The 144,179-nt window shown below is 45.0% G+C and overlaps 2 protein-coding genes and 1 long non-coding RNA gene across 7 annotated transcripts; 1 reads left to right on the top strand and 2 right to left on the bottom strand.

Annotated features, from left to right (window-relative positions):
- Positions 1-66,808: 66,808 nt before the first annotated feature.
- Positions 66,809-105,958, bottom strand: TMEM44 (transmembrane protein 44). 5 transcript variants are annotated; one of them, XM_012780271.3, is made up of 12 exons: positions 105,585-105,958; positions 102,967-103,093; positions 101,360-101,453; positions 100,158-100,333; positions 99,895-99,981; positions 98,062-98,232; positions 95,553-95,699; positions 92,063-92,195; positions 86,511-86,669; positions 80,248-80,280; positions 75,481-76,652; positions 66,809-67,275 (listed from the first exon to the last, which is right to left on the bottom strand). In XM_012780271.3, exons 1-11 carry the CDS (start codon positions 105,719-105,721, stop codon positions 76,642-76,644), a joined length of 1,275 nt encoding a protein of 424 aa, XP_012635725.1. In that variant the 5' UTR covers positions 105,722-105,958; the 3' UTR covers positions 66,809-67,275; positions 75,481-76,641. The 5 variants fall into 5 exon arrangements, with proteins under 5 accessions (XP_012635725.1, XP_012635722.1, XP_075858935.1 ...); XM_012780268.3 differs by having other exon boundaries at positions 92,063-92,167; positions 105,585-105,957; XM_076002820.1 differs by lacking the exon at positions 80,248-80,280.
- Positions 105,959-106,044: 86 nt separating this feature from the next.
- LOC109730702 (uncharacterized) lies at positions 106,045-120,622 on the top strand. The gene is made up of 2 exons (XR_002223742.2): positions 106,045-106,289; positions 116,597-120,622. It is a non-coding gene; the product is annotated as an uncharacterized LOC109730702 (long non-coding RNA).
- Positions 112,735-139,547, bottom strand: LSG1 (large 60S subunit nuclear export GTPase 1). Its single transcript, XM_012780274.3, has 14 exons — positions 139,376-139,547; positions 137,365-137,491; positions 134,796-134,916; positions 134,236-134,322; positions 133,603-133,689; positions 129,614-129,674; positions 128,319-128,495; positions 125,047-125,454; positions 123,480-123,581; positions 123,246-123,389; positions 120,621-120,744; positions 118,030-118,109; positions 116,495-116,668; positions 112,735-113,260 (listed from the first exon to the last, which is right to left on the bottom strand). Exons 1-14 carry the CDS (start codon positions 139,472-139,474, stop codon positions 113,081-113,083), a joined length of 1,971 nt encoding a protein of 656 aa, XP_012635728.1. The 5' UTR covers positions 139,475-139,547; the 3' UTR covers positions 112,735-113,080.
- Between the last annotated feature and the right edge of the window lie 4,632 nt (positions 139,548-144,179).

Raw genomic sequence — 144,179 nt, 5'->3', positions numbered from 1 at the left:
AGTCCCAGCTACTCGGGAGGCTGAGGCAGGAGGATTGCTTGAGCTCAAGAGTTTGAGGCTGCTGTGCACTAACATGGTGCCTGTGAATAGCCACTACACTCCAGCCTGGACAGCATAGCAAGAAAATAGAATAATTCAAATGTTTCTAGCATAAAGAAAAAACAATTATCCCAATAACACTGATTTGATCTCTACAAATTAAATTATATATTACAGGGCCGGGCGCTGTGGCTCACGCCTGTAATCCTAGCTCTTGGGAGGCCGAGGCGGGTGGATTGCTCAAGGTCAGGAGTTCAAAACCAGCCTGAGCCTGAGCGAGACCCCGTCTCTACTATAAATAGAAAGAAATTAATTGGCCAACTGATATATATATAAAAAATTAGCCGGGCATGGTGGCGCATGCCTGTAGTCCCAGCTACCCGGGAGGCTGAGGCAGAAGGATCACTCGAGCCCAGGAGTTTGAGGTTGCTGTGAGCTAGGCTGATGCCATGGCACTCACTCTAGCCTGGGCAACAAGCGAGACTCTGTCTCAAAAAAAAAAAAAAAAAAAAAAAAAAAAAAAAAAAAAAATTATATATTACAATATTAAATTATCACATGTGCCCTGGAAATACATACATCTATTACGTATCGGTAGAATAAATACATAAATAAATAAACGTGAGTGAATGAGAGTATGAAAGATGCTGCCCCAGGTGCCCTTGCACTGTGGTCTTCTACAGGGGCAAGCACCTTGATGCTTAGGTTTCCTCGGATGCCACCTTGCTCTGGAGCCTGCACCTTGTGTCAGGGTCTCAGTCACTGACCGTCTTCAGCAGCCTGCTATTGGATCCAGGGAGTGACTTCTAGATCCAGTCACTCCTGTGCTCTCTTCTCTTCTCTTTCAGGTTTTGCTACTGCCTCTTCAAACTTGCTTGGAAGATTTGAGATCCTGGGTCACCAGTTCACTCTCAGAGGCACCAGGACATGTTCTTCAAGTGAAGCAAGAATTAAATTATGGGTTTAATTTCTCAATATTCTCTTTCTCTTTAGCTAGATTATCAATTACTTGCATTTCACATCTCCTTGAATCCTTGAATCAGAGCCTGGTGCTATTGTTTCCCTATCTGTACAATGTAGGACAAGATATTTTTGGAGTCTATGGATCTACCAAACACATTAATATCTTTACATGGTGCTTTTTTTTTCTTTTCTTTCTTTCTTTTTTTTTTTTTTTGAGACAGCATCTCATTCTGTCATCCAGGCTGGAGTGCAGTGGTGCAATCACATAGCTCACTGCAGCCTCAAACTCCTTGATTCAAATGATCCTCCCATCCTGACCTCCCAAATTGATGGAATCAAAGGTGTAAGCCACTATGTCTGGCCTGCACAGTGCCTTTAAAGAATATAAAATATTTTGAAAAACAGGATCTTATTTAATACAAAAATGCCCAATTGTTATTTATTTAGAGATTGGGTCTCACTGTGTTGCCCAGGCTGGACTTGAACTCCTGGGCTCAAGCCTGATCCTCTACTATCTGGGACTACAGGCACACACCACTATGCTCGGCTCCCAATAGAAGTTTACTGACAGGAGTGACAGTGACAACTCTGTGTGAGCTGAAAGAAGCCTGTTTAAGGTTACTATTTCCTCTACTAAGTCTGAGAGCCAATTAAGGTTTTTAGAATGAGTATCAATCACTATATTTTAGAATTAATTTTTAATCCCTGAGTTTATTTTCTAAATGTTGTCACAGGGAAATGGTCTAGGCACAGGTGCCAGCTAAAAGCAAGGGAGAGAGGGCACCTCCCTTTGTGCTACTATTCTGCTGTGTTGTTTGTGGAACTGGTAGTTTACTTTTTTGAAAAAGTCCTCCCAGGTGTTTGTTTCCACCTAGGCTGATTGGCATGCATTCACCATGTGCATTATTCAGCCTTGGCTTTGTCATTCTGTTTTATTTTATGTGAAACTCTACTTCAAACTGCTCCTCTTCACAGAAGAGTATCTGCCCACTCTCCTACAGGCAGTCCTGTGTGCAGGGCACTAAGCACTGGCCTCAGGCCAGGACCAGGCCACACACCCGGCAAGGTGCTGTGCTCCCCCAGGTGAACCCTCTGGGTAAACATGAGCTCTGCTGGACTGCTGCCACCGCCTGCCTAGGGTTCTGGTTTCACTGTCTCTCTGTCTCTGATCCAGTGTCAAGGATAGTGAACTTTTCAAAACAACCTTCCCTTTCTTCTCTAACCTGGTAGAAACACAAAGCACAAGTCAGGAACCAATCACGTGGAAGAAAGTGCAGCTAAATCAAATAAACATTGCATTTGACTTTCTCTGACACCAGTTCCCAGAACCTGAGAAGGGCGAGGATCCACGTGGCAGAGGCTGTTTTGGAGAGCCTGGCTGAGGGGCCATCGCAGGGCCTGAGGTACGGCATTTAAGGGAGCACGAAGAAAGAAAAGGGGAGGCCTCTTCTGCTTATGTCGCTGCCTCCTCTCATCACCTGCACCTGACCCTCAAAAAGGCTCCCAAGAGCCAAGCTGTCAGCACCATCCTCTTTTCCAGGTGCTATAAGGTGACCCAGGTAAATTTGGGGAATATCTGAGTTGGGAGAGAATTTTGAGATTGCAAGTGTAAAAGCTTCTTCATTCGACGGAGGGGTAAACTGAGGCTCTTGCTTTTGGTAAAGAGACACAGCCAGCTGGTAGCAGAGCTGGCAGCAGAACCCACGGTCCTCTTGATAGCCCCAACCCATACACACAATCCTTCCCAAAGGGTGGTCTTTCCACCCCAAACTAGCTCTTTTCCTTCCCACTTAGTAATACTGGAAATTTGAAAATCATTCTTAACCATTCTTCTTATCCCACGTTTGCAGTTAATGATTCCTATTGAATCCTACTTTAAAATATCTTACTCTCAGCCAGGCAGGTGGCTCATACCTGTAATCCTAACATTCTGGGAGGCTGATTCAGGAGGATTGCTTGAGGCCAGGAGTTCAAGACCAGCCTGAGCAAGAGCTGAGACCCCAGCTCTTCAAAAAGTAGAAAAATTAGCCCAGGTGTGGTGGTACATGCCTATAGTCCCAGCTATTCAGGAGGCTGAGGTGGGAGACTCACTTGAGCCCAGGAGTTGGAGGTTGCAGTGAGCTGTGATGACACCATTGCACTCTAGCCCAGATGACAGAGCGAGACCCTGTCTAAAAAAAAAATTGTACTCTCTATTCCAGTTGCCACCACCCTAGGCAGTGCTGCTCTATCCATGTCTCCTGCTGGCCTCCCTGCCACTGACCTCTCTCCAGGCCACCTGCTAAATAGCTAACCTATTAGTAATAGCTATAGTCGTCATACACTTACGTGGCATCACTGTTCTGTGTTCTCCATAGATGCCTTTATTTATGTGCATCTATGTGTCATAGATGCCTTTATTTCTCCCGTTTAGTAGATAAGGAAACTGCTACACAGAGCAGCAAAATAATATGTCTAAGATCACACAGCTAGCAAGTAGCAGAACTGGGATTTTTATATTTTAATAGGCATTTTTTTTTATTTTTTTTTGAGAAAGAGTCTTGCTCTGTCACCCTGGGCTAGAGGGCTATGGTGTCACCCTAGCTCACATCAACCTCAAACTCCTGGGGGCTCAATGGATCCTCTTGCCTCAGCCTCCCCAGTAGCTGTGACTACAGGCATGCACCACCATGCCTGGCTAATTTTTTTCTATATATATTTTTAGTTGTCCAGCTAATTTCTTTCTATTTATAGTAGAGACGGGGTCTCACTATTGCTCAGGTTGGTCTTAAACTCCTGACCTTAAGCAATCGGCCCGTCTTGGCCTCCCAGAGCGCTAGAATTACAGGTGTGAGTCACCTGGCCCGGCCCCAAACTGGGATTTCTTTTTTTATTTCAGCACAGTACAGAGGTAGAAATGTTTAAGTTACAGGCCGGGCGCGGTGGCTCACGCCTGTAATCCTAGCACTCTAGGAGGCCGAGGTGGGTGGATTGCTGGGGGTCAGGAATTCAAAACCAGCCTGAGCAAGAGCTAGACCCCATCTCTACTATAAATAGAAAGAAATGAATTGGCCAACTAAAATATATATAGAAAAAATTAGCTGGGCATATTGGCGAATGCCTGTAGTCCCAGCTACTGGGAAGGCTGAGGCAGGAGGATTGCTTGAGCCCAGGAGTTTGAGGTTGCTGTGAGCTAGGCTGACGCCATGGCACTCACTCTAGCCTGGGCAACAAAGTGAGACTTGTCTCAAAAAAAAAAAGTTACATAGATTGCCTTTGCCCTACCCAAGTCAGAGCTTCAAGCCTGTCCATCCCCCAGACAGTGCACACTGCACCCATTAGGTGTGTGTATACATACCCACTGCCTCCTCCCCCCTCCCATCTGCCCGACACCTGATGAATGTTACTACTATATGTGCACTTAAGTGTTGATCAGTTAAAACTAATTTGCTGGTGAGTACATGTGGTGCTTGTTTTTCCATTCTTGGGATACTTCACTAGTAGAATGGGCTCCAGCTCCATCCAGGATGATACAAGAAGTGCTTGTAGATCATCATTGTTTTTTGTGGCTGAGTAGAACTCCATGGTACCAAACTGGGATTTTTAAAACAACAGGTAGGCCGGGCGCTGTGGCTCACGCCTGTAATCCTAGCTCTTGGGAGGCCGAGGCGGGTGGATTGCTCAAGGTCAGGAGTTCAAAACCAGCCTGAGCAAGAGCGAGACCCCGTCTCTACTATAAATAGAAAGAAATTAATTGGCCAACTGATATATATAAAAAAAAAAAAAAATTAGCCGGGCATGGTGGCGCATGCCTGTAGTCCCAGCTACTCGGGAGGCTGAGGCAGAAGGATCACTCAAGCCCAGGAGTTTGAGGTTGCTGTGAGCTAGGCTGATGCCACGGCACTCACTCTAGCCTGGACAACAAAGCGAGACTCTGTCTCAAAAAAATAAAAAAAAAAATAAAAAATAAAACAACAGGTAGTTTGGTACCAAAGTCCAAACTCCTAATTACTATACCACATAGCTTTTCTGGAAAGCACCAATATTACCACATCACTCCTCTGCTCCAGACTCTTCAGTGGCTCCCCTCTGCCTGTGAGAGTTCAAATTCCAAGTTTGGCATTAAAGGTTCTTTAATGGTTTGGCTCTCACTAGCCTGCAGGTAAATTCATTAACCTTGCTGTCTCAAATTCCTGATCTATCAGTTGAGAATGATAATGGTAATCACCTCCCGGGGGTATCTGGAGGATTAAATAAGGTCACCCAAGTAAAGCACTAAGCTCACTTCCCAGCACCAAGTGACACTTGAATGGTGTCAGCTATCATTTAGTGACAAGAACTACCTTTGGACCCTGTTTCCCACAACTTCCTCATAGGACTCATCTGGCCAGGACGTTGCAGCAAATAAATAGTGCCTGTTACTGAACTCAAGGCTTACATAATAGCTCCCTTCCTAGAAAATGTTCTCCACTCCCGTATGCCAGCATATGCAAATCCTATCATCTCCAGTCTCCCTTCTCCCCACCCCGGACATTAATCTAAACACCTGGGACACTTATTCACAACATACATTTTTTTCACACCATTATTTGTTTACTCATTCGTTAAACATTTATCAAGGACTTACTCTAATACTAAAAATAACTGGGCAGACGCTGCCCAATATTTTCCATTGATGATGGGTTTTCCATTGATTAAGGGAGCAGCTGTATTTAACTTTATACTTTACAAAGGGTTTCATGTCACAACTATGCATCTGTAAATCTTCACAAAAGCCCTGGAAGAGGTTCCCATTTTAGGGCTACCCTAGTTCTAGTTACACCAATTGTGACCAGTTGTTGAATGTCAACACTAGGCACCTTGGGGATCATGTTGGTGATCCAGACAGGACCCTCCCATCTTCAGGACATGTATGGTCTATCGTGTGTGAGGCAGGTGGGAGGGGGGAGGAGGGGATGGGTATATACAAACCCAATGAGTGAGATGTGCAACATTTGGGGGATGGTCACGCTTGAAGCTCTGACTCCATCGGGGGAGGGGAGGCATGGGCAATATACGTAACCTTAACAGTTATACCTCCATAATATGCTGAAATAAAAAAATAATAAAATACAAAACAAAACAAAACAAAAAGAAGGAAATGTATAGCCTTGTATGCAAAGCAAAGTTTTGCAATGCGTGGTGACAACCCAAGGCAGACAGTGGCCCAGTCTGGCGGAGACATCAGAGAGGTGCCTTCAGCATGCTGGCTCAGGGCTGGGGAAAGGAGCTGGTGGATCTGCGCTTCAGCAGACAGTGCCTGGGGCAGATGGGGCACACCCTGCTGTGGAGGACATTCGAAATAGAAGCTATTTGCTCTGCTATCAGGGACCTCTCAGAGATCTTTGGTGTTATCAGAAGCAGAAAAGGCAGGGCTGAAAAACGTGGCCTGCCACCTTCCCAGCTGAGGAGGTGGCCAGCCCTACCCTATCTGGGTCGTCCTCTGCAATGTGCTACTGCAGCCCACCTGGCACCATCTCCTGGTGATGATGGCACTTTGGTTTCCTGAGGGTAAGAACTGACTGAACTTTGATAGTAATAAGTTGCTAGATTATTTCCCACTTTTTAGTTTACGAGGCTGATTTTGCTTAACACATCCACTGCCTTCTTGCAAGGAGCTGGTGAGTCAGGCTGCTGCAACAGGCTCCGGGAAGGGAAGTGGCACTCCCTCCTCTCTGTGAGGATTTGGGAAGTGGCCCTCCCTAATCTTCTCAGCAGCAAGTGAACAAACCACCTGTTCAGGTGGTTCCCGCCTACAGAGAGGCTGATGTCAGCCCTTCAGGGAAGTCCCTGTTTTTTTTCCCTCCACCCCAATCTCTTCATTGTATGGTCACAGTTTTAATCCCTTACAGAACCGAAATAAGTTTATTGCGGAGTGTGGTGAGGAATGTGGCAATATCTAGCAATTGTACATAGACATTTACCCTTTGACCCAGAGATTTCACTTCTAGGAATCCATCCTAAAGACACACAGTGAATAATTCAAAAATTAATTAATAAAGGCAAGGCTAGGCCGGGCATGGTGGCACATGCCTGCAATCTTAGCACTCTGGGAGGCTGAGGCGGGAGGATTGCTGGAGGTCAGGAGTTCGAAACCAGCCTGAGCAAGAGTGAGACCCCCCGTCTCTATTATAAATAGAAAGAAACTAATTGGCCAACTAATATATATAGAAAAAATCAGCTGGGCATGGTGGCACATGCCTGTAGTTCCAGCTACTCTGGAGGCTGAGGCAGGAGGATTGCTTGAGCCCAGGAGTTTGAGGTTGCTGTGAGCTAGGCTGATGCCACGGCACTCACTCTAGCCTGGGCAACAAAGCGAGACTCTGTCTCAAAAAAAAAAAAAAAAAAAAGATAAGGCTATTTGTTGCAACACTATCGGTACCAGCAAAAGACTGGGAATAACTCAGTTAATGAATGAGTAAACATTATAACCTGGGATTCATACACACAATGGAGTGCTGTGCAGCCGGAAGAGGAAATGAGTATTTCTATATTGCTATGGTGTGATGACCAGGATGCAGTGTTGTAAGAAGCCAGGTGAAGAAAATTATTGTGTGTGAAAACACATAATAATTTTGTGGAGGAATTATTACTTCCTCCACTGGGGAGGGAAATACGAATATACTGTGTATATTGTGGGAGGAGAGAGCGAACAGAGTGAGAGGATTGGGAGAGGAGCCATACTTTTAATATTCCTTGTTTTATAGATTTCTTTTGAAAGTTTGTAAATAGAGTATTTTAAAAAATCATAAAACAAAATGAGATTTGACAAAATGAAACCAGTAAACGTGTTTAAGTTGGTGGCCCAATTACACAGTGAGACACAGCAAATGACCTTAAAACTCAGGAATCTGACTGCACATCCCTAATGGGATATCCCCTAACAACCAAACTCAAACCAAACAAAAAACCTAACAAAATATCTAACACTATTTTTAGTAATGAAATGTGAAATATAATAGTGTTGGTATTGTTATTCCAAGACTGTACTGTGTGCGCCGTGGGATAAAGCAATGAGTAATTATGTTGGTTGTTTTAAAAACTGGGGCCAGGTATGGTGGCTCATGCCTATAATCCTAGCACTCTGGGAGGCTGAGGCAGGAGGATCGTTTGAGCTCAAGAGTTCCAGACCAGCTTGATCAAGAGTGAGACCCCATCTCTACTAAAACAATAGAAAGAAATTAGCTGGACAACTAAAAAATATATAGAAAAAATTAGCCTATGCCTGTAGTCCCAGCTACTTGGGAGGCTGAGGCAGGAAGATCGCTTGAGCCCAGGAGTTTGAGGTTGCTGTGAGCTAGGCTGAGGCCACAGCACTCTAGCCAGGGCAACAGAGCGAGACTCTGTCTCAAAAAAAAAAAAAAAAAAAAATGAGCCTGGAACATCATATTATATACCAGATAGTCAAAAATCTATTGAATACAATAGAGTGATATCAAAAAGACTCAGGAGTCAACTGGAAGAGGCTCCCACTAACCAACGATAGGATAATTTGAACTGAAGTAAGAATTATAACTGCAATATATGGAAACTCATCAAATACGTTTAAAACTATGAATTCATAGCAATAATTTTTAAAAATTAAATCTGTTGGTCATCTTTGGTGGGTGCTAAGGATCCATTCACTATTTTGAAAATTGATAAATAAAGAGAAAGAAGCAATTATCTTACCTTTCCGATGATAAATATATTGTAGGTCAACTACATAGGTGATCAGGGAAATCTATTTTAAATGTATTACAACTATTCAACAAAGAAGGAATAGAGGATTAAAATATCACCATTTTAGGCCGGGCGCTGTGGCTCACGCCTGTAATCCTAGCTCTTGGGAGGCCGAGGCGGGCGGATTGCTCAAGGTCAGGAGTTCAAAACCAGCCTGAGCAAGAGCGAGACCCCGTCTCTACTATAAATAGAAAGAAATTAATTGGCCAACTGATATATATATAAAAAATTAGCCGGGCATGGTGGCACATGCCTGTAGTCCCAGCTACCTGGGAGGCTGAGGCAGAAGGATCACTCGAGCCCAGGAGTTTGAGGTTGCTGTGAGCTAGGCTGACGCCACGGCACTCACTCTAGCCTGGGCAATAAAGCGAGACTCTGTCTCAAAAAAAAAAAAATAAATAAAAAAAATAAAAAAAATAAAAAAAAATATCACCATTTTGCAACCTCTAATAAATTAATGGACTGGGACTTTGATCACCAACAACTGTCAAAATACAAATACCAGATATTAGGTGTCTTCTGGTGAAAAACATCAGTCCTGAAGTAGTCTTGCCAAAGTCACTAACCTAAATGTGACCAACTACTCTAAATCCAACTATAGGTTTATAGGACATATCGAGGACAGGGAACACATTACATGATACTGCTGGGTGCAATCACCAAAATTCAAACTGTGAGAAATTGTATGAGATAAGTGACCCAGCTTCTTCACCAAGTAAATTACAAGGAGGAGGAACCTATCACGTAAAAAGGACTCAGGAGGCAGACTGAAATCTTTATGGATGAACGTGATATGATGGCTGGGCGCGGTGGCTCACGCCTGTAATCCTAGCTCTCTGGGAGGCCGGGGTGGTTGGATTGCTCGAGGTCAGGAGTTCGAAACCAGTCTGAGCAAGAGCGAGACCCTGTCTCTACTATAAATAGAAATAAATTAATTGGCCAACTAATATATATAGAAAAAATTAGCCAGGCATGGTGGTGCACGCCTGTAGTCCCAGCTACTCGGGAGGCTGAAGCAGAAAGATTGCTTGAGTCCAGGAATTTGAGGGTGCTGTGAGCTAGGCTGACGCCATGGCACTTACTCTAGCCTAGGCAACAAAGCGAGACTCTGTCTGAAAAAAAAACAAAAAACATGATATGATGACATGACATGACATTTGCTTCAGAATAATCCAGGGAGGGAGTCCTGATACAGTAAGATTAGCCATGAGTTACTTATTAATCACTGAAGCTGAGTGATTGGATCATGGGGTTCGTGATATCATTCTCTCTCTCTCTCTTTTTTTTTTTTTTTTGAGACAGAGTCTCACTTTGTTGCCCATGCTAGAGTGAGTGCCATGACGTCAGCCTAGCTCACAGCAACCTCAAACTCCTGGGCTCAAGCAATCCTCCCTCCTTGGCCTCCCGAGTAGCTGGGACTACAGGCATGCACCACCATGCCCAGCTAATTTTTTCTATATATATTAGTTGGCCAATTAATTTCTTTCTATTTATAGTAGAGACGGGGTCTCGCTCTTGCTCAGGCTGGTTTTGAACTCCTCACCTCGAGCAATCCTCCCGCCTCGGCCTCCCAGAGTGCTAGGATTACAGGCATGAGCCACTATGCCCGGCCTTCTCTCTTTTTATGTTACAAATTTTCCATGGTAAAACAAAAAAGAAACAAAAAGGAAAATAAAGAATGAAGCCACAGAAAAGCTAAACAAACAAACAAAAAAAGAAGATTATTTCTGATGGCAATGCCCTACTGTATGTGCTATCCCTGATGAACCGCAGCGCCAAGCACAGGGTCTGCTCCTCAATAACCACTTTATTGAATCCACTTGAGCCCAAGGTAGGTTTAGCTTTAGCTGAGAGGGTGATGTTTCTCCTGGTCTCAGGGTGTTCCTTCACACCTGGATTTGGTCTGATGGTACAGTAGCAGCAAGGCAGATAAATTAGTGTACTATCCAGTATCACAAGACCTTAAAACCAACTCAAAGCAGCCACATGGAGCAGAGGAAAGAAAGTGAATTGTGAAGTCAGGCAGACTTGGCTTCAGTTCTGGCTTTGTCACTTAGTAGCTGTGTGACACAGGGACAGGAACAAGTTCTGGCTTGAAACATAGTTTTCTCACTGAAACAGTGACAGCAGTTGCCACCATTTTATTGTTGTATGAATTGGAGCTAACAGTTGGGCAATGCTTGGCAGAGCTCCTTGCACTTCTATTTATTACCGGAGAGAAGGTTGTACATATTCTGGCCTTTTCTCTTTTTGGAAGGGCTGGTACAGGTGATAAGACAGGTGGAGGTGGGTAAACGGGCCCACAAGTTCTCTCTGCCTGTGGCTAACAGGTGGCTTCTCCACCTGCCTGTCCCTCTTGCCCCTTCTGCCTATTCTTTGGGGCTCTTTTCAAATTCCAATTCCAGGCAAAATTAGTACCACTCCTTCCTCACAGCTTTTTTTTCTTTCTTTTCTTTTTAATTTTTAAATTTTTAATTTTACTTTTTAATTTCATTTATTTTTATTTATTTGTCTTTTTCACCACATCAACAGGATTCCAAGCTTTTCTGCAAGTCTATTTATTTATTTATTTTTGAGACAGAGTCTCACTCTTTTGCCCTGGCTAGAGTGCTGTGGTGTCAGCCTAACTTACAGCAACCTCAAACTCCTGGGCTCAAGCAATTCTTCTGCCTCAGCCTCCTGAGTAGCTGGGACTACAGGCATGTGCCACCATGCCTGGCTAATTTTGTCTATATATTTTTAGCTGTCTAAGTAATTTCTTTCTGTTTCTAGTAGAGACGGGATCTCACTCTTGCTTGGGATGGTTTCGAACTCCTGAGCTCCAACGATCCATCCGCCTCGGCCTCCAGAGTGTTAGGATTACAGATGTGAGCCACCGCAGCCTCTTTCTTTCTTTCTCTTTCTTTCTTTTCTTTCTTTCTCTCATATCCTTCAAAATATCTCCTGTAATAAACCAGTAAATGTGTTTCCCTGAGTTCCATGAGCCTCTCTAGTAATTTAATCAAACCCAAAGAAGGGGTCGTGGGAACCCCAACCTGAAGCTGGTCAGTCAGAAGATCCAAAGGCTTGCATGTAACTCTGGTGTCTGAAGCAGGAGCAGTCTTGGGGACTGAGTCCTCAACCTGTGGGATCTGACACTATCTGCAGGTAGATGGTAGATAGCATCAGAATTGAATTAGAGGACACCCAGCTGGTATCGCAGCAGAATTGATTGCTTGCTTGGTCTGGGGACAAACACCCACACATGGTCACAGAAGTCTTCTATGTTGATTGTTGTTATTGAGTGAAAGAATAAAAAAACACTGAGTTTTCCACTCATAGACCCATACTTTGGCCAGGCTGGTTTATTCACTGTCTTCCAAATATATCTGATAGATCCCATTTGCTTATGCTCAGAATGTGCTATCCATAAGGCAGTCTTGCTGTCTTCTTCTCAAATTGTACCCATTCTTTTTTTTTTTTTTTTTTGAAACAGAGTCTCGCTTCATCGCCCAGGCTAGAGTGAGTGCCATGGCATCAGCCTAGCTCACAGCAACCTCACATTCCTGGGCTCAAGCAATCCTCCTGCCTCAGCCTCCTGAGTAGCTGGGACTACAGGCATGCGCCACCATGCCCGGCTAATTTTTTCTATATGTATTAGTTGGCCAATTAATTTCTTTCTATTTATAGTAGAGACGGGGTCTCACTCTTGCTCAGGCTGGTTTTGAACTCCTGACCTGGAGCAATCCGCCCACCTCAGCCTCCCAGAGTGCTAGGATTACAGGCGTGAGCCACCGAGCCCGGCCTGTACCCATTCTTCAAGGCTTCATTCCTATCTCACCCCACCCCCATTCCTGCCTTCGCAACCAGTAGTCTTTCTCTCCTGTAAACTCCGATATTTCCCATTTATTCCTGATTTTTTTGAGACACAGTTTTGCTCTGTTGCCCAGGCTAGAGTGCCATGGCATCAGTCTAGCTCACAGCAACCTCAAACTCCTGGGCTCTAGTGATCCTCCTGCCTCAGCCTACCAAGTAGCTGGGACTACAGGCACGCACCACTACGCCGGCTAATTTTTTCTATTTTTAGTTGCTCAGCTAATTTTTTTTCTATTTTTTTTTTTTTTTTAGTAGAGACAGGGTCTTGCTTTTGGTCAGGCTGGTCTCCAACTCTTGAGCTCAAGCAGTCCTCCCACCTCGGCCTCCCAGAGTGCTAAGATTACAAGTATGAGCCACCGCAAGCCCAACCCACCCACATTCATTCCTTATCATATGTAGCTCTTAACCATGGAGCATCTCCCTTACGTTTGCTCATGTTTTTTTTCTCAGCTGGTCTATGAGCTTCTTGAAGGCTGGGCTCATGCCCTACACATCTTTGTCTCTCCCTCGGCCCCTAGCACATGGCCTGCCCAGAGTGGGTTTGATCATTTCTTTTCCATTGATTGATTTTGTTTTTTTGTTTTTTTGTTTTTTTTTTTTTTTTTAGAGACGCGGTCTCGCTCAGGCTGGTTTCGAACTCCTGACCTCGAGCAATCCGCCCGCCTCGGCCTCCCAGAGAGCTAGGATTACAGGCGTGAGCCACCGCACCCGGCCCATTGATTGATTTTGTAATCACCTTGAGGTTTGAACTCCTTAATGTGGCCTACAGGTCCTATGCAATTGGCCTCTGCCACCCTCTCTGGCCTCATTTGTGTTTCCACCTCCTTTACATTTTGTACCTGGCCATTCCGACCACCAATCAGTTCTCAAACATTCCAGCCATGACATCACATGCTGCTTCCTCTGCATGGACACTCGCTTCCTCTTCTCTGTCTGGTTGACTCTTACTCAACCTTTGGATCCCAATCTAGGCATCACTTCCTAAGGATTCTTCCCCTGAACTCCATTTGAAACCACAGGTTGGTAAGTTTGGGCCTATAAAAAGGCTATGTGTGTGTGTGTGTGTGTGTGTGTGTGTGTGTGTGTGTGTGTATGTGTGTTTAGCAAGAGAAAATGAGAAACAAACATCTACATCCACTCATTCATGAGCTCTCTCAGCTTATTCTTTCCCTGTCTCTTAGTTCTCTCTGGGTGCCAGCCATCTAAATTACTCACAGGACCCCTGAATACACTTTGCTTTCTTATGCCTCGGTGCCTTTGTTCACATTTATTCTTCTTCCTAGGAGTCCATTTAGTCCATGCCCTTTCTTCATCTAGTTAACGCCTACTCACCTTTCAATGCCCATCTAAGAGGTCTGTAAAATGGAGACAGTAGTTTCTATCTCAGATGGTTGTTCTGAAAATGAAATGAGTTAATATATGTGTTATTCTTAGACTACTTCCTGGTACATAGTAACTGCTGGATAATTTTTAGCTACTATTATCATTAGCATCAACATCATCTCCTCTCTCATCATTATTATCAGTAGCATTAGTATGATACATAGACACAAGTATCTTGTCATTTTCATGCTATATAGTCTTGCTTTTCATGTCTGTCTGCCCACTATCACATGAGCTCCTTTTTTGATTGAATGGTCATCAAATAACTAGGTCAGTCTACAAACTGTAGCAAAGCATCAACAATCAAAGCTTGGAGCTACAGAAATCCTACAGAGAGTTGTGAAAAGGAAAATATCAATGGGATGAAAAGGCTGTGGGAAAAGGAACAAGTAAATAAGCTTAAAAAGAATGCCTTAGAAACAACTGTAGGACTCTCATTCACCATTAGTTAGAATGCAAGTTGACAAAACCTTATTTTGTAGAGCAATTTTGTACTTCATACTAAAATTTAAAATATATATACACTTTGACCAAGAAATATGACTTATAGAAATCCATTCAATAAAAATACTTAAGTATACAAAAATATATGAAAAGGTTAATCAATATAACATTATTTATAAGAATAAAAAATTGCAAATGGCCCAAATGCTCATCAAAGGAAGACTAATTAAATTAATTGTGGCATTGCAATGCATCCGTACAATGAAAGACTATGCAGCTATTAAAAAGGAGGTAAAGCTATATGGCCTGAAGTTAGATGTCCACAATATATAGTTAAATGAAAAATCAAGTTGCAAGGTAGTCTAAATATATTGTCATTAGTCAACTAATATATTGCCCCATTAGTCAACTTTATTGAGGTATAATTTGTTTATCTATCTATCTATTTATTTATTTTTTTTTTTTTTGAGACAGAGTCTCGCTTTGTTGCCCAGGCTAGAGTGAGTGCCGTGGCGTCAGCCTAGCTCACAGCAACCTCAAACTCCTGGGATCAAGCAATCCTTCTGTCTCAGCCTCCCAAGTAGCTGGGACTACAAGCATGCACCACCATGCCCGGCTAATTTTTTTCCATATATATTAGTTGGCCAATTAATTTCTTTCTTTTTATAGTAGAGATGGGATCTCTCTCTTGCTCAGGCTGGTTTCGAACTCCTGACCTCGAGCAATCCGCCCACCTTGGCATCCCAGAGTGCTAGGATTACAGGCATGAGCCACCTCAGCTGGCCAAGGTATAATTTAAATACAGTAAAATTCCCCAATACTAAGCACACAATTGGATGAGTTTTAACAAATCTACATCATTATATATCCACTCCCACAATCATGATACTGATAGAATATTTCCATTACCCCCCAAAATTACCTTGAAATGTTTTGCAGTCATACTACACCCTTACCCTCTGGCTCCTGCAACCACTGATCTGCTTTTTATTATTATTGTTATTATTATATATATATATTTTGAGATAGAGTCTCACTCTGTTGCCCGTGGTGTCAGCCTGGCTCACAGCAACCTCAAATTTCTGGGCTCAAGGGATCCTCCTGCCTCAGCCTCCCGAGTAGCTGGGCCTACAGGCATGAGCCACCATTCCCGGCTAATTTTTTCTGTATATATATATATATATATATATATATTTTAGTTGTCTGGCTAATTTCTTTCTATTTTTCAGTAGAGACAGTGTCTCACTCCTGCTCAGGCTGGTCTGGAACGCCTGACCTCAAGTGATCCTCCTGCCTCAGCCTACCAGAGTGCTAGGATTATAGGTGTGAGCCACCACACCCGACCTGATCTGCTTTTTATCACTAAGTTTTTTGACTGTTTTAGAATCTCATATAATAGAATCATATAATATATAGTCTTGAGTCTGACGCCTTTCACTTAGCATGGTGCTTTTGAGTATTAATGTTTTGGCATATAGGTGGTTCATTCTTTTGTTCTTTTTTCTTTTTTTGGTTTGCATTTCCTTTTTATCGTTGGGTAGTATTTCATTGCAAGGACGTACCACAATTTATTTATTTATTTACCATTTGATGAGCATTTGATGATTATGAATAAAATCACTACAAACATTCATGTACAGTTTTATTTAATAAAACTTTTTGTTTTGAGATAATTTTAAATTCATATACAGTTGTAAGAAATAATACAGAGAGATCCCTTTATCCAGTTTCCCCCAGTGATTACATCTTGTAAAAGTACAATATCACAGCCAGGATATTGACATTGATGCGGTCAAGATACAGAACAGTTCCATCATCACAGGGACCTTTTGTGTTATCCTTTTATAGCCACCTTCATCTCCCTTTCCCCCACCCCAACCCTTGGCAACTACTATCTCTCCTCCATTTGTATAATTTTGTGATTTCAACAATGTAACATGCACAAGTGTAATCATACAATGTGTAATTTGGGGAGATTGGCTATTTTCACTCAGCATAACTCCCCGGAGCTTCATCTAAGTTGTGTATATCAATAGCTTGCTCCTTTTTAATGGCTAATTAGTATTCCATGGTATGGATATACCATAGTTTGTTAACCATTCACCTATGGGAAGATGTCTGGTTTGTTTTCAGCTTTTTTTTTAAGGCTGGTCAAGTGGAGCAGTGGGAGTGGAGAAGGAACAAAGGAATCTGTAACTGGTTGTGATCAATTAGTTGTAAACACCACTGCACTTGGACCAACCGTGTTTTCAGTTTTTGACTATAATGAAAATTTGTGTACAGGTTTCTGTGTGAATGTAAGTTTTCTTTTTCTTTTTTTTTATTTTTTATTTTTGAGTCAGAGTCTCACTCTGTTGCCCAGGCTAGAGTGCCACGGAGTCAGCCTAGCTCACAGCAACCTCAGACTCCTGGGCTCAAGCAATCCTCCTGCCTCAGCCTCCCAAGTACTTGGGACTACAAGCATGCGCCACCATGCCCAGCTAATTTTTTTTTTGTATATATATATATATATATATATATTTTTTTTTTTGGTCAATTAATTTCTTTCTATTTTTAGTAGAGATAGGATCTAGCTCTTGCTCAGGCTGGTTTCAAACTCCTAACCTTGAGCAATACTCCCTACTCTGCCTCCCAGAGTGCTAGGATTACAGGCATGAGCCACTGCACCCGGCCCCAAGTTTTCTTTTCTATGAGATAAATAGCCAGGAGAGCAATTGCTGGGTTGTATAGTAGTCACATGTTTAGTTGTATAAAAAGCTGCCAAACTGTTTCTCAGAGTGGTGGTAACATTTTACCAGCAATTTATGACTGATCCAGTTTCTCTACATCTTTGCCAGCTTTCGGTTTTGTCATTGTTTTTTATTTTAGTCATTCTGTTAGACGCATAGTAATATCTCATCGTGGTTTTAATTTGTATTTCCCTAAGGGCTAAAGATGTTGCATTCTTTTCATGTACTTGTTTGTCATCTGTATGGCCCCTTCAGGAAATGTCTGTTCATGTCTTTCCCCCATTTTCTAATTGGATATTTTTACAGGTGAGTGTTTGTTTGTTTGTTTGTTTGTTTTTGAGACAGAGTCTCACTCCATTGCCCGGGCTAGAGTGCTGTGGCGTCAGCCTAGCTCACAGCAACCTCAAATTCTCGGCTCAAGCAATCCTCCTGCCTCAGCCTCCAGAGTGAGTAGCTGGGACTACAGATGCCTGCCACTACACCCAGCTAATGTTTTCTCTTTTTAATAGAAACAGAGGTCTTGCTGTTGCCTAGGCTGGTCTCCAACTCCTGAGCTCAAGCTCTTGCCTTCAAGAGCTTGCAAGCTCAATCCTCTTGCCTTCGCCTCCCAGAGTGCTAGGATCACAGGTGTGAGCCATCGCCCTTGCCTTTATTGTGGTTTTAATATGCATTTCCCGAATGACTAATGATGTTGAACGTCATTTCACGCACTTATTCACCACCTACATGTTTTCTTTAGTGAATTGTCTATTCAAATCTTTAGCTTGTTTTTAAAATTGGTTTCTTTATTGTTGTAAAGCTTTGTGTTTAAAGAAAAAAAATTGGTTTCTTTATAATTGGTTATTATCAGAGTTCTTTATATATTCTGGATACAAGTGCTTTGACAGATATATGTTTCACCAATATTTTATCCCAGTCTGTGGCTTGACTTTTCATTTTCTTAACAGCATCATTCAAAGAGCAAAATTTTAAAACATTTGTGAAGTCCAACTCTTCATTTTTTCCTCCTTTTTGTGGGCATATTTAAAATACCCAACCTAAGGTCACAAATATTTTCTTCTATTTTTTATTCTAGAAATGTTATAGTTCTAGCTCTTACATTTAGGTGTGCGATTCATTTCAAGTTAATTGCTGAATATAGTATGAGGTAAGGGTTCAGGTTCATTTGTTTACATGTGGATATCATTTGCTGCAATAGGACTTGTGGAAAAGAATGCCATTTTCTCATCGCATTACTGTGGCATCTTTAAGGAGTTTGCCAACCTGCATGGTCAGAGGGAACAGTCCCCACAGGGCTGCGCTGACTTCAGACCCCAGCTGTAAGTTTGGGGGGTTTCCTAAAACCAACCTCAGGCATGAGGCTTGATACTTTGCTAGAGTGACTCACAGACCTCAGGAAAGTGCTATCCTTACTATTACAGCTTTATTATAGCAAAAGGATATAAATTAGAACCAGACAAAGGAAGGGACACACAGGGTGAAGGCTGGGAGGGTTTCCTCTCTTGGTTCAGAGGCGCAGACAGTGAAAGATGAAAGAATATGCACACAATCATTGTCAATAGCAAGTTAAGTATAAAAGAAAACAATGATTTTCTAACAGTCTAACCAGCCTGTGTCTGGTTAGAGAGGAAAATGATGACTGCGGTAAAGTGCACAGATTGTGCGGGGAAGGGGTAAAGTCCAGCGGGCTTTTCCAGCACTTCCTGGCACAATAGCGTCTTGCTGGGGCCAAAGAGTATTAAGAGTCTGGTCCTCAGTTCTGCAGCCCAGGAACTTGATTTTAGCCACTCCCTGGGAACTTCTCAAGGTGGGAGAGAGTGCCGATTAAAGATCAGCCACTGGTGAACTCCTTTGAGGACTGGAATCATGTTTTATCCATCTCTAAGTTCCCAGTGCCTAGCAAAGTGCCTGCAACAGCAGGGTTAAGAGACTTTTCTGGCAACTTGGATATTTGTGTCGTCCAGAAAGAACACCCATTCCTATTCTGGAGGTACAACTCCCTTCCCAGGGCCTGGTGGCCCTACCCTGGGGCTTGGCCTGGAGGTTAGAGACCTCTCAGCCATATAGACACAGCCCACTCACCTTTCTGCGAGTGCCCTCATGCTCTCATTTGCCGTAGCCTGGGCTGGCTGCCTAGCCCTGGCCCCATGCCTTGCTCATAAACAGGGCTCAGGAAATGGAAGCAGAAGTAGAGAAGTCCCGGCCACAGGCAGACTTTATTTTTTGCCCCAGGCGAGCTACTACATGATCTTTGCCCTAGCCTCACATATATAATCCCCTAGCCAAGCCTGTAGATAGGTTCAGACATGGTATTTCTTTTTTCTTTTCTTTTTTTTTTTTTGAGACAGAGTCTCACTCTGTTGCCCCAGCTAGAGTGCCATGGTGTTAACCTAGCTCATAGCAACCTCAAACTCCTGGGCTCAAGCAATCCTCCTGCCTCAGCCTCCTGAGCAGCTGGGACTACAGACATGTGCCACTGCACCTGGCTAATTCTTTCTATTTTTAGTAGATATAGGGTCTTGCTCTTGCTCAGGCCGGTCTCAAACTCCTGAGCTCAAGCAATCCTCCCGCCTCTGCCTCCCAGAGTGCTAGGATTACAGGCGTGAGCCACCGCACCCAGCCTTTTTTTCAGACTTTTTACTCTGCCATCTCTCCCCACACTCTTTAGCTTTCCCTGCATTAAAGTGCGGCAGTCCAAGCTTCAGACACTAGAACATGCAGCGAGGACCAAACCCGGAGCCCTTGCCAGTCACAGAGGAGTAATCTGACCCTTTCGGCCCATGCTCCTCGAGTTCACTAATTCGTACTGACTGCCTGGGGACCAGCAGGTGGTTGCTGTGCCTGGGGAGACACCAAAGCCGTAGAAGGCCTGGTTCACAGCCAGAAATAGCTGAGATTCCAAAAGCTCAGAGTCACAGCTGCAGGAACACTTCAGTTCAGTTCAGCAAGAAACAGACCCAAGAGAGAAGTGGTTTAGCAAGACAGAACCAAGCCCAGAACAGGGACTCCTAACTGCCATGTGTATATTGTTCTGTTACACCAGGCGTCCCCAACCTATGGCGAGTTATTTCATTATATATTACAATGTGATAACAGTAGAAATAAAGTGCACAATAAATGGCATGTGCTTGAATCATCCCAAATCCATCCCCCCAACACTGGTCCATGGAAAAATTGTCTTCCATGAAAATGGTCCCTGGTGCCAAAAAGGTTGGGGACCACTGTGTTACACTGTCTGCATCTCTGGTCATTGCATATAGCATGGTCAAGGGCCTGTCTCCCCTGGTAGCAAGGTTATGACTCTTCTAGTTGGCATTCATATAGGTTTTTACTTGTATGTAACTACCAAAAAAACCAACCTTATTAGCTCAGCTGGCCTGTTGAGTGGATAAATTGTGATTACTCCTTCCTGATTCTATCTTTATAATGTCACAAGTTTTGGGGGTAGAAATTCTAATTCGCCATCTATTTTGCATTCATTTACATAATGTGTCCCCAAGCCCCTGAGGAAATACCATGGATTAATTAGTGGAATCTGAATAGCCAAATCCAATTCTGTGGAGCATTAGGACACCCACAATAAACAGTCTTATTATTTTTTAGCAACTGATATACCCTAGAGGCATTAAATCCTTTTCAGAACAAGGAGGTGTATATAAATGAATAAATTGTCCATGTCCCAATTTAGGAAAGGAGATTTGTAGAAATTGACTCACAGAAGTGCCAAGGGCACTAGGGACCCTTTCTGCTCCGCCCTGACTTATTCTGCAAGAGACATGAGGGAGCAAGAAGAGAAGTATGTGAAGAGAGGGCTTCCCTTAAAGGAAGAGTGAGACAGAAGAGCAGCCTGATTTCTAATCATTCATTCACTGGAAAAACATTGTTCGAGTCCCTTCTACGTGCAAGGCTCTATGTGAGGGGGTGACAGAGCATTTACTAAGACCTGGGAGCCCATTCTTTGAAAAGTGCCGGCTGTCCTGCATGTCATGAAGGGAAGACACCTGAGCAGATGCCTGTGGCCCTGGCATGGAAGTGCTCTAAACTGGAAGCCTCAACTCCTGACTTCTAGTCAAAGCTCCGCCACTAACTTGCTTTGCAACTTTGAGCCAATCGCTTCCTGTCTCTGGACCTCAGTGTCTTGGCAGTGAAATTAGAGGCAGGGAAGAACTCACAGAAGGAATGTGGCACGTAGAAAGACCTAGAAATCCCTCTGCAGTTTTTAGTCTCTGGCTGTCCTACTCCCCCATAGAGATAATTCAAACTTTCTCCACTCTACTCTAGGTCTCCAAACCTCCCCAGATTCTCTGCACTCTTAGCAAATGCTCTGGCTCTCAACTTCACAAAGAAAATAGAAATCTCGCATGAGAATTGCCTCGTCTCCCACCCTACATCTGCACCCACGCTTCTGCCTGTTCCTTAAGCACAGTACGTAGAGGAAGTATTCTTTCTCATTGGTATTTAAATTAAACATGCTCCAGCTATCCCCATCATAAAAACAAAACAGGCCAGGTGTGCAGTAGCTTATGCCTGTAATCCTAGCACTTTGAGAGGCAGAGGCCAAAGGATCACTTGAGGCCAGGAGTTCCAGCAAGACCCCTTCTCTACAAAAAAATAGAGAAACTAGCCAGGCATGGTGGCATGAGCCCGTGGTCCCAGTTACTCAAGGTGCTGAGACAGGAGGATCACTTGAGCCCAGGAGTCTGAGGCTGCTGTGAACTATGATGACACCACTGCACTCTAGCCCAGGGACAGAATGAACCCTGTCTTAAACACACATGCACACATATATATATACACTGTGTTTCCCCGAAAATAAGACCTACCCATGAAATAAGCCCTAGCAGGATTTCTAAGCATTTGCCCAATATAAGCCCTACTCCGAAAATAAGACCTAGTGATGGGTGTGGCTGCCCCATTGTGACAGCTACTGTCCCAGAGGTGACTGGAAAGGTGCAGGCAGCCCCACCAACAAGGTCGGCTCCCCCTGTCAGGTCCCAGCCATCCTGTGCGTGCTGTGGCTGAGGCTTTCTTTGAGGGGAAAATAACACATGCCCTGAAAATAAGCCCTAGGGTGTCTTCTTGAGGAAAAATAAATATAAGATCCTGCCTTATTTTGGGGGAAATATGGTAGGTTTTCATCCACCGTGGATGGTTTATATCTCCCATAGCCCTTGTTAGTCTTTTGTCATAAGGTAGGGAGCTTTAGGTATCAGAAGCAGGCCTCAGAAAACAGGATCTCTCTCTCTGCCCTCCTGCCCTCCTTTCACCTGCTCATTTCTCTCCAAAAGGCAGGATTCTTCCCCCACCTCTCTGTCCTAGAGCTGGTCATAAAGAAATTCTTTGACCTATCTTGCCTGATTAAAGGTCATAAGACCCCATTTTAGAAGGGGTCCTGCCCTATCCCCTGGAGGAAGGAATGCTGCACAGAAAAGCCAGGAAGAATCTGGACAGACAGGCCTTGCTGGGTTTTTCCACTTGGGCTATTTTTGTTATAATAGATCATACCCCTTTTTGTCCAATCACATTTCTACATGATGGTCAATCATGCCTATCCAATGAAGACTCCATAAAAGGCCCAGAGGAGGCTGAGCGAGGTGGCTCATGCCTGTAATCCTAGCACTCTGAGAGGCCGAGGCGGGTGGATCTCTCAAGATCCGGAGTTTGAAACCAGCCTGAGCAAGAGTGAGACCTCATCTCTACTATAAATAGAAAGAAATTAATTGGCCAACTAAAAATATATAGAAAAAATTAGCTGGGCATGGTGGCGCATGCCTGTAGTCTCAGCTACTTGGGAGGTTGAGGCAGTAGGATCACTTGAGCCCAGGAGTTTGAGGTTGCTGTGAGCTAGGCTGACACCACAGCACTCACTCTAGCCTGGGCAACAAAGTGTCTGTCTTTGTCTCAAAAAAAAAAAAAAAAAAAAGAAAGAAAAAGAAAGGCCCAGAGGAAGGTGTTTGGGAAGCTCTGGACAGCTGAACACAGGACAGTGCCTGGAGGTTGGTGTGCCCAGAGAGTGCGCGGAAGCTTCTGGTCCTTTCTTCAGTACCTTGCCCTGTGCATCTCTTCATCTGTATCCTTTGTGATATCCTTTAAAATAAACTGGTAAATGTAAGTAAGTTTCCCAGAGTTCTGTGTGCTGCTCTAGTAAATTAATCAAACCTAAGGAGTTGTGGGGACCCCAACTTGAAGCTGGTTGTTCAGAAATTCTGGAGGCCGGGATTTGTGACGAATGGACAAGGGGGCAGTCTAGCAGACTGATCTCAACCTGTGGGATCTGACACTATCTCCAGGTGGATAGCATCAGAATTGAATTGCAGGATACCCAGCTGGTGTCTGCTGCAGAATTTATTACTTGCTTGTCAGTGGGGACAAATCCCCACACATTTGGTCACAGAAATGGCCTGTGTTGTCTGTTGTGGTGCAAGAGCAGAGGAAAAAATAGTTCGTGTTTTTTCCGCTCAGAGCCAGGTTCTCTGGGTTTGGTATAAAAAGTATCTGGCCGTTTCCAGCCAGATGGGGAATCTTCTTTCATTTGCATTTTAAAAATCTCCTTATGTTTATGTGTATTTGCTGATTTTACGGAATTTTAGCTAAAATGTATTGAATACTTATCTTGTGCCAGGAGCTATTCTAGCAGTTCTGCAGCAATAAAGTCATTTCACTCTCATGGCAACCCAATGAGGTAGACATCTTTTAAATACACTTTTTTTTTTTGCTTTTTATTTATTTATTTATTTTTTATTTTTTTTGAGACAGAGTCTCGCTTTGTTGCCCAGGCTAGAGTGAGTGCCGTGACATCAGCCTAGCTCATAGCAACCTCAAACTCCTGGGCTCAAGCAACCCTACTGCCTCAGTCTCCCGAGTAGCTGGGACTACAGGCATGCCTCGGCCTCCCAGAGTGCTAGGATTACAGGCGTAATCACACACACACACACACACACACGCACACACTACCTCCCCCACCATCAGCATCCAGTACCACAGTGGTACATTTGTTATGCTCAGTGAACTACAATGACACATCATTATCACCCAAGTCTATAGTTTACATTGGGATTTACTCTCAGTGCTTCCATTCTATGGGTTTTGACAAATGTATAATGACACGCATCCACCACTATAGTATCATACAGGATAGTTTCACTGCCCTAAAATCCCCTGAGCTCTGCCTATGCATCCTCCCTTCCCACTCCCCACCGGCAACCACTGATCTCTTCACTGTCGCCACAGTTTTGCCTTCTGCGGTATGTCATAGAGTTAAATCACACAGTATGAAACTTTTCCAAATTCGCTTCTTCCACTTTAGTAATATGCATTTAAGATTCCTCTCTGTCTTTTCATAGCTTGTTATATCACTTCTTTTTAGCACAATAATATTCCACTGTTTGGATGTAGCGGTTTATTTATCCATTCATCTACCAAAGGACATCTTGGTTGCTTTGAAGTTTTGGTATTATGGATAAAACATCCATATATAGATTTTTGTGCGAAATAAGTTTTCATTTTTTTGTGTGTGTGCAAATAGCAAGGAGCACAATTGCTGGATCATATGGTATAACTGGACTGAATGTTTGTGTCCCCCAAAATGTATATGTTAAAGCCATAACCCCAGTATGGCTGTATGTAGAGATGGGGCCTCTAGGAAGTAGAAAAAACTGTTTCTCTACTCACAACACTTCTGATACGAAATATGTGGGTTTTTTTCCATACCAACAACTAATTCTCTGGACTTCAAAGGGTGTCAAATGATTCAATTCAATTCTGACACTAACTACCTAGAGTTAGTATCGGACTCTATAGGTTAAAGGGCTCAGTCCCACAAGACTTCCCCTATTACAAATGCTAGTCACATGTAATGGGTTCCAAGGTGATACAGTTTGTCCCCTCCAAATCTCATGCTGAGATTTGATCCCCCAGGTTGAAGATGGAATCTGATGGGAGGTATTTGGGTCATGGAGATAGATCTCTCATGAACGGCTTAGTACCGTCCTTTTGGTAATGCGTGAGTTCTAGCTCTATTAGATGCCGCAAGACCTGGCTGTTAAAAAGAGTCTGGTACCTGCCCCCCTCCCTTGCTGCCTTTCTCGACAAGTGATCTGCACATGCCGGCTCCCCTTCGCCTTCTGCCATGAGAGGAAGTAAGCAGAAGCTGAGTAGATGCTGGTGCAGTGCCTCTTGGGCAGCCTGGTTGGCCTTTCTGGTGACCAGCCCCTACCCTGAAGCTATCCAGGAGCCCACTGGGAGTCACCTCAATAGAACAAAAGATGCTCCTATCACCCAGGAAATTCCCATGGGATTTAGGAGCTCTGTGTAGGAAGCTCCCATCACCCCATCACTCAGGAAATTACGAGGTTTTAGGAGCTCCATGTCAGGAATCAAGGGCAGAGACTACATAATACATTTATTTATTTATTGAGACAGAGTCTCACTCTCTTGCCTGGGCTAGAGTGCCATGGCATCAGCCTAGCTCACAGCAACCTCAAACTCCTGGGCTCAAGCAATCCTCCTGCCTCAGCCCCCCGAGTAGCTGGGACTACAGGCATGCGCCACCATGCCTGGCTAAGTTTTTCTGTATATTTTTAGCTGTCCAAATAATTTCTTTCTATTTTTAGTAGAGACTGGGTCTCGCTCTTGCTCAGGCTGGTCTTGAACTCCTGAGCTCAAACTATCCGCCCGTCTCGGTCTCCCAGAGTGCTAGGATTACAGGCATGAGCCACCACTACCAGCCAATATATTTAATATGTCAGAGGAAGTAATGAAGGTTCAATGAAATCATAAGTATGAGGCTGGGCGCGGTGGCTCACGCCTGTAATCCTAGCACTCTGGGAGGCCCAGGTGGGCGGATTGCTCAAGGTCAGGAGTTCAAAACCAGCCTGAGCAAGAGCGAGACCCCATCTCTACTATAAATAGAAAGAAAGTAATTGGCCAACTAATATATATATATAGAAAAAATTAGCTGGGCATGGTGGCGCATGCCTGTAGTCCCAGCTACTCGGGAGGCTGAGGCAGCAGGATTGCTTGAGCCCAAGAGTTTGAGGTTGTTGTGAGCTAGGCTGATGTCACGGCACTCACTCTAGCCTGGGCAACAAAGTGAGACTCTGTCTCAAAAAAAAAAAAGAAAGAAAGAAATCATCAGTGTGGGGTCCTGATCTGGTAGGATTAGTGTCCTTATAAGAAGAGCCATGAGAGACTGCTTTCTCTCTTTCTCCTTCTCTCCTACTCTCGCCCTCTCTCTTCTTCACAGTTCCCTCCCTGGTGAGGCCATGTGAGGACACAGCTGGAAGCTGCCTATCTGAAGCCAGGAAGAAAGTCCTCTCCAGAAATCAAATCAGCTGGACTCTTTTTTTTTTTGAGACAGAGTCTCAACAGCAACCTCAAACTCCTGGGCTCAAGCAATCCTTCTGCCTCAGCCTCCCAAGTGGCTGGGACTACAGGCATGCGCCACCATGCCCGGCTAATTTTTTTTTCTATATATATTAGTTGGCCAATTAATTTCTTTGTATTTATAGTAGAGACGGGGTCTCACTCTTGCTCAGGCTGGTTTCGAACTCCTGACCTCAAGCAATCCGCCCGCCTCGGCCTCCCAGAGTGCTAGGATTACAGGCGTGAGCCACCGCACCCGGCCTGCATATTTTTTAATTGAGTTGTTTATTTTCTCATTGTTGAGTTTTAGGAGTTCTTTGTTTATTTTGGATAACAGTCCTTTATCAGTATGTCTTTTGCAAGTGTTTTTAGTGGCTTATCATTTCATTCCCTTGACCTGTGTTTTACAGAGAAGTTTTTAATTTTAATGACATCCAGTTTATCATATTTTTCTTTCACAGGTTATGACTTTGGTTTTGTGTCTAAAAAGTCATCACTCTGCCCAAGGTCATTTAATAGGTTTTCTGCTATGTTATTTTCTAGGAGTTTTATAGTTTTGTATTTCACATTTAGGCCTATAATACATTTAAGTTAATTTTTGTGAAGGATGTAAGGTCTGTGTCTAGTTTGTTTTTTTGCATGTAAATTTCCAATTGTTCCAGCACCATGTATTGAAAGGACAGTCTTTTCTTTATTGTATTGTCTTGGTCACCATTTTTATGTACATCTTACAGATCAGGAAAAATTAAGGAGGCTGGGTGCGGTGGCTCACACCTGTAATCCTAGCACTCTGGGAGGCCGAGGCTGGCGGATTGCTGGACATCAGGAGTTCGACCAGCCTGAGCAAGAGAGAGACCCCGTCTCTACTGTAAATAGAAAGAAATTAATTGGCCAACTAATATATATAGAAAAAATTAGCCGGGCTTGGTGGCGCATGCCTGTATTCCCAGCTACTCAGGAGGCTGAGGCAGGAGGATTGCTTGACCCAGAGTTTGAGGTTGCTGTGAGCTAGGCTGATGCCACAGCACTCACTCTAGCCTGGGCAACATAGTGAGACTCTGTCTCAAAAAAAAAAAAAAAAAAATTAAGGAACTTTCTCTAGCAAATACTTGGCAGATGAAATCCAACCCAGATTGCCTGCTAATGAATTTATACTCTTATCCATGCCTCTCTGTGGGCTGTCTATCTTGCCTTTCCATGTGTTAGTGAAGAAACATGTTCATTGCAATAAACCAATAGGATCAAAGATGAAAGTAACTATAATTCTACTACCCAGAGATGATCACTGTAAACATTTTGATACATGTCTTTCCATCCTTTATCCTCTACATGTATCTCTGGTGAGTTTTTATTTTAAAAAATTGGATGATGTATTCTGCTTTGTAACATGAATATTTTCAGCCAACAATAAATATGTTTCCATGTCAATAAGCATACCTTTGGAATATAACTTTTCTTGGATATATAGTATACCCGTACACAAATATACCACAATTTTCAGCCTATCCTGTCCAGTGGAAATGTAATTTGTTCCTATTTTTCCAATGTGGTTAATTCTTTATCAGCATACTTAGCTATTCCTTAGGATAAATTCCTAGCAAAAGAATTGCTGGGTCAAAGAAGGGAGGGGTGCACCTTTCTGAACTTGTGCTCAGGTAGGTGCCTTGGTCAAGTATCGAGCCACCCACCTTGTTAGAACCACAACTGAAGGGCATTCGATATGCTCAAGTTCTAGGTCATGTGCTAGTTTGTTGTTTTGGAAGGTGTGAATTTTCATCTTTTTCAGAGTCCTCCTATAGAACATTTAGAGAAACTACAATGGGAGCTGCTGGCCTACAATCTTTTTTTTTTTTTTAATTTTAATTTTTTTTTTTTTTTTTTTTGAGACAGAGTCTTGCTCTATCACCCCAGGAAGAGTGCAGTGGCATCATTATAGCTCACTGGAACCTCAAACTCCTGGGCTAAAGTGATCCTCCTGCCTCAGCCTCCCGAGCAGCTGTGACTACAGGCCCATGCCAAGACACCGGGCTAATTTTTTTCTATTTTTTGCAAAGACTGGGGCCTCACTCTTGCTCAGGCTGCTCTCAAACTCCTGAACTCAAAGCAATCCTCCCGCCTCGGGCTCCCAGAGTGCTAAGATTATAGGCATGAGAGCCACCTCGCCCGGCCCCCCACTATCATTTTGAATTAACAAAGTCTTCATTAATTTTTGTGAAGGTTTCTGAGCTCCTGCCATGTGACTATCACGGTGCTGTTTTGCCCTAAGAGAACTCATGCTCCTGTGTTCACTGGCATCAGGGAGAGAAGAGGAGGGCAGGAGCTTGCACAACTATCTCGGTGCCATGCAGACTGCAGCAAGCCGTATTATGAAGTGTTCTGACAACCCAGAGAACAGTGTAAATTAGGATTTGGGAAGGTGGAGCCAACGGACAAGGGAAAGACTTGGACAAAGGTCTAGGGATGTGGGACGATTTAGGGGTGAAGGCCTTGTGGTCGTAATGAATAGAAGTGGGGGTGAGCACACGCATATGCTTGTATGTTTCTGTGCAGAGGATGTTTAAGAGGATATGGTTTACTATTGTGGAAAGTCTAAATGGTGTGAGGCTTTGGAAGAGAGGCCACCAAGGTTAGTCCCCATACTATGAGCAACAGGAAACTAGGGAAGGACTTTTAAAAATAATACATAGCCTGAGCAGGGCAGTACAGCCAGGGACAAGAACAGCCGGTCTGGTTGTTAGGACAGCAGAGCTGGGGAAAGGATGAGTGCACTCTCAGAGGCCAGAAGAATGTTGAAGAGGTCTTTACTTTTGATGCAGACAATATCTAAACCCACTCAGAGTTGTGCTTTCGAAATCGATTCAGCCTGTCTCACTTGCTAGTTATAATCATTTCAGGAGTTTGGTGCCCTAAGGGCAAGGTGTGCAAAGAGAGGGAGGTTGAAGGCCTGGGGTGCAGTTCCTGGAATGCATGAGGCCCTGGCTTTCATGCCCAGAAAAGTCACAACAGGATCAGCAAATCTGTTGGGAGGGAGAAGAAAGAGGCCCAGCCTGCAGAGGAGAATGGTGGTGGGGACAGTTTAGGAAGTTTTCCTAGGGTGCAAAAATTGCTAGTTCTTTTTGTGGTGGCTCCTAATATAGCAGTCTGCTGTTCTCCACTGTAATCTCACTGTGGCCACTACTACCTCCCAAGAAGACTTGCTGCATCCAAATGGTTGACACAAACTTCCCTTGACACCCGGCACTAGCAGAAAGACACACCCTGCAACACCACGCATTTTCCCAAACATTGCAGTCTGGAATCTTTTTCAATGGGACAAGTTTTAATAAGCCAAGGCTTGCATTCAATTCTCTTAAATTTAAACATTTGTCTGCTCCTTGTTGGAGAGTTGGTCTTAAAGTCTGTGAACTAAAATAAAATCTTAAGGCTCTTCCCCCACCACTACCACCTAACTGAATGGACCTCCCTTGGCCAAGGGGATATCCTAAAACTAAATTGCCTGCCAGGAGGAAGGAGGTCAGACATGCCTCATCATGTCACCCTCCCTTCTTGGGGACATCCTTTGTAACCCATGAACCCATGTAACCCATGAACCCATGTAACCCTAAGGGTATGCAAGATAAACCTGCAGGTCTTCAATTTACACACCAAATATATGTCTGGTGGCTTATTTCTGATAAAGAGCTCCTTATGTTAAAACATTCCAAGCCTTTAGACTTTGTCTTTAACCAATTACAAGTCAAATAATCTTTAAACCCACCTATAACCTGTAAGCCCCACCCCCTTAGAGATGGCCCACATCTTTTCAGGCCAAAAGAATGTGTGCCTCCCACTTATTGATTTATGACTTTACCTGTAACCCCTGTCTCCCTGAAATGTCTAAAACTGGACTGTAATCCTGCCACAGCAAGTCCACTTGCTCTAGGCTTCTTGGGCGTGGCTCTGGGTCATGGTCCTCAAATTTGGCTCAGAATAAATCTCTTTAAAGTTAGAGTTTGGCTTCTTTTCCATTGACAAGCCTGAGAAAGCACTAGAAAGCCATCAAAACAAGGCTAGTCTCTCTTGTCTTCACAGAAAGGAGGGAGAAATTCCTCAGAGAACTCAGGGACTTGGCACTGTAATTATACTTTTAAATGGAGATTGCATTGGAGAGCAGAGCTGGGAAACTCAGTCTGAAGCTCCCTGCAGAGCATGGGGGCTGCCAGGGAAGCCCTGGGGATCAATTTCCTCCTGTCTGAATAGGTTGCTGAAAGCAAACAAAGATCTAATTTCCCCAATTTTTTTACAACACCAAGAAACTGGAAGAAACTCAGAATCAATCAATACACATTTCCATTTAACCTGCCAGCAGTCCTCTAGCTAGCTAGCTTTGCACAAGATGCTCTTATTGTTGTAATCAGGAGTGATCATTTTAGCAGTGATTGGTATGTAAGCCATGCTAATTATTTCTAAAGAATGACCACATTTTTCTGGTTTCCCTCTGTTCAGCAACCTCTTCTGAAAAGAGTCACTGAGTCGAATAATATTTATTGGTTCCGTCTCATCTTCTGGGCCTCTCTGCATTGGAGAGGCCCAGAGATCATTTCCTGGGGCTCTTCTAATCTGTCTACTGCTCCCTGGTTATCTGATCCAGCCCTCTGACCTTTAGTATCCTCACATGCTGGTGACTCCCAAATGCCTCTCCAGATTCAGATGTCCAAGTGCCATCAACAGTCACCCGGATGTTCAATAAGCATCTCCGACCTCACATCTCACTCACACACAGACCCCAACACCTCTCCTCTCATAATCTTCATGATCTCCATAAATTGGAGACTATTTCCAGCTGCTTAGGTGTCAAACCCTGAAGTCATCCTATTTTTTTTTTGAGACAGAGTCTCACTTTGTTGCCCAGGCTAGAGTGAGTGCCGTGGCGTCAGCCTGGCTCACAGCAACCTCAAACTCCTGGGCTCAAGCAATCCTGCTGCCTCAGCCTCCCAAGTAGCTGGGACTACAGGCATGCACCACCATGCCCGGCTAATTTTTTCTATATATATATTAGTTGGCCAATTAGTTTCTTTCTATTTATAGTAGAGACAGGGTCTCGCTCTTGCTCAGGTTGGTTTCGAACTCCTGGCCTCCATCAATCCGTCTGCCTCCCAGAGTGCTAGGATTACAGGCATGAGCCACCCCGCCCGGCCTGAAGTCATCCTAGATGACTCTTTCTCCCTTGATTTATGTGTTGTCAGCAAATCTCACTTGCTCTACCTTCAAAATATATTCAGAATCCCCCTGACCTCCTCTCTCTTTACCATTCTACCGTGACACATCATTATCTTACCTCTGGAGTATTCTAGGAGCCTTTTAACTGGCCTCCTTACAGTTCTACAGGAATGCGTTTACAACACCGGTCAGATCAGATCTCTCTGCTGGCCCCAAACCCCCCAGGGCTCTTTTCCCCTGGCCCTGGCCCCTCCCCAGCTGTTCTCCCACCCCCCACCGGTTGCTCACTGTGCTCTGGCCACCCATGCCCTTTTCAAGACAGGATCTCCAGCCTTAGGAGTGCTCACTCCTCCCCCAGATATCTGTGTGGCTCCATTTCAACTTTTTCATGTCTCTGTTGAAATACCTCCTCACCAGAAAGGCCTTCCCCAGCTACTCTACCCAGTGTGGCATTCCTTACCTCTGCATTCTTGCCCCCTTAAATGCTTTCTTTTTCTTCACTGCACTTAGCAGCACTCCGCTGCTTTTCATTTGGTTGTTTATCTTTTGTCATCCCCCTACTAGAATATAAGCTAGGAAGGACATGGTCTTTATTTTGTTTGCTGCTAAATCCCCAGTGCTTGGTATCTAGTATGTGCTCAATAAATATGTGTTAAGTGGGAGGATTGAAAGGCCCTTAGGGCTCATTCAGTTCAAATGTGTCACTTTATACATGAGGATGCCAAGGCCAGAGAGGACAGCTGTCCAGAAGAGGCTGCTTAGAAGATTAATAACCTTGCTGGAACAAGTGCCCAAGTGCCCTGACACCCAGCCAGCTCTACTATGCTGAGGGCCACAGTGAAGAGTGCACTTTAAGTCAACACCCAGTCACAGGTTTGTGTGTGCATGTATGTATTCTGTGTGTGCATGTATGTATTCTGACCTTTGTGTTTGATCTATTTCATTTTTTGAAAAATCCTAACCACACTGCATTAAGTTGGTTTCGTGTGGTTGTGACCCACAGTTTGAAAAACAATATACTATATGATAGGGTAAGAAAAACTTTCTGTATCCTTTTTTTTTTTTTTTTTGAGACAGAGTCTCACTCTGTTGCCCAGGCTAGAGTGCCATGGCGTCAGCCTAGCTCACAGCAACCTCAAACTCCTGGGCTCAAGCAATCTTCCTGCCTCAGCCTCCCGAGTAGCTGGGACTACAGGCATGCACCACCATGCCTGGCTGATTTTTTCTATATAGTTTTAGTTGGCCAATTAATTTTTTTCTATTTTTAGTAGAGACGGGGGTCTCGCTCTTGCTCAGGCTGGTTTCGAACTCCTGACCTTGAGCAATCCTCCCGCCTCGGCCTCCCAGAGTGCTAGGATTACAGGCATGAGCCACTGTGCCCGGCCTTTTTCCTTTTTTAATAGTACTATTAGGTTAGTAAGTAGGGAATGTCTGATTTCCTTAAGTACTAAGTTTGACAGTTGATATCTCTGATATTTCACTTTGATACTTCTTGGGTTTCTTTTTCTTTTTTTTTTCTATGTGCATGTGGCTTTCCAGACCCATATTCACTATAGACCTTACTAAATGTCCACTGTCTCTCTGCTTCTCATTCGCTGCAAGTGGGCAGACACCCCCAGGTGAGCCCTCTGCACACGGCCCCACCCCCCCACGTGAGCCCTCTGCACACGGGCCAAAACCCCACATGTGAACCCCCACGTGAGCCCTCTGCACACGGCCCCTACACCCCCACGTGAGCCCTCTGCACACGGCCCCTACACCCCCACGTGAGCCCTCTGCACACGGCCCCTACACCCCCACGTGAGCCCTCTGCACACGGCCCCTACACCCCCACGTGAGCCCTCTGCACACGGCCCCTACACCCCCACGTGAGCCCTCTGCACACGGCCCCTACACCCCCACGTGAGCCCTCTGCACACGGCCCCTACACCCCCACGTGAGCCCTCTGCACACGGCCCCTACACCCCCACGTGAGCCCTCTGCACACGGGCCAAAACCCCACATGTGAACCCCCACGTGAGCCCTCTGCGCACGGCCCCTACACCCCCACGTGAGCCCTCTGCACACGGCCCCTACACCCCCACGTGAGCCCTCTGCACACGGGCCAAAACCCCATATGTGAACCCCCACGTGAGCCCTCTGCGCACGGCCCCACGCCCCCACGTGAGCCCTCTGCGCACGGCCCCACGCCCCCACGTGAGCCCTCTGCACATGGGCCAACACCCCACACGTGAACCCCCACGTGAGCCCTTTGCCCACGGCCCCACACCCCCACGTGAGCCCTCTGCGCACAGCCCCTACACCCCCATGTGAGCCCTCTGCACACGGCCCCACACCCTCCTGGGTTTCTTTTTTTATTGTGAAGGTACATCCTCATTCTTTCAAATGCATGTTTTGGCTTGTGATTATCTTTCAAATTTTTTAGAGTAATTTTTGTGAAGCCATGGATAAGTCAAAAATTCATGTTAATTTTCAATATGAGTTCCATCATGGAACTAATACAGCACAGACAGCTAGAAAGACCAATGAAGTGTTTGGGAAGGATGTGGGCTAATGAACGCACAGTATGTTGTTGGTTTGAGAAGTTCCATTCTGGTGATTTTAATCTTGAAAATGAGCCATGTGGGTGACCTGAGACCAAGGTGGCTAATGATGAGAGCTCTAGTGGAAGTGAATCCATCTCGAGCTATGGCGTGAATTAGCAGGAAGGTTTGACGCTACTATTCCAACAATATTGGACCATTTGAAACAAATGGGCAAGGTAAAGAAGCTGGATAGATGAGTTCCACATGAATTAAACAAGCATCAGAAGAGAAATAGCCTCAAAGCTTGTCTTTCTTTGCTGTCACAATGTTCCGGCAGGTGTGAACAGCTCTTGGCTGAAGAAAAACTGGAGCAGCACAGAGAGTTGGAGAGTCAGCTTTATTTCGCTGGCAGGCTCAGAGAGGCATATCTGGCACCAAACTCTGAGTGCCCCTTTCCGTTTTCTTTAGTTTTATCCTTTTTGGGGGTTACAGTTAGCCAATGGCAAGTTTTCACAAAAGTCACCTCATTTACATAGTAGTCAGCCAATCAGAAGTATGTCCCAAAGGTTACTTCATTTACATAGTAGTCAGCTAATCAGAAGTATGACCCCAAATCACCTCATCAGCTGTGAGTATTAGTAGTTGCTCAATTTAGGAGCGGGATAAGCGAAACAGGAGAGTTTTGGTGGAACACCCTGACAACAATATAAGGGCGAACCATTTCTACATCGCATTATTACATGTTCTGAACTAAAACAAAATCTTAAGGCTCACCTGCTTTCCCTCTCCCCCACCCCCAGCTGACTGAATGGACCCCCCTTGGCCAAGGGGATATCCTAAAACTAAATTGCCTGCCAGGAGGAGGGAGGTCAGACATGCCTCATCATGTCACCCTCCCTTCTTGGGGACATCCTTTGTAACCCATGAACCCATGTAACCCTAAGGGTATGCAAGATAAACCTGCAGGTCTTCAATTTACACACCAAATATATGTCTGGTGGCTTATTTCTGATAAAGAGCTCCTTATGTTAAAACATTCCAAGCCTTTAGACTTTGTCTTTAACCAATTACAAGTCAAATAATCTTTAAACCCACCTATAACCTGTAAGCCCCACCCCCTTAGAGATGGCCCACATCTTTTCAGGCCAAAAGAATGTGTGCCTCCCACATACTGATTTATGACTGTAACCCCTGTCTCCCTGAAATGTCTAAAACTGAACTGTAACCCTGCCACAGCAAGTCCACTTGCTCAAGGCTTCTTGGGCATGGCTCTGGGTCATGGCCCTCAAATTTGGCTCAGAATAAATCTCTGTAAAATTATTCTACAGAGTTTGGCTTTTTTCCATTAACAATGTGATGAAAAATGGATTCTTTTTGATAATCGCAAGTGTTTGGCACAATGGTTGGAAAAAGATGAAGTACCGAAACACAATCCCAAACTGGATATTCATCAAAAAAAAGCTAATAGTGTCTCTTCGGTGGTCCAGCGCTGGTATTATCCACCACAGCTTCATGAAACCTGGTCAATCGATTACAGTGGATGTCTACTGCAACCGATTGGATGAAATGATGAGGACGTTTGTGATTAAGCAGCTGAGATTGGTCAATACAGATAGGCCAATCCTCTTGCAAGACCACATGTCACAACAAACAACACTGCTCAAACTACACAAGCTGGACTTGGAAACTCTCTGTCATACACCGTATTCACCAGACCTTGCACCAATTGACTACCACTTTTTCCAGGCTCTGGACCACTTCTTGCGAGGAAAAATATTCAATTCTCAACAAGTTGTGGAAAATGCCTTTCATAATTTCATCACCACTTGCTCTTCAGGCTTCTTCGCCGCTGGCATAAGCAAGCTACGATTAGCATGGCAAAACTGTGTCGATAGTTTAGGTGCATACTTTGATTCATTGTACTGCTTCTTGTTTTAGATATAATAAACTAAACTTTTGATTTGCAATTGGACATTTCATATTTAATAACCTAATAAAAAGCATGACCCATGCACAAACACATTTGTTTAAAGACTTAAACATACCAGATTAAAATTATGTATCGACAGTAATCCTATAGTGAATCTGTGTGTATGCAGAGAAATAAAAGAAATACTCAAGGTCCGGTTTCCTGGCCCTCATAGCTCATGTAGGTTAATCGGAAACATCACCTTATTCCTGCTTCCATTCTATCTCCCTGTTTACAGTTCTGAATTTTATGCTAGGCTGTGTCATACTCATTTTCTTGGTTTTGTGTCTTGTTTTCTGCACCAGCTCATGCTTATAAATTGCTGCTTTGTACTTGCAGTCAGAACAGTGCATTCCAAAAGGAGGCAGGAGGAATGGTGAGGGTTTCCACATAGCTGACTTGTTTTGACAGTGATGGTATCTGACAGAGTGGGAACTGATGACGGCCCAGCACCCAGTCTCATTGTGCACACCAACTATTCATAGCTGGCGGGGCGGGAGATACACAGGAGCACGGGGGCGGGAGACTAAGAAGCTGGTCAAATTGAGGACAGGGAACATGCGGTTATGCAGGGAATGGAGGTCAAGGTCATGTTAAACATCAAGTATTTAAAATATTGGCCCAGGCACAATAACGCTGTGGTCTAAATTTATCCCACTCTCTCAACTCTCTCAGGACTGACAGAGCAGCTAGTGTTACCACTCAGGAAAAAGGCAGAGCAGGGTCCAAATCTGTATCTAAAAGCAACCTCAAAGGCAAGACGCAGAGAATTTGACCCAGCTCCTTCAGATGCCGTGAAAGATGCTCTAGATAACCAGACACTGTTGCAGGAGAACATGGTTATATAAATCTAAGATAATGTCACCATCTCCTTATCATTGCTGTCATCACCAGCCTGGGTGGGAATTTCACTGGGTGCCATACCACCCAGTGGTACGGCCATTCAAAGCCCCCATCATAGAGATAGGGAGAAAGACCAGGCGAGGCCCAGACTCACCTGCTGGTGATTCCTCTATGTGCCTCCCCATTCACTCCCTCTCTGCTCTGTGCCCTTGGTGTTTTCTATAACTGCATCGCCAGCTCCCTGTTCCTCTGGCTTCCTGTTGGGTTTGGCCAATGGGAGGCGCTGGCAAGAGATTAGAGGCTGACATATTTATTCCCTGCTCCATCCCACCCCCATCCGGCTGGCTCATGCCTGCTTTCCTGCCCTCTCATCCCTCCATAGATCTGGCTTCTGCCGGCAGGGCCCCTCCCATAACTCCAGCTCTTATAGGCTGTGATCACACCATTGTCTCCCTTGCCCTTCAGACCCAGTCCCAGTCCCTGGGTCCCTCACCATCATTTGTTGGTTGTTTAACTCTGGCCACACCTTTGTAAAGAGTCCCTTCCTCAAGCTTGTATCCCCTCCCCAAACACTTGCACGTGCATTTGTTGCCTGCTGGTACCCTGACTGATGTCACTTGATCTCCTATCTGTGGCTGCTCAGGCCTTGCTCACACCTGGATCTCTCAGAGGTCCAAGCAGGCAGAACATACATTTTGCTGCCTTGAAATCTGACCCCTGGCCCTGGCATAGGTCTTTGGGTCTCTCCCTCTACCCAGTCAGGTCCTGCTTTCTTTTGGATAGTTGCCAGCTACTGTACGCCAGCAGCCAGCCAGCTGAAGGTGTCTCTGAGTTTGTTGACACAATTTTGGTCAGATTAGGTGGGACTGAAGCCTCAGCAGTGACCCTAGAAGGTTTTCCAGGCCTCGCTCCTTTCCAGGGGCTCAGGAGAAGCAGAAATGGGGTGGTCTCAGGCCTGGAAAGGACGGTAAAGATCATTCAGGCCAGCCCACTCCTGCTGCAACTCTGGAAGCTAAGGTCCAGGAAGAAGGGACTCCTCTGAGAGTGAGGTAGTGGTGGAGACAGGGCAAGAATCCAAAGTCTAGTTTCTGAACAGTCATCATCAAATCTCCATGCTGGAAGGAGTATCAAAGGTCATACAGCCTGACCACAATAAACAACAAAGGCACATGCAGCACACCGCTTTGCCGTTCTCAAGGCGGGGGGTGGGGGTGGGGTGTCCCAGAACCAGTGTTCCCTGCTGTCCTTCAAACCCTGACCCTAACCAGGGACTATCTGGGCAGCACAGCACGATGTGATCTGGCATGAGGAGACACCAAGGGAAGTTCCCTAGTACTCACAGTGACCAACAGCTCCTACGGTGGCAGGCTCCCTGACAACAGGGCAGCCTCCTAATGGCAGCAGACCACCCTGTGTTCCGTAGTGATGGTTGTATGACTAAGTCTCACTGCTGGAAGCAAACAAGTCAGGGGTCACTTCCGGTGCACGGTGGTGAAGAAACCATCCATCCGGCTGGAAGCAAAAGATTCCAAGATGTCAAAGTTACAAGAAGGGCACAGCCAGGACGCGCAGGTCTCTGTTCGGAAGACAGCTGTGCAGGAGTGCCACCCCACCAGCTCCACCCACATCATCCATTGACATGAGTGGAGAATAAATAAGCCTTTGTTGTGCCAGTCACCGAGATCGGGCATGGAGAAGGGTGGGCAGCAGCCGGTGCTAACAGATTTCTGTATCTGGCTGATACAAAAATTGAGGCACTGTCCAGGTAACCCACATTTCCCACCCATCACTCAGGTTTGGTCTTGCAGAGCTGTCTTCCAGCTCTCCTTTCCCACCGCTCCTCCCATCCAGCCAGCTGCCCTAAGATAGCTGTCTCGTTCCGAAGTGTCTCCCATCTGCCAGCGTCTCCCTTCTCTCGGCATCCCTCCTCACCATCTACCACCTGAACTGCTCAAACAGCCTGGAGAGCAGTTTTCTCCCTTGGAAGTGCCCTGCCCAATCTGCCAGAACCAGTTCTTTAAAGAGCTCTTTGATCTTTTTCAGTCTCAAACAACACACCTAGACCTGCCCCTGGAATTGCCTGGATCCCAACAGTCATGGCCGGGCCACCAGCAAAACTGCTGGCCCATAAGGGAATTCTCTTTGGGTTTGCACATGCACAAAGAAATCTCTGTTATCACCTTTATTGTTTTAAAGGGACAATAATTTAAGTGCACTATGTACATGTTTTTGATAACAACAACAATAATAGCAAAGACAGAAATGATAACCCAGCCTTTTTTCCCCCATTGTAGAAACTTCCAGCCATTCACCCTATCAATCCCTGAAAATAGAGTTCTTCCTCTCTTGACTCTTCCCTTTTGGGACATGACCTGGGTTTCTATATCTAATCTCTAAGATCCTGGGGTGGTACAACACAGGGATTTTTTGTTTTAATTGCTCCAGGCCCTGGGGGATTTTTTTTTTCTGATAAGACAATGAAATCTGTGTTCTTTCCCACCCTTCTGGAGGAAGAAACATTCAGGGGGCACCACACCTAGACATCCTGGGTGTTTCCAGCAAATCTCAACAGATGATGAGATGCAGGATGGTGGTGGGGAGGAATGGGGGTTGCTATTGTTAGGTTTTAAACTAAATTTACTTCATCTTTTATCAATGTTCCTTTTGACTTGTTTTGGAGTTCTTAAAGAGTAAAAATCTTTGGTGAGATGATTGCATGTCATTGTGGGATGGTGCCTCAGTGATGAGTGAAAGAATGAACTACTGGCTGATTGACTGACTGAACGAATATCACAAGCTATTAGCCTGGTAACCATGTGAGCTGATGAGGTACAATGGAAAGGGGGCTTGCCAGAGTGGGGAGCCTTGGGCTCTAGCCTTAGCCTTGCTGTGATATCAACATGTGATCATAAGTAATTTGCTTCTTCAGACCAACATTTGGTTTCATTGCTTGTAAAATGAAGGGACTGGACTAGAACAGTGTTTCTCCCACTTCCTTTTAAACATAGACCACCCAGGAGTCTTGTTAACACAGATTCTGATTCAGAAGGTCTGGGGTGGGGTCCACGATGCTTCATGTCTAACAAATTCCAAGTGATGCCAATTCTGGTCCAGAGGTCACACTTTGAGCAGCAGAAGTTTCAATGATCTCCAAGGTCCTTTTCCTAACGTTCAAGGGCTCTATTTTTGACACATTATTTAATAGAATAATCAGTTTATTCACCATTCAGCAGCCAGACTCCTTATAAAAAGTGAGTTCTGGTGGAGCGCAGTGGTTTATACCTGCAATCCTAGCACTCTGGAAGGCCAAGGCAGGAGGATCGCTGAAGGTCTGGAGTTCAAAACCAGCCTGAGCAAGAGCGAGACTGTCTCAAAAAAAAAAAAAGAAAGAAAGAAATTGACCAGCTAAAAATATATATAGAAAAAATTAGCCAGGCATGGTGGCACATGCCTGTAGTCCCAGCTACTTGGGAGGCTGAGGCAGGAGGATCGCTTGAGCCCAGGAGTTTGAGGTTGCTGTGAGCTAGGTTGATGCTATGGCACTCACTCTAGCCTGGACAACAGAGTGAGACTCTGTTTCAAAAAAAAAAAAAAAGAAAGAAAAAAGAAAAAGATAATTGGATACCCATGTAAAGACATATGTATACAGGTGTTCACTGTGGCATTGTTATCCCATTCTTCCTCAGCTGCAGGTATTGTGGTGGGACTTTTATTTATTTATTTTTTTTGGAGACAGAGTCTCACTTTGTTGCCCAGGCTAGAGTGAGTGCCGTGGCATCAGCCTAGCTCACAGCAACCTCAATCTCCTAGGCTCAAGCGATCCTCCTCCCTCAGCCTCCCGAGTAGCTGGGACTACAGGCATGTGCCACCATGCCCGGCTAATTTTTTGTATGTATATTTTTAGTTGGTCGTTTAATTTCTTTCTATTTTTGTAGAGAAGGGGTCTCACTCAGGCTGGTTTCGAACTCCTGACCTCGACCAATCCGCCCGCCTCGGCTTCCCAGAGTGCTAGGATTACAAGCATGAGCCACCTTGCATGGCCGTGGTGGGACTTTTATAACCCAGGTTGTCCTCAGAGTTTGGGTGTGTGCCAAAGCCCCTCCGTCTCCAATTCATGTAGCACCCGTGGGAATTAATTGATGATAATGTCACTTACTATAACTATAAGGGGAAGAATTGGTGACAGAGTAGCAGTTGGTTTGACAATCTGCCAGAGCCCAGAAGTGGATGGAGGTTTGGCCTTATTTGGTGACCAAGATATTGGGCAGCCATGTCTCTTGCTGGGGCCGTGAGCAGCAGCTGGCCTGGGTGAGCTGAACCCTGGACCAGGGGCTGGTCCAGTCCTCAATTCTGGCTCTTGCTAGGGCCAGGTTAGCAAGGGCAGGGGTGCAAGCTGACCTGGAAGTCTGCTAGGGTCAGCATGAGCTCCAGGCTCTGACATACCCCAAGGCCTTCCCCGGAAATGTGGCAGCTTCTCCAGTAGCATCAAAGGGCCCTTTATACTTCCTTTTCCAGAAGAGACAATAGAGGCTCCCACCACCACCCACTCACTCTCCGGAGGCCTTAGCCCCACAGCCACCGGCTTACTACTTTGAAGGAAGTAAGCTACTTTTGGTTTCTAACGATGATTCACCCTCTCATGGGTGATTAAGATGACCTCTCTCTCTAAAGCAGGAAAAAAAAACCCATGTTAGTGAAAAACTGAGAACAGGGGCTGGGTATGGTGGTTCGCACCTGTAATCCCAGCACTTTGGGTAGCCAAGATGGAAGGATCACTTGAGGCAAGAGTTTGAGACCAACCTGGGTGGGCAACATAGCAGGACCCATCTCTACAAAAAATTAAAAATTTAGCCATGCATGGTGGTACATGGCTGTTGTCCCAGCTACTAGGGAGACTGAGGTGGGAGGATATTGCTTAAGCTCAGGAGTTCAAGGCTGCAATGAGCTGTGATTAGGCTACTGCACTACAGCCTGGGCCACAGAGGGAGATCCTGCCTCAAAAAAGCAAAAACAATAACAGAAAAACCTAATCCATCAAGCCAAGTCTGGTTAATTTTATTAAAGTTTATTCATACAATGGTCCACTATGCAGCCATTAACGTGAAAATGTAGATCTATACAAATGGTTGAGTGAAATGTGACAAAACTGCATTTATACTCTGGCCCCAATTTTTCAAAACATGGATGCATGAGTATAAACATGTACATGGAGAAATAATTGAATAATATTTGTCAAAATGCTAGGAATGGTTATATCTGGGTGACAATATTTCTGGGAAGTCTTTTTTTATTTCTCTGTACTATTTGAAGTTTTGCAAATAACATGTTTATTTTACCATCAGAAAAAAAAAAAAACTATTTTCATTTTGGAAGAAAAACTGCCATTCAATTTGATATACTTTAGTGTGCAAAATACTAGAGCAGGGACGAATACCATGGCAATCTGGGAGGCCGAGGGGAGAGGATTGCTCAAGGTCAGGAGTTCAAAACCAGCCTCAGTAAGAGCGAGACCCCATCTCTACTATAAATAGAAAGAAATTAATTGGCCAACTAAAAATATATAGAAAAAAACAATTAGCCAGGCATGGTGGCGCATGCCTGTAGTCCCAGCTACTCGGGAGGCTGAGACAGGAGGATCGCTTGAGCCCAGGAGTTTGAGGTTGCCGTGAGCTAGGCTGATGCCACAGCACTATAGCCTGGGCAACAGAGTGAGACTCTGTCTCAAAAAAAAATAACATGGAAACACAGAGTTGAGAGTGGCATTGACCCTGACTGATATTAGCAGGGTCACTGTGCCCTCGATCAGATGACCTCTATGGTAGGTTTTCCTATATCAAGACTCTATGATTTTAAGACGCCAAACAGTATCTCCAGATCAAAACTATTTATAAGAATCATTTCCTTCATGATGAGTTGGAACTTCCACTAACTACTTCTGTGTTTAGATGACATCATCTCTGAGATTTATGTGAAATGACTCCTTTTCCTTGATGTTATCTTGGAGTTGCAGCAGTTGAGTTCCTTATAGTTCTTTGTGTTTAAATCATATCTGAAGAAGCTGTCATTTGTCAGGGTTTAATTGTTTCCATTATTTTTTTCCTAGTATGTTTCCAGATATTGCTGGGCAGATTTGATAAATAGCCCAGCAGAGATGTAGAAAGATGGAGCACGCCTGCGAGTTCCAGGTTCCTGCTCACATCTACTTTTTAGCTGTGCCACCTTGAATTAGTCTTTTTTTTGGGGTGGGGGGGCTAATTTTCTTTTTTTTTTTTTCTTTCTTTCTTTTTTTTTTTTTTTTTTGAGACAGAGTCTCACTTGTTGCCCAGGCTAGAGTGAGTGCCGTGGCGTCAGCCTGGCTCACAGCAACCTCAATCTCCAGGGCTCAAGCAAATAGAAAGAAATTAATTGGCCAAGTAATATATATAGAAAAAATTAGCTGGGCATGGTGGCGCATGCCTGTAGCCCCAGCTACTTGGGAGGCTGAGGCAGGAGGATTGCCTGAGCCCAGGAGATTGAGGTTGCTGTGAGCTAGGCTGACGCCATGGCACTCACTCTAGCCTGGGCAACAAGTGAGACTCTGTCTCAGAAAAAAAAAGCTATGACAGGCCGGGCGCGGTGGCTCACGCCTGTAATCCTAGCACTTTGGGAGGCCGAGGCAGGCGGATCGCTCAAGGTCAGGAGTTCAAAACCAGCCTGAGCGAGACCCCGTCTCTACCAAAAATAGAAAGAAATTAATTGACCAACTAAAAATATATATACAAAAAATTAGCTGGGCATGGTGGCGCATGCCTGTAGTCCCAGCTACTCGGGAGGCTGAGGCAGGAGGATCGCTGAGCCTAGGAGATTGAGGTTGCTGTGAGCTAGGCTGACGCCACGGCACTCACTCTAGCCTGGGCAACAAAGTGAGACTCTGTCTCAAAAAAAAAAAAAGAAAAAAAAAAGAAAAAAAAAGCTATGTTGACAAAAGGCATATGAAGTACTTATGTAGACCCTTTAACTAATCCTTGAGGTGCAAGATGTATCTAATATTTTTTCTGACACATTTGGGTGCAAGCCAACTATACTCTGAAATGGGAATCCCCTTTGTTCTGAATGTCCTTTATGCCCATTGTTGGGTCTCAGAACCACCTCTTCCGTGTAACCAGTGGCAGAAAGTGAGACAGAAAAGAGAGATGCTGGAGACTGCGAAGTTTACAGGCACATCAGGGGACTTGCACCTGGAGATTTCTGACACAAGCGTTGGTAGCTCATAAAAATGTGGTTGGGAGATGCAGGGATTCTGGGGGGCTTCGAAAAGAACGAGGGAATATGAGGAGGGAGAAAAGCCTAATGTTAGGAAAGGAAGGGACATCCACATGGTTGTAGGGCAGGGCACTGAGGCCCAGACTTTCGCTGAGGGCAAAAGGACGGTCTGGAGACAAGGGACACGTGGATGACTTTCCACACCTCCAACTTTGTAGGGTTCCACGTCAGCACTGGAGCGTTGAGGACAGAACTGCTCACCCTCGCTCAGGTTTTGAGGTCTGAAACAGGGAGGGGAAGACCTCTCCTACAAGATCAGTGTCAAGAACTGGAAACAACTTCACTGAGGCTCCCAGGGTGGCAGTGAGGGGGACAAAAGTGCCCTTTGCAAAGTGACCCAGAGAACAGAACAGTGGGTGGAAGTTACAAGCCTACAGATTTCAGCTCTGCCAAGAAACACCTTCTAAATGCTCTTTCTTTTTCTTTTTTCTTTTCTTTTTTTTTTTTTTTTGAGACAGAGTCTCATTTTGTTGCCTAGGCTAGAGTGAGTGCCCTGGTATCAGCCTAGTTTGGAGGTTGACAGCAACCTCAATCTCCTGGACTCAAGCGATCCTCCTGCCTCAGCCTCCCGAGTAGCTGGGCCTACAGGCATGCGCCACCATGCCCAGCTAATTTTTTCTATATATATTACTTGGCCAATTAATTTCTTTCTATTTATAGTAGAGACGGGGTCTTGCTCTTGCTCAGGCTGGTCTAGAACTCCTGATCTCGAGCAATCCTCCCACCAAGGCCTCCCAGAGTGTCAACATAGCTTTAATCTTTCATTTTGCAGAGGTCTCTCTGTCTTCCCAACTATAGGTGTTCATTACAATGTGCTTTTCCATTAACTTGGGGAAATTATGCCCATGAGCTCCTGTCTAATTCTTGGGCCTCTCCAGTGGATGGGAAGGTGGGAAATGGGAGGGGCTCTGGCGAGAAAGGTGTTTATGTCTGTATGCCAGGATTCAACAAGAGAAACATAACAAGAAGGAGATATATGTTGATATATTAAGAGACTCATTGCAGGCCAGGTGCGGTGGCTCACGTCTGTAATCCTAGCACTCTGGGAGGCCGAGGCGGGAGGATTGCTTGAGGTCAGGAGTTCGAAACCAGCCTGAGCAATAGTGAGATCCCATCTCTACTATAAATAGAAAGAAATTAATTGGCCAACTAATATGTATATTGTGGACGGAAAAAATCCAAGCCCTGAAATATTTGAAAGAAGTTTATTCTGAGCCAAATTTGAGGACCATGACCCGGAGCCACTCTCAAGAAGCCTTGAGCAAGTGGGCTCGCTGTGGCTGGGTTACAGTTCAGTTTTATACATTTTCAGAGAGACAGGGGTTACAGGCAAAGTCACAAATCAATACATGAGAGGCATACATTGGTTTGGCCCAAAAGGGTGGGACATCTCGAAGTGGGGGCTTACAGGTTATAGGTGGGTTTAAAGATTTCTTGCTGGCAATTGGCTGAGAGTTAGACTTTATCTTGAAGACCAGAAAGGATATGCTTATTTTAAGATAAGGGTGTGAGCACTCTGGGAGGTCTAGACAGGAGGACATTTTAAATTTACGATAGGCACCTGCTAGGATGCTTTAAGGAGCCTTAAGATGCCTTAAATTTACGAATAGGCATCTGCTAGGATGCTCAAGTTAAGATATTTTAAATTTATGATAGGCATCTGCTAGGATGCTTGAGTTATGATAGGGGCTTCTTATCTTTTAGGTGATGTTAATGCCATACCAGAATCAGGTTGGGAAGTAAACCACTGCTTTATTTGGTTAACAAAAGCCCATGAGTGGAAATTTAGCATTTGTCAGCCTGACCCAGCTGGCCTCCTTAGGAAGGAGTTTTTAGCAAAAGAAAAAGATCAGAGTTCAGTCCTCAATATAGAGAAAAAATTAACCAGGCATGGTGGCTCATGCCTTGTAGTCCCAGCTACTTGGGAGGCTGAGACAGGAGGATTCCTTGAGCCCAGGAATTTGAGGTTGTAAGATACTGGGCTATAAGGACAATAGACACCTTCCAGCTTCTGTTTACTGCTTGTTTGCTAACCGCAAGGCATTATGAGTATATTATGGGATGCAGAGGAAAAAGACAAAGAGAGCGGAAACCTGAGTCTCTCGGCTAGGACGTGGAACAGGTTAGGGCCTATCAGGGGCAGGCTGAAGTGAAAATCACTGTGGGGGTGGATGCATGACCAGTGTGTAAACAACTAAGGTATAAAAAGGGGGCCGGGCGTCGGTGGCTCACACCTGTAATCCTAGCTCTTGGGAGGCGGAGGCGGGCGGATTGCTCAAGGTCAGGAGTTCAAAACCAGCCTGAGCAAGAGCGAGACCCCGTCTCTACTATAAATAGAAAGAAATTAATTGGCCAACTGATATATATATATAAAAAATTAGCCGGGCATGGTGGCTCATGCTTGTAGTCTCTACTCGGGAGGCTGAGGCAGAAGGATCGCTCGAGCCTAGGAGTTTGAGGTTGCTGTGAGCTAGGCTGACGCCATGGCACTCACTCTAGCCTGGACAAAAAAGTGAGACTCTGTCTCAAAAAAAAAAAAAAAAAAAAAAAAAAAGGGGACTAACACACAAAGGAGGGTCCCTGCCTGGAGAAGAGGCCACTGCGCTGGCACTCTGGGGGCTCGGACCCTAGCTCCAGCTAGACAATAAAACTCCTTTTGATAATTATAGCCTCGGTGACTCTGTCTCTCTGTCCTGCGGCCTTGCGAATCTCGAATATGGCTTAGGCAGTTGTGGAGGGCTGGCTAGGTAAGTCTGGAATCCATAGCCGGGGTCATCAGGAAACTCAGGCAAACCCTCAAGTGGAATTCCTTTTTTCTCAGGGAAACTTTAGCTATGCTCTTAAGACCTTTCACCTGATGGAATTATCTGGTTATTTGGGGAAACCTTCCTTATTCTGGTTATTTGGGAAAATGTTCTTTACTTAAAGTCAACTGATTATGAACTTTACTCACATCTGTAAAATACAGTACCTTCACTGCCACATCTATAATAGTGTTTGATTAAATAACTGGGGTTTCAAGATAATCATCTCAAAAAAAAAAAAAACAAAATAAAATAAATAACTGGGGAATGTAGCCTAGCCAAGTTGACACATAAAAAAGACCATCACATTCCTCAAATACTTATCTTGGAACTTTGGAAATAACTCATTTGATATGTACACACACACACACACACACACACACACACACATACTTATTTTTTGTTTGTTTATTTGTTTCTTATAAGAAGGACTGATAGAAAATATGCCCTTATGTATCAGATTTATTTAGCAATGTTCTTATTCTTTGCCTGGGACAGTAACCCCCTTTTTGCTAGTTAATACAGCGGCATGAGGAAGGAGCCTAAAGTGGTTGGATATCAGTCTTAACTTCCAGTCCACAACACATTGCTATGTTCCCTAGTGGAAGCATCCCTCCCTTCAAAGCTTAGACTTCCAGACTTCTCAACTTCTGGCAGAAAAGAGTTGGCAGAATTTAGGTCTTCGATGTTCCAAACTTTCTCAGGTTTTTTCCGTATGTTCCAATTCCAATTTTCAGGATCCTGTTCCTTCCCAATGAATACTGTTGCTTTAACAAAAGTTCCTGCAAGGTTGGGAATTGAATTTACATTGTAATTTAGCTGCTTGGAGGAAGAGACTCTGGGTTTTTTTGTTTTCAGAATCTCAGCCTTGAAGCTACAGAGATAAGGCTTTTTTTCAGGGCAGATATAGAAGCTTTCAGATCATTTATGCAAAACATGAGCAGGGAATTTGAAGCCCTGAGCTCATTCTTTTCTTTTCCCACTTTATTCAGTTCACTTAGGAACACCCGCTCAATTCCATTATAAAAGCTGGTTTGACTAAAATGTTCTAAGGTAGCAAATACATGATCATTCAGGACCTTGCCTCCTATAGGAATTTGATTAAGAGCACCCAGTAGTGGTACTTTGCATGTCTCACTTTGTTGCCCAGGCTAGAGTGAGAGCGTTTGCATCAGCCTAGCTCACAGCAACCTCAAACTCCTGGGCTCAAGCGATCCTCCTGCCTCAGCCTCCTGAGTAGCTGGGACTACAGGCATGCGCCACCATGCCTGGCTAATTTTTTTCTATATATATTAGTTGGCCAATCAATTTCTTTCTATTTATAGTAGAGACAGGGTCTCACTCTTGCTCAGGCTGGTTTCGAACTCCTGACCTTGAGCAATCCTCCTGCCTCGGCCTCCCAGAGTGCTAGGATTACAGGCATGAGCCACCGCGCCTGGCCTGCATGTCTCTATTGCCATATCATTCCATAGACTTTCGGTGCCCTTGCTACCACTGGAAACAGAGTCATTAATGCCTTTAAATCTAATCAGATTAGAAAACCAATTGTAGAAAGCCCAGAATCAAATTTTATTTATTTATTTATTTTTGAGACAGAGTCTCACTCTGTTGCCCTGGGTAGAGTGCAGTGGTGTCATCATGGCTCTCAGCAACCTTAAACTCCTGGGCTCAATTGATCCTCCTGCCTCAGCCTCTCAAGTAGCTAAGACTACAGGCGCATACCACCATCTCCAGCTAATTTTTTCTGTTTTGGGTAGAAAATAGAGGAGAGGGAAAGGGGGAAAGAGAGAAAAAGAGAAACCAGGATGCCTGCTTATAGAGGAAAGACCATGTGAGGACATAGGAACAAGGTGTCCATATGCAAGCTAAGCAGAGAGGCCTCAAAGGAAATCATCCCTTCCAGTACCCTGATCTTGAACTTCCAGCCTCCAGAGTGTGATAAAATAAATTTCTGTTGTTTAAGTCACCCAGCATCTGGTATTTTGTTATGGCAGCCCTAGCAAGTGAATACAGGCCCAAACTAGGGCAGAAGCCATGAGGATGTGTAAGAGGATTAATTTTCTGTGATGGTTAACTTTATGTGTCAACTTGACTGTGCTATCGGGTGCCCAGATATTTGGTCCAACATTATTCTAGGTGCTTCTGTGAGGCTGTTTTAGATGAAATTAACATTTAAATTGATAGGCTAACTAACACAAATTGCCTTCCCTAAGGTGGTGGGCCTTATCCAGGCAGTTGAAGGCTTGAATAGTAGAAGGCTTGAACAGTTGAAGGGCTGACCCTTCACCAAGCAACAGAGAAGTCTTCCTGCCTGGCTGCCTTCAAACTGGGACACTGGCTTTCTGCCTACTTTCAGACTCAAACTGAAACAGGCTTTCCTAGATCTCTGCCTTGCCAATGCACCCTGCAGATTTTAGGACTTGCCAGTCTCTGTGATCACATGAGCAAATTCCTTATCATTAACTTCTTTATCTCTAATAAATCTATCTAATATATATCTCCTCCTATTGGTTCTGTTTCTCTGGAGATCCCTGACTTATACAAAGGGAGATTGAGAGGAACACTAAGGAGAAAGAAATGATAAGTCTCAGCAATTGATAAAATGTGGATTTGGAGGGCAGGGGAAAGAAGCAAAATGATTCCAAGGTTTTACCTCGGAGACCTACATAGAGGATAGTGTGCTTAATTGAAACAATGTGCTTAAAATGAGATAATTAAGATTAGGAAGTCAGGAGGAAAATAGGTTTGGGGGAGAAGAGCCAGGCTGAGTCTGAGAGGCTGGGATGCACCCAGGGCAGGTGTACAGGTTCCTGGATTGCTTTGGTCTGAATGTTGGTGTCCTCCCAAATTCCTAACGTCCAAGGTGATGGTATTGGGAGGATAGGGTCTTTGGGAGGTGATTAGGTCATCAGGGCTTAGTGCCCTTATAAAAGACACTAAGAGAGCTAGACCAGAGAGCTAGCCAGCCCCCTTCCACCATAGGAGGACACAAAGAGCAGGCTCCATCTAAGAACCAGGAAATGGGCCCTCACCAGATACTGAATCTGCTGGCACCATGATATTGGACTTCCTAGCATCCAGAACTCTGGGATATAAATTTCTGTTGTTTATAAATTATCCAGTGTGTTGTATTTTATTATAGCAGCCTGAATGAACTATGGAGGGACATGGAGGCAATTCAGGACTCATTCCTGGAAAATAGGTCTAGTTATGAGAAAATAATGGTGGACAAGACCGTGCATATGGTTTCAAAGATCCTGTCCAGCTTTGACTCTTTTTTTTTTTTTTTTAAGACAGAGTCTCACTTTGTTGCCCAGGTTAGAGTGAGTGCCATGGCATCAGCCTAGCTCAGAGCAACCTCAAACTCCTGAGGCTCAAGCGATCCTCCTGCCTCAGCCTCCCAAGTAGCTGGGACTATAGGCATGTGCCACCATGCCTGGCTGATTTTTTCTATATATATTAGTTGGCCAATTAATTTCTTTCTATTTATAGTAGAGACGGGGTCTCGCTCTTGCTCAGGTTGGTTTTGAACTCCTGACCTTGAGCAATCCTCCCGCCTTGGCCTCCCAGAGTGCTAGGATTACAGGTGTGAGCCACTGAGCCCGGCCTCTATCATAAATACTTAAGAATTAGTGAATGCAATTTAAAAGGTAGGTCTCGGCCAGAGGAGGTGGCTCACTCTGGAAATCCTAGCACTCTGGGAGGCCGAGGCAGGTAGATCGCTCAAGGTCAGGAGTTGGAAAACAGCCTGAGCAAGAGCAAGACCTCGTCTCTAATAAAAAGGGAAAGAAATCAATCTACTAAAAAGAGAAAGAAATTAATCGACCAATTAAAAATATATAGAAAAAAATTAGCCGGGCATGGTGGCGCATGCCTGTAGTCCCAGCTACTCGGGGGGCTGAGGCAGGAGGATTGCTTGAGCCCAGGAGTTTGAGGTTGCTGTGAGCTAGGCTGATGCCACGGCACTCTAGCCCAGGCAACAGAGTGAGACTCTGTCTCAAAAAATAAATAAATAAAAAATAAAAGGTAGGTCTCAAAGAATCTAGCTTTGAGTGACTATTTTTAAAAGGGGGGTGGGCTGTGCAGATATAATTCTGTGATGGCTCATACTCATATACAACTAGGCTGGAGTCATATGTTGCTGTGTAAAAATCACCCCCACAACTTGGTGGCAGAAAAGAATAATTATTTATTATCTCATTATTTTTGTAGGTCGGGAATTTATAATAGACAGGGCACAGCAGGGAAACATGTCTCTGCTCTGTGATATCTGGGACCTTGGCTGAAGACCCAAATACTGAGGAGCCAGAATCATCTGGAGGCTCGCCTGCAAGTGGGGACCTGCTTCCAGACATGCCCCTTTACGTGGCTGGCAAGGTCACATGGGCAGGTTGGTCATCTCAACATGGTCTCTCCACTGTGTTATTTGAACGCCCTCGCCATGGCAACCAGCTTCCCCCAGAGTGAGCAATTCAAGGGCCCAAGGTGGAAGATGCAATTTTTTAAAAAATGATCTCACCTGGGAATTCACCGCATCAAGTCTACAATATCCTGTGGGTCATGTGGATCAGTCCCTGTCATCATGCAAGGGGATTCCAGCAGGGCCATCCTGGAGGCTGATGGCTACATCATTGGGAAGGCAGTCAGTTAAGCCAGATCAGAGCAGTATTGACAGAATGTTCAAGGGCCAGCAACTGGCAAAGGCCCAAGCCCTGCTGAGGTGGTTCACTGTCCTGGTTTGTCCAACCAAGGGGTCTATAAACAGTACTTCGTTTTTTTTTGTTTTTTTTTTTTTTTTGAGACAGGGTCTCATTCTGATGCATGGACTAGAGTGTGGTGGCATCAGCCTAGCTCACAGCAACCTCAAACTCCTGGGCTCAAACAATCCTCCTGCCTCAGCCTCTCGAGTAGCTGGGACTGCAGGCATGCGCCACCATGCCCGGCTAATTTTTTCTATCTGTCTGTCTATCTATCTATCTATCTATCTATCTATCTATCTATCTATATATATATATTTTTTTTTTTTTGAGACAGAGTCTCACTCTGTTGCCCAGGCTAGAGTGCCATGGCACCAGCCTAGCTCACAGCAACCTCAAACTCCAGGGCTCAAGCAATCCTCCTGCCTCAGCCTCCTGAGTAGCTGGAACTACAGGCATGTGCCACCATGCCCAGCTAATATTTTTCTATATATATTAGTTGGCCAATTAATTTCTTTCTATTTTTAGTGGAGACGGGGTCTTGGTCTTGCTCAGGCTGTTTTCCAACTCCTGACCTTGAGTGATCCTCCCACCTGGGCCTCCCAGAGTGCTAGGATTACAGGCTTGAGCCACCGCGCCCAGCATATATTTTTAATTGTCCAGCTAATTTCTTTCTATTTTCAGTAGAGTCGGTGTTTTGCTCTTGCTCAGGCTGATCTCAAACTCTTGAGCTCAAGTGATCCTCCTGTCTCAGCCTCCCAGAGGAGGATTCCAGGCGTGAGCCACTGTGTCCGGCCGGTGCTCTTGGTCTACCAGATTTTCTATCAGCCCAAATAGCCTTCCACAGGGTGGAGAGTCCATAATTTCCCTAAAGGGAAGCGACTGCTGCACCTTCAAAGCAAAGCCACACAGAGACTCGTTGCTGGGCTGGACACAGTCTTCGCTTGCTGCACATCTAGTAGATGCATTTTCCGGATGTACACTGTGGCTGCAAATGGACTTAGAGCTGAGCGGGAAGGGGTAGTGAAACCATTGCAGGGCTTTAGCAGTGACTTTTCTCTGAGCAAAGCTAAAAAGAAGTCTACAGGACATCGTGGATTTGGATTAAAATAGTCTTCCTACCCTTTGTAAACATAAAGCCATGAGTGTGTCTGTGTGTGCGTGTGTGGTGATGTGAAATGCTCTGTAGGAACCGGCAGGAGTTTCCACTTTGGCACTGTGGTTGAACATGGGAGCACCTCTGCAGCTGTTCCATTGACCCACAGAACAAATGGAAGCCGAACATTTTTCCCTTTCATCACCTTCCCCACCCCCTGGCGAAAGCTTTCCTGCTACTTTGCCTCTCCGGATGGAATTGTGCAGCTGGGGATACCCGAGCCAGAACACGAGGGCAGGGGAAGCCAGTGGAGGAGCTGTGAAAGGGCTTGGTAAACATGAGGGAGAGACGGAAGTGCCCAGAGCTGCCCATAGAGAGGAAGTGTTGCCTAGAGCGCTCTCCCTTCTCCTTCCTGGGACCACGAGGGCAGGAGGACAGGTGTGCTCCTGCGCCTCAGGGAGCTCGATAGAGCTGAGACCTGCTGCTTCTGAACAGCCAAGTCCTGGTGAAAAAGAAGAGATATTCCTCCAGAATAACAGGACCTCTGTTTCCATCACACAGCCTCCGCTATTATCACACTGTGTGACCTAGATAAACCTCAACCTTTCATCCTGTGGTTTCATCTGTAGATAATAATACCTGCCTGTCTGGGGCTTGGACACGTAGTTACTAAGTGCAGAAGGATTGATAAATATTTGCCAAACTCCAAAACACCATTAGATGAAAGTCTCATGGGGGGAACTTTAGGCAAAAGTATTATTTTTCTCACCCATAACTCCCCTGACATGGCATCATGGCAGGGGCACTGGATTAGAAGCCGGGAGGCTGGACACCTGCCTGCTCTGCCTTGCTGGGTGACCTGGGACACGTCACTCCCCAGGGGACCTGCCACTATAAGATAAGGAACTTGACCTCTGTAGTCTGTCTGCTCTAGTCTTTCTGGCCTTGACTATCAAGGTCAGAGAGGCCACATGGTGCACTGTGGAATGCAGATCAGACAGAAACCTGGGTTGTGCCCAGCTCTCCAGGAGAGCTCAGAGATTGTCCTACCCTGAGGTTACAGTAGATCACCTCGGGGAGTGTCACCTGCCTCACCCAGGTCAGTTGATTAAGAGTCTGATGGTGGCCAGGCATGGTGGCTCACGCCTGTAATCCTAGCACTCGGGAGGCCGAGGTGGGAGGATCACTCAAGGTCAGGAGTTGGAAAACAGCCTGAGCAAGACCAAGACCCCGTCTCCACTAAAAATAGAAAGAAATTAATTGGCCAACTAATATATATACAAAAAATTAGCTGGGCATGGTGGCGCATGCCTGTAGTCCCAGCTACTCAGGAGGCTGAGGCAGGAGGATTGCTTGAGCCCCAGAGTTTGAGGTTGCTGTGAGCTAGGCTGGTGCCATGGCACTCTAGCCTGGGCAACAGAGTGAGACTCTGTCTCAAAAAATAAATAAATAAATAAATAAATAAATAAAATAAGAGTCTGATGGTGAGGCCATTGCTTGGGTATTTTTTAAAAAGATCCCCAGGTGATTTGAATGTGCATTCGGAGCTGAGAATCACCTTCATAATTTATAGCTCTCAGCAGAGAGAGGCTGAGGTCCAGCCACCAACCCAAACACACTACTAGTTGGCATCAGAGCTGGGACTGGGCCTCAAGCTTATGAACCCCAATCCTTGAAAAGTACCTCAAAGTGACTTTTGGAAATCTCTATCTTCCCCATCTATGGAAACAGATGGGTTTCCTCAATAAAAGTGACCTTCAATCCTAAAGTTATATGCCTTGTACCTGTGAGCTAAAAAATATATATATAGGATATATATATATGTAGGATATATATATATATCCTAAAGGTAGCACTGGAACCCTCTCCACGTGGAGGGGTTGGGGCAGCTGGGATACACCCTGCCCTTGTTTCTTGAGAATAACCTCCTTGGCAATCCCAATTATTACAGGTGCTAGTACCAAACTAGACAGTGGGGCCCTAATTCCCAACTAAATATAGCTTTGCTAAAAATTGAGGGACAACTAATGGGAAATTGCCAGAGAAAGTCACATCTATCAAGAAAATAGGCTCCCACTCCAGCTCCCTTGTCTTCACAGAGGGACGCCTGTGGGCTGCCTCCCTGCCAAGGCCCATGTGGCAGAGGGCATTAGCTCTCCTGTAGACAGGCAGCTCCACGCAGTCTACAGAGTTCAGAGCAAGGGAAAGACCAGGGGACAGTCTATGGCTCATCTTCTAAGACGCAGCTTCCTCTCTGGCTAACTGACACTCAGAAGGGCCACCTTCCTCCCACCCCATGTGACACACAACTGTGGGACCTCACCTCATCTCTGCTCCTCTTGCAGGAAATCCACTGAGAGTGAGTAGCAGGGGGGTTGCTTTAATATCCTGCTTTATCTTTCCCTAGCCAAGAGATCCAAGATCCTATAGTAGCAGAAAGGGTTGATTGATCAATATTCTGTAGGGCTGGATTCTGGTTTTGAGAATTTGATTTACCTACTACAAGACCTTGGATAGATCCTTTAATTCCTCTGAGATTCTGGTATTTCAACTTCCAAATGGGGATCTGAAACCCTGTCCTGTCTACCTCTCAGGGTTATGACAAAGATCAACCTCATTAGGGTGTGTGAAAGATCTTTGCAAGCTGGAAAGACTGCTTGACTGAGGGTCTTTATTATTGAGGCTTGGATAGGAGCATAAATACTCAAAAGGATTAATTTTGCAAGGACCTGGAATATCTGCCCAAACCACTTGAGAGTTAGGAAATACAGTATATATCCCCACACATAAGAGGCGATTTGTTCCAAGGTCCCAGTGGATGCCTGAAACTGAGGACAGCACAGGACCTTATACAGTGTATACATCTGCCTGGGTTTACACCTACTGGGCTTTGGGTAAGGCCAGCAGCTCCCTTGTCTCTTCAGAATGAAGCATCTGTGGAATTTTGGGCTCCCTGAAGGCACACAGTGGCATACAGAGGAGGGCTCAGCATAGGCCCGATCCTTTCCTGGGTGGCAGTAGCTGTCTCAGAGCCAAGGAGGTTACAGGGCACTTGGACCTGTGTTGTCGTGATTCTAATGGGATACTCTTCATTAATATCATCTTCTGTGCCTGATACATGGAAAATCCCCCTAAATTGTCAAGTGAATTGATTCCAATATAAGATAATGCCCGTGCTAAGCTGTTTATTCTCTTGAGATCTGCAACTTGTCTGGACAGAAGTACTAGATATTACCAAGGATTAAATTAATTGAGGGGGGAAAAAAAGAAACAGCCAAACTAACCTCTTTAATTATAGGATAATACATATGTCTTAGTTCATTGGTGCTGCTAAACAAAATGCCTGAGACTGGCTAATTTATAAACACAATTGACCTTTGAACAATACAAGTTTGAACTGTACGGGTCCACTTACATATGCAGACAGACTTTCATCCACCTCTGCCACTCTTGAAACAGCAAGACCAACTCCTCCCCTTCCTCCTGCTCCTCAGCCTACTCAAAGTGAAGATGAGCAGGAGGATATTTCACTTTCACTTAATGAATTGTAAATATATTTTCTCTTCCTTACACTTTTCTTAATAACATTTTCTTTTTTGTAACTGACTTTATTGTAAGAATATAGTCTATAATCCCTATAACATACAAAATATGTGTTAATTGATTGTGTTATCAGTAAGGCTTCCAGTCAATAGTAGGCCATTAGTAATTAAGTTTTTGGGAAGTAAAAAATTATGCACAGATTTTCAACTGTGTGGGGAGTCAGTATCCCCAACCCGTGTGTTATTCAGAGGCTAACTATAATAGAAATTTATTTCTCACAGTTCTGGAGGTAGGGAAATCCAAAATCAAAGTGCTGGAAGGTTAAGTGTCTGGTGAAGGTCTCATTCCTCATAGATGAGGCTAGGTGTCCTCATATGGTGGAAGGGATGTAATAGCAAAAGAGGTGGACAAATGTTGTGTTCTTGCATGGCAGAAATATGGAAAGGCAAAAAAAAAGGGGCCTAGTTCCCTCCAGTCCCTTTATCGGGTTGCTAACCTCATTCATGAGGGCAGAGCCCTCAAAGCCTAATCACCTCCTAAAGGCCCTACCTCTTAATACTGTTGCATTGGGGATTAAGTGTGAACATGCATTTGGGAGGGGTCACAAATATTCAAACTACAGCAACACATATATTCATTGTAATAAGGGAAACCCCTATCTATTACTTGGTGCACTGGAGACCCCCAACACCTATGGAAGACCCACATCAGCAGAATACTAACCTATTACCTGCCCCATCAACTAGTCTATTGCCTGGCATCAGCATAACACTAAAACTGTTGCCTGGGTGGCATGGCTCAGCCTGTAATCCTAGCACTCTGGGAGGCTGAGGCGGGAGGATTGCTCGAGGTCAGGAGTTCAAAACCAGCCTGAGCAAGAGTGAGACCCCGTCTCTACTATAAATAGAAAGAAACTAATTGGCCAACTAATATATATAGAAAAAATTAGCCAGGCATGGTGGCGCATGCCTGTAGTCCCAGCTACTCGGGAGGCTGAGAGAGGAGGATTGCTTGAGCCCAAGAGTTTGAGGTTTCTGTGAGCTAGGCTGATGCAATGGCACTCACTGTAACCTGGGCAACAAAGTGAGACTCTGTCACAAACAAACAAACAAACAAAACAAAACAAACAAAAAAACTATTGCCCGGCGCATCAACATAATATTAACCTATTACCTGACACATCAACTAACCTACATCTGGTACCCCACCCCTTCGACCACCCCAACTTAATAAAAGTAGGAAAAATCGAGTAGATAGGGCTCAGGATTTGGTGGTGAGGCCCCTCTGAGCCCACTGGAGAATAAACTTTGATTCTCCCTCCGTGTGCCACTGTTTGTCCTTGGGACCACCCGCCATAACACTTGCTATAACAGTTGTAGCCAAGGAGTGGCTACTATAGGTATGTTATATACACTCACAACAAAAGAAGTAAGAATGCAGTTCAATTTCACAAAACTTTACTAGTAAATATTATTAATATGAGCATGCCCAAAACTATGTTGGGCATTGCTGTAGGCAGAGTATAGAAAGAAATCGCCCTCGATATTATAACCAAGGTAAAAGATTGGATGGTGCTTGGGGGGATCAGGAGGAGTTTGAAGAAGAGGTGGCAGAGAGGGAGTATTGAGGGCATCGTCCAAGCAGGGATCACGTGAGCAAATGGAAACTCCAGGGCGTGCCACAGTTAAGTTGCAACGGCTGTGGCTCACTGAGCATTTACTACACAAAAGCATTGTGCTAAATGCTTTACGTACACTGTTTCATTTGCATCCATGAGATAGGTATTTTTATTCTCTTTCCACGTATGAAAGAAATGGGGTTCAGATGATTGTGAAGCTAGTGAATAGCAGAAACAGGACGCAGACGCTGGTCTGACTTCCAAGTCCTTGCCCTCATGGAGTCCAGCATGGGTGGGATTAACTGCCTATGAGCAACACAGTGGGAGAATACACAGGGTGGAGAAAGTTATAGAATATCTTGTTTATGGATTCTAAGCAGTCTTAACCTACAGGGGCCAGGGGGGGACACACCAGGTTTTAAGGGGGGAGAAGAATGTAATTAGAATTGTGCCTAGAGATCACGCTTGTTGCAATAGGGACTGCACTCAGAAGGCTGTAGCCACGGTACAGGCTCAGGGTAAGCGAATCATCCCTTGCCATTAAGCTTTGATACCTGAAAGTGTGGTCCATGGACTAGCAGCTCTGCTTCACCCTGAGCTTGTCAGAAAAGAGCACTGTTGAATCTCTCCCAGACCTATTGAATCAGAATCTGCATTTTAACATGAAACCTGGATGAGTCTAATGCACACTGGAATTCAACTAGCATTGTCATAAAGGACTGAAGTTCTGCTTGGGAGAGACACTCCTTCTAGACATGCTGACCTTTTCTGTGTTTTTTTTTTTTTTTTTTTTGAGACAGAGTCTTGCTTTGTTGCCTAGGCTAGAATGAATGCCGTGGCATCAGCCTAGCTCACAGCAACCTCAAACTCCTGGGCTCAAGCAATCCTCCTGCCTCAGCCTCCCAAGTAGCTGGGACTACAGGCATGCACCACCATGCCCGGCTAATTTTTTCTATATATATTATTTGGCCAATTAATTTATTTCTATTTATAGTAGAGACGGGGTCTCGCTCTTGCTCAGGCTGGTTTTGAACTCCTGACCTCCAGCAATCCGCCCGCCTCAGCCTCCCAGAAAGCTAGGATTACAGGTGTGAGCCACCACACCCGGCTTTTGTTTTTTTTTTGAGACAGAGTCTCACTTTGTTGCCCAGGCTACAGTGAGTACGCAACGTCAGCCTGGCTCACAGCAACCTCAAACTCCTGGGCTCAAGCAATCCTTCTGTCTCAGCCTCTCAAGTAGCTGGGACTACAGGCATGCGCCACCATGCCCAGATAATTTTTTCTATATATTTTTAGTTGGCCAATTAATTTCTTTCTATTTTTAGGGGTCTTGCTTTTGCTCAGGCTGGTTTCAAACTCGTAACCTTGAGGGATCCTCCTGCCTCAGCCTCCCAGAGTGCTAGGATTACAGGTGTGAGCCACCACACTGGCCGGCATACCTTTTCTGAATCACAGATCCCTTTGAGAATCAGAGGAAAGCCAAGGAATGCCCAGAAAAAAGTGTAGATGCATACCAATATTACCCTACAACTCGAGGGGATTCATAGGACCCTGAAGAGCCTTAAGAATCACTGCGGGGTCTGTAAGGAATCTCTGAATCTTTTTTTCCTTTTGGAGACAGAGTCTTTCTCTGTCACCCTGGGTAGAGTACAGTGTCATCATCATAGCTCACTGTAACCTCAAGCTCTTGGGTTCAAGTGATCCTCTTGCCTCAGCCTCCCAAGTAGCTGGGACTATAGGTGCATGCCACCACACCCGGCTAATATTTTCTATTTTTGGTAGATATGGGGGTGTTGATTTCACTCAGGGTGGTCTCGAACTCCTGAACTCAAGCTATCCTCCTACCTTAGTCTCCCAGAATGCTGGGATTATAGGCGTGAGCCACCATGTCCAGCTGAATCTTAATTCCTTAATAATTTATTTGGGAGGGGTGGTAAGAAGTTTGCAGTTAAAAAAACAATTTTTTTTTTTAAGTCTAAAGCCATAGCTGTCATTTTAGAAATCTCTTCAGAGCCCAGGCAAGGCTTGGGTCACTTTAGCCAGGGCCAGGACTCTGTTCCCATCTCCCCTCACCCTCCTGGCATTGTTCTCCAAATCCCCTAGTGATCTGAGCAGATACCCTGGAGGGACCAAACAGGGCCCACCCTGGCTTCCTTGAGCAGGACAGGGCTTGCCTATGTGCTTTTCTTTAGTTTCAGAAAAGCCAAAATTAGCCTCACTTTTGTTTCTTTCCTCAGGAGCCTCTAAATTGTATCTCAGGAAAGGATTATTGTGCTCTGGGGACCCTATCTTATCGTGGGGTGTGGGGGAGGTGAGGAGTGAAAGGAAAATGGTCTTTGACAAATTGGTTCAATTCGGACAATCACATGACTTTCCAGGAATTGCCCACCACTGCTTTAGTGAGGCTATTGTTTCAGCGCCTGCCCGAATATTTAGCCAAGTAGGAGGCCTGGGAGGGTTGGGAGCGGTGGGAGCTCTGAGAGCATGACCTTGTGGGGAAAGGACTGTTTCTGGTGGTCTCTCTGCATTTTCTTGTGAATGGTGACACCCAGGAGACTGTGTCCACCATGTTTGTTCTTTACCACTAACTTGGAAGGACTGATGACACTCTGGGAGTGAGGGGACACCTTAGGGGACACCTTCTCACTGTCAGAATGCAGGGAAGTGGGAGAGATTCCTCCTGTGGGGTGGGCTCTGCAGGTGGTAGCATTTGAGCACAGTTTGCTCTTCCCGGCTTTGCAGCTGATCAGGCTGCCTTGCTGACCCCTCCGAGCAGATATGGAAATATTCTTTTATCTCTCCTGGTTAACACTGCTCAGGAAAACAAAATCACACACAGTGAGCCAGGGGACAAAGGAGACCTGAGCTGCCGGAGCTAAAGGTTTCATGCAAAGAATTCAAGGCATGACCATGCATTTGCCCTTATGCAAGTTTTCAAAAATTCCTGAGTCTCTGGGGAGAGAGAGCACGCGCTGTGGGCTGACCTCACTCTGCCTTGCTCAGCCTGACATCACGGGACATTCGGGGAAGGGGGGGCAGCCATGGCAGCACGTGAGAATGTGTGTTATCGATGGGGAACACTTTTCCCCTGTGCTCATGTGGTCATCGGTCTGATATGCCTGTGGGTGGAGGTGGGCAGAGGGGAAGGGAGTGTCCAGTCACCGGCGACAGAAAGAGCCATGAGGTCATTGGAGCCCGAGGTTTTCCCCAATGACCACTGGCAGCAATTGTCTTCCCAGCTTCCACTCCCAAGGGTTCACCTCCGCTCCCACAGAGGGTTCTGATATTGGGATTCCTGCCTTGGAGGACGCATGCACGTTTTCTTCCATCTGCAAATATGCCCTGATAGCCAGACAGGGGATTTATTATTTGGCAAGAGATTTGAGATTTAACTGAGAACTGCGATTTGTTTCCAGCTTCTGATGACAATTCCCTCACACCTGATCCAATGCGAGGCGCCACCTTGCCTCTCCTAACTCCCTGCCCAGGCACCCCGAGTAGGCAGCCCCAGCTCCCCATCCCCGCCCACCTCGCCCACACCACCCCACAGAGTCCCTCCCCGCGGGTATCGCACTAGGATTTGGGATTCCTCCCACCGCTCCACCCCCGTCCTACTGAGTCAGCATCTCTGATCAGGAGCTGAGACCTGAGAATCTGTATTATAAGCAGAACACCCCGGTGACTGCGCACTGAGTCTGAGAATCGTTGAACCAGCTGATCCCTAAGAACCGATTTAGCTCCTATGTTCTAGGATCGAAATGTTCTGAGGGACAGCAGCCTCAAAGGAACACGCACACAGCCTCCCACTTGTGCAGGTGAGTGTTAATAACCAGTAGGTCTCAGTCTCTGTACCTCAGTGATTCTCTCTACCTTGCCTGCGTGTTAGAATCATGCCCAGGGTTTTAAAAAATTATACATAACACCATTTCCAAGCAGAGGAGATTAGACACGTGGGCTTCCCATCCCACTTCACTAAGAAAGCAAAAAATGGCTTTGGAATCCCAGGCAATGGTTCCACCGGAAGTGTAGTTATCGCGCCCTGCTAATCTCTTGGGGAATCTCCCTAGGAGGGCAAATCACGGGGAGCCACAGAGGACAGCCTTGTGAACAGAGTGGGACATGGGGGTTCCAGGGTTTAGTGTGATAATTTCCTTAAAAGGATAGCCTCACTGTCAGGGGAAAGGAGGCTGCGTAGGTGAACTGCCACATTGGGAGCCCAGGTGGGGCTTCCCTTGGCCAAGATTAGCAAAGGGAGTGGGTGGGGTGGTCTCTTCTTGAAGGGCCAGCCTGAGAGGCTGCTAGGAGCAGCTGGTGGGCACCAGCTTAGGACAGGACCAGTGTCTGACAGTGACACCATGAGGCAGTGAGAAGTCACAGCAGAGGTAATCAAAACTGCTAGTATTTCTTTGGTGTTATTTGCCCAGCATTGATCAAAGTGCCTTACACTTAGTCATTCATTTAATAACATTTAATAATAGTTCTGAGAGACAGTCATTATCACTCCCATTGTACAGAGAAAGAAACTGAGGCATGGAGGTTACACAATTAGGGTGGCTGCCAGGCTATGAACCTAGGCAGTCTAGCTCCCCAGCCTCCATCCCTAACCACTGACCCTATTGCCTTCATAGCAATAGCCCTCATTTATTGAGTACTTACTATGTGCTGTTATGTTCTCTGTGCTCTTTTAACCTTTAGCACAATCTTATGAGGTAGGAAATATGTCTATTCCCGTTTCACAGGTGAGAAAAGTGAGGCACAGGGAAGAAAAGTAGGGGACTGCTCCTCATCCATTCTCTCCCTTCTGGGTGTGGAAGTTGGACTAATCCCACTGAAGTTTCCTCACTTTTTGGAATTTCATAAGCCTTTAGGGTTCTCAGAAAACTCAAGGTGGGTGGGAAGCTTCACTGGGGGATTCTAGACTTCCTGCAATGGAACATGTGCCCTCTTTAGTGCGGAACTGGAAAAACAAAGATGATGTGACACTATTTCTACCCCTGAATTTGTGAAAGCAGATCATACCAATCACAACGGCCCCACACCCCAGACCCACAGAATCAGAATACATGAAGGGTGGGGCCAGGAAATCTGAATTAAATCAAAAGCAAAAACAAACCACAGGTGATCCTGTGGTGCACAGCCAGGGTTGAAAATGACTGCTTTATCTCATAGTCATATTCACAGCCCCCACTGAGCAGGCAGCGGTGTTTCCAAAAACTATTTCCAGTTTTCAAGTGCTCTTGCTTGGAAAGAAGCTGCATGTGGGACCCGGCCAGACGCCCCTTCTGTCTAAAGGGGGTGTGCTCAGCAGGCGGGAGAATGCGCAGAGGAAGGAGCTGGTTAAGGACAGAGCAAATGAACAAAGCCCACGGGCCCAGGACACACACCAGGCACTCTCTGTTCCTGCCCTCCTCTCCTTCCTCTACTTGGAAGTCGCTGTTCTTGGAAGCCAGGTGCAAGCAGCCACATCTTCTTCTGGGGGAACACTTCCCCATCCAGCCTCCGCCTCCTCCCAGCCTCTCTCCCCACCAGGCTAAGACACATTTGCAGGCATGGACTGGGCACTGTTTACATGCTCCTCGGCCCAGCAGGGTGCCCTGGACATAGTGACCCCTCAGAAAGTGTCAGCTGAATGAACACAAGGGAAAGGAAAAGAGGAGGAATGAAGACAGAGGGACAGGGAAGACAAAAGGGGCAAAGGGGTAACATGTTTGGAGGATGGCTAGTGAAATCTGATTTAATGCTGGCCCCTCTCATAAATATGACTTTTGCTGTGGCCTATGGGACAATCAGTCCAGGCACTCACCTGGTCACCCTTGAATTGTGGGTCACAGGCTACTGAGAGAACGGTGAGAACAACACGCATAGTTATACCAGGAATCATTTATTATCTCTGTTGATCCTTATTTCAACCCTATGAGAGAATCCCATTTTACAGGTGAGAAAACTTAGGCTCAGAAAGGCATTAAGCATGTCCAAGGTCACATGTCTACTAAGCAGAGGATCAGTTAATACAAATTCATTGCTACACAGAAATAGCTCAGATTCTTTTGTTTGTTTTTTTTTTTTTTTTTTTTTTTTTGAGACAGAGTCTCACTTTGTTGTCCAGGCTAGAGTGAGTGCCGTGGCGTCAGCCTAGCTCACAGCAACCTCAAACTCCTGGGCTCGAGTGATCCTTCTGCCTCAGCCTCCCGAGTAGCTGGACTACAGGCATGCGCCACCATGCCCGGCTAATTTTTTCTATATATATATCAGTTGGCCAATTAATTTCTTTCTATTTATAGTAGAGACGGGGTCTCGCTCTTGCTCAGGCTGGTTTTGAACTCCTGACCTTGAGCAATCCGCCCGCCTCGGCCTCCCAAGAGCTAGGATTACAGGCGTGAGCCACAGCGCCCGGCCCTGTTTTTTTGTTTTTGAGACAGAGTCTCACTTTGTTGCCCAGGCTAGAGTGAGTGCCGTGGCGTCAGCCTGGCTCACAGCAACCTCAATCTCCTGGGCTTAAACCCTCCTACTGCCTCAGCCTCCCAAGTAGCTGGGACTACAGGTATGCGCCACCATGCCCAGCTAATTTTTTGTATATATATTTTTAGTTGGTCAATTAATTTCTTTCTATTTTTAGTAGAGGACGAGGTCTTGCTCAGGCTGGTTTTGAACTCCTGACCTCGAGCACTCCGCCCACCTCGGCCTCCCAGAGTGCTAGGATTACAGGCGTGAGCCACCACATCCAGCCAATAGCTCAGATTCTTAAGACTGAAAAAGCCCTGATGTATTTGATCCAACTCTCTGGCCAATGGTACATCCTCCCCAAACCATCTTACAGGAGGAGTGATGAGCGGCGTTTGAATTACTCCAGTAACATGGAGCTCTCTGCAACCATGGCAGCTTGGACAGGGCCAAATGAAAGCTCTCTCCCTTACACTGAGTTAAAATCTTTCTTTATATCACATTCCCATTAGCTCAATCCTCTCCCCCTGAAGACCAGTCCAAAGGCACTGGCCCCCTTTCCACTCTGTGGGCTCTACTCTGCCACCCTGACACACAGGGCCACATCCAGGACTGGGCAAGGCCCTGCTTCCCATCCCTTGAAGTAGAGCGCTGCCAGCACTGCCTCGGAGGGGACACTGACTCACTGGGACAGTGCGGGTGAGTCACTGCTTGCCTACGGGATCTACTTCCCAGTGAAGGTGCCGTCAAAGGGGCAGCATCCTCTGCCACTCCCTGCTCACTGCGGAAACAGTGGAGCATTTCCAGGCGTTTCAATGGGTTTTACTCATACAATCTCATAATACAAATGTACTAGGGGACTAAAAGACATCCAGATGAGTTTTAAGGAAATCTGGAACTAAACCTAAACTGGGGGAACCAGCTGGGTGCAGTGGTGTGCACCTGTAGTCTCAGCTACTGAGGTGGGAGGACCGCCTGAGCCCAGGAGTCCGACGGAGGCCAGCCTGGGTAAAATAATGAGACCCCATCTCTTAAAAAAAAAAGAAACTGGCCGGGCTTGGTGGCTGTAATTCTAACACTCTGGGAGGCCGAGGCAGGCAGATTGCTCGAGGTCAGGAGTTCGAAAACAGCCTGGGCAAGAGCGAGACGCCGTCTCTACTATAAATAGAAAGAAATTAATTGGCTAACTAATATATATAGAAAAAACTAGCCGGGCATGGTGGCGCATGCCTGTAGTCCCAGCTACTCGGGAGGCTGAGGCAGCAGGATTGCTTGAGCCCAGGAGTTTGAGGTTGCTGTGAGCTAGGCTGACGCCACGGCACTCACTCTAGCCTGGGCAACAAAGTGAAACTCTGTCAAAAAAAAAAAAAAAAAGAAAGAAAGGAAGGGAAGGAAGGAAGGAAGGAAGGAAGGAAGGAAGGAAGGAAGGAAGGAAGGAAGGAAGGAAGGAAGGAAGGAAGGAAGGAAGGAAGGAAAAGAAAGAAAGAAAAGAAAGAAAAGCAAGCAAGCAAACTATAAAATGAATTACTTCATGCTGAGGAAGTAATGATAATAACTGGGTATCTTTTTGGGATTTAGGACTTGAAAAGACCCTTTCTTTTTTTTTTTTTAAATCATAATACAAACCCTTTAACTAATTTCAAGCCCATACCTCCAACTCCCTCCTTTATCTCTATTTTTATTTTGTTTTTGGAGACAAGAGTCTCGCTTTGTTGCCCAGGCTAGAGTGAGTGCCGTGGCATCAGCCTAGCTCACAGCAACCTCAAACTCCTGGGCTCAAGCAATCCTCCTGCCTCAGCCTCCTGAGTAGCTGGGACTATAGGCATGCGCCACCATGCCCGGCTAATTTTTTCTATATATTTTTAGTTGGCCAATTAATTTCTTTCTATTTTTAGTAGAGACAGGGTCTTGCTCTTGCTCAGGCTGGTTTCAAACTCTTGACCTCGAGCACTCCGCCCGCCTCGGCCTCCCAGAGTGCTAGGATTATAGATGTGAGCCACTGTGCCCGGCCTCTGAAAAGGTTTTGTGGTTCGTTTTCAGTTTTCACAGCCACCATCCAGTAAGGCAGGTAGAAGAGGAGTAAATCTTTTTTTTCTGAACAAGAATACTAGGAATCGGTGGGTGGTGGGAGTCAGGACTTGCCCCCCACCCCAGCTCTCTGGAAAACACCCCGGTGCAGACAGCGCTAGACATTCCCGTGCTTGGGCTCAGGCCTGAGTGCAGGCTGCTCCCCCCGGGACTGGCGGCAGCACTTCTGAGCCTGGCGCTTTATTGTGTACTATCTTATCTCAATAGGAAAAGGCAATTCAGGGGAAGAATTTCCTTGTCACAGTGCTCCAGACTTTCCATTGTCCAGCTTTCTTAGCCCGGGTTCATCCCCTGGGTCTGACCATTACTCATACTCATGGAGGCACCTTATCAGGGCTGGCTAATTATATATGGGGCCTATTTTTTTCTCGCTACCAGACAAACTGGAATCTGTCCACCCTTTGCGGCCTCACAAAGTTAGTCAGCTCAGATCGCGGCCACACTAGGGAAGCTGTTTAAAAGGCAGTCCCAGGCAATATAGCTCTTTCCTTCACAAAGGCTTAGAATTTCAGGGTCTTCACTGGCAGGTGTCATGGAGATCCTCGGAGAGCCATCTCATGATGGGGACGGTCGTGAAAGTGTCTTTCTTTACTCCTGTACTTTCTCCCCCAATCTTCTTTGAAAAACTTCCAGCCTATGGAAAAGATGAAAGAATAATACAATTAACATGTTTACATGATTAATCTAGATTCATCAATTGTTCCCATTTTGTCACAATTACTTTTTCTCTAGCTATGTACATATATATATATTCCTGAAAAATATACTTTTTTTCTGCTGAAACATTTAAAAGTAAATTGCAAAATCATAACGCTTCACTCCTGAACAGTTCAGCATGTATATCCTAAGGGGCATTCTCCTATGCAACCATAATAATACTATCACTCTCAAGAAATGAAACAATTAAGTTAGCTAATATATTGCACATATTCACATTTCCCTGATTGTCCCAATAATTCCACATAGGTCCTCCCACCCTACCCCCACTTTAGACTATTATTAATTTTTTTTTTGAGACAGAGTCTCACTCTGTTACCCAGGCTAGAGTTCCGTGACGTCAGCCTAGCTTATAGCAACCTCAAATTCTGGGCTCAATCAATCCTCCTGCCTCAGCCACTCAAGTAGCTGGGACTACAGGCATGCGCCACCACGCCTGGCTAATTTTTTGCATATATTTTTAATTGGCCAATTAATTTTGTTTCCATCTTTAGTAGAGACAGGGTCTCGCTCTTGCTCAGGCTGATTTTGAACTCCTGATCTCGAGCGATCTGCCTGCCTCGGCCTCCCAGAGTGCTAGGATTATAGGCATGAGCCATAGCGCTTGGCCCAAGACTTATTTTTTCTGAGACAGGGTCTTGCTATGTCACCCAGGCTGGAGTACAGTGGCATTATCATAGCTCACTGCAGCCTAGAACTCCCAGGCTCAAGCGATCCTCCTGCCTCAATCTCTCAAGTAGCGGGGACTATAGGTGTTCACCACCAGGCCTGGCTAATTTTCCTATTTTTGTAGAGACAGGGTCTTGCTCTTGCTCAGGCTGGTCTCAAACTCCTATCTCAAATGATTCTCCCACCTTAGCCTCTCAAAGTATTAGGATTATAGGCATGAGTCACTGTGCTAGGCTTTTAGACTTAAAGTAGAACAGTTCTCTTCCCTTTTTTTGTCTTTCATGACATTAATGTTTAAAAAAATCCAAGCTGTTTCTTTTTTGTTTTTTTTTTGAGACAGAGTCTCACTGTGTTGCCCAGGCTAGAGTGAGTGCCGTGGCGTCAGCCTAGCTCACAGCAACCTCAATCTCCTGGGCTCAAGCGATTCTGCTGCCTCAGCCTCTTGAGTAGCTGGAACTACAGCCATGTGCTACCATGCCCGGCTAACTTTTTGTATGTGTATTTTTTAGTTGGTCAATTAGTTTCTATTTTTAGTAGAGACGGGGTCTCACTCAGGCTGGTTTCGAACTCCTGACCTTGAGCAATCCACCTGCCTCGGCCTCCCAGAGTGCTAGGATTACAGGTGTGAGCGCCAGCACCCAGCCCAAGCTGTTTCTTTTGTAGAATGTCCCACATATGTATTTGTATGGTTATTGCCACAAAAATACATTCGGATTAAAATATTTTGGCAAGAATGCTTCATAGGTGATGATGTATCCTGCTCCAGATATTACATCAAGAGGCACAGGATGTCATTTTATCCCATTTTTCATGATATGAATATGATTATGTGATTAAGATGATATCCTTATTAAGGTGATTTTATTATTATAAAAAATCTAGTTCCCTTTGTAATTCATAATATAATCTATGGGGTGATAAGTTTGAGACCGTGTGAATGTCCTATTCTCAATAACCTTTCACCCAATGCTTTTAGCAACTACTGAAGGCCTTCCCTGTTGATTATTATTACGGTAGCTATCAAATGAGATTGTTTTTTCCAGTTTGTTTTTATCTATTTTAAAAAGAAATTACAAATTCATTATGGAAAATATGTCAAATACTGAAAAGTACAAAGAAAACATCACTTCTATGTATACACAGAGAGCAAGAAAAAAATACATGCATTATTGTATAGCACAGTTATTTATGAATTTCCTCTTTCCTAATATTTATGCGGACTTTATTTGGGGGGGCATATATGTATTTATAACTTTCTTTTGTCTTGTCTTATTATAAATAGATATATACTAATTGAAAAAGTTTATAAACCATTATTTTTTAAAATTTATTTTAACTTTATCCTTTTTTGTTTTTTGAGACATTGTCTCGCTTTGTTGCCCAGGTTAGAGTGAGTGCCATGTCGTCAGCCTAGCTCACAGCAACCCCAAAATCCTGGGCTCAAGCAATCCTCCTGCCTCAGCCTCCTGAGTAGCTGGGACTACAGGCATGCACCACTGCACCCGGCTAATTTTTTCTATATATATTAGTTGGCCAATTAATTTCTTTCTATTTATAGTAGAGACCGAGTCTCGCTCTTGCTGAGGCTGGTTTCGAACTCCTGAGCTCAAACGATCCACTCGCCTCAGCCTCCCAGAGAGCTAGGATTACAGGCATGAGCCACCGCACCCGGCCTTAACTTTACTCTTTGTTTTTTCTTTTTTTAACCTGTAAGGAACTGAGGGAATAGAAGGCATCAAAAAGGATAAAATTCATAATCATATCCATGACAGAGTTATTTTATTTTTCACAGGCTCTTTTCCTTATTCAGACTAAGACCTCTAGGCAAATTCTGTCCTTTTTCTTCCCTGCCCTGACAGCAACTTGGCTATCATAGTTTCCCAGGGGTCTCTCTTGCATATTTTCTCTGGTTTGGGAGTAGTTTCTATCACGTCTCCTTGGCAGTGAGCTGAAACTACAGCAGCTGCATGAACCAATGCGCTTCTCTTGGAATAAAAGGTGTTTATACTGCAAACTTTAAAGGAAAGGGAATTTTAGGGGGAGGTTATTTTAATTGGAGGATGTACTTAAGTGCTTTCATATTTAACAAATATCTACTATATGAATCCACATAATCCCATTACAACTAAACTTAATGACTTAAAAGACTTTTCTGATCTTATTATTTAAAATGTTTTTCCTACAATTGCTAATAGGGGCATATGCTCTCTTGTGTTCTATTTTGTTACCTGACATTATCTTGTGTAAAATGTTTTACCATGTGAGAACTGGAATTCATGTTGTGAGAATAGGCAAGGCTCTGCTCTAGATGATTGCAAGGTAATTCAGGTATGTACTATGCTCTTTTATGTTGAATGGCAAAATATTTCATCATTAAAGTGTAATGTTTAATATTTCCTATTAGTGTGGTTTGGGGGCTTTATCACTTTTTTATATTTTTATTTTTTAGTATTCTAAGTAGTTTTACAAGAATATCTCATACAAATAGATCAATTTTAAAAGTAATTTCCCAAGTAGAGTATTTCTCAAAGAGTGGTAAATCCTCTGTAACAGAATTCCTTGAGGAACTTTAGATTCCTAAGGCCCGTCCAGACCTAAGAAACCCTCCAGGATGGAGTCTAAGAGCTTATATGTGAATATCAGAGCTTTAGGATATACATATCCCACAAAGTAGGATGGCTAGTGAGACGACAAGGCCTATAAAATGGCTCTTTTCATCTGTGGCCATGCTGTCCTTGGGAAAGATTGTGGTGGCCACAGTGTATGAGGGCCATTGTTCCAGTTGTTGGCTTAGAAAAATCCCTCAGACATGCACTGAAGACTCCAAGTGCTAAGACAGCTTTAGGAGGAGAGGTGGATGGGTCAAGGGAAAGTTCCAGTCCAGAGCACAGGAGTGGAACTCACCAGGATGCCCAGGATGCCCTGAGGGTAGATGTGAGTTGAAGTGGGCTGGACTCAGAAGGTGGGTCAAGCTCAGGAACAACAGGGTGGACACTGAAGACCTGGAACAAGAACCCCTAGACGTGAAGACTTCTTTTTTTTGAGACAGAGTCTCACTGTTGCCCAGGCTAGAGTGAGTGCTGTGGCATCAGCCTGGCTCACAGCAACCTCAAACTCCTGGGCTCAAGGGATCCTACTGCCTCAACCTCCCGAGTAACTGGGACTACAGGCATGCGCCACCATGCCCAGCTAATTTTTTCTATATATATGAGTTGGCCAATTAATTTCTTTCTATTTATAGTAGAGACGGTCTCGCTCTTGCTCAGGCTGGTTTCGAACTCCTGATCTTGAGCAATCGCCTGCCTCCCCCTCCCAGAGTGCTAGGATTACAGGTGTGACCCACCGCGCCCGGCTGTGAAGACTTCTTAATATGCAGTTCTCAACACACCAGAGGCCCTGCCCTACCTACTATGCCAAACGAAGCTAGAGATAATCTAGCCCAGGGGGAAAAATGTATAATCTTAGAGCCTTACAGCTGGTTCGAATTCAAACATAATAGAGAAAGCCACTAAAACAAGCAAAACAGTTCAAACCCGTCGCCTCGAAAATAAAAACATTAAAAAAAAGAGAGAGAAAGTTGCCTAACAAGCAGGACTCTTGAGAGCAAAGGGGGCAGGGCACTACTTCTTTCTTTCTTTTTTTTGAGACAAGGGTCTCGCTGTCACCCAGGCTGGAGTGCAGCAGCCCAATCATAGTTCACTGCAGCCTCCAATTTCTGGGCACAAACGATCCTCCTGCCTCAGCCTCTGGAGAAGCTGGGACTACAGGCACACACCACGTCTGCTTTTTGTTTTCAAACGAGATCTTGCTATGTTGCCCAGGCTGGTCTTTTTTTTTTTTTTTTTACACCCCCACCACCCACCCCCTCCAGGCTGGTCTGGAACTCCAGGCCTCAAGAGATCCTTCCACCTTGACCTCCTAAAGTACTGGGATTACAGGCGTGACCCGCGGAGCCGGGCCTGTTTTCCTTCATAAACCTTTTGGCAAAATCTTATTTATTTATTTTTTGAAACCCTGTACCTTAATTATTTTTATTTCAAAAAATATTTTTAATGTATTTAAAAACAAAGAAGAGAATGGGTTACATCACAGCACTAGGCTGTTGGGAGGCCTCACATACGCTCCAAGGCGTAAAATAAGCGTGCAACGACCTCCTTTAAAACCCACCGGGACCAACTCCGCACCAGCGAGCTGCCGCTGGGCAGAACCCCGACCCCGCGGCGGGGCGGGGCTACGCTTGCGGGACTCGCGCTCCTCGCGGGAGGCGGCGGCGGCTGCGGAGTGCGCACGCGCCAAGCCGCGCATTTCCTTTCTTCCCGGAAGTATCTGGGCGGTAGTTTGAATGGACCCGAAGATACCTGCACTTGCGGCTTCCTTCTCCGGAAAGGAGGGAGACGGTGGAAGCCGGGATCCAATTCTGACGAGTGCCAACAGTGGTCTCCCCGCCCCGTCAGTTAGAGGAGGCCATTTGCTGTCCCGCTAGAAGGATCGTGGATGAGCCCCGGCAATTGGAAAGAGGGGGGCAAGCACCCCCACCCCGGAGGTCTAAACCCCGTCGCAATCACAGCGGCAGAGCATGAGGACGAGGAAGACCCAAATCCTCTGCCACCAATACCGACAGCTGATGGAAAATTTCCGACCGAATTGGGAGCAATCTGAGTTCTCCAAACGACAGGTTAACGGAGGGAGGTTCTTGGGGAAGTTAACGCAGTTTAATGACGTGATCTGCTCAAAAGCAGCAGTTCTGAATGCCCGGTGCCTTATATGGCTTTCAGAGTTCGGTAAAAGAAAAAGCAAGTTAGATGCTTGAGTCATTTGATTTAGCACTGTTCCTTGGATTTCTTATCTAAGATCGTCCCTCTCACCTTTGGGATATCGCACAGGCATATGTAAACTTCTTGAAGACATCTTTAACAATGCACTATATATCTTGGGGCCGTTCAAAGCAGAGCCGCCTCTGACAAGGCATCGACCTGAACGTCATGAAAAACAATGTAAAATTGAAGGGGAGAGCAATACCTGCACAGTTGGAAAATGCGGAAGCTTATACAATCTTGGAAGTGTTGCAAAATGAATACTTTGTGGAGATATTCCTAAGACTCCTTTATCTTTTTTTCCTTAATGATACAGATTTTATCTTAAATGGATAATAAAATCAAACAAGTATATATTACATAATGAAACCTACTTTTAAAGTATATCTGAAATTTGGCTTTTTAATGCCTCTGTCTTGAGAGTTTATAAAGATGTTAGTTTTACATGGGAAACAAATAGACTGGCATAGTCACAAAAGAGAAAAAAGTAAAGAAATCTGGCCTAACTTTCATTTTAGAGATGAAGAAACTGACTCAGAAAGGGAAATGACAAGGATCATACTGAATCAGACCTGGGTGCTAGAACCCAGCCATGCTCCTCTCCATACCCCATTGTAACAAACATTTTATGAGTGTGTCATCAGGTGACACTCATAAGTCTTTTCATACTGAAATGCTGGAGGGAGATAGGGATTAGTTCTTCAGGATCTAGAAAGGCTTTTAAGAAAATCTTAGTCATCAGAGCTCTCCCTAAATGATAAAGACTTCTTTGGCAGATGAAATTGGTGAAATCTTCTTTTTAGAGAAGCTTAAGTAGGGGCTGGATGATCACCTACTGGGGTGGTTGTTAAGGGGATTCTTACCTCTGAAATCCCTTCCATATGTAGGTCAGATTCTTTGGTTACTGTATCAGCACATGTGCAGGAAGTATAGGGAGGAAGAAAACTAATCCCTCTTCAAAGTTTGCTTTGAGTCAGGTATTATGCATTTTCATATGTTAATTTAGTCTTCACAGGCATTCTAGATTGGCATTATTCTCAGTCTACCTCAGGAGTTCACAAAGGTTAGGTAACACGCTCCAAGCCATGCATATGATAGATAGCACAACCAGACTATATTACACATCTCCAGATGAGTAGGCAGGAGAGGATGATTACATGGTTTGTTCCCCAGCCCCTCCCTTGCACCACTCAGTAGGTCATCAGGGAAAGTAACTCCCATTGCCTTCCCAGCCAGTTTACTGGCTAGAGATGAAGCTGCAATGGGCCCACTCCTACTAGGAGAAAGGCATTTTGATTGGCACCTCTTCACAAAGTCTACACTGTTCTAGAGCTTTGCATACATGCAGATTCTCATTGAACAATGAAGCCAAACTGCTTTCAAAATTCCCAGTTTAATGTTTCACTGTGGATGAAGAGATTTGAGTTTCAGCTTTGAGACAAGCTAAGACCACAATGATAAGAACTAGCTTGTGAAGGGTGTAGGGTGAGACGATGGGATCTAGGGAGATAAATAACATCTGGAACTCAAGTAGTTTGTGCTACTCAAAGTCAACAAGGACCTGGCACGGTGGCTCACACCTGTAATCCTAGCACTCTGGGAGGCTGAGGCGGGTGGATTGCTCGAGGTCAGGAGTTCAAAACCAGCCTGAGCAAGAGTGAGACCCCCGTCTTTACTATAAATAGAAATTAATTGGCCAACTAATATATATACATATTTAGCCAGGCATGGTGGCGCATGCCTGTAGTCCCAGCTACTTGGAGCCTGAGGCAGGAGGATTGCTTGAGCCCAGGAGTTTGAGGTTGCTGTGAGCTAGGCTGATGCCATGGCACTCACTATAGCCTGGGCAACAAAGTGAGACTCTGTCTCAAATAAAAAAAAAAAAAAAGCAAGATTATTTGATATTCTTGGGTGAATGGCTACTTTCATCAGGGTCCAACCGATTTCTGGTGCCCCAGAAAGCATGATCTGACCTTCCCTTGAGAGAGAGGATGTGCTAAAGGCAAACTCCAGAGATGTCATCCTATCTCCAAGACTTCTGTCTTTCTAAAGATAAGTCTTCCCACCCTGTTGTTACCACTATACTCTCTACATTAAACATGTTCCTCATGTTTGCTGTGTTCCCATGACTGTACATATCTGTTTTCTGAAAAGTAGACATAAAGATGGAAAATTTCACCAGTTAGCTGTGGCCTGAGACAAGTCAGTCACCTTCCTACTCTGGTAACTTCCATGGCTACCAACTGGCCACAGAATCAAGCACAACTTCCTAGCCTCCAGTCTGGTACCTTTCCAGCCTCTTATCTTCCACAGCCCACTGGGCACCATCCATTCTAGCCACATCAGACTCTCCTTGTCTGGATTCCATCTTTCCCTGCCTCTAGTCCTCTGTACTATTCCATCTGCTGGAATGCTTCCCCCTCTCCACCTCCATTCAAATCCTACCCTTCCCTCAGAGTACAGCTTCAGTGGTTATAATACATCACAAAGCAAAGCTGACTTTAGCAAGCTTTCCCTGGAAAGACAACCAGGGACCAACACAGTTCAGGTAAAGGGGATAAATAGGTGGCTTTAAGTTCACGTCTAGTTCAGAAGCCACCCAGGGGGTTAGGATCTTTGCAGAGACCTGGAGAACCAACCTGCTTCCCCGAGGTGCCCGCTTCGTGCTGCTGGGGCTTGTACTACTCAGGAGGAACTGGGCAGCTGCAGCTGAGTCACACAGACGGTTGTGGGCCAGCCAGGAGCAGAGCTGTTTCTTGGCATTTCTCCCAGTTTGCCTCGTGGCAGACTTCTATGACTTTGCTGGGAGTCATACTGTACTCCACAGTGAGATACTTCATTCAATCAGAATTTATTCACCCCAGTGTTCACTCCCACTTTAGCCCCTTTCCTTGCATCCTTCCCAACACTCACCACCGTATCAAAATGGGATTGCTCTGCTTGAATTGAACACCCCCCATCATGCCTCTTATCCTCTGCATGCATTTATTTACCTCCTGAAGCATACAGTCCCCCTCACCTGCAAACCTTGCCACAGCACACAGCTTGCCAGGTTGGAGGGAGTCCTGGTGCCCAGAGCAATTTGTTTTGCGTGTCTTTGTAATACCAGTGAGTTCACAAATGCTTGACTGAGCAGTCCTATCTGTAACTTCCAGCAGCTAACTCACGTGGGTGACTGGAGGGCAGAAGCCAGAACTGTCAGTTTCTGTGTGCCGCAGACACCCCAGCACCCCAGATGAGAGGTCTACCCCTCTCATCTCCTGGGCTTAGCCAGGTCTTGAAGAATGGGCTCTGCTGAGATCCAAACACATGAGCTGTTTGTTGGGTGAGCTCATTCCTGGCACGTAGCAGGTATTGAGTTTGTGGTTGAATCTCAAGCGAATAAAGGGAAAAGGTCCAATGTCCGTTGGATGAAGGCTTATCTTTACAAAGCAAGAGCGGTCTGTGAACTTCTAATCTTCAGAACAAACTGTGGGCCCATCCCAGTCTGTCCACAGGACCCAAAGTCTTAGCTCCATTCTGAGCCATGATGTAGATGAGCCCAGCTCAGTGACAGCTCCTGGTTCCTCACTTTCCTGGGCAGCTTCTGCAGCAGCTTAAATTCCTGCCATGGGTGTCAGAGCAGTTGATCCGTGCTCAGTGACTGACAAACACCTGCCTGGGCTCTGAGCTGATGGGCTGGCTTCAAAAGGTGTTAGTGTTAATCATCAGAGGTCAAGTCTACTGGCCTCAAAGAGCCCCTGTGCACCTGGGATCCGAGTATCTCCATGCTGTCTTTGTGTCTTTCAAGGTTCACATCTTCAGGGTCCCACTGTGGAGAAAAGACACAAAGTGCACCTGGGTGGAACAGATCCTTTCCATCTATTACAATTTCCCACCCCAGGCAACAGCTCCAGTTCTGCTTCTCATGACAAGACCTGGGCACAGACAAGGACAAATAGGTAAGGACAAGTGACCCAGGCCTGTTTTTTTTTTTTTTTTTTTTTTTTGAGACAGAGTCTAGGTCTGTTACCCGGGCTAGAGTGCCATGGCATTAGCCTAGCTCAGAGCAACCTCAAACTCCTGGGCACAAGCAATCCTTCTGCCTCAGCCCCCAGGTAGCTGGGACTACAGGGATGTGCTACTGTGCTCGGCTAATTTTTTCTATATATATTTTTGGTGTCCAGCTAATTTCTTTCTATTTTTAATAGAGATGGGGTCTCGCTCTTGCTCAGGCTGGTCTCAAACTCCTGACCTTGAGCGATCCTCCTGCCTCAGCCTCCCAGAGTGCTAGGATTATAGGCGTGAGCCACCACACCCAGCCCCAGGCCTGTGTTTATAGGACCAAAGGGAGCAAGCATAACTTTAAGTGAAGGAATTAATGAACAGCCATCCTTTCTTTTTTTTTTTTGAGACACAGTCTTACTTTGTTGCCCAGGCTAGAGTGAGTGCCGTGGCGTCAGCCTAGCTCACAGCAACCTCAAACTCCTGGGCTCAAGCAGTCCTTCTGCCTCAGCCTCCCGAGTAGCTGGGACTATCAGCATGCGCCACCATACTCGGCTGATTTTTTCTATATATATTAGAGATGGGGGGTCTCGCTCAGGCTGGTTTTGAACTCCTGACCTTGAGCAATCTGCCCGCCTCAGCCTCCCAGAGTGCTGGGATTACAGGCGTGAGCCACCGCGCCTGGCCTGAACAGCCATCCTAAACAGACCAGCCCCACTTTCCTTCCCACCCTCCTTTTCCACTTTCCCTGCCTTCACCAGGTTTTTATCTAGTGAGATTGACTCATGTACCTTTTATCCTGAGAATTCTTACCTCCATGCATAACTCATTTCTGGAAAACATTAGGCAAACTCAACCCATTCTTTATGGCCCAGGTAAATACCTCTTACTCCAAGCCTACCCTGACTGCTTTAGCCCATTGAGTTCTCACTCCTCCTCTCTTTATATGACCTATACCATCCATTTGCACCTGAGTGTGGACTGCCTGGCCCTTCTTTGGACATTTGCCTTGTTCTCTCAGGCGACGAGCTCCTTAGTAGCAGGGCACAGGTGTTTCTTGCCCCCATGGTGTTCTCTCTATATCTGAGGCTCAGCAGACTTGTCAAAACCCAATTCAGAGTGGGAGGCACTGGCAGTGAATATTTCATCACTCTTAGAGCAAGTATGGAAAATTGAAATTTGCTGGGGTAAAAGTGGGCACATAAACATTGATGAAGCTGTTTGCAAAATCCTATTGTTTTACTATGATGGATTTATTAGTGAGAGAACTTTGCACCTGGTCAAGATCAACGGGATCCTTAGTGCTACCTTTGAAGTTCCAGCCACAGAGGCAAATGGGGATTGGGCTCGAGTCCTCCTCCTGTCACTAACCTGCTGCTTTTGCTTTGAGCCTTGGTTTCCTCATGTGTAAGCTGTGGTGTTGGATCAGCAACTAGACAATAACATCTCTCCCATTTCTGAGCTTCTGTGACTGATGATTCTAAAGTACAAGTCACATTGGACAGTATCAGGAGACCCGGGGGAAAAACAAGCAAGGTGACACAGGATGTGTCAGCCTGGGCCAGGTGATCTATTTGGGCAAGATAACTGAACCAGGCATGGACATGAACTCCAAGACAGACACTCCACCAAGCTCAAGCTGAATCAAACAGTCCAGTCCTTAGCGGCCCCAGATAAGGTCTTCAAGGCTCCCTGAGCCACTGACAGACAATGGCTATGCCACGCCAGTTATAAAACACAAACTGTGGCTTTGTTTTGAACAGAAATAAAGAGCCCAATTCAATTAGTGATTTACCAACAATAACTGAGCTGAGTACTAATACTTGGTGATTAAAAAACCCATCATGTTAAAAAGACCACCTCATTCCCAGTGACCCTGCAGGCCAGGGACTAAGACGACTTGGTTTGTGCAGCTCAGCCCCTGTACCTGTTCAGGGCTGTGCCAGCCACTGCCAGTGTGAACATCTCATATTGGAGTTGCAGACTTGGCTGGACACCTTTAACCGCATTCCCTCCTGACATTGTTAAGGACCCCAAATAAAAGCTCACCAGCCCTCTCAGACTACGTGACCCATGTGCCCAGCAGCAGAAGTAGGGGCCCATTCTGCCTGAGGATGGCTGTGCTGATGAATGCTGTTTTCCAGCTGAGGCCCAAGGCCTATCAGGGGTCCTCAAACTTTGTAAACAGGGGCCAGTTCACTGTCCCTCAACCTTTGGAGAGTGCGCACTGTGGGCCCGGGACGAGTCGCCTGCTAAGCAGGACAGGCAGCGGCGGCAAAAACACGAGGTGTGCCAGATAAATGTCCTTAGCGGGCGGCATGTGGCCTGCGGGCCGTAGTTTGAGGACGCCTGGCCTAGATCATTGTTCTGAGAGTGTGTTCTGGACCAGCCCCGCCAGAAGTACTCGGGCTGCTGGCGAAAAAGACTGATGCTGGGGCCCCACCCTTGCCCCTATCTGTGGATTGAGACCTAAGGTTTGGCATTTTAACAAGCTCATAGGGTGATTCTTAGATGCCCTGATGATTGAGAACCACTGCTCCAGCATCTTAAATGGCTTCCTAAGAGTTATTCTTGTGAATCCTGAAGCTACCTGCAAATAGAAACAACTTGCCACTTTAATCAAGTGAATTCTTCGAAGTGGTACAAGTCTTAGAAAATATTAAAATCTCTTTCTTCAGAATCCCCAGAATACTGTGTTTTAAAACTTCATTTCAAGTAATCAAAAGCATTGCTGGAAACCAGGCATAAAGAGAATTTGAGAAAAGATGATCTATTTTCATATTGGAAATAAATAATCTTGGGAGACAACAGGCACAGATAGTTGTCATAAACCAAGCTCTTCTGTCACTTGGAGGCAAGGGTGGCATGGAGACAGCTGCCTGGGGTCTCGGGATGACAATGTGTGGAATTGTTTATTCTAACAGCCACGACAGCCACACCCAGCATGGCTACAGTAGTGACCTGCAGCTATTCTGCTCGCTCATAGACCCTTGTCCAAGCTATGTTTCTTCATGTTACACACCTCTGAGTCCCTACTAGATATTTTGGGGTTACCTGAATACCCTCCCCACCTAAGCAGAAAGAACTCTGAACTGAGAGAGCCCTGAAAATCCCACTGATCCTTAGACTTGCCTCTCATTTTTATATTCTTTTATTTTTTTTAGAGACTGGGGTGGGGGGTGGTATCTTGTTATTGTGCCCAGGCTGGTCTTGAACTCCTGGCCTCCAGTGCTCCTCCTGCCTCAGCCTCCCAAAGAGCTGGGATTACAGGTGTGAACCACCATGTCTGGCATTTTACATTCTTTTCCTACTAAAGGAATTTGTGATGGGCCTAGCCATCCCAGGAGGTCTGACAAAAACAGGAACTGAAATCAAGCCATAAGAAGTCCCTCCTGGAAGACAGAGAGCGTGATTGTCCATACCTGCTCCGAGTTTAGGGCCTCCCAATACTTCTGCTGCAGAATAAAAAGAGAGATAGAGAAAGCGTTGGACAGATTTTGCCACCATCACAGAGCAGAGCAGAGCTCAGTGCCAGCGCGTCAGCTCAGTGAGCCAGAAGACAGGCCCTCAGATGGCTGGGGGATGCAGGGACAGCTGACTTCAGCAAGCAGCAAGGCAGCAGCTATTAGCAGTTACAATTTGGTTAAATGATCAATAGCATAATTGCAATAATTATGAAGGGCTGCAGGTCCTGGGAAAAATTATAATCTATAGAGATTTAAAAATTACTATTATTAGAAATTATTACCATTAGGAGTAGCCGTAATAATAATAAATCTCCCATTTATTAACCACATGGCTGAGATGATTCATCTCAAACCCATAAAACTAAGAAAGAGAGTTGCCAATAAAATCCCCACCTTGCAAATATGGGGTATTTGCTACCAGCCAAGACTCATTTGTAACCAGCGTTTACTGCATGGTTGGCTCCTCTCCAAACCTCAAATATGTCTGACTCAAGTTCTTGAAGGGCAGGCACCACTGTCTGCTCTCATTGCTCCGGCACCTCACGCAATGCCTGGGAGATGTGGATTTCTGACATAGAGCTATGAGTCTTCAAATGTCTGTTATACTGATTTGTGAATGTCTATTAAGTTGAATAGCTGCCAATCTGAACAGTCCACAGGGTTAGGGGTTATTGTCACATTAAAACAAAGCCTCTACTGTTCAACTCTTTTAAATTTTCACTTTATTTATTTATTTATTAATTTTTTGAGAAAAGAGTCTCACTCTGTTGCCCGGGCTAGAGTGCTGAGGCATCAGCCTAGCTCACAGCAACCTCAAACTCCTGGGCTCAGGGATCTTCCTGCCTCAGCCTCCTGAGTAGCTGGGACTACAGGCATGCACCACCATGCCTGGCTAGTTTTTTTGTGTATACATTTTTAGTTGTCCAGCTAATTTCTTTCTATTTTTTTTTTTAGTAGAGATGGCCAGGTGGGGTGGGAGGGTCTTGCTCTTGCTCAGGCTGGTCTCGAACTCTTGAGCTCAAATGATTTGCCCGCCTCGGTCTCCCAGAGTGCTAGGATTACAAGCATGAGCCAGCGATTTGCTCAGCTTAAAGTTTCATTTTAAATGAATCTTCAATTATAGGATTTTCAATCATATAGAAAATCAAAAGAATGATCTAATGAATACCAAAGGATACATCCTTTTTCACTGATCTAGCTCCCCAAGTATTTTATTTGCTAAAGTATTTAAGTCATTCCATTTGTAAATATTTTAGAATGTATCTTTAAAAAGGATCCTAAGGACAATGCTGCTATTACATCTAACAAAATTAGTGATAATTCCTTTACATTCATCTTTTAATAACATCGTGCTGGGGGAACATAAACTGAAAAAAAAATCAGAAGAGATACAAATGATTAAAAATGATGGTTTCACACACTGCAAAAAGCAGAAATGTAGATGACCTAACGTAGGGGTTGAAAAAGTTGAATAACTTACACATGTAATGAAAATAAAGGGCGAGATTAAAGAAAAAATACTAACTTTTTCACCTTTCTTTAGAAAATATAGATCTTCATGCACAATGTAAATAGTAATTTGAGGTTATAGTTAGTGGGTATTTTGTTTAAAAAAAATTGCTAAATTCAATGTAGTCTCTTGGATTGTATCCTAAAACAGAAAAAAAATTATTGGAAAAACTGGTGAAATCCAAATAAAGCCTATAGTTTAGTTAACAGTAATGTACTCATGTTAATTTCTTAGTTTTGATAAATGTAGCATGGTTATTTATGTAAGCTATGAAGCTTAGGGAAATGGGCAAAGTGCATATAGGAACTCTGTACTATTAATACTTTTGCAACTCTTTCGTAAATCTAAAATTTTCCCAAAATAAAAAGTTTATTTAAAGCCAAGCAAACAAATAGGCTTGAGTCCCCCAAACTGCATTGAAATGAAACCTCGCTTTCAGCCTCACGGGCAGTCTAAAACTTAAGAAGAGTGCCCTCTGGTGGAAGTAGTAGTCAATTATTTTTTTAAGTTACTTTTTTTCCCCCCTAAGCATTCAAGTGAAAGGAATTAAGTTACTTTTTATTTTATTTATTTATTTAGACAGAGTCTCACTTTGTTGCCCAGGCTAGAGTGAGTGCCGTGGCTGCCTCAGCCTCCCAAGTAGCTGGGATTACAGGCATGCACCACCATGCCCGGCTGATTTTTTCTATATATTTTTTTTAGTTGGCCAATTAATTTCTTTCTATTTATAGTAGAGACGGTCTCACTCTTGCTCAGGTTGGTTTTGAACTCCTGACCTTGAGCAATCTGCCCCGCCTCGGCCTCCCAGAGTGCTAGGATTACAGGCGTGAGCCATCACGCCTGGCCCCATAGTTTTTTTTCTTTTCTTTTCTTTTTTTCAAGTTGTGATGAACAGCATTTTTTTTTTCTTTTTTTCCCATAGTTTTTTTTAAACTATAGTCTGGCCCTCCAGCCGTCTGAGGGACAGTGAACTGGCCCTGTGTTTAAAAAGTTTGATTCAGCAGGCCGGGCATGGTGGCTCACGCCTGTAATCTTAGCACTCTGGGAGGCCAAGGCAGGAGGATCGCTCAAGGTTAGGAGTTTGAAAACAGCCTGAGGCCGGGCGCGGTGGCTCACGCCTGTAATCCTAGCTCTTGGGAGGCCGAGGCGGGCGGATTGCTCAAGGTCAGGAGTTCAAAACCAGCCTGAGCAAGAGCGAGACCCCGTCTCTACTATAAATAGAAAGAAATTAATTGGCCAACTGATATATATATAAAAAATTAGCCGGGCATGGTGGCGCATGCCTGTAGTCCCAGCTACTTGGGAGGCTGAGGCAGAAGGATCGCTCGAGCCCAGGAGTTTGAGGTTGCTGTGAGCTAGGCTGATGCCACGGCACTCACTCTAGCCTGGGCAACAAACCGAGACTCTGTCTCAAAAAAAAAAAAAAAAAAAAAAAAAAAGAAAAGAAAACAGCCTGAGCAGGAGCAAGACCCTGTCTCTACTAAAAATAGAAAGAAATTAATTGGCTAACTAGAAATACACAGAAAAAATTAGCCGGGCATGGTGGTGCATGCCTGTAGTCCCAGCTATTCGGGAGGCTGAGGCAGGAGGATTGCTTGAGCCCAGGAATGTGAGGTTGCTGTGGGCTAGGCTGATGCCACAGTACTCTAGCCCGGGCAACAAAGCGAGACTCTGTCTCAAAAAATAAAAAATAAAAATAAATAAAAGAATATAGTCTGGAAGAGTGAGGCGGAGGCTGAGACTCTCAGCTGTGGCCAGTTTAGCAAGGAGCCCACCCCTGCCAGGTGGGTTCAGGCCACACCATCTGTCCTCACTTATGTGGTTTTCGAATTCCCATGCTCAGAAAATGTTTGCTGAAGGAGTGACCCAATGGCCAGTGACACTCATCTGCTCAGAGACACTTTCTGGCTCACAATCAGCCACCAATGACCCAGGACCTTCAAGGAATATTATTTCAAGAAAACAGAAGCGTGTCAAGCATGCCCAGTCCCACCACCTGAAGGCAGCTATTGGTTGGCTGGTGAGCTTGGGGGTTATTTTTAATTTTCTGGTTTACATTTTTCACATGTGCCAAATTTTCTACCAAAAACATACATTACTTTTAAGAAGAAAATATAGGCTGGGTGCGATGGCTCATACCTGTAATCTTAGCACTCTGGGAGGCTGAGGCGGGCAGATCATTTGAGCTCAGGAGTTTGAGACCAGCCTGAGCAAGAGCGAGACCCCGTCTCTACTAAAAATAGAAAGAAATTAGCTGGACAACTAAAAATATATAGAAAAAATTAGCCGGGCATGGTGGTGCATGCCTGTAGTCCCAGCTACTCGGGAGGCTGAGGCAGTAGGATTGCTCAGGAGTTTGAGACCAGACTGAGCAAGAGTGAGACCCTATCTCTACTAAAGAAATTGAATAAATTATCTGGACAACTAAAAAAAAATATATATATATATATATATATATATATATATATATATATATATATATATATAAAATTATCCAGGCATGGTGGTGCATGCCTGTAGTCCCAGCTACTCGGGAGGCTGAGGCAGGAGGATCGCTTGAGCCCAGGAGTTTGAGGATGCTGTGAGCTAGGCTGACGCCACGGCACTCTAGCCTAGGTAACAGAGTGAGACTCTGTCTCAAAAAAACAACAACAAAAAAAAGAAGAAGCAATGAAAGAACAAAAAATACAGATGACCGGAAGAAGGCCCAAGGGATCACATACCTGAACAAAAGGTCTCCTGCCCATATGCTAAGCAATCTATACTGGAAGCTTGACAATGCTGTTCGACCTGCTAGCATCTAGGTTTACTCAAATGTTAAGCTGTCTCTTTACAGGACCTCAGTGGCTTTGTCATTTGTAGTGTCTGTATGTGTTAGGGTATGAAGCAGGAAGACTGTGCTGGGAGGCAGGAGGGGTTAGGGGAGGGTAGGCCAGGGCAGCTGAGATTGTAACAATGTATCCCTTTAATACAGGCAAAAGCATTCATTTCCATTTTCCCAATTTAAGACCGTGACCCTGTCCTCTTGGAACTAATGTATTTTAAGCAATAGATTTCCAAGAAAAGAGAGAGATAAGAGAGCAGAGGAAGAACAAGGACTACAAAACAGAGAAATGGCCCAAACAAGCTATAAGGACAAGTTTCAGAAATTTTCAAGTTCACTGTCCAAGTTCACTGTTACCTCAATTGAGGGTGGGTGGCAAAAACTGCCCTTGTTTCCACTGAGCAAATGTTGCTTCCCCCTCCCCCCGGCCCCTTCCTGACTCACCAACTTAACTGTCCCTTCTCTTCACTGAACTCACTTTGCTGTCAAGCTCATTCCCTTTCCCTTTAGCCTTAGACCCCTGCTAAGACTGCTGGTTCCAGGCTGCCTGGGCCTTGGGTGCCCTACAAATTCTGAGACTGGATCCAGGAAATACACAACACAGAATGACACAGGAGTACAACCCCAAAGGATGCGGAATTCCTAACTCAAACCCAGCTCTCAATGGCCAGCTGCATCCTGGGATCGGGAGACAGAGAAAGTCGAAGGCGACCCAGGCCCCACTGCTCACCAGGCTACCCGGCAGCACTGGAAATTGTGTAAGAGAAGCATGTGATCACGGCGCTTAGAGGAAGCAGCCCTTCATCTCTGGGGGACATTAATCCTACCTGTTACTCTCTGGGTAGGCTTCTGACCCATGGAAATGGGGCCCGAGGGAACCCCAGGAAGAGAGCCCCCGAGGCCCGAGGACAGAGAAGGGTCCCCGGCCAGGGCAGAAGTTCCCAGGACAGCACACAAGGCTGGCAAGGCTGTGAAAGGTCTGGAATGACACACTGAGGAATCCGGACTTTACCTCACAGTCAGTGGCTCTGAGTTTCAGATTTCAGGGTCCAGTATAAGTTCAACAAATTTGGGAGACTTAAGATGGCTAATTGATTATTTTGCCAAATAAGGCCATTAAAACCCAAACCAAAAACTCAACACCAACTACCACTTACTATTACCACCGTTTCATAAAAGGGCATTGAACACCAAAAAGTTGGGAGGACACAACCTCAAAATGAAAGACAGTCCTTCCTCCACCGCCAAAAAGGACAGCTGGCAACCGTCTCCTGACAATCAAGTGGCCACTACACTGTCCTTGTTCTCATTTTTCCACAGACAAATGGAAGCTTCCTCAGGGAATAGGGCTGGGGACCACAGCTGTGGGACCAAGACGCCAGGACGGCTCACACCTGAGAGATATGCCTATCTGTGTATCCGAGATGTGACACGCGTGTTGTTCACAGACACAAAAACGCAAATTAAGGTTTATAAAAATGCTGGGCCTGGCGCCCACCACAGGGCCCACCGGTGTGCGTATGACAGCCCTAGCACAACAGGACGTGGCTGGGGCTCCTCAGGGGGGAAAAGCTTCCACAGTCCAATGGGCTCGGGAAACACTGAGATTCTCAGAAATTTATTATTCAGTTGTTTATCGTGTAAGTGACCCGCGAAGACTGGACTCCAATATGCGGTGTCCCCTGACTGATGTGACGGCGGAGTACGGAGACCTTTCTCAGGACTGACACAGACCGCGGGGCCGCAGCGGTTTGCTGGTTGTTAGGCGCGCGAGCTTAGCGAGGGCAGGGTTAGAGAACAGCCGTGCAGGCCGCAGGCAGCACCCGGCGAGCATTGGTGAAAGACGGCCCCCACGCTCCCGCCCGGCAGCCAACAGCCCTGTACCTCCAGGTCGGAGTTGATGGAGGACACCTCGGAGGAGCTGCTGGAAGACACTCGGGCCCGGATGACCTGAATAGGAGGGTACGAGGGCGGCTCCTGCAGCGGGGCGTCTCCAGCGCCCGTCTGTCCGTCGCCGGGCAGCCTGGTGGCACTGCAGCCTGCCTGCAAGGCGTGTGGGAAAGGACAGTTAGTTTACCTCTTTGCTGCTGAATTGTCAAAGCATTCACATTCAGAGTACTTCAGTATTCACAGGCACGAGAGGGCGTGCAGGACAGCGTGCACCTGCGCTCTCATCTCCTGGCCACCCGGCTCTCCTCCCAGAGCCAACCAGGGCTCGGTTTCTTGCGTGTCCTTCCGGATAGTCTGTGTATGTACAATCAATATGCAGATGTACATTTCCCCCTATTTCCCCAAATGCTAGTACCTTCTATTCTCTCTTTTCTTTTAGTACCTTGCTTTTTTTTTTTTTTTTTTTTTGGGACAGAATCTCACTCTGTTGTCCAGGCTAGAGTGAGTGCCGTGGCATCAGCCTAGCTCACAGCAACCTCAAACTCCTGGGCTCAAGTGATTCTACTGCCTCAGCCTCCCGTGTAGCTGGGACTACAGGCATGCGCCACCATGCCCGGCTAATTTTTTCTATATATATTAGCTGACCAATTAATTTCTTTTTACTTATAGTAGAGACGGGGTCTTGCTCTTGCTCAGGCTGGTTTCGAACTCCTGACCTTGAGCAATCTGCCTGCCTCCGCCTCCCAGAGTGCTAGGATTACAGGCATGAGCCACCACGCTCTGCCGTACCTTGCTTTTTTTCACCAAACAATATGCCTTAGAGATAGTTCTATATTAGAAGTTTTGGGGTTTTTTGGTAGCATTGTAGGTATTCACAATCTATTTAACTAGTCCCCTACTGATGGATGTTTAAAGTGTTTCCAATCTCTTGCTTTTGCAGTCAACACTGTACATCCAAGAATTCAAAGTATTTAAAGGATAAATTCCTAGAGGTGGAATTGCTGGATCAAAGGGCATGTGAATTTGAAATCTGGGTAGCTGTTGTCAAAAATGCACTCCATAAAGGCTTTCCCCATGCCTACCAGCAGAGTATGAAAGTGAGTTGGGAAGAGTTGGGAAGGTTTAATGGAGGAAGAAACTCGTGACATTTTCTTCCTGTCCATCTACCATCTATTAATATCTATCTGATTAATATCTATCTATCTCAGACCAGAGCTTCCTCACGGTGTTTCCTCAGAGATCTCTGGACTTTCCAAGTCATGCGGGCAGGATTCAGGGCATTCCACTGACATATGACAGGGTAAACAACCTGCTTCAGGACCAACAGCTTCCACTAATTAACCATGTGACCTCAGAAAGGTATCTGTCTCCTCTAAGTCTCAGTTTCTAATCTATAAAAGGGGGTGATAGTCCCTGCTTTGTCTCCCTTGAGGGGTGTCATTCAGCTCAGATGTCAATGCCCTGGACATGAGAGGAGAATGGTTACGAGTACTGGACCCCAAATCCAGCAGGGCTTTAGCCCTCGACGGGTTAAGCGCACAGTTTCAGGTGAGCGTCAGCTGGAAAGGCAGAGAAGGCACGCACAGAAGCCACAGGGGCAGCATTCCGGGACCAGCCCAGGAACACAGGTGAGGCGCCACCCCTGCTGCCCACCTGGGAAGAATGTCAAAACGGAAACCTCTGGGTGGGGTGGGGAAGCAGATGTCTCCCAGGAAGAACAGTGATAAATTCTATAACTTCCCAGGGCCTGGCCACACCTGAGTCAACAGACAAAACAGTTTTCAAGCACTCTGAGCTGACTATGAGGCAGGTGGTTCACACGGCCTCACGCCCCTCTGCCCCTCAAGGCTCAGCCTGAACGACAGGGCTGCTCTCCCGGTGTCTCTTGGAAAATCTCCCCTTAGGACCAGTGCTCAGGAGGGGCTGCTGGGAGAGTGAGGGGCACCCCTGCGGCTCCCGTTCCCATTTCCAGATGGCCATCCAGCAGGACGCACATCCATGCCCAGCAGGACCTGTCTCCCACCACCGTGCCCACGGCGACGTCCGCACTGACTGAGCAGGCGCAGGAGGGCAGCGGGCAGAGCGTGCTCTCTGTGTAGAAGGCCAGCTTCCAGAATCAGCCTTAGTTTGAAACCTAGCTTTGTGATTTTCTAACTATCTATGGAATCTTGGGCAAATTAACTTCTCTTTGTCTCAATTTAAAATAATATTAATTGTTCTTTCAATAAGCACTGAAAAGAAAAAAAATATTAATTGTTAATAAAATAATAATAGAAATAATAAATAGTACCACCTCATAGGGGTAGATATGGCAATTTTTAATAATAATAATAATAAGCACCCATTCATTGAGTGCTTACTTGGTCTCAGCCACTATGCCAAGAGGCTGTACAGCATAGAGGTCAATGGCACAAACTCAGGTCGACACAGGTCTGCAGCCTGGTTCCATCACCGACAAACTGTGTGTGTGACCTTGAGCACCTTAACCTCTATGTGTCCCAGTTTATTATCCATAAAATGAGAATAATAGCTCAGGGGTTGCTGTGAGGATGAAAGTTAATGTATCCAAAGCACTTAGACCAGTACTCCGGCCCACAACAAGCACGGTGCAGGTGCTGGCTGTTACCATGTACTCAGAGCAAGTGGCTCCCCTCAGTAAAGAGGCTACAGGGCAATGAACGGCAAGTCCCGCCCAGGCTGGACAGCGGGGCTCGGCCCCCTCTCGCCCCCTGGTGGACACAGGAGGAAGAGGCCGGTGGAGGCTCAAAAACGTGCTAGTGGCTTTGGTGGAAGGAAGAAGGAACATTCCTTGTCTCATGGAGTCTGTTCCCAGCAAGAATCCACTCAGGACTGAGGTCCTGCAATGGTTGCAGTGAATACAACTTTTGCATTGTTTTTTTTGGAAGTTCCATGAGTCAGAACTTTCAAGTGCAGCTAAGCTGCTGCCAGAGCTTGCTGTGCTTCCACGAGGGCTGCCTGCCACACACCTAGCCACCTTCCCTGCCGTCACAACGGCTTAATGGCAGGCCAGTGTGGGCCCCTAACTGGAAGAACACGCTCTGAATCTCTCTGAACTTCGTCACGGCATACACAGGGGTACTTGCAGCCGACATCCCAGGAACAACAGCAGCAAAGAGCCAAACCTATCTGTCAGGCCCAGGTGTCCCAGCACCAGGTGTCCTTGTGCAGCTGACCAGCTAACGGGGCCCTGCCACCATGTGTTCAAAGTGCATGTGTACTGGGAGCCCAGGACTGTGGGTCAGAGGAGCTGGAGTGACTGAGGCAGGAGGCAAAGCTTACATCTCAGCAGGAGACAGACAGCAAACAAAAGTGTAGGATAGTGATTAAGTGCTTTGCAGAGGAATTAAACAGGTGCTAAAACAGAGGAATAGGCGGGGCATGGGGGCTACTTCTGACTGGTGGCTGGGGAAGGACTTTGGAGAAGGTGAGGTTTAAGTTGAAGTCTGAACCATAAGAAAGAGGCAGTGTGTGAAGAATTAGGAGGAGGAGCATTCTGGGCAGAGGAATGGAGAGAAACCCTGTGCAACCACAGAGGAGTGGACAGGTGGGGAGGGCAGGTGGAAGGAGTGAACAGGTGGGAGGAACAGACAGGTGGGGAGGATGAGTAGGAGGAACAGACAGATGGGAGGAGTGGACAGGTGGGAGGAGAGAACAGGTGGGAGGAGAGAACAGGTGGGAGGAGAGAACAGGTGGGGAGGAGTGGACAGGTGGGAGGAGCAGACAGGTGGGGAGGAGTGGACAGGTGGGAGGAGTGGACAGGTGAAGAGAGGGGGCCCAGCCAGGAAGCAGCAGCTCTGGGCCCACAGAGCCTTGCAAGTTATCCATAGGAGTTTGGATTCTCTTCTGCCTGAAGTGGAAAGCCAGGGGAGCATTTGAACAAAGATGTTATGTACATTGGTAACAGAGCTGCTGCTGGTAGCGGTGGGAGGAAGGCCCGTAAGGAGGCTGCTGGACGCCAGACCTTCTTTAAAGGAAGCATTTGTAGGACTTGTGGTTGGGCTGGATGGGCATGGGATGGCGCGAGGGGAAAAGAGGGACTTTTGGCTTGAACCACTGTACAGACAAGTGGGGTCTGGGCATGGAAATCCAGAATTCCATGTTGGACAAGGCAACTGTGAGACGCCATATGGTGACGCTGACTAGGCAGCTGGGCAGCCAAGAAGAGAACTGCAGGGAGAGAACTGTGGGGAGAGAGAAGGATGGGGACAAGAAACAGGGAAGTCAGCAAGAACTGGCACTTAGGACTAGGGGACTGTGGGACCACAAGAGGACACCAGGAGAAGGGGGCCCTCCCAGGACAGGGCTTGGGACACTCTTGCTCTAAAGTCAAGCTTACAGGGAGGAGTCAGTAGAGGCCACGAGGAAAGAGCAGCCTGCAAGGGTGGCAGGAAAACCAGGAGGGTGGAGAGTGGGGGCCACGGAAGTCAGAGGCAGCTAGTGGCCAGGTGAGCTGAGTCCCAATTAGAACAGAAATGACTGTATTCAGCAACTTGGAGGTCACTGGTGACCTGGACAAGAACAGTCGTAGTGGAATAGTGGGGTGATGGGGTGAACTTCTTGTCAACTCTTTGCTAATCCTCTTCTTCCTGAGAACTGCTGTGTCTAAGCCAGACCCCCAGGAGACATCCAGAGTCCTCTCTCCCTTACCCCACATCCCAGCTCTCTCCACTCCACCTCTGCTTCTCCACCTGCTCCAGCCTCAGTTCAGGTCACGCTGCCTCTTCCCCGACTGCCTTGCTGCTGTTCTCCTCTCTCCCAGGCCACCACGCCCCAGTGATGGCTCTGAAATGCATGTCTGACCTTGACCTTGAGTCTTGGGCACTCAAGCCTCCCTGCCCCCCACCACCTCCTGAGGACAGTTAGGCACCAGGGTGTGAGGATCTGACTCCTGCCTCCCCTCACTCCTGTAAGGTACCAGAATATGTCACCCCAAAATATGCCTCCTTGGCATATGGATTATTTCGAACTAACGGCAACTGAAAACCAGCAAAAGCAGAAGCTATTTACCTCCCAAGTCTGTACCAGGAAGAGAGCTACTTCCAGAGTCCCTTATCACCTGAGACACCCTGGTAACCAGACAGCCCTTACCAACCAAACGGTTCCTCCCCTCCCCTTCCCCAAACTCACCTGCCCACCCAGGAAGCCCCAGGCCCTTTTCCTTTGTTTAGCCTAAAACAGTATGCAAACCTCAATCATCTGGCCACCTTACTGAGTTACATTTTTCTTTGTGAATTTCCCTGTACAAGTAGTTAAAGCTGTTTTTTTTTTCTCTTGTTAATCTTTTACCAGTATGATTCACAGGTCCCAGCCACGGAACCTAAGAGGGTAGGGAAAAGATTTTTCTCCCTTTCCCTTCCCTCCGTCTGCCCCTCCACTACAGCCTTGGAGAGCTCCTTACTACATCACACACGTCCCTGCCTTGTCCTGCCCAGACCTCAGCTAAGGTAGCGTCTCCTCCAGGAAGCCCTGCATGACTGCTTCCCACCCTCTTGCACACCGGGCTATATAGGCCCACGGCCACTCACCTGCTGCACGGGCTCGATGGTCAGCTCCATGTAGTGACTGATTGCTGCCATCGTCCTCAGTGACTTGTGGTGTGACAGTGTGGTGAGAGGTACCCAATCTGAATTCTTTCAAGTAGAGACAGAAAGGGGAATTCTTAAAGACAGGAGGCAAAAAATAAGGCCCTATTTTATTCAAGAGAACCCTCAGGATATTTTGTCTGTTTTTTTTTTTTTTTTAAACAGCACATCTCACTTTCTGCTTCCTACAAAATGTGTCTTATCTCTCTGGGGTCACAGAGGTCAGTGGTTCCCCAACTTTGCAGCATAGCAGCTTCTGCTGGGATCTTTTTTTTTTTTTTTTTTTTGAGACAGACTCTCACTTTGTTGCCCAGGCTAGAGTGAGTGCCGTGGCATCAGCCTAGCTCACAGCAACCTCAAACTCCTGAGCTCAAGCAATCCTCCTGCCTCAGCCTCCCGCGTAGCTGGGACTACAGGCATGGGCCACCATGCCCGGCTAACTTTTTCTATATATATTAGTTGGCCAATTAATTTCTTTCTATTTATAGTAGAGATGGGTCTCGCTCTTGCTCAGGCCAGTTCAAACTCCTGACCTCGAGCAATCCGCCCGCCTCAGCCTCCCAGAGAGCTAGGATTACAGGCGTGAGCTACCACACCTGGTCACAGCTGGGATCTTAAAAAACAAAACAACTCATGTTTAGTTCTCCCTCGCAGACATTTAATTGGTATGGGATGTGACCTGGACATTGGATAGTTTAAAAGCTCCCCAGAGGACTCTAATCTTGTTAGTCTTTTTTTTTTTGAGACAGGGTCTCACTCTGTTGCCCGGGCTAGAGTGCCACGACGTCAGCCTAGTTCACAGCAACCTCAAACTCCTGGGCTCAAGCAATCCTACTGCCTCTTGTACTCGGCTTCCTGAGTAGCTGGGACTACAGGCATGCGCCACCATGCCCAGCTAATTTTATATATATATATATATATATATATATATATATATATATGTATATTTTAGTTGTCCAGCTAATTTCTTTCTATTTTTAGTAGAGACAGGGTCTCATTCTTGCTCATGCTGATCTCGAACTCCTGAGCTCAAACAATCCTCCCACCTTGGCCTCCCAGAGTGCTAGGATTACAGGCGCGAGCCACTGCACCTGGCCTCTTGTTAGTTTTTTACCAGTTTGATTCACAGGTCCCAGCCACTGAACGTAGGAAGGTAGTGGGAAAACGCTTTTGTCTCCTTCACTTCCCTCCATCTACCCCTCCACTACAGCCCTGAGGAGCTCCTTACTCTCACACACGTCCCTGCCTTGTCCTGCCCAGTCCTCAGCTAAAGTAGCGCCTCCTTCAGGAAGCCCTGCATGATTGCCCCCCCATCCTCTTGGACACCCAGCAAAGCCTGGGAACCACTGCAGTAGGTGCCAAATAAATGCTTTTGTAAAGCACTGGTTCTCAAACTTTAGTGTGCATCATAAGTACTCTGTGGGCTTGTTAAAAAACAGATTGCTGGACCACACCCTCAGTTTCAGATTTGGGAGGTTTGGGTGAAGGCCTAGAATTTGCATTTCTAACAATTTTCCACGTGATGCTGGTCTAGGGCCTACGCTTTGAGAGCCATTGCTGAAGGAGCTCCAAAGGCTTCCATCTCTCTCCTTAGAATACTAAGACACACAGAACTCTCTCTCTTAATGTTTAGTTCCCTTTTGGAGCTAACCTTCACAACAGTTGCTGAATGAAATGAAAATAATTTCCCACTAGGGCCTTCATGGGAACTTGGATCTTTGGTCCAAGCACCCACGTAAATGCTTTTACCTGTCATGTGCCACTTTCTTCTATTTCATTAACTCAGTCAGATTACATTGTTAAGCCATTTGGAGAACATCTGGAGGAGCAGTTTTCCCTTTTATCCACCCAAACACACCCTCCCACTTCGTCCTTCGCTGCCATGGGGAGTTCACGCACGGCCTCATTCCCACTCTCTGTAAGAGGAACTTAAGGTAGTGAAGAGCCCAGGTAACAGGTGAGAATTTTTTCACTAAAATAATTATCTTCTAAAAGAGGGAAGTGCCTTATATTCAAGTCCTTACAAGCTTGCTTGCTTTCTTTAATTTTTTTTTTTTTTTTGAGACAGAGTTTCACTTTATTGCCCAGGCTAGAGTGAGTGCTGTGGCGTCAGCCTGGCTCACAGTAACCTCAAACTCCTGGGCTCAAGCAATCCTTCTGACTCAGCCTTCTGAGTAGCTGGGACTACAGGCATGTGCCACCATGCCCGGCTAATTTTTTCTATATATATTAGTTGGCCAATTAATTTCTATTTATAGTAGAGATGGGTTCTTGCTCTTGCTCAGGCTAGTCTTGAACTCCTGACTTCGAGCAATCCGCGCCTTGGCCTCCCAGAGTGCTAGGATTACAGGCATGAGCCACTGCGCCCGGCCTTTTTTTTTTTTTTTTAATTTTTAATTTTTTTTTATTTTAGTGTATTATGGGGGTACTAGTGTTAAGGTTACATATATTGCCCATGCCACCCCACCTTTTTTTAAATTTTAAAGAGATTTATTCTGAGCCAAATTCGAGGACTGTGACCCAGAGCCAAGACCAAGAAACTTTGAGCAAGCAGACTCCCTTACAAGCTTTCTTGTATTATGAAGGAGTTTCTCAATTACTTGGAACCAAGAACTTCTGAAGAAGACAAACTGGAGTAAGTTCTGTCTACTTGGAGAGGTCACCTGTTTAAGCCTGTAAAAGGAGACCAAACACATTTTCCCTGGACATGCTAACTGTTACTGGTGGCGTGACATATTTGCAAATGTTGAGTGTTGTTGTAAACAACACTTTTAAAGACCAGCTTTTTATCAATATCAACTAAAAAAACAAAAGCAATAGGGTAAGTGGTTACACTGCAGTAACCACAAATAGCAAATGGGTCCGTGTGGCTTAAGATGAATTTCTGGAGACAGCATCACAGAGATTCCCAAAGGCTACACCAAACAGCTTGGTGTGATGACAGGCTCTGGAACGCTGTGTTAGGTGGTGGTGACTGTGCAGATGTCAAAGATGTGTATGAAAATGCAAATACATTTTGTAATGGAATATGAGTGGAAAAATCAAATTATTTCAAAATTAATATATTAATGTATATAGTATGTGAATTTATATGTCTTAGTAAATTACTCAATAGCTTGGACATTTGACTATTTCATCCACATTGCTAAAAGTGTATTAAGTTCATTAAGTGATCAAAAAAAACTTAAAAAAAATTATACTAGCCTGGGCAGCAGAGTAAGACTCTGTCTCAAAAAAAAAATTATAACTGGGAAAATGGAGGATCCCATTGCATCTAGGGTCACCTTAGCTTGGACAGGAAGACTGGCTTTTTAAAGTGACCAACAGAGGAACTTCCGGAATTCCCAAGCCCCAGCCCTTGTTGAGGCTTGCTGCCCCTGTGCGCTCCACGCCAGTACACACTGTGGGGGGCCAGAGGTTTCCAGCCAGAGACCTTGTCCTCGTTCCTCGCCTCCTGGTTTTCTTCCTCTTTCTCTGTGCAGGTCAAAAGGGCCTGGGTGTCGGGGCTCTCTCTGGCTTCGGTGGCAAATCCCAAGGCCCGTCTCATCTTGCTTCTCAGCACGCACGAAAGGAAAATGATCTGAGCCGGTGGCAGTTAAGGTAGAAGGATGCAGAGCACTCCCAGCCACCTAGTGTACCCTCCACTTCTCCACCGCCCCCAACTCTGGGCTGTCACCCTCCCCAGCACTGTTCTGCCTGGCTCTGCCCCCCATCAGATGTGCTCTTATGTGAGGACAGAGCCAGGCCTGACTCTAGGTTCCTGTCCCCACAAGGGCCCAGCACAACACCAAGACCCTGTTCCTGGAGCCGGGCACGGTGGCTCATGCCTATAATCCTAGCACTATGGGAGGCTGAGGTGAGAGGATCGCTTGAGGTCAGAAGTTTGAGACCAGCCTGAGCAAGAGCAAGATCCAGAGACCACGTCTCTACTAAAAATAGAAAAAATTAGCCGGGCATGGTGGCGCATGCCTGTAATACCAGCTACTCAGGAGGCTGAGGCAGGAGGATCCATTGAGTCCAGGAGTTTGAGGTTGCTGTGAGCTAGGCTGATGCCACAGCACTCTAGCTGGGGCAACAGAGTGAGACTCTGTCACAAACAAAAAAAGGAAAGAAAAAAAATTCTTTTGTTTAACATGTATTTCCCAAACACTTGTTAGAAACAGGGTCTTTTTATTTTATTTTTTGGCTTTAATTTATTTTTTTCAGCATATTATGGAGGTACAGAGTCTTACTCTCTTGCCTGAGCTAGAGTGCCGTGGCATCAGCCTAGCTCGCAGCAACCTCAAACTCCTGGGCTCAAGCGATCCTCCTGCCTCAGCCTCTCCCAGGTAGCTGGGACTACAGGCATGCGCCACCGTGCCTGGCTAATTTTTTCTATTTCTAGTTGTTTGGCTAATTTCTTTCTATTTTTAGTAGAGACAGGGTCTCGCTCTTGCTCAGGCTGATCTTGAACTCCTGAGCTCAAGCGATCCTCCCGCCTCCGCCTCTCAGAGTGCTAGGATTACAGGCATGAGCCACTGGGCCCGGCCTAAACAAAACAATTTAGAAAAACATCATTCTTTTTTTTTTTTTTTTTTTTTTTTGAGACAGAGTCTCACTTTGTTGCCCAGGCTAGAGTGAGTGCCATGGCGTCAGCCTGGCTCACAGCAACCTCAATCTCCGGGGCTCAGCGATCCTACTGCCTCAGCCTCTTGAGTAGCTGGGACTACAGGCATGGGCCACCATGCCCGGCTAATTTTTTGTATATATTTTTAGTTGGTCAATTAATTTATTTCTATTTTTGGTAGAGACGGGGTCTTGCTCAGGCTGGTTTCGAACTCCTGACCTTGAGCAATCCGCCCGCCTCGGCCTCCCAAAGTGCTAGGATTACAGGCGTGAGCCACCACGCCTGGCAAAAAACATCATTCTTGAAGGGCCTGGCTTATAGTGACAGCATAGACGGTGGGTTGGATGGTGTCCCTGAAAAATTAATGTCCACCTGGAACCTCAGCACATGAGAATATTTGGAAGTGGGGTCGTGCTGATGTAATTAGTTAAGATGGACTCACAGTGGATTAGGGTGGGCCCTAACTCCAATGACTGGAGTCCTGAGAAGAGCAGAGATACAAAAAGGGAAGGCCATGTGAAGACAGGGGGAGAAATTAAAATTATGCTGCCATAGGCCAAGGAACACCAGAGCCTCCAGAAGCTGGAAGAGGCGGGAAAACGTTCTTCTCTAGAGCCTTCAGAGGGGGTGGCCCTGCCTTGCTTTGGACTTCTGGGTTATTTACCCCCCCGCCCCCGGACCACCACAGTGGAGTCACCGGTCGCTGTCAGCATCTCCTGCCATCTCCTCCCTCGCGCCCGCTATCTGGACTCAGCTTGGCCTCGAAGCTCCGCCAAGGTCACCTGGGTGTCAGCACATCCGCAACACCCTCTGGGGACCAGGAAGCCGCTCAGCAGTCGCTGGCCAACGGCAGCACTCGTCAGCTTTTGCCTCTGCCTCTCCAAGGCAGGCCCATTATCACAGAGAGCAGGAAGGGAACAGCTCCCCGCCTGGGGGCAGCTGGCAAAGCCCTGGCCAGCCTGCGAGGAAGGAGAGGATGAGGAGAAGAGGCCACAGGACAGCAGGGACCACCCAGGATGAGATGCCCATGCAGGAACAGAACTCAGACTGGAACCTGGGTCCTCTCACCTCAGGGCCAGGAACCTTCGAACTCCCCCTTGCTGTTTCAGAAAGCTCCAACCGAGAGCTAACTTCTTATTTAAAAAAAAGAGAGAGAAAACACAAAACTGCAAATAATTGCGTTTGTGTCTGCCTGCCTCAGGTTGCAAACCACCTCCCTGACTGCTGGGAGAGTTCCATCGAGCAAGTGGGAAGGCGGGTGTGACGGGGTGTGGGTAGGGTGGGGATGAGACACAGGCTTCTAGTGGCTGCAGGCAGGCCACCCGGGAGTGGATACCGCAAGGTCCAGCGCAGCTCGGCCGAGGGAGGTCAGGAACCAGGGTGTGGCCCGCAGCAGGTACTCGGGCTGCCGGTCATGGGCCACAATGGCCGAGGCGTAGAGGAGGCCAGCCAGGGCCGACAGGAGCCGGGTCCACAGGTAGATGGAGGAAAACGTCTTCCCCTGGCACTGGGCAGAGAAGAACGCTGGATCTTGAGACCCAGGGCACTCAGTGGTGTATTGGGGTGGGGGCACTGCCCACCATCAGTCCCCAAGGGCACTACTTCTGTTAAACTTCCAGCTTTTGCACAAGTTGCTTCTTCTGCCTGTTGAACTCCTACTCATACTTCAGAACCTTAACTCTAGAAACTTCCCCTTCTACCTCCACCCTAAGGTGAGCAAGTAACTCGCTCTTCTGGGCCCTGCCACACTGACACAACCGGTAGCAGAGTGCCTGTTACTGACCACCACCCAGCTGTTTTTATAAGGGCCAATGTCCTTATAAAAAGGGGAAGGTTGGACACAGAAAGGTACAGGGGGAAGGTCATGTGGGGACACAAACATGGGAGAACACCATGTGCAGCCTGGAGTTATGCTGTCATGAGCCAAGAAACTGCCAGAAGCTGGGAGAGAGGCCTGGGACAGACCCTTCCCTGGCACCTGCAGAGGGAGCATGGCCCTCCCGGCACCTCGATCTCAGGGTTCTGGCCTCTGGCACTGTGATACAAGAAATTTCTACTGTTCAACGTTTGTGATACTGTGTTATGGCAGCCCTACAGAGCAACTTCTCGTGGTCGGGGCACCGTGCCAGCCCCTCCAAAGGTCTTCATGTGACATAGCTCAGCCCCCACCCTGCAGTACCCACGGGGCTGCTAAGCCAGCCCAGTGCTCCCCACTCCCTCTGTCACCTGCTGGGGAGGCCCCTACCTGAGAGGTTTCTGGCCGTCTTGGCACAGGCCGAAGTGTCACACAAACCACCACTAACTACCTGCCATCCCCCAATCCTGTCCCCCTGGCACTGCTATGGAACCATGGTGCTCTTGCGCAAGTCATTCTTTTTAAACTAAATGATGGGCCTGTTACATTTCATGATGTTAGCTTTGGCCACTGTTCTGTCAGCAAGACCGGAACAGCTGTCTGAGTTGTCTGCAGCGAAGACTCGGCAGAGCAGTTCCACACGACCACAATGACTCGCTGTCCCAGGTGCCATCCTGCACGGTGGCTTTTCCTGTGTGCTCTCCTCTGCCTGGACTGCTGTCCCAAACCTCTGCCTCCCCAAATCCCGCTTTCCCTTCTGAGCCAACATGGCACCTCCCCACCACCTGCAGCCGGCAGTGTAAACGGTGTTCACCCTTGCTCATGTGAGTAGTGTGGGAGCCTTCTCTCTCGCTTTCGAAACCCCAAACATTTGTTTCTTTCTTAGAGAATTAAGAGATCCAGCTTCACATTTCCGGGTTTTCCATGAGACCGGAGCACCCCAACGGTAAGACTGTGTCTCAGCTCCCATCTGTGCTCCCCACAGGACTGGCCAACAGGGGCTTCCCTCGCGCCAGAGGCTTGGAAAATACCCGCCAATGAGACACCTGATCTGCGCAGAGCTGCAGGACCTGACTGAGCTCTAAGGGGACACTTGTCTATGCAGCCCCAGGGCCTTTGTCCTGTGCGCCTGCTTCTCCTTCCTCCCGGAAGTGGGAGAGAAGGCAGTGGGCTTTCCCTGAGAGGCTCTCGCTGTCCTTAGGACACCCTGGGTCGGCTGCCCACCCTCCTCACATACCCCCTCCTCGCTGTCACACACAGTGACACCACAGCTCTGCCCCAGGACCCACAGCCCCAGCCCTGCCGCAGCCTCACGATTCTGGAGAGAGGGGGGATCCGGGAAGCCCAGGCGCCGAAGGCAGCAATGCTGCCCAGCAGGTAGCCGAGGAGTTCTGTATTTTCCTGCGAGAACAGGTGATATGCCGTCAGCACTCTGCACAGACTGTCCCTGTGTCCCAAGAAGCAGCCAAACCTGAGGAGTCTTTTTCTGCTTTTAGAAGCTTTCTCCTACCAAAGGCAAGGGCCCACCCCAGGGCATTTGCACCACCCCACATCCTCCCGTGGTGGCTCAGCCTCACCTGCAGCACGCTTGCCAGCAGCCTCCTCTGCAGTCCTCGGATGGGGGCTGAAGCCTTTGGGACAGTGGCCCAGAGAGCCCAGAGAGCCCAGCACGGGCCGAGGCTCAGCGGCAGGGCCAGGGCAAACACACTGGCCCTGAGCCGCTGCCTCCTCTTCCTGCCTCGGGAGCCCCGATCTGCAACAGACACCAAGATCCCACATGGCTCCAAGAACCCAGAGCTCCTCAGGTGGCTGCATGGGAAGAACTGGCGTTGACTCCACCCAATGCCAGACTGGGTTCCCACGTTGTTCTAAAGGCCAGATCCCCCCTCCCCCAAGGCCCTGTGGTTGTGCCACCTCTAAGAAGCCTTTCCGCCACACCCCCACTAGTGGCGCTGTGATGTTATCTTTTACCATATGCACCTGTGTGCAGCAGCGCCTCTCCTAGACTAGACTCCCAAGGATGGCACAATGCCCTGGTGGTTCCTATGATCTCCGCAGAGCAGAACCGGCACATGCTTGGGGAATGCATCAATGAGTGACTGTATTTGTGCCAACACACCTAAACTGAGCAGGACAAAGGGCAACAAGCAGCATCTTTGAAAGTTTCCTTGAAATATGAGACAGACACTCCTCTCAGCAGTTCTAGTAAGAACATTTCTCCCCTGGGCAGCAGCGAGCAGCCGAGGGCATGCTACCTTACCCACCGACCCAAGCATTCCCTCTTTTATCGACGAGGGTCCAGGCACACTGCTGTACCTTCTCAGGAACTCCCAGACCCAGATACGCAGGGCTACTCAGCCCGTCTCATGCACTTTCAGCCCCTGCTCTGCCTGTAATGCCCACACCTAGTCCTGACATCCACTTCCAGGAGTTATGGGGCTTTGTTGGGCCACCCGGCCTTGCATGCTGAGATATCATTGTTCACTGCCAAAGCCATGCTGTCCTGTCCACCTGGAATGCCCTTGCCTGGTCCAGCACCCGAGCTTCCCTGACCCTGCAGCCCCTCCTGACTCTGGCTGTGCACAGCATGCACACATCTGGGAACCAGTAGCTCTAATGACTGCTTAGGGCCCTCTCCCTCATCTGGCTGGGGTCGGGGACTTCACTCAATTGTCTATGCCTGGCAGGGGCCAAGCTCGGGGCAAGACAAGGATAGGCACTCAGTGTAGCTATGAAGGAATGGATGAATGAAGACAGGAACAGCCAGCCACACACTCACCTGAATTAGACTTGAATTTGGATCCACAGACTGGGAGCAGAATGAACACAAAGTTCACCAGGTCAATAGCTGCTAGGTAGGCGCCAGTGAAAACCTGGGAGCAAATGGAAATAGAGTCCTGGTGGTCAAACATATTCTTTCAGCAACTGCAGTGCCTGTCGTCCTGAGATCCCTCGGCCCGGGGTTACACTGATGTGCTGCTTCCACATGTCAGTCCCGTGATGCCTCCCACCAATCCTGAGAAAAGTCTACTATCATTTCATTTGCCTGACAAGGTGACAAGAGTGTTTAAATGACAGATCCCAAGTGATGCAGATGCCTGTCAGTAGAGATGGGTTAAGAAGCCAGCTCTCTACTTCCTGTGCCACACTCTTTCCCTTGCATGGGGCAGCCTCTGCTATATAACTTTGGCCCAGCCACTGAGCTTCCTGGGCTTCAGTTTCCTCATCTGTAAAATAGGCATAATAATAGGGCCTCCCTCAAAGACTGTCAGGCAGACTACTTAACACAAGGAAGTGCTCAGACCAGCGCCTGGAGGAAAGTACCCTACCTGTAAAGGCACCAGCAGTGGGTAAGAGCATGCAGTGTGGAGTTTGAATCCTGCTACCGCTACTTACTAGATGGGTGCCCTTATAGATGCTGTTTAACCTCTCTATGCCTCAATTTCCACATCTGTGGAACAGGAATAATGAGAACACACAGGTCATAGGATGATGTGAGGATTAAATGAGTTAATACATAAAAAGTCCCTAGTGCCCAGTATGTAGTTAAGTATTTTATCTTAACTATCATTATTGGACTTGAGCTGGGCCCCATGATATTCTGTCAGCTAATGGGCACCCAGAATGAAGAGTGATTTGCTTCTGAGATAACACGGCTCAAAGCAGGGTCTAGAACACTCCAAATCTGTGCCTGACCACTAGGCTGCCCTCCTTCATCCTACCTGGATGGGTACGAGGCCAAGACCAACCCCATGAGTGGCCCCCCACAGTGGGCCCAACAGGTTTTCTTTGGGATCTGCGTTTTGGGTAGGACCCTTCTACACAGGTGTGTTGGAGGGCCCAGACTTTTGGGAAATTTGAAACTACTCCTCACTCGTCCCAAAGCCCACATCGCCACCTGGGAAAGGACTCAGCCACCCCTGTATGAGCTGGAGCTCACATAACTGTGACAACAGCTATTTACTGAGCATTTACTAAGTGCCAGGTGCTGTTTTAAGTGAGAGGGAGCAGGACAGTAGATAAATCTTTGCCCTGTAGAGCCGACATTCTAGTGGGGTAACATACAAGGAACAATAAACATAATAAGCAAAGTATATGAGGTATTGGGGCTTAAGCTAGTGGAAGAGGGAGGTCACCATTGTAAACAGGGGAGGCCTTACTGAGAAGGTGGCTTTTGAGCAGAAGGAGTGAGCAGTGAGCGGTGTGGACGTGGGGAACAGAGCACTCAAGGGCAGAAGGAGCAGCAAGAGCACAGGCCCTGAGGCGACACTGTGCTCTGCATGCTGCATGCATAGTGGCCGAGATAGAAGCCACCACGGCTGCAACAGAGACAGGGAGGCCAGGCCTGTGCTGGGCTCAGCACTGTCACCTGTGGGCCCGACATACCTGGATGGTGAGCTGTCTGGCTAGAACAGCCCCGATGGTGTCACACAGACTGCTCAGGAGGCAGCACGCGGCGCACAGTGCCGACTGGCCCTGCCCACATTTCTTTGCACATCTCAGATAGAGCAGCCTGGGGCGACAGGGGTGCAGAGAGAACACAGGAGCCGTGAGTTTGGGGACAGCCCAAGCAGGCATCTGAAAAGGGCAACTGTGACTTTCCAGCCTATGGAGCACTTTCTCCCGCAGGCAGTTGGCAGGTGTTTGGGAACTTAGTTTACAGATGGGAAAAGACCTAAGACTCCTGAGCCTGAGGTCAACAAGCCCATGGCAGGAGCTAGACCTCATATGACATGGGGACACCCACCTCTCTAAGGAAGAATTACCTTCCTCCTCCTAATCAAGCTGACACCATCTAAGGACCCACCACTCAGCACTGAAAAACCAGCTGTCAGGTTTTATTTTTTAAAATAGAAGCAGGAGGGTTATAAACATAATCCCACTGCTGCTGTTAACTGCAGAGTTAATTGCCTAAGTTTAAAAGGCAACTTGTTTCTCTGAAATCAAAGTGAAATTCTTCTGCTCCACCCGTGCAGTGGGGTGGCCGGGCTTCTGTTGGCCTGCGTCCAAGCTGAGCATGTTCTTTACACACAGGGAAAGCAAACTCCTGCCTTCTGGCACTTTGGGGTGCCCTCCCCTAGCACCGCTGCAGCTTCTCTCCCTGTGGCCCTCTGCCACTCACTGGCCACCCAGGAACACAGCAGAAGGGCAGGACAGGCTAGAAGGGGCCAAGGTCTCTCTGCATTGACGGGATCTGGGAAATGTTTTGTTCTAGATGTCTCCCTGCTGCATTTCTAAGGTGAAACTGAGGCACGACTGCAGCTCTGGTTTCATTTCCTTTACCCACAGGGTGGCCCTCCACACCCTCAGGACTGTTTGGCTGGTTCTGAGCGTCAGCTTTTGGGAGTCACGGCTGAGGGCAGAAGACTCGGACTCCTAAACACTTCCCAACCTGCCGGCCAAGCCCGAAGCTCATGGTGGGAACATCAACCTTTGATCTGGGCCCTAGGCTCCTGAAACTAATTCAATGCCAGAAAGCAGAGACTCAGAAATTCTCAGAGTTGGACCCAAACTAGAAATAATTTATTTCAACGCTCCCATTTGAGAGAGGGGAAAACTGAGGCCTACGGTGAGAAGGTAAGTTAACAGCACACCTTTGGCTCTACATGTGGAGGCTTTGCTCTGAACCCTGTTTTTCTCAGCCACTGACCCAGCTCTCGGGGTCAAGGTTCCTGGGTTGACCTTAACCCAGCTCACACACCCCTCGGAAGAGACACAGTCCCCAAAGGCAAACGGAGGTTCAGGGATGACTGAAGACAAACACCTCTGTCCAGACCCCAGGCAGGGTGAAAAGGCAGGCGCTCTGCTTTCAGGCTGGCCAGCTGGGCCTTCTCGAAGGAGCTACTTAACCTCTCCAAGCCTTGGGTTCCAGGCTGGTAAAATGCCTAACAGAGCTGACCTCAGGTTGGCTGTGAGGAACAAATGCGCTAATGCACGTACAGAGCTGCAGTAGTTTTCAGCTTCTAATCCAGATAGTTTCAATCTTACAAGCCGGGCCCTGTTCGGTAGGATCTGGGATTTTGGTTCTTTCCATTCAGACAAGCTATTTAACCTCTCAGGACCTCAGGGCTCATTGAAAGTGGGGGTAATAACAGTAGCCACTTCATGGGGTTCTGGCAGGGACTGAATGAGTTAATAAATGCCAACTGAACCCTCTGTAAATGTGCTGAGCGCCTGTGTATTGGTATTCCAGTCACTGGGTGCTGGGCTGCAGCATCTCTGCACCACGAAACGCCTGAGGGGAATATCCATTGAGTGCTAAGGTGAGTCAGTTCTCCCCCAGGGCTATTCTTTTACTCTTGACAGGGAATAGCGGGTGCCGCCAAACGTGGCCCTGCCTGTGGATTTCTGTGCTTGGGACAGGGTGGCTGAAGACCTGGAGACTTCACTCTTAGAACTCAGGCTACGGTGTCCGCCTGGTTAAACAAACTCCAGGTGTTAGACATACCAAGGCAAAGACTGTGGCCAGAGTCAGATTGTCACCACCCCCCTTCCAGCTGAGATAGTCTTGGGTAAATTGAAGCCAAAAGCACTGAGGGACTTACGGAGGTCCCAAGAGTTGGAGGCAGAGCTGGAGCAATAATAAATGAGCACTTACTAAGTGCCTTACCGGTACTGACTCATTCATCCCATCCATCCTGCGAGGTACCATCCCCATTCACACGAGGCAGAGGCTTTAGAACCTGTGCAGCTCACACCGCGAGTCAATGGGGAAGGGCTGACCACACAGCTCAGGACTCATGATGTCCAGTCCAGGGCCCCATCCACTGCACCACCCGGCCTGCTCCCGTTGGCTCACTGCCCAGCCTCCCCGTGCATGGAATCCGGAAAGAAGTAGCCGACTTCGGTCTACAGAGAAATGCTAGATCTGATCCTGGAACTGTGCTGCTTCCTCCATCCCCGCCTTCCGCCCCTTGCTCTAGGTTTCCAAGAGGGAGTACCTGGGGCTTAGCGCCCACTTCCCCCACGACACCCCCGCCACCCCGCGTCCCGGGCCCCATTACAGCGCGTGGGCGGCGATCCAGCAGGAGGAGGCGCAGATCCACAGGCCGAAGGAGATGCAGACGCGGTGGCGGGCGAAGCAGCGGTCCAGGTAGTCCCAGTCCCAGAGCGCGGGCGCGGGGCTGGGTGCCTCCCCCATGGCGCGGCTCGGCGCGTCGGTCGCGCTCCGCCCGGCCGGGTGCCCGAGCCTCCCGCGTGGCCGGGGACCCGCGCGCAGCCGCCCCCGCCGCGGGCAGCCCGGGCGCTGCCGCCCCGCGCCCCCTTCCCTGGGTTCCGTTCCGCCGCGGCGGCCGCAGCCGGGCGCACTGACCGCGGGCGCAGATGGGCGCGCTCCCGGCGCGGGCGGCGGCACAGGGGAAAAGTTTCCGGGCCCGCGCGGCGCCCCCCGCTCGCGCTATTGTCGGGGTCGGCGGGACGGAGGCCGCCCCCCAGCGGCGGGAGCCGGCAGAGGCCTCCGCACAAAGGCTCGGCCCCCGCCCGAGACAGCTGCGGCGCCCGCCGCCCGCCGCCCCTGTGCGGGCGCCCTCCGCCCAAATCCCGCGGCCGGGGCGCGCGGGCCGCCGGGCTCGGGGGGTGGAGTCCCTGCCGGGTCGCCGTGAGGCGCGCTGTCCCTTCTTCAGTTCACCGCAGTTCCCGAGCCACACAACACACACAGTCGCGCTGGCGAGGCGCTGGGAGCGGGCGATCCCGAGGTGACCGAGAACCAGGTACGATTCGGACGGTGGGGCGGGAAGCCGGGAAGCAGGGGACCGACGCGCGCGTGAGCAGGTACCCCTACATCTGCCTCCCACTCTCCTTTCCGAAGCCGTCAGCTGCGCCCTCCGCCCCCCATCGCCACCTTCCCGCGGCCCCCGCGGCCCGGGAGCCCGGTTGTCTTTGGACTCTGCGCGCTCCCAGCCAGTCACCCGCGCACAGTTCGGGTAGGCAGGGCTGCTGTTCTTGAAAACAAACTATTGTTATAATTTTAGTAAGTTTGCTTAAAGCATGTAATACATCATACATGACTGTCATTTCATTTTTTTCCCTTTTAAAAATATTGTAGCAACTTCACGAAGACATGGTTTCTATGCCATAAACTTTACCCCTTTAAGGTGTTCAATTCAATGGTTTTTAGTGTATCCATAGAGTTGTGCAAACAACATCACTATCTAATTTACAACTTTTTCATCACCACCCCCCACCCCCCGAAAAAAAAAAAAACGCTATCCATTAGCAGTTACTGTCCATTCCCCTTCAACACTCTCAGCCCTGGGAATCGCAAACCTATCTTCCACGTGGCGCCTAGATTTACCTATTTCGTACATTCCTTATAAATGGAATCATCCACTGTGTGACCTTTTTGTGGCTAACTTCTTTCACTTAGTGTAGTGTTTTTAAGGTTCATGGATGTTACATGTATTAGTACATAATTACTTTTTATGGCTGAGTCCATACATTGTATGGACATAGCAGTTGTTTTATTTATGTGTTATCAGTTGATGGACATTGGGTTGTTTTCACTTTTTGGCTATAATGAATAATGCTGCTATGAACATTTGTGTACAAATTTTTGTGTGGACATAGGTTTCCAGTTCTCTTGGGTATATACTTAGGAGTGGAATTGGTGGGTCGTATGGTCACTTTATTTTTAATGTGTTAAAGAGCTGCCAGACTGTTTTCCAAAGTGGCTACACTATTTTACTGGCTCAATCATTTTTAAAAGTTATGACCACTCACAGGAGAAATGAAATACTATATGTCAGGCATTGCTTTGTCCTCTGAAATTCCATGTTTGTCCCCTCCAATTCCATATGTGGACACCTAATCACTAATTTGCTGGTATTAGGGGGTGGGGTCTTTAGGAGGTAACTAGGTCGTGAGTGGAGATGCATGGAGAAGGTGCAGTCCATGAACCAGAAAGCAGGCCCTCACCAGACCGCAAATCTGCCAGCACCTTGATCTTGGACTTCCTAACTTCCAGAACTGTGAGAAATAAATGTATGTTGTTTATAAGCCACCAGTCTAAGGTATTTTGTTATAGCAGCTCTGGTGGACTCAGATAGGTGTTGTGCTAGGAGCTGGGGACACACTGTTGAGCAAAACAGACATGTACCCCTGCGTTTGTGAAGCCTACAGTCCAGTAGGAGAGAGAGACTTTAAACAAGCCATTGAACAGCGAAAGGCAAAATTAAAATATATTAACCAAAAGGGACCAAAATTAAAATAATAAAGCCATTAAGAGGGAGTGATATAAAATGAGTATCAGTTAAGGAATGATTCAAAGGGTTAACTTAGAAGGAAAAATGCGTAACCCAAGTTTCTCATAGTCTATAAATAATAAGCACCCACAGTGTCTTTCCTGCTGAACCGCTGCCTACACCACTGAAGGAATCCCAGTCGGAAATCCCCGCCTTCTGTTTCCTCGGGGGTTTTGGTATGTCCAGTGTCTTATGAATGGTCATGTCTGCCTTTATCTCCCTCAGATACCGACCTGTGACTGTCTAGATCCTGGCTCCTCTGCTGAGGTTGTCTACTAACCATCTTGCTAAAGCCGGGACATGTCTTGTGTCGCCCTCTCGTCACACCCTAGGGCAGGGCTACCTGTGCTCTCAGTTGCTAGAGATGTCAAGGTGCCACTCTTAATCTCATTCGCTCTTTGTCACTGCTTCCCTCCGTGTTGGGCCCAGCATAAGCCCCCAGAGGCTTCATTCCTTCCCACACCCCCGGACCAGATTTACACACCTCAACTAGTTGTTCTTAGAATAGTATTAATAGTTCTTAACCTTTTCTGTGACCTTTTTGAGAATCTGAAAAAAACTCATTCTTGAAAAATATGAACATGTTTGCACATACAATTTCCCATACAATTTAAGGAAATGTATGGGCCCCCCCACCCTGAAATTCAGCTATGGATTCTAGGGAGGAATGGAGCCCAGACTAAAAAACCCTAGTTCAAGGGCTTAAGTCCTTTCCTAGGAGTCCCCTGCCTAAGTGGCCGGGGAGTGTGGTCCACAGATAGTGGGCATCAGAATCACACCGACTGCCTGTCAAAAGAGCAGATGCACTAAATCCAACTCTCTGCACATGCGCCCTTGGAATCAGCCTGGATTAGTTTCCTGTGGCTGCTATAACAAATTAGCACAGATTTAGTGGCTGAAAATCATAGAAATTGATTCCCTCACAGTTCTGGAGGCCAGAAGTTTGAAATCCATTTCACTGGACCACAACCAATGTGTCAGCAGGGCTGTCCTCCTTTTGGGGGCTGTAGGGTGACAATTTATTCTTCATCTTGCCTCTTCCAGCTTCTGGTGGCTACCAGCATTCCCTGCCTTGCCTGCATCACCCTGTCACTTTCTTCCTGGTCATATCGCCCTCTCTTCTGTGTATGTCATACCTCTGTCTGCCTGTCTTGTATAAGGACATTTGTGACTGCATTTAGAGTCTACTCAGAAGACCCACAACAATCTCCACATCTTGAGATCCTTAACTGAATCACAATAGTAAAGACCTTTTTTCCATATAAGGTAACATTTACAGGTCCCAGGATTAGGACCTGATATCTTTGGGGGCCATTATTCAGCCTGTTACACGCATTTCCCCAAGCTTCCTGGTGGATTCATTTAAGAAACTTGGTTATGGAGATGGCCCTCAGTGGGAGCTGCTCCCAGTCACTGGATGTGCTGGCTCCTAGAAGGATGCAGTGGGAAGACTGGGGTTTTTGGAGCCTGCAAACCTTAGACTGGAATTCTCCCTCTGCCTTGTTATAGCTGTGCTGTGACTTGGGGCAAAGCACTGATGTTCTCTGCACTTTTGTGTTCTTACCTATAACATGAGGAAGGTCCAATGGTGGGGAGACACATGGCTCAGTTCTTGGTTCTCTTCTCTTCTCTACCTACCCTCTGTTGGGGATCTTGTGTTTTTGGCTTTAGCTACTATCCTGTGCCTGCACCTCCTGAATGTGTAGCTCCAGGGCACACCGCCCTCTCAAACTTTGGACTTATGCAACTGCCTACTCAGCATCTTCCTTGGCATGTCTAATTGAACATGTCTAAAACCAAACTCTTGGGTGGGCACAGTGGCTCATGCCTATAATCCCAGCATTTTGGGAGGCAGAGACAGGAGGATCTCTTGAGGCCAGGAGTTTGAGACCAGCCTTGGCAACACAGTGAAACCTTGTCTCTACAAAAAATTTAAAATTACCTAGGCGTGGTGGCATGTGCCTATAGTCCCAGCTACTCTGGAGGCTGAGGCAGGAAGATCACTTGACTTGAGCCCAAGAGTTAGGGTTGCGGCTGGGCACAGTGGCTCACACCTGTAACTCTAGCACTCTGGGAGGCTGAGGCAGGCGGATTGCTCGAGGTCAGGAGTTCGAAACCAGCCTGAGCAAGAGCGAGACCCTGTCTCTACTATAAATAGAAAGAAATTAATTGGCCAACTAATATATATAGAAAAAATTAGCTGGGCATGGTGGTGCATGCCTGTAGTCCCAGCTACTCGGGAGGCTGAGGCAGCAGGATTGCTTGAGCCCAGGAGTTTGAGGTTGCTGTGAGCGAGGCTGACGCCACAGCACTCACTCTAGCCTGGGCAACAGAGTGAAACTCTGTCTCAAGAAAAAAAAAAAAAAGAGTTGGGGTTGCAGTGAGCTAGTGAGCTATGATTGTACCACTGCAGATCAGTCTGGGCAAAAGAGTGAAACCTTGTTTCAAAATCAATCAATCAGGCAATCAATCCAAACTCTTGGTTTTCCCTCTCCCTTCCCAAACTCCTCACCTGCAATTTTCTTCACCTAGGCTGATCAGTGTCCTGGTCCTGTAAGGCCAAGCCCCTGTGCCTGCTCTCCTCCTCAATTAGGGTACTTCTTAAAGGATGATGAGCATTGTCATCTCACCAGGCTATGAGCGTTTTAGTCAGGGTTGTTTAGTTTTATACCTATATCAGCCCCTAGCTCAGTGCCTGGCACATAAAAAGGAAACTATTAACTGAATAAATAAAGTGATTTTTTTTTTTTTTTTTAGACAGAGTCTCACTTTGTTGCCCAGGCTAGCTCACAGCAACCTCAAACTCCTGGGCTCAAACAATCCTGCTGCCTCGGCCTCCCAAGTAGCTGGGACTATAGGCATGCGCCACCATGCCGGCTAATTTTTTCTATGTATATTAGTTGGCCAATTAATTTCTTCCTATTTATAGTAGAGACGGGGTCTCGCTCTTGCTCAGTCTGGTTTCGAATTCCTGACCTTGAGCAATCCGCCAGCCTCGGCTTCCCAGATTTGCTAGGATTACAGGTGTGAGCCACCGCGCCGGGCCTAAATAAAGTGATTTTTAAACAGTCCATGCAAATGTGATATGCACTACAGTAGGGGCATGTTTAAAGTGCTTTATTGACACCTAACATCATTGAGTTGGTGTGTGCTAGAGAGGGCTTTCAAGAAATAACGTACAGCCTGGGTTTTGGAGAATGTTTGCCTTTGGCAAGGAGGCCCTCCTGGAGGCAGGAAGAGGTGGTGTACGGAGAAAGGCAAATAGAGGGGCTGCAGAATGGGCAGGAGATGAAGCAAGAGAGACAGTAGGCAGCCTGGTCTTGAGGGAATCAGGACTTCATCTTGTAAAGAACACATATCTTCCAACCAATTTCCCCCCTGTCATTAGGACCCCTCCCAGCAACTTCCACAGGGCTCTGCACGTGGTTGGCCCTCAGGAAGTGAATCAGTTCCCTTACCGGGCTCCTCAGAGGTCCAGCGGCTGCCCAGGAGCTAAACATAATAGTTTTTGGCCATGGTTCAGAGTTTGCCAAAAAGAAAAATTAACAAGAGGACCATAGTACTTGTCCTCTGGGCAGCGGGCCACGTCACTGCTAGTAGGCATTTCCTGCCAGCAGAGGCAGCAACCTTGGGCATTGTCCTTCTGAAGAAGGAAGGGCTGCAGCAACCTGGGCAGTCCTGCAGGAGTGGGCAGCTAACGGCGGCCATAAATCCCAGCCTTGTGGAGGGAGACAGGCCAGCAGTTCAATGGCTTTCTCTTCCAGGAGGTCACGTTGCTTCCTGCCAATGTTCTTATAAAACGCATTATTTAGAGGAAGAGATTGTGGCTACTGTTCAAACAGTAACATCAAAAACAACTCTGTTTCTGTCTGGTTTACCTGGTATAGAGAAATAAATTCTAAGAGAAAAGTAGTGGCCTTTCCAAATTTTAAACAATCCTACTGTGGACATCTTGGGGTATCCTGGTTGAGCAGGTGGCAGAACTGTTGGGAACTTGTAGAATGTACCCACTGGGTGACAGGAAGCTGCAGCATTTACTAACCAGTAGCCATCCTTACCGGTTATTCCATTTATATGAACTGCCCAGAATAGGCACATCTATATAGAAAGTAGATTAGTGGTTACTTAGGGCTAAGGGGAATGGGAAGATTGATAGCTTATGTCTAAAGGGTACGGGGTTTCTTTTTAGGGTGATAAAAATGTCCTCATCCAAGTTCTTGGGAGGCTGAGGTGAGATTAACTGCCTCTTCTCATTCCCTGTGTGTCTCTCCACAAACGGGTTAGCTATGAGCACATGCTTTCCTATGTCATAGTGGCTCTTGGTGATGGTGGTTTTCTACGTGGAAAGTCATGCTCCCCAGAGGCTTTTTAAAACTACACATGCAAAGGCCGGGCGCGGTGGCCCACGCTTGTAATCCTAGCACTCTGGGAGGCCGAGGTGGGCGGATCGCTCAAGGTCAGCAGTTCGAAACCAGCCTGAGCAAGAGTGAGACCCCGTCTCTACTAGAAATACAAAGAAATTAATTGACCAACTAAACATATATAGAAAAAATTAGCCGGACATGGTGGCGCGTGCCTGTAGTCCCAGCTACACGGGAGGCTGAGGCAGCAGGATTACTTGAGCCCAGGAGTTTGAGGTTGCTGTGAGCTAGGCTGATGCCATGACACTCTAGCCCAGGCAACAGAGTGAGACTCTATCTCAAAAAAAAAGAAAAACTACACATGCCAGCTCCCTCAATCCCCTGCCATATCAGGGATGTTAGGTGTGTATGTTTGAGGTTGAGAACCACGAATCTAAATAATGTACTCAAAGAATCCATCTAAAATCCCAGTCAAGTTTTAGCAAACTTAAACTGTTAAAAAAATGTAGAATGTCCAAATGGCAGTTTATCTACTTAAACCAATAAAACATCTGTTAATGGCAATTTAATTTTAATATCTTTTCAAAAAATTACCAACTTACAAATTACTTACAAATTAGTATACATTTGTGAATATGTTTACACAAATAAACACATCATTCTCTTAAGTTCAGCCTTCTATAGGAGTTTTCTAGGGCTCCAAGATAACTACTTTTAGTCAGAGCTGGTATTTCCAGGAGCCCCTCAGTCTTGACATCAAGACTGTTGGGTGCAGCTGTGCTCTACAAGAGCAGGGTCCATTCTAGAGTGCCAGTGTCTTGGAAAGTTCCACAGGCACAAGCAGCTTCTGTTATTTTTCCATCTGCACAGTGCAGACGCCATTTCCGTTGCAGCCCAAGTTCACATATCCAGGTGCTTATAGAGTCTACGACTTTTCTCTTTTTTATTTCTGTTGCCATGTTTTTTCCAGGGCTTCCCAATCACGGTCTCAGAACTCCCAGTAGCTGTAGTCACCATGCCATTCCCAGGCTTGTAACCCATCACAGCCTGGACTCCTTTGGTCAGAGCTCTCACATTCTCCTAGGAAATTAGAGAAAACATTATCTGAGAGATCAGCAGGCAAGGCAGTGGTCCAAGATCAAGGCCCTGGTCTCCAGCCTTTTTGGAATTCAGGCAGTGATGCAAGTAATGGGGAGTGGCTGTAAATACAGATGAAGCTTTGATTGCTGACTGCCACTCACCTCCTGCTGTGTGGCCCCTGGTTCTTAAGTTTCATGGAAGCTAATTTTCTCATGGATGGGGGGTGGGTGGCAGAGTTGTGGCCCAGTTCCTACCAGGCCACAGATTGGTCTGTAGCCCAGGGATTGGGGACTGCAGCTTTATGGGATATGAATGGTATATTTATGGTATATTTATGGACCATTTCAAGATAAATAGCAGTAGTAAATCACTCAGTGGATTTCTACCTCTTTCACTGGTCCTCTTTCTCCTCTTAGCTTTCAATTTTTAGCTTATCTCTTTTCCCTCCTCATTCCCTTGTCAACTTTGTTTAGTCCCATAGCTTCAAATGCCATCCATAACCGTCTATAACTAGACCCATAATATCTTGTCTTAATATCAAAACTCAACCTGCCTCACCCAAATTAGAAACTGACTCTAGACAGATTTTAAGTTTACTTAGCAAAATGAATTTAATCTAATATGATTTGCAAATGTAAAGTAGCATCCTACAATTTTCTTACAATAGCAAAATATTACTCTAGAAGCTAAAGGTTAGACACATGAATTATAGTTTTAATGATAGGTTTTCAGCTTTCTTGTACATTGCCTTTAGAAATTTTTTGTAAACATTATACAAATTCAAATTAAATGTCCTGTATGACAGTTGTAGGCCCAAGAAAGAACTTGTAATCTTTCTGCATAGTGGTAAATTTTCTTCCAAATACTGTCACAGACTTGGAAATAATTCAAACTAGGAGCCACAAATATCTAAGTTCTATCCTAGCTTTGTAATTTAAAGTAAGTCCCGTTGGGCGGGTGTGGTGGCTCACACCTGTAATCCTAGAACTCCCTGAGGTGGGAGGGTCCCTTGAGGATAGCAGTTTGAGACCACTCTGAGCAAGAGCGAGACCTCATCTCTACTAAAAAATAGAAAAACCAGTCAGGCATGGTGGTGTGTGCCTGTAGTCCCAGGTAAGGCAGGAGGATGGCTAAGACAGGAGGAGAATTGCTTGAGCCCAGGAGTTTGAGGTTGCTGTGAACTAGGCTGACACCTCAGCATTCCAGCCCAGATGACAGAGCAAGACTCTTTAAAATAAATAAATAAATGAAAAAAACCACAAGTGCCCCTGGCTAAGTCATTTAGTCTCTTTGTGCCACAATATCCTCAGTGGTCTAAGTGGGGATAACAACATTTGCTTGGCCTGTGTTCCTGGCTCATCATGTTATGCACACAGATAAAGCACCGGATAAATACCAAAACCTCCTCTGGATATAGCTGACATCCCCCCCACCCTCACTTTTTTGCTATAGTAGTCACTTAAAAACATTTTTCAAGGCCGGGCGCGGTGGCTCACGCTTGTAATCCTAGCACTCTGGGAGACCGAGGCGGGCGGATTGCTCAAGGTCAGGAGTTCAAAACCAGCCTGAGCGAGACCCCGTCTCTACTATAAAAATAGAAAGAAATCAATTGGCCAACTAATATATATATATAAAAAAATTAGCCGGGCATGGTGGCTCGTGCCTGTAGTCCCAGCAACTCGGGAGGCTGAGGCAGTAGGATTGCTTGAGCCCAGGAGTTTGAGGTTGCTGTGAGCTAGGCTGATGCCACGGCACTCACACTAGCCTAGGCAAGAAAGCGAGACTCTGTCTCAAAAAAAAAAAAAAAAAAAAAAAACATTTTTCAAGTATATTAGATACAACTGTGTGATTTAACTTTCCTGCACATAAACCTGTCCTTTAAAATACTGCCTACAGGCCAGGTACGGTGGCTCATGCCTGTAATCCTAGCACTCAGGGAGGCCAAGGCGGGCAGATTGCTCAAGGTCAGGAGTTCGAAACCAGCCTGAGCAAGAGCAAGACCCCGTCTCTACTAAAAATAGAAAGAAATTAATTGGCCAACTAAAAAAACATAGAAAAAATTAGACTGGCATAGTGGTGTGGGCCTGTAGTCTCAGCTACTCGGGAGCCTGAGGCAGTAGGATCGCTTGAGTCCAGGAGTTTGAGGTTGCTGTGAGGTAGGCTGATGCCATGGCACTCTACCCCGGGCAATAGAGTGAGGCTGACTCAAAAAAAAAAAAAAGAAAACTGGCTACAAATTATAGCTGTGAAATAAGCAATTAAAGTTATTAATATTTTAAAAGTGCAAAAGACATTTATGAAGTCTGTTTCTTTAGCATTTTCTATCACCAAATGTGTTGGCTCAGAGAAAAGACAACTGACAAAATGAGTGAAAATATTTGCAAATCATAAATCTGGCAAGGGACCTGTATCCAGAATATAAAAAGAATTCTTACAACTCAATAATAATAGACACTTCTCCAAAGAAAATACACACGTGCCAATGAGCACATGAAAACATGCTGAACATCATTAGTCATTAGGGAAATATAAATCAAAATCATAATGAGATACCATCTCACATGTATTAGGATGACTAAAATAAAAAGAGGCAGAAAATAATAAATGTGGATGAGGACGTGGAGAAACTGGAAACCTCATACACTGTGGTGGGAATGTAAAATGGTATAGTCACTTTTGGAAAGTTTGGCAGCACCTCAAATGTTAAATATGGAGCTATAATATGAACCCCACTCCTAGCTATACACAGAAGAGAACTGAAAACCCATATCCACATAAATATTTGGACACAAATGTTCACAGCAGGGTTATTCATAACAGCCAAAAGGTAGAAACAACCCAAATGTCCATCAGCTGATAAATGGATAAACAAACTGTGGTGTATCTATATAATGAAATGTGATTTGGTAATAAAAAGGACAGTACTGATACATGCTACAACATGGATGCATCTTGAAGATATTATGCTAAGTGAAATAACATAGTGATAAAAGACAGCATAGTGTGTAATTCCATTGATATGAAATGTCCAGAATAGACAAATCTATAAAGAGAGGAAGTAGATCAGCGGTTGGCAGGGTTGTGGGAGAGAATGGGGAATGGGGAATGACTGCTAATGAGTATGGGCTTCTTTTTGGGGTGATTAAAATTTGTTTATGGTATGTGAATAATATCTCAATAAAGCTGAAAAAAGGTGTGTTGGGTCAGGAGTTAAAGAAAAAATTTAAAACTTACTTGATGGAAAAAAGTTTTGTCAACTACATTTTCAATCTGCTTTGCTTTTTTATTTCCAGCTGGCTGCATTTTTATTTCATCACCATTGGTTTTGTTCTCCAGGAGTTGCTGGTGTTGGTACTGAAAGGTCACAGGATCTTTTCCAGGAGGAGAATGACAGTACAGCAGCTTACCCTACAAGGACAACAGGAATGATAACAGAGCATCCTAAGTACCATCTGTGTCTTCAGAGAAAATATCTCCAACCAGTCACACTCTGATGGAGCTCTGCTTTTTGCTTAAGCTAGCTGAGATGGGTTTTGGTCTACTGCACCTTAAGAGTCCTTACTCTAATTCACCAATGATGAAAGTGTTCTAGAGACCTAGCTCTTCCCATGGCCCCCAGGCTAGAATGAAATCACTGTCTTCTCTGTGCTTTTTACCTTGTTTGCCTTTCAACTAAAGTATTCTTCAATACATTTATATGATTATAAGTATGGTGAATATTTTCCAAACAAAACCCAGGACACAACTGGACAGTTATGACTGTACTAACAGGGATACTGGGCTATAATACTGAAATTAAGATAGTTCCCAGAATCCTGTATGTGGGTTGCAGTTGCTCATTGGGTACAAATTTGCCTCTTTCCACCATAAATAATCTAAAAGCTCTATTTTAAACTCATCTTTGCATCCTCCACAGTTAAATAAAGGGTAAATTAATAAATGACTTATCTACAACAATAGTATTAACTACTTTCTTCCCAAACTGAAGGCAAGATCATATGGCTGCCCACTTTTATTTCTATGCTCCAAGAGCTCCACAAATGTGGTTTAAGAAGAGGAGGAGCAAAATCCTCACAATTAGTTATTATCAGGGCCCTGCAATTCTTTTGTAGAAAGAGTTAAACTTAATATATAACAATTATTGGGAGCTCATCATGTATCCAGCACTGAGCTTAGTGTTTATTTCCCATAATGATCTCATAAGACAGGCACTGTTAAATCCCATCTTACTAATAATGAAAACTCAAAATAGCACCTTCTTATTTGTAATAGGAGAATAACCCCACAGATTTGTTATATATTTTTACTTAGGTAACACTTGTAAAACAGAACTATTTGTAAAACATAACTATTCCTAGCAGAGTTACCTTTGAAGAAATGTTAGCTATTATTATTATTGTGTACAGATATAGGGATATAAATAGCTATACTACAAGGAAGACTGTGACAATAATTGCAATTGAAACAAGAAAAGGGCTGTAGGAAATCAAAAAACCAGATGCATAAATTGATAATTTTCACTCAAAATAGGTTCAGAAATCTTTGTGTTTCCTTTTATGTTATTAGTCACTTGTATAATTCATATGATGTTAATTACCCTGAATCAAGAACATAACCCCAGTGATAACACAATCTCAATGAAAAAATATCTCCCCTATATACATATATAGGGGAGATAACCTATAACTTAATAGGTTGCCATTATCTAAGAACACACTGTGGAAAAAGATCTGCTTTTTTGAAAGCGATATGAAACCAGATTCACTCACATTGACGTAATCCTTTAGGATATAGCGTGCAGATCGAGGTTGGTCTGGCTGCCCGTGTGCTGTCATGTATCCTCGCATATCTGTGAAGAGAAATGAATTTTGCAAAACTCAGAAGACAGAATATCACAACAAAGACAACTGAGGTGATGCACATTTAGTCATTTAGTCTATTACTACACTATCTATGCATTCTTTTTTTCTTTGAGACAGAGTCTCGCTTTGTTGCCCAGGCTAGAGTGAGTGCCGTGGCATCAGCGTAGCTCACAGCAACCTCACACTCCTGGGCTCAAGCGATCCTCCTGCCTCAGCCTCCCGAGTAGCTGAGACTACAGGCATGCGCCACCATGCCTGGCTAATTTTTTCTATATATATTAGTTGGCCAATTAATTTCTTTCTATTTATAGTAGAGACGGGGTCTCCACCCTTGCTCAGGTTGATTTCTAACTCCTGACCTGGAACAATCCGCCCGCCTCGGCCTCCCAGAGTGCTAGGATTATAGGTGTGAGCCACTGTGCCCAGCCTATCTATACATTCTTAGTCCTACTTTTTAAAAATTATCATTGTAAAATATATTTTGGTTAGCATTAAAAACATTTGATAGGGTTGGGCGCAGTGGCTCATGCCTGTAATCCTAGCACTCTGGGAGGCCAAGGCAGGAGAATAGCTTGAGCTCAGGAGTTTGAAATCAGCCTGGGCAAGAGTGAGACCCCCCACCCCCGAAAAAATAAAAATAAAATTAAAAAAATTTGATAATCTAGGAGAATAGACTCTATAGTTATATCTGATATTTAACAGCCACCTAGCACCACACTGTGAAGGACACATTCAATTTCTCTCTACTCCAGTTATTTCTTCCACCTCATTTTTAAGAAATGGGGTCTTATTATGATGCCGAGGCTGGAATGTGGTGGCTATTCACATGTGTGATCATAGTGCACTGCAGTGTCAAACTCCTGAGCTCAAGTGATCTTCCTGCCTTAGTCTCCTGAGTAGCTGGGACTATAGGCACACACCACTGCACCTGGTCTATCCCTTCATTTTAAACATTTATTAGGCTCAGTGTGGTGGCTCATGCCTGTAATCCTAGCGCTCTGGGAGGCTGAGGCAGCAGGATTGCTTGAGCCCAGGAGTTTGAGGTTGCTGTGAGCTAGGCTGACACCACAGCACTCTAGCCTGGACAACAGAGTGAGCCTCTGTCTCAAAAACAAACAAACAAACAAACAAAAACAAAGAGGAAAAAATAGTCTATTAAAATTGTCAACTTCTACAGGGCCAAAGAAACCATAAACACTAGGAAAAACACATGTACCATACGTAACAAATAATTCCTACAAATCATTAAGACAGAAACAATGCATAGAAAAAGGTGATTCCCAGAAGAAATATAAATGGCCAACACACGGAAAGATGCTCAATTTCATTAGTATTTAAAGAAATACAATGTAAAACTAGAGTAATTTGGCAATGTCTTTTAAAATTTATTGCCAGAGACTTTATTCTGTATGGACCTGCAGACAATGATCTTAGAAACTGTATGTGAGTGGTCATCTGTTTTCATAAACTAGCTTTTTCCTCACTCTAATTTTATCAGATAGCATTAGATAAAAATTTTTCAAAGATTCACATAATTTTCAGTTTTATCTGGAAGTCAAATCAAATTGAAAGTTTGGTGGAAGTCCACCTTTCCTTGTCTTTCAGGCTAGCATGTGGAGTGAGGTCTCATCCAGGCTATGCCACCTTATCTTGGGCAAGTCATCTATGAGTTCAGATTACTTGTCTTAAAAAGGGGGGCTAGAAGGTGGGGTGATCGTTAAGGTTTTTTCTTGTTCTATGACTCTGTCATTACAGTAGTCTTACCACAAATGGTTTATTTATACTCTTTAGAGTCTTTAAGTTCAAGGTCTGATTTAAGTGTGATTCATATCAAATTACCTTTCTCTGTCAATAAATACTCAAATAACTCATTCCTTTCCAGCCAGTGACAATCCCTTTAAAGACAAGCCACACAAGCATGGAAATGTTTCTAACATTGTTATTTCTTTAGGTAGACACAGATTCTCCAGACCACCTTTAAAGTTTATATTTAAGTAGGAAATGATAGCTTCCCATGTAGAACTGGGGTAAAACATGGAGGTGGGAGAGCTATGGATGGACTCACTTTAATGTCAATAAAGTTTATAAGGGGCTGATGAAAGGGAAAGGAGGATGCATTATGCCCCTATCCTAACCAAGATCCATCCTGTCCCAATCTCTGGGGGAATTGTCTTCTGATGCTTCCCTTGTAACTTTCCTCTCCCACTCTGATAACCATATTCATTTTTCCCCAAACATCCCTTTTCTTCTTTGTCTGGGAGAAAACTCCAGAAAAGGCCAACACAGCTTCAGATCAGGACTCCTGTGCCTGCACTTGGGTACCACCAAAGCAGCATATGGCCTAAAGGCTTTTGCTTTACGCTACTTTGTAGGCAAGGCCAGCAGAGACAACAAAAATATCAACCCTGGAAGATAATGTGAAAAATGCTAAAGAAAAATCCTAAATTTGTATCTTTGGAGATATCTTTGTTCACGTTTTAAAATAAATCAAGACTCACATCCATAAGCTGTCAACAGTTCTTCCGACGTTGGAGGTCGATGGGGATCTTCGTCCTCTCGAGGCTTTATGATATTAATGCCATAGGTAGATTCTAAAACATGTCGTGGAATATTCTGGCAAACATAAGCTTGTTAAAGAAACCATTCTCTTAAACCAACCCTATCCTCCCCATGGCATCTGACATGTGCCTGTAAGAACATGGTAAATACCACGTCTATGACAAATACCCTTTCTCTTCTCCGAAGGACAAGTACAGTTATTCAGCAATTTTAAAAGACAGAGTTGTGGGCAGGCATGGTGGCTCACGCCTGTAATCTTAGCACTCTGGGAGGCTGAGGCGGGCGGATTGCTCCAGGTCAGGAGTTGGAAACCAACCTGAGCAAGGGTGGAGACCCTGTCTCTACTATAAATAGAAAGAAATTAATTGGCCAACTAATACATATAGAAAAAATTAGCTGGGCATGGTGGCGCATGCCTGTAGTCTCAACTACTCGGGAGGCTGAGGCAGCAGGATAGCTTGAGCCCAGGAGTTTGAGGTTGCTGTGAGCCACAGCACTCTCTCTAGCCTGGACAACAAAGCGAGACTCTTTCTCAAAATAAATAAATAAATAGGCCCTGATAAAGACTGTGTAGTTGGCTGGGCGTGGTGGCTAATGCCTGTAATCCTAGCACTCTGGGAGGCCGAGGTGGGCGGACTGCTTGAGGTCAGGAGTTCAAAACCAGCTCTGAGCAAGAGCGAGACCCTGTCTCTGCTATAAATAGAAAGAAATTAATTGGCCAACTAATATATATAGAAAAAATTAGCCAGGCATGGTGGCACATGCCTGTAGTCCCAGCTACTTGGGAGGCTGAGGCAGGAGGATTGCTTGAGCCCAGGAGTTTGAGGTAGCTGTGAGCTAGGCTGACGCCACAGCACTCACTCTAGCCAGGGCAACAAAGTGAGACTCTGTCTCAAAATAATAATAATACAAATAAAATAAAAGACACAGTTCTACAGTTACACAAGATTATTTTTCCTCCCATGTCTAATTCCGCACAATTTATCTATACTTTCCTTAGGCCACTAACAATATTCTACCTTGAACCACAGTTGTTTGTGTACATGCCTCACATCCACTGATCTCCTTAAAGGGCAGGATCCACCTCCTATTTATGCCTATATCCTCCATAGCACTTAACCTAACATAGCTTGTAGTAAATGCCCAGTACATGTTTCATTATTCATCTACAGAGGGACTTAAAAAATATAGATGAGTATAACACTTGTGTTTCCAACTACTGAGAATTAATGTTTCAAATAATTTAAATTTTCAAAATTTAACCTTTTAAAACATTATAGTAGGTTGGGCACAGTGGCTCATGCCTTTAATCCTAGCACTTTGGGAAGTCAAGGCCAGGAGGCCAGGAATTTGAAACAAGCCGGGGCAATAGTGAAACTTGCTCTCTACCAAAAAACCCCAAAATACATTATAGTAGCCTCTTCCCCCATCCAGAGTTAAGTAGTTTGTGGTGCATCCTTCAGTCCACTTTTCATACTTTTAGGTATATACGTATCTACGAATACAAATATTTTTTGTGAGATGAAAATTTTTACAAAAATGGTATCATACTATATATGTGTACTGTTTTGAGATTTACCCAGGTTGCTATATGTAGATTTAGTGCAATTGTAGACTACTCCATGTTAGTCGTCTACTATTTTTAATTTATCCTAGACAGAAACTAATTCTTACTCATTTCTTACAGAATGGGAAAACAAACTGGGGTAAACAAAAAGCTGTGATGTTAAATGTAGTCATGAAGGATCCTCTCAAGGACTGTGCAAGGTCTAGAATTTTACTCTACATATTAGTGTGCCACAGGCTCATTGAGTGGATGCCTCTCTTCTGCCAGCATCCACAAAACAGTAACGCAAGCTTGTTAGTTTGTAAGTAGGGTAAAATTGTAAGACCGTGCACAGTTCTTAGCAGATCTAACTGTGAGTACTTTTTTCATGCCTGTGTAATAGTGATCCTAGATGTTTCACATAAGTTAACTCATTATGCTGCGGAGAGGAGCAGAGTTCCTAATCTATTACTTACTAGCTGTGAGATCTTAGGCAAACATTTTAACTTCTTTGTGCCTCAGTTTCCTCAAGGAAACCGGAATAGCAGCAGTATCTACCTCAAAGGTTGAGGACTAAATGAAATGCCAATTGGTCAGTGATTAGAAGAACACATAGCAAGTATTCAGTAAATGTTAGCTATAATGATTGAATACTCACAATCAACTAAGGTATAGATGATATCTTCCTTATTTTATAGAAAAGCAAAGTATTTGGAAGGTTCAGCAAGTTTTCTAAGGTCACTTCAATAGTCAAATGGCAGTGTTAAATCGGTTTGCAACTTGGGGCTGATTATCCAAAGCCTGGGCTCTTCCATTTATACCAGGCTACACTGCTGAAAAATCAGGTTCTAATTCTGAAGTTCTGATGCTATCTCACTGGATAAACTTGTGCAGATCCCTAGTATTTTAGATTCTCCATTCTTAAGATAGAAAACCTGAATCCTTCAAATGTCCAAAGCAAACATGAAGCCCTAATATATATGTAACAGCCAGAGTGTTTCTGAAGCAGAAAGGATATTAGTGATACAGGTGGGATGTGATCTCTCATCCGGTCAATTGGGAGGATTCCACTGCAAATCATTTCTGCCTTGGTAGACACAAAAGATGGCATCACTAGGCCTGGGCAGTCACACAAGCAGAGGCCAGGCTCCACGTAGAGAGTCTGAAAAATAAGTAAGAGGTTTACGCTGGGCATACAGCAGATGATGGGAAAGAAAAGCTGTGTGTGATGGGCAAAGAACTGTAGAAATACCTGGAAATGCTTGGTGTGACCAGGGGTGGCAGATACAGATACTTTCTTGTTGCCCATGATAGTGTTGATTGTTGAACTCTTACCAACATTAGGGTAGCCAACCTAGAAAAGATTCAGAAATTGCCAAATAGACAAATGGTACATCTATCAAAGACCCAGGCTGGGCGCGGTGGTTCACGCCTGCAATCCTAGCACTATGGGAGGCCAAGGCGGGAGGACTGCTTGAGCTCAGGAGTTTGAGACCAGGCTGAGCAAGAGCAAGACTCCATCTCTACTATAAATATAAATAAATTAGCCAAACAACTAAAAATAGAAAAAATTAGCCGGGCACAGTGGCGCGTGCCTGTAGTCCCAGCTACCTGTGAGGCTGAGGCAGGAGGGTCACTTGAGTCCAGGCATTTGAGGTTGCTGTGAGCTAGGCTGATGCCATAGCACTCTAGCCCAGGCAAGGGAGTGAGACACTGTCTTAAAAAAAAAAAAAGACCCTAAGATACTACATAAATTAAATGATAGCAACACTAGCATAAGTATCTAGTTATTTCAGAAGATTATTTGAAATAGATGCTTTGTCTCTTGACAGACATCTTTTTTTTCTCCTGTGGTGTGGGTATATTAATTCAGACACAGCAATAAATAGTCAAGCTATGTGCATTTTGTTTTCATAGGTTTTGCTGTTAGCAGCAGATGCTACAGTAAACTCACTCTCTTGTCCCTGCCTCCTTCACTGCCCCATCTACAGTCTTCCACAGTGGCTGAAGCTGAGTGGACATTTTAATAATCACAACATATAACTGTTTTTAATTTTCAATAGCTTTTTACTTAGGGTTCAGCAGAATGCCTAGCATGTGGCACGTGACCAATAAATGTTTGTAAAGTGAGTAAAACCTATTGCAACCTGATATAATCTCCTTTCCTCCACTGTTTTGTTCTCCTAGATGGAAGATCTTTATAACAAATACTTTCTCCAACATCTCACATTCCGTTAGCTAAGGATGTGGCCATCTGGAGCCATGCCGTATCCTCTTGGGGTCTGGGCAATTCCATATCCACTTTTGGAATTAGGGTGTATATAGTTAGGCATGTGATCTCCTTTTCCCTATTTGCTATGTAGCATTCATACAACTAAAGCATCTGTCATATTTTGCCTGGCCCCAAGATGTTGGGATTCTTCCTAATATGCATCTGGAACATTTATAACATAAGTTGGCAAAGATCACAGGATGCCAAAGGAATGCTGGACCAGAAGTCTGGAGACAACATAAAAGCTCTTTCATTCTAGTCTCTCTTGGTAATTCACATGACAGGAAGAGCTGAACTGGAAGTAGTCTGGAGAATATATTTAATATGAACAGGTATGTAAATGATATAAGCCTGAGGAAGTTCATACTTTGGTTAGGCTCTGCCTGCCACACTGCCTGATCCCAAGATACCAGTGGGCAACAAGAGGGCAATAATGTTCCCTATGATGGCAGAAACGTGACTGTTCTCTGGGGTCATTACGTAGCTGCCAAAGGATGGGGAATAAAGATCCTTGTGTGGTAACAATTTGTCATGCATTTCATCTTACCAGTCCAACAGTAAGTTGCCCATCTTTCACCTTCTTCCCAGTGTGTAGCTGCTTAAAGAGCTCCAGTAATTCCTGCTTTGACACTAGGTGGCTAAAATTGTGTATCTGCCTCTTCTGTGGGGCTTTGCTCCCCTGAGCCTCAGGATCTGCAGCACAGCTTTCCTTCCAGTCCTGGCCACAGGCCTCTTCCTCATGGAAGCTGTCTTCTTCTGAACATGTCTGCCAATCTTCCTCCTCCTCCTCCTGACAGTCCTCATACTCAGTGTCGTCTTCATCTGTAGTGGAATCTTCACTAACTGAGAGAGAATCCAGATGTTCAGTCTCACTGTCTGGAATTTCAGACTCATCGAAACTGGAATTTTCAAACTCAGTTGTGTTGCCTTCTCCATGATCTCCATTTACTTGTTCCTAATGAAATGACAAACCACAAAAGCTCAGAAGTGTGTAACAACTGCACTTTATACTCTGGTCAAAATATTCAATGCCAATGCATTGATGAACAGAGGACAAGGAAAGTTCTGATGGAGACTAGAAAAGGTGACAGGGAGGACACAGTGCCAGCCTTTCAGTACGAGGACAGACAACCAAACTATCAACAGTGGTGCTCTGTGGGAGGGGACATGTAGCAGACCTTCACTTTTTACTTTATATATTTTTGTATTATTTGAATTCTATATAAATAACATATATTACTTTTGTAATTTAAAATACCCTTTAAAGAAAGCAAGGGGAAAAAGCCATGTTAACCTGAACTCTTCAGCAGTACGTTATTTTGCAATGGGCTACAGAATAAAGCAAAGCATTACTCATTAACAATATTCAACATTCTCTGCACAAAGCAAGAAGGACATAATTTGTAATTTATACTTTATTTTACATTGCATTTTTAAAGACAGTGGTTTGCATGTTTTCAAAAATTGCTAGTCTTTTAAAATTGCCTTTAATAAGGCAAAGCACCACAAAGCGCAGATGCCTGTATGTTTGAAGCAGCAAAACTCAACGCCATATGTGGAAATTATTTACCAATAAAAGATTTCCTTTGGAAAGAGAAAGGTAAAAATCATTTACTACTCATGGGTGGTAACCATAAAACCCTACATGTAAGGTTATAAATATGATACCATAACCTGAGAAATCAGGGAGATTTCAATAGAGAGAGTGGGGAGAAATCAGTAGAGATTTCAGAAGACCTGGGAGAAGCAAATGATATCAAATTTTTAAAAAGGAAGAAGGAATTATCTTCCATAAGCTACATAGTTAATCCAGAAATTGATATTAAAACAATTTCCCAAGTTAGCCAGTGAGCCCTAAAAATAAGACAGTCATCAACAGGAAGCAACAGGGGTTCCCTGAGAACAGATCATGCAAACAACTCCATTTCTCTTTGGAATCTAGCAGACCGAGGAATGTCACAGACATAGAAACTAATCTTTTTTCCACTTTTGATAGGGTTATTGGGTTGGTGCCATCAAGGCACCAATATAGTGATAAATATTTATTTAAAAGCTTCAGCAAGACACTGACTCCCAAGACAGATCTGAAATAACAGAAATAATGGTTTAAGAGGGGAAACTATGAAGCCAGACTGCCTAAAGATAATAAGTATTCATATTTATTGCTGAGAAGATTAAATGAATAAAATATGTTAAGTGTTTAGAACGGTGGTACCTGGTAGAGAATTATCCTTGGTCCTATCCTGTTTAAAAATATATCAGTGACTTGAAAGAATATATAGAAAGGTAAACACACAAAATCTACAGATGATTCAAAGCTAGAAGGGGAGAAAAGCAAACTGCACACCATAATGAAGTCTACCTTGGTCCTAAACCATTAACCTAATATTTAAGAGAAACAGTGCTATTGTAAGTTGACGTAGAACAGAACAAAAAACTTTTTCCACATGTAAAAAGACTGGATGAGTCTGCTTAATAGGTCTATTTGAGGGAGTGGGTTGCTCACAGGCTTAATGAGCCAAGAGTATAATATAGGTCCTGAAAGGGATGAATTGGCAGAAACTCTAAATTAATGGGAATATCCTGATCACAAGAAATATGAGTCCCTATGTATATGCCCTAGGCAAATACTACCTGGAATAATATATTCAATTAGGTATAGCCAATTTTAACTGTAATCCTGACACAAGCAAATAGGCACACAGGAGGAGTGTCCCAGAGGTGGTGTCTTTAAAGAATATGAAAGCAGAAAATGTAGTCTGCAGAAGAGAGAACTAAGGGAACAAAAGATGAGTCCTCAGATCAAAGGTTGGGGAGGCCGACTTAGCTTCACTGAATGGAAGAACTTTCTTTTTTTTTGAGATATGAGTCTCACTCTGTTGCCTGGGCTAGAGTGAGTGCCGTGGCGGTCAGCCTAGCTAACAGCAACCTCAAACTCCTGGGCTCAAGCAATCCTTCTGTCAGCCTCCCGAGTAGCTGGGACTACAGGCATGCGCCACCAGGCCCAGCTAATTTTGGAAGAACTTTCTAAATGAATGAGTTCTCTGATCTCGAGAGCCCTGTCATTTAAAATAGTCACACAGAAATAATATAACCATTTGACAGGGAGGTGGAGGAAGGAATTCCTTCCTATAGTTAGAGCTCATTAAATTGTGAGCTCACCGAGGGGAGGTGTTGTATTTACTGAACTAGCTCAACACATGCTAAATAGTCAATAATCAAAAATAGATGTTTGATAAATAAAGACCAGAGAAAAGGAAAGGAGGACAGGGAAAAAGATATTACTTCTAAGTCTCTTCTAGCCCTAAGATTCTATTACTAATTTCTTTTCATATGTATTCTTTTATTATAAAATCAAAATAAAGCACAAACTATTTTTGTAAAATTTGGCTTAAAGGATAAAGATAATAATGTGGTATATCTAAATTTAGGATTAGTTTCTTTGTTTTCAAAACAAAGTCAAAAGAGATTCTGATCAAGTCCTGAGAAGTTATGATACTACATCCCTTAGTCATATCCTTTTGTTCTGACTTCTCTTAAAAGTAATTACAAGGTCATTGTGGAACTTCCTGCCTAAAATTTTTTTTTTAAATTAAAAATTATAGCTAATGTCAGTGTGCAACACTGAAGATGTCTGACTATTTAATAACCTCAGAGAAAGTAGCCATGTGATTCACTTTTGTATAGGTTGTCCTAACATCACAGCACAGAGGGGGAAAAAATTCCCACAAATCTTCAATAAGAAAAAATAAAACACAAAGCACATTAAACAGAAATCAAAATCCTTGAAACCCAACATGAAAACATACCCCCGGTTACCTTAGAGTCACCATTCAGTTTAATGGCTCCAGCCAAGGCTGACCAGAAAATAACCTTCACATCTTCTTTTTCGAAGTATGTGGCCCAGGCATGCCGCTGCTCGACAGTCAGTAAGTCTGCCTTGTTGATCAGAATAATGTTCTCCTTATTGGCATCAATTTCTTTCACATAACATTCCTAAGCAAGACGAAGGTATTTAGAAAGGTCTCTTCAATTATATTAAAGATTCCGATAAAAGTTTTTATATCTCTAGTTTTAGATCATTTCTGAAGTTAAAGATTTTTATTTTTTTGAGTCAGAGTCTCACTCTGTTGCCGAGGCTAGAGTGCCGTGGCGTCCGCCTAGCTAACAGCAACCTCAGACTGCTGGGTTCAAGTGATCCTTCTGCCTCGGCCTCCCAAGTAGCTGGGACTACAGGCATGCGCCACCATGCCCAGCTGATTTTTTCTCTCTCTATATATTTTTAGTTGGCCAATTAATTTGTTTCTATTTTTAATACACACAGGGTCTGGCTCTTGTTCAGGCTGGTTTCGAACTCCTGACCTCGAGCAATCCTCTCACCTTAGCCTCCCAGAGTGCTAGGATTACAGGTGTGAGCCACCGTGCCCAGCCTGAAGTTAAAGATTTTTAATCATGGTGTATTCTACCAATCTTTTTAGTAAACTTTGAAAGAAATTTCACCATTAAGATTTTTGTTATTCACCAGTAGATTTAAAAATAATCTGTACTATGGTCCTCAAACAGAAATATGAATACCTCATATGTGTACAGTGTTTCATTAACTTAAAGTCTGTACTTCATTACTTCCTGTGATCCTTACACCTTATTATCCCCTGTGGTGTTTTATAAACTTAGTTCATTTGTGAAATACCACAATTTCACAATAACTAAATTGTGAAATTTAGTTATCATGAATACTAATAACTAAAGTTTGAGAAGAGAGAACTTAATGGAATGAATTAAGAAGTGAAGTGACTAGGAGCATGCTAAAATAAATAAAATGCTATTATTTCAATTGATGTCTCCTGAAATATAGGAAATTGGCACGCATCTATTAACAAAGTGGCTTCTAAACTAAAGCTTGAAAGCTCACGTTTGTGTCTTCCTGCAGATGGAAACAATTGTTTGAGAAGAGAAAACATCTGTCTAAACAGTGGCATTATGCAAGCCCCTGACCTTGGGAGAGAGGGAGGCCTAATTAAACAAAGCTAGCGGAGAATGCTTTACAGTTATTGCTACAAGTGATGCTGTCCTCTCATTGGACTTACATTCCAATTGTGTCAAACTTTACTTACCAAATCCTCACATCTAAATAGGAGTGGGTTTCGAGCATCTACTATCTGGACCACAATATCACTGAAAAACAAACACAAGATAGGTCAACGTTGTGAAGTGAAAGAGATCACTGACCACATGATAATGGCAAGAGGAGCAAACATGTGCCATGTATTAAGCATTTGACATGTATTAATTTTTAAAGGTACTATTAACCCTAGTTTATATATGAGGAAACTGAGGCTTAAGCAGTTCAGTAACTTGCCCAAGGTCACCAGCTAGTAAGGAACAAAGCTAGAATGGGAACCAAGCAGTCTAGATCAGAAATCATGCTAATCTTAACCATAACATTCCACTGTTTTCTTAAGGCCTAGAGGGGCTCAGATGATGTTTCATATAGCTAAAACTTCCCACTGTCACTTCCATTAAACTCTCCTGGAGAGATAAAGAGTATCACAAATACTTTACTCCAAGGCGAAGTCTACTAAATATTTAGTCACTAATCTGTACTCATTTTAAAGCCTTAAAAGAAAACTAATAAATCACTTGCTGACAGCTGCCACTGAAGCAATATCTTATTTAAGCCCAGGAATGACAAGGAAGAAAGCATACACTTAGCAAACAATCATTCACTGGTTCCAAGAATGTGTTCAAATGTCAAAAATATAAAACAGCAAAATATCAACTTAAGTTGCCACACTGAAGCAGGAATGACAGTCCAACTTCTCCTGTTACATATAAGATGTAGCAGTAAGAAAACTTGCTGCAGTGATGGCAAGCCTCTCAAATCCCTCATAAATGTAGTGGGGACAACAGAAACCCAGCACTGCAAAGAAAAAAAACTGACTTTCCTGGGAGGAGCCTCCCCCTTCCTTCAGCCTCTGTGGCTAGGAAGACTGCCACTGGAAGGCAGTCACAGCTGGAATCAAGGTTATCATTTAGAGCAAAGCTTCTGACAATTAAAAGTGTATTTTCTTTCAGAACAGTTGAAATTTAAGCATAATCTTGTGATGTAAAGGAACTCACAGGCTTGTTAATTTTTAACTAATTAAGTTCTCTAATTAAGCTGGTTTCAGTATTTCCTCCTTTAAGGTAATATTTCACTTTCAAACTGAATATTTCCAGTAAATGCAAAAATGGACAAAGCCTAATAAACTAAAACCACAATGTCCACAAACATGTCTACCTACCAAACATGTAAAAAAAACAATAAGCTTATAAACACCAGTAAGAAAAGACACTTCAAGACAGCTTGCTTCATGCGCTGAATGAGGATGCAGAGCAAAGTGCCAACCATGTGGCAGGAAAGTTTATGCAACACAATGGGAGCACCTTATCTTACTGGAATACAGTGTTCTGCATCAATGCCTCCACAGTTTCCTGCATTTCAATGACATGTTATACATCAAATCTTTTCTGATAATTGCTATTAGAATTAAAGGGGCAGATGGCTTAGCCAGCATGTTACCAAACAGGAGACATCTGCTGCGGAGAACACATCAATAAATATTTCCTGTAAAAGATGCAGCAGTAGTCACATTATCAAGAATATTTTTGTGGCCAGACGCGGTGGCTCACGCTTGTAATCCTAGCACTCTGGGAGGCTGAGGTGAGCAGATTGCTCAAGGTCAGGAGTTCGAAACTAACCTGAGCAAGAGCGAGACCCCATCTCTACTATAAATAGAAAGAAATTAATTGGCCAACTAATATATATAGAAAAAATTAGCCGGGCATGGTGGTGCATGCCTGTAGTCCCAGCTACACGGGAAGCTGAGGCAGGAGGATCACTTGAGCCCAGGAGATTGAGGTTGCTGTGAGCTAGGCTGACACCACGGCACTCACTCTAGCCTGGGCAACAAAGCGAGACTCTTGTCTCAAAAAAAAAAAAAAAAAAAAAAAAAAAGAATATTTTTGTGTAACTCAGATCCACGTCTATGTGATATAACTGTATTCCTTGAGTTAGAAACATGTTCTCTCTTATATATAAAAAAATAAATATCACATAATAAAAATAAATGAGCAATACTGTAATCCAACTGAAGCTAGAAATATCAATATGGATAGGCTCATTCTGGGGAAACCTGTTGCCAATTTAGGAGCATTATAATTGTAAAAGGACCTTCCTGCTAAACTGCATGGAGCCTGTAATTGGCAGCAAGGTTCCCTTTCTTTAAGATTTGCCTTGCTACTCTGACCTCCTATGTCCTATCCCAAGAGTCTTTTCTCTGCCCCCAAAGAGCAAAAAGGGGGGGAAGTAAGCAATTTTTTGAAAAACTTGATGTTTTCATCACCCTAATAAGAAATTTAAGTGATTTTTACAAGTTTAATCCAAGTCCTATTTTCTTAGCAACAATGTTAAATGTTATCACATTCTTTTCTGAGAATTCTACTTGAAGCATCCTGTTTCCTAAGTTCTTACTAGGTTCATTTTATGGATTTCAAAAAAAAAAAAAATATAGCTTGAAAGTTCCTTGTTAAAAAGCATCATTTCAAGTCAAGATTCATTTATGCAGTCCCTGAAAATAACTCAGAAGCTCTTTGAGAAAAACAAAAAACCTTTTAACTACATACCAAAGAGATGAGATTAGAGAAAGTTGATTCATCAACTTCTATCAAGAATTTTTCTTAGTGTTACATGAAAAAGAATGAAAATCTGGGCTTGGCGTGGTGGCTCACACCTGTAATTCTAGCACTCTGGGAGGCTGAGGCAGGAGGATTGCTTCAGCTCAGGAGTTCGAGACCAGCCTGAGCAAGAGCGAGACTCCCTTCTCTACTAAAAATAGAAAGAAATTAATCGGCCAACTAAAAATATATAGAAAAAATTAGCTGGGCATGGTGGCGCGTGCCTGTAGTCCCAGCTACTCGGAGGATGAGGCAGGAGGATTGCTTGAGCCCAGAACTTGGAGGTTGCTGTAAGCTAGGCTGACGCCACAGCACTCTAGCACAGGCAACAGAGTGAGACTCTGTCTCAAAAACAAAACAAAACAAAGCAAAAAGAATGAAAATCTCAATTTTGTCAAAATCATTTTTTTAGACCCCAATTAAAAAAAATTGCCCCTTGATTTCCCTCACTCCTTAATAACTGCTCCCTCCTCTGCTATGACATGGCCCACTACCTTTCTATCTGTCACAAAGTAGGAATCATATTTATTCTTTGCATTTTTACTAGATGTTGAGTTCTGAGTGCAAGGATTGCATTTTATTCATCTGTGTGCTTCTGGTGCCTGGTGCTCTGCTTGGCATTAAGGTCTGCTGAGATGAGCTTTAATATCTGCCTCCCCCATGACATATATGCTCTTTACAGGTAGAAACCTACTCTTTTTCATATCCATATTTTCCATATTATCCCCAGGAACTAATGTATATTTGCTGAAATAATTATATAGGTGCTTCAGAATTCATGTCATACAGAAAATGTTCATTATTCCTACATACTTATCAATGTACTCATTTAATAGCAAAAAAAATCCCTATATTTCAAAAGAAATAGGCAATGGCATTATTCTTTCAGTTTTTTTTTTTTTTTTTTTTTTGAGACAGAGTCTCACTTTGTTGTCCAGGCTAGAGTGAGTGCTGTGGCGTCAGCCTAGCTCACAGCAACCTCAAACTCCTGGGCTTGAGTGATCCTTCTGCCTCAGCCTCCCGAGTAGCTGGGACTACAGGCATGCGCCACCATGCCCAGCTAATTTTTTATATATATATCAGTTGGCCAATTAATTTCTTTCTATTTATAGTAGAGACGGGGTCTCGCTCTTGCTCAGGCTGGTTTTGAACTCCTGACCTTGAGCAATCCGCCCGCCTCGGCCTCCCAAGAGCTAGGATTACAGGCGTGAGCCACAGCGCCCGGCCCTCTTTCAGTTTTTGTTAATTCTTCTCAATAGGCCTTTGCATAGCTTAATTCTCCATCCCCCAACAGCTAGACCCTGAGCCTATAAGTCTGTATCAATATTCAAATCTAATATAACACCATTACAATATCTTCATTACACAAAAGAAAATGGTAACTCACCTTCTCTCAATGACTCTCCAGAGCTGGCGCCAAAAGTCCAAATTTCGCTCAAATGGAGTCAATATCAGCTTTTGTTCCTCTTCTAGCCTGGTTTTTAAATGAGAAGTTTCTATCTTTGCCAGAGTATAATGAATAATTAAGCAGTATAAATGCTCCAATTTATTATATTAAAAAATAAGTACTCACACTAACAAAATATTTTTATATACCTCCTGCTAAGTCAATATGAAAATAATATATATTTATATCACACTTCACCAAATTCAAATTTTATCCTTAACCTATTTAAGCCCTGAAAGTTTATCATACAAAGTGACGTTTCTCTCTCACAACTCTTACTGAAACAATGCTCAGGAGAGCAGTGATCAACTTAAGGCATCCAATGGCTGAAGAAGGGAATGAAAGGAGAAAAGATCAGGAACTGAAGAGTGATCGACTCACCATCTTTGTGCAAAGGATGTACATGCATCCAGCAATGTGGTGTTTGGACATGCATCAATTTGCACTTGTTAGTATAACACTCCCACTTCCCATTTAATGTCATTAAAACTTCAAAATGCAAATAGCAACATAAGCATGACAAAATGCCAGAATTCAAGATTTCAAGGTAAATCTTCAGAGTCTAATACTCACCAGACAAGCTGACGTCTCCATTCCAGAAAGTTATCTTTCTCTGCTTGTTTGAGTTCTTCTGGGCTAGTTTTTTTGTCCCACTTTGGTCTGAAACAATCATGAAGACGAAAATATTACACATACAAGTTACCAAAATAAAACAGGGAATTTGCATCCAACAATAGCAGTTGAGAAAAGGAAGTAGGAAAAATATGAACACTGACTTAAAAAATTTATACTCAGTGGCCTTGCATGCTTTGTAACATTCTAAAATTTTTTTTGAGACAGTCTTGTTCTGTCACCCTGGGTAGATAGAATGCAGTGGCATCATCGTAGCTCACTGCAACCTCAAACCCCTGGGCTCAAGTGATCCTTCTGCCTCAGCCTCCCGAGTAGCTGGGACTATCGGTGCATAATACCATGCCTAGCTAATTTTTCTATTTTTAGTAGAGACAGGGTCTCACTCTTGCTCAGGCTGGTCTCAAACTCCTGAGTTCAAGTGGTCCTCCTGCCTCGGCCTCCTACAGAATTCTAGGCATGAGCCACCGCACCCAGCCCATTCTAAATTTTATTCAACTCACCTCCTTGGTATACACAAGAATTTTTTGTTTTCTTCATGGAGCTTCTTAATTCTCTGGCTCTCCTCAGAAGACAAAAGTCCAGTTGTAGCCGCAGGAAACACAATGTTAATGTTAAGTTTCTCTGTTCAAAAAGAAAAGTACTATTAAAGTGCCTCTTTTTTCATTAAAAAATAAAATCTGGTATAGCCATTAAAGATATCTGTACTCTTATGTTCAATGCAGCATTATTCACAGTAGTCAAGATAGGGAATCAACCTAAGTGTCCACCAATGGATGAATAGAAAAGAAAATGTGGCATATGATACACACACACACACACACACACACATATATACATATATATACACAATGGAATATTATTCAGCCTTAAAAAAAGAAATCCTGACTTTGTGATAATATGAATGAGAACATTATGCTAAGTAAAATAAGCTGGGCATAGAAAGACAAATACTGCATGATCTCACAAGTACAATCTAAAATCTAAAAAAGTCAAGCTCACAAAAACAGAGAGAATGGTGATTACTCAGGGGTAGGGTAAATAGGAAGATGTTAGTCAAAAAGTACAAAGTTTCTACTTAGGCAGGATGAATAAGTTCTGGAGAGCTAATGTACAGAAGAGTAACGATAATTAATAATACTGTCATTATTATATTATGTATATTATTATATACTTGAAATTTGGTAATGGGTATGTTAATCACATGGTTGTGATAATCATTTCACAATGTATACATATAACCAAACATCATATTGTATACCACAACTATATACAATTTTTAGTTGTCAATTATACCTCATTAAAACTGGAAAAAAATCCTCCCAAATAAAAAACTACCAAAAAATGAAATCTGAAATCATGTTGTATACTTGCTTAAAACCCTGTAAAGTCTTTCTTAACCCTTTATTCTCTCCAGAGTCTAGCCCTCAACTACCTCCTCAGTGTGTGTGCTCATGACATCCTGTCCTCCTACAGCAGCAAAGCCAAACTTCTTGCCATTTTCTGAACAAAGTTGGCTGCTGCTTCACATCTTGGCTTGAGTCATCTGCCTACCTGTATGAAAGGTCCTGTATCATCTCACCTGTTCTAACATCTATTCATTGTTCAAGAGTCAGCCCCCCTGGCGGGGCATGGTGTCTCACGCCTGTAATCCTAGCACTCTGGGAGACCGAGGCGGCCAGATTGCTCAAGGTCAGGAGTTCAAAACCAGCCTGAGCGAGACCCTGTCTCTACTAAAAATAGAAAAACATTAATTGACCAACTAAAAATATATATACAAAAAATTAGCCGGGCATGGTGTCGCATGCCTGTAGTCCCAGCTACTCAAGAGGCTGAGGCAGTAGGATTGCTTGAGCCTAGGAGATAGAGGTTGCTGTGAGCTAGGCTGATGCCACGGAACTCACTGTAGCCTGGGCAACAAAGTGAGACTCTGTCTCAAAAAGAGTCAGCCCCAGGGTAAGATTTTCCTTGACTGACTTTAGCCTTCCTTCAGATAGAAATGATAACTAATTTCATCTTTTATGACTCCATTGTCTTATACAGAATTCTTTCGTAGCACATAAAACAAAATCTTGCAGAAACAAAATTTGTCTTATTCAACAATGTACTGAGTCAGTCTGAGAGTAGCTGGTGTCAATAAAAATATTCTGAATAAATGAACGATTTGCTAAACAATATGATCACATTTATAATAACAGTAAGAGTAGAAAGAATAGTTAATAATACTAACTGTGTGCCAGGTACTTTTCTAAATGCTTAGAACACAAACAGTAACTAAAACAAATTTCATGCATGGAAAAATTTACTATGCTAATTAGTGCTTTAAAATACAAGCTAAATTGCCTAACAGCAGCAGACCCAGTATTTTGCCTCTACTAGTGGTATTAGAAAACATTTTCTGGAAAATGGTGGTACTAACCACCATCATGTTGACTGGTCTTTTTTCTATGAGATTGAGTTTGAGTTTCTTTTCTTTTCTTTTTATTTTTTTGAGACAAGAGTCTTACTCTGTTGCCTGTGCTAGAGTGCCATGGCATTAGCCTAGCTCACAGCAACCTCAAACTCCTGGGCTCATGCAATTCTCTGGCCTCAGCCTCCCAAGTAGCTGGGACCACAGGCATGCACCACTATGCCCAGCCAATTTTTTCTATATATGTTTAGTTGGTCAATAAATTTCTTTTTATTTCTAGTGGAGACAGGGTCTCACTCTTGCTCAGGCTAGTTTCGAACTCCTGACCTTGAGTGATCTGCCCACCTCGGTCTCCCAGAGTGCTAGGATTATAGGCGTGAGCCACCGTGTCTGGCCCAGATTGAGTTTCTTGAACTTGATATGATGAAATACAACCTGAATTTTTTAGAGATGAATTTAAATACTGTGGTACATTCTATACCTCACAGCTGGAACTCAACTGGATTTTCCCATACTGCTTCTGGGATATATGCTTTTGAGTTAAAGATAGCCCATTTTTTTAGTTTAGTAGGGTTCTCCAAGCACTTCCAAGTAGACTTGTATCTAGTCAGCAAGACAGAAACATGACCAGTGTCATATGCACTTAGCAATAAGCAACTCACCAGCTGTGAACTCTGTTCCTGCAAGTTCTGCAGTTGCAAGGAAGTCATCAAGGGAGCTCTGTTCAGTCACTGACTGAAGATTAAGACGACCCCAATCATAGCCATCATTGAGTTCACTTGTATGCAACTATGAATAAGACACAGGGTAATAAATACAGCTGCTTTCCACATCCAAACAAGCTCCAAACTTCCTTGCAATTGCAACTATTCTGTGGTCTTGAGGGTGGTTATAGCTCCTTTAGAATCAATACAAGTAATAACAGTTAACATTGAAATGAGCACTTTCTTACTTCATGATAGGCACTCCCCCTTCATCATTTCATTAATTTTCAAAATTTTTTGAAGTAAATTTTATTCTATTTCCATCTTACTGATGACAAAATGGAGGCTGAAGTAGACAAAATAACTTGCCTATAATCGCAAACTAAGTGGTAGAGGTAAAACTTGAACCCAGACTGTATGACTCTGGTAGCCACAGTTAAAATTAGTCAATTTTTTAATAGACTCCTACAATAAGAAATACATTTTACATAATGACCCAAAGGTGTGTGACAAACAATGATACAAATGTGCAAGTACTTTAGTATAGTAAAACGGAAGCAAAAGAATCCAGAAACAGAAGTTACCTTGTTACAAGTAATACACTCTGATACTTCTTATTCTATTTTACTAGGGAAAAAAAATGCTAGCTGTAAACTTACTAAATTGATTTCCAGACATAATCCAGAGTTTGATAAACACCATTGTAAGCTATATGCTTTTTTTTTTTTTTTTTTGAGACAGAGTCTCACTGTGTTGCCCAGGCTAGAGTGCTGTGGTGTCAGCCTAGCTCACAGCAACCTCAAACTCCTGGGCTCAAGCAACCCTTCTGATTCAGCTTCCCAAGTAGCTGGGACTACAGGCATGCACCACCATGCCCGGCTAACTTTTTCTATATAGTTTTAGTTGGCCAATTAATTTCTTTCTATTTTTAGTAGAGACGGGGTCTCGCTCAGGCTGGTTTCAAACTCCTGACCTTGAACAATCCTCCCACCTCAGCCTCCCAGAGAGCTAGGATTACAGGCGTGAGCTACGGCACCCAGCCAGCTATGTGCTTAATACAGGTACAAATAAATGAAAAAAAAAATTAACGACCAAAAGTTTACATAGTTTGCCCTAGGTTACAGAATCAGAAAAAATTAAGGATTAGAATCAAATTCTTTAGAATCCATATTAAATCTTTCCACTATTTCCTAAAAGCTACATTAATGACAAGTTGCTTCAAAATCAATTAAAATCCCAGGAATCTAATGCTTACAGTAACTCTGACTTGATGAATACTCATAAACACTGTATGCCGTTTACTCTGCAAACTACACGGAAGTTAGATGGTGTGACAGTGGCACATGAATATAGTTAACATCAGGTACATATTTACTTTAGCACAGAATCTGAGAACTCAGAACCTTCTCAAATACCTGGGGGAATGAATAGTGAAACTGACGACCAACATGATTAACATAAGTCAAACTGCTTCAATCATTTTTTAAAGGATCCCACTATAACCTTCCTTAGATCTAGGGAAATCTTAGGTCCTGTCACACTTTGGAAATGAATGAGTGGTTCATCTGTGAGCTAAACTACTAGAAGGAACAACAAAGGTAAGGCAGCAAATTCTGGTAGCAACCAACCGCTTCTGGAGTATCACCCCTTTGAATAAATCAATACAAAAACAATTTTTGTCTTTTTCCTGCTCAGATACTCTCAAGCGCTTCCACGGTTTCTAGGGCAAAAACCAAACGTATAAGACATTTTGGTATTCAAGACTTCATATGCCTAGCCCTCCTTTCAAGCCTTTACCTCTGTGTTCTGTGCTTTGCTAGGAGGAGGATCTGATGCTTCTTGGCCTGGCAGAAACTGCTACTCACCCTTCAAAAAACCCGGATTCGCGTCACTGACTTTTGACCCCTGCAGCACTTAGGCTCTTAAAACTGGACTAGAAAGGGTAAGAAAGACGAAGTGTCCGTCTTACCCAGGAATCAGCGTGACGGTGGCGATGGCTTCGCTGAGTCTGATGGCGGATAAGAGCCCGTCCCAGCGACCCACAACCCGAAGTTCTCCTCCGGCCCATGGCAACACCGCCGTCTCACAAATCGCCCGACGCGTGCGGTTTCCGGTATTCATAGTTCGAACCACGGAAGTGACGATTGAGCGAGCCCAAGTAATTCGGGCCCGAAGTTGAGAGGGAAAAACGGAATGATTTGTTGCAAAATGCTCTGTATATATTTTGAATTCGCCAGTATTATATAACATAAATGTGAAAGTTGTTCTGGTAAATTTCCTATAGATATATTTATGAGTGTCTCAAATTTTGATAGAGTGATTGAGTTAAAAGAATGGTACATTCCGAATTTGTGCGCCGGTCTCTAGCGTCCGGCGGAAAACTAGGGCACCTGGAAAACATGGCCGTTCATGGTCGCGGCTCTAACCCCGCCTCTCGCTGTTTTCGTCAGGAGGAGGTGGAGACTGGGAGGAACAGTGTTTCTGTGGCACGAGGTGGGGGAGAGCTTCCCAGCGTGTCCTATCATGTGGCTTCGCCTGGCACAGCAGTTAAATAATTTTTTTGTTTACCTAGTCTTCCCCAGCTGCGAATTGGCAATAAAAGTCCCCGCCAGGATGGAAGTTCTGAATGGGAGGTTAAATAATATTTTCAGAACTTGGCAAGGTTGCAAGGAAAGCCAACAGGGTCTGACTTAAACGCTTTAAAAATGTTTAAATAGTTCTAGTTACAATTTCATTAACATTTTGCTATAATTAAAATTAAAGTGAAAACAATGGGCCGGCTCCGCTCCTAGAGCCCTGGGCTTCTATTCCTCACTTTATTGTTAGATTTCCTAAGTGGGAATATAAAGTCAGTTTAGAGTGGCGTGGGTGCAGGTAAACTACGTTCTTATGAATCCGGAGAACCACCTCGCCGTTATGCAGAGAGAAAGGAAGCAGCTTGCCCAAATCATAGATCGAATATGTGCAGTGTCAGGAATCAAACCCAAGTCCTGTCACTCTGCTATACATTTCTCGGGGTAGAGTGGGGAATGAGGGTTGTTAGCATGTATTTTAGAAATCATTGGGTGAAGGTAATGCATATGTTACCTAGCATAGCTTGATTTAATTATTCCACAATGTATACATATATCAAAACATGATGTGCACTGTAAGTAATGTATAACTTGTACTTGTCAATTAAAAAAGAAATTATAAGATCAAGAATCCATTTAACACAGGGTTTCTCAAACTTAATGTGCATAGGAATCCCCGGGGAATCTCATTAATATGCATATTATGATTCATAATGTCTTGGGTGAAGCCCAGGACTCTCTGTTTCTAACAAACTTCCAGGTGATACTCATGCTACCGGTCCATGGACAACACTTTGAGTAGCAAGCATAGTCTACTCCCTTCTGGTACAGATGAAGACACTGAAGTCGTCTGGCTAAAAGTCAGTCACAGCAAGTTAGCAGCAGGCAAAACTGGGACCATACCCCCTACCCCATTTCTGAATTCCCTGCCAAGCTCTCTGTGTGCTACACCTCAGTGCTGACTCTTAACTGAATTGGAGTGAAGCACCCAAGGGATTGATAACAAGCTGTATAGTAGTTGGCCAGACTTTGAGAAGGCAGTGCTCCCAGATTAGTGAAATAATGCATCAGAACATGATTTCTCCCATTTTCCTATTTAGAAACACTGTATCTTTAAAATCCCTGAACACAATCTCCAGAAGTAAGACATAAAGAAGACTGATGGAATAGAATTAGCAGATAGCTCCTGGCACTCTCTCCGGAGATGAGCGGTTAAAGATAAAACTAACTCATGAAGTAAGATTAAGTGGATTTTACATTGAAAATAATAATAATAGGAGACAATATAAAGAAACTTACCATCTCATTCCTAGGGCTCAACCAGGAACTTGGGACTTCACCATAGTTTCCTTTTCCAGATTTTGCCACCTCCAGAGATTTTGAGAAGGCAAACACTTTGAGTTTCTATTGTCATTCTTATAACGGCTCAATCTTGACCAAATAAAAAAATAAGTGATAATTTAATAAATACTGGTGAGGAGTCAAAACAACATTGACACTGTAAGATTAATTAGTAGCGACTATTCCTAGCTGACAAATAAGTAAAGCATAGATAATTATAATATTTTCCCCAAGACATTACTCAAATCTACCAATGACAAAAGAACTGAGTCTTATTTTATTATCTGGTTAATGGGAATAATAATAATTCCTGTCCTTCAGAGTTAGCAAATGAGATAATTCTGCAAATTCATTGCCTAGTAGTTTGTGGAGGTACCAACTGGCACAGCTAAATAAACATTTTTCCCAGCAACTGAACAATGAATGTGAGAACCAACTGGATAATGGTTCGATGAGAGGGCAAGGAGGAAGGGAATTGAGGATGTTGATGAGGCAAGACCATGGGGCCCAGATTAAGAGGAATGAAATGAGATTGCATGGGGACTGATGATGGTGGTGGTGAAGGGTGAAGCAGGGTGCTGGCTGCTGCCCCAGTGAGGGAGTTGCAAAGATGAATCAGTCCAGGTCCCTGCCCTCGAACCACAGAAGCCATTCCACCCACACACTTCAAGCATCAACACAACCCAGCAAAACTCTCCTCACTGCTTTGTCACACCAGTGGAAACACTCATCCATCAGCCTTGTCGGAAATACTAGTCAGATCTTCCCAATTCCCCACATAGCTGAACCCTTCCGCTTAAGCCAATATTCTCTGAATTGCCGTCCTGGGAGGAGGCTGCATTGATTTGGGGAACAAAACAAAGCCTCATATCCAGTTTCCAAATAGTGACAAAGGGAGTATTCCTCATTCATGGTGTTGCATAATGCTTGATTTACCATGTCTAAACAAATATAGTTACAAGCCCTGAAACCCACACCCAAAACCAAACTTTGGAGGAGCTTTCAGCTCTCCAATTCCACACTGTTGCGCCTCTGAGCTCCACATCTGTCTGGGGAGGGAGAAGGAAGAGTGGGTGGGTTTCTGTTTTGTTTTTCCTTTCACTCCTTGGTCAGAAATGTGTCAGTGGCAGAAAAATTGTTCCAAGGCGAAGAACTTACAGCTCTGTGCCGCCTTCTCTCCCATACTCTACCCTACCTCCTTCTACAAGGACATTAAAGCAGTTTGCATAAGGCTGAGAGTTGTGAAAATAAACGTCTGGCAGTCTCTGCAGAGTGCCAATGAATCAGTAGTGAAACTCCCCATGATTATCTGCCATACTCAGTTTATTGAAAATGGGTGGATTCTCATATATAAGTGAGTTGTAATAATCCAGAAGACTCTTAATTTTGTTTTTAATTGGCACATACTGATTATACATATTTTTGGGGTGCAGTGTGATGTTGTGATACCTTGTGTAATAATCAAATCAAGGTATTTAGCATATTCATCACCTCATACATTTATAATTTCTTTATGGTGATAACATTCAAAATCCTCTCTTCTAGCTTTTTTGAAATAAACAATATAATATTGTTAACCAGTCACTCTACTATCAGTAGACATTTATGGTGGTTATTATAAATGATTAATTTGAGTCACAACAATAAAACCGATTGTTTGCCTGTGCAAGTTATTGTACATGCCGTAGGAATGTAAAAGACCTCTTGCTTGGGTGACATAGACTACAGCAGCAGTCCCCAACCTTTTTGGCACCAGGGACTGGTTTCATGGAAGACAATTTTTCCATGGACCAGGGTGGGGGGATGGGTTCAGGATGATTCAAGCACATTACATTTTTTGTGCACTTTATTTCTATTATTATTACATTGTAATATATAATAAAATAATTATAACTCAACAAAATGCAGAGCCCTGAGCTTGTTTTCCTGCAACTAGATGGTCCCATCTGGGGGTGATGGGAGACAGTGACACCCAAAGTGTGTTGCATATTTACAGTCTACTCCGTAATCTCATTGTGGTTGCTGTCACTGCAAAAAAACCCTGCTTCACAAAGATAGGCAGTAGGCTTTTGTGGCAATCTCAGGATATTCCTCCTTGACTTTAATTCAGAACGTATGGAGATTTGAAGTTGTCTCAAACATACTTTTAAGGCCACCATCATTTGTGGCAGTTGATCCTCTTCTAGCATGGCCAAAGTCGATGGCCTGGCTTATTCACAAATGGGTCACGGATCCATTTCTTCCCAGTTTGGACATCTTTTGTGGTTGGAAAGTAATACTCAAACTCTTTTGAAAGCTGAGATAGGTGATCATGCACCATTTGGGAAAAAGAAGGCTCTGGCTCAGTCCCTTTCAAAATCTCTGCTAACGTTTGAAACATGTCAAAAATCCCAATGTTCACTTGTCCCATAATTCCAGTTTGGCTTGGAAGGTAGCCACTTTATCTGCCAACTTGAACACAGTTGTCATTCCCCCCTGAATTGACAGATTGAGTTCGTTGAGCCGGTTGAATATGTCACACAAATAAGCAAGTTTTGCAACCCATTCTGTGTCACTAAAATGTGCTGCCAGTGGTGACTATTTTTCTAAAAGAAATCTCCGGAGCAGCTCTCGTAACTCAAAAATTCTTGCCAGTGATCTTCCTTTAGAAAGCCATCTCACTTCTGTATATAAGAGAAGACATGCGGCCAGGTGAGGTAGCTCATGCCTGTAATCCTAGCACTCTGGGAGGCCAAGGCAGGATGATCGCTTGAGGTCAGGAGTTTGAGACCAGCCTGAGCAAGAGTGAGACCCTGTCTCTACTAAAAATAGAAAAAACTAGCTGGGCAAGTAAAAAAATTAGAAAAAAAATTAGCGAAA

This window comes from Microcebus murinus, chromosome 1, assembly GCF_040939455.1.
Source record: "Microcebus murinus isolate Inina chromosome 1, M.murinus_Inina_mat1.0, whole genome shotgun sequence".
Taxonomy (NCBI): domain Eukaryota; kingdom Metazoa; phylum Chordata; class Mammalia; order Primates; family Cheirogaleidae; genus Microcebus; species Microcebus murinus.
This window is presented reverse-complemented; position numbering and strand designations above follow the sequence as displayed.

Coding starts and splice junctions, on each gene's coding strand:
- TMEM44 (XM_012780268.3), bottom strand. CDS start 105,721: ATGGGGGAGGCACCCAGCCCCGCGCCCGCGCTCTGGGACTGGGACTAC. Junction 101,454..102,966: donor CCAGACAGCTCACCATCCAG/GTATGTCGGGCC, acceptor ATTTGCTCCCAG/GTTTTCACTGGCGCCTACCT. Junction 99,982..100,157: donor TGCTGGCAAGCGTGCTGCAG/GTGAGGCTGAGC, acceptor CTGTTCTCGCAG/GAAAATACAGAACTCCTCGG.
- LSG1 (XM_012780274.3), bottom strand. CDS start 139,474: ATGGGCCGGAGGAGAACTTCGGGTTGTGGGTCGCTGGGACGGGCTCTT. Junction 137,492..139,375: donor ACCGTCACGCTGATTCCTGG/GTAAGACGGACA, acceptor TCTTATTCATAG/TTGCATACAAGTGAACTCAA. Junction 116,669..118,029: donor TCCTAAAGGATTACGTCAAT/GTGAGTGAATCT, acceptor TTGTCCTTGTAG/GGTAAGCTGCTGTACTGTCA.